This window comes from Pteronotus mesoamericanus, unplaced genomic scaffold (genome assembly GCF_021234165.1).
Source record: "Pteronotus mesoamericanus isolate MK-2021 breed Mesoamerican mustached bat unplaced genomic scaffold, CSHL_Meso_final contig_94, whole genome shotgun sequence".
Lineage (NCBI taxonomy): Eukaryota > Metazoa > Chordata > Mammalia > Chiroptera > Mormoopidae > Pteronotus > Pteronotus mesoamericanus.
The window spans coordinates 48973457-49095352 of record NW_026555285.1 but is presented as its reverse complement, the minus strand read 5'-3'; the positions used below and the strand labels follow the sequence as shown (position 1 = coordinate 49095352).

At 46.4% G+C, this 121896-nt stretch overlaps 2 protein-coding genes across 7 annotated transcripts; one reads left to right on the top strand and one right to left on the bottom strand.

Moving 5' to 3' along the window:
• The first annotated feature begins 6323 nt into the window (after positions 1–6323).
• On the top strand, positions 6324–35637 carry SGCG (sarcoglycan gamma). Its single transcript, XM_054586539.1, has 8 exons — positions 6324–6463; positions 10521–10715; positions 12144–12245; positions 17491–17578; positions 21131–21250; positions 23679–23751; positions 32107–32233; positions 34909–35637. Exons 2-8 carry the CDS (start codon positions 10521–10523, stop codon positions 35080–35082), a joined length of 879 nt encoding a protein of 292 aa, XP_054442514.1. The 5' UTR covers positions 6324–6463; the 3' UTR covers positions 35083–35637.
• A 4274-nt stretch (positions 35638–39911) lies between these two features.
• On the bottom strand, positions 39912–110493 carry SACS (sacsin molecular chaperone). 6 transcript variants are annotated; one of them, XM_054586533.1, is made up of 11 exons: positions 110228–110493; positions 102759–103234; positions 81289–81439; positions 74976–75063; positions 74032–74117; positions 71247–71358; positions 70039–70185; positions 62478–63960; positions 61781–61872; positions 56616–56642; positions 39912–52816 (listed from the first exon to the last, which is right to left on the bottom strand). In XM_054586533.1, the coding sequence occupies exons 2-11, from the start codon at positions 102776–102778 to the stop codon at positions 41259–41261; spliced, it is 13764 nt and encodes a 4587-aa protein (XP_054442508.1). In that variant the 5' UTR covers positions 102779–103234; positions 110228–110493; the 3' UTR covers positions 39912–41258. The 6 variants fall into 6 exon arrangements, with proteins under 6 accessions (XP_054442508.1, XP_054442510.1, XP_054442509.1 ...); XM_054586535.1 differs by lacking the exon at positions 56616–56642; XM_054586534.1 differs by lacking the exons at positions 102759–103234; positions 110228–110493 and adding an exon at positions 81570–81757.
• Positions 110494–121896: the final 11403 nt, after the last annotated feature.

Here is a 121896-nt window from a genome sequence, read left to right as displayed (position 1 = left end):
AGGACCCGGTTTAGGGGCAACCAAGGCTGCCCCTGCTGAGTTGCCTGCCAAACACGCCACGGTGCTGCGGGCCCAGGCCCATCCTCTCTGGGTCTGTGCCCAGGACCCCTCTATGGTCAGAGGGGGTCAGTGACATGTGAGCCCTCCCCCTTCGAAGGGACCCCATCGCTGCTCCAGGTGAATAATAGCGCTGGCCAGCAGGGGGCAACAGGGGCCTGAGGGCCCTGGGAGGGAAGAGAGCAGCCCCGAAGGAGTCCTCCAGACGTGGGGGACCATATCCCATGGGACTCACAGAGCCCAAATTCAAAGGTGGGACTATTAAGAATTGAAGGCGACATCGCAGAGCCGTGCACCATCACGCCGACCTGCCGCGGTGGAGCCCCGAATCAGCCAGGTGGTTTGCGGTGCTTCTTGAACACGTCTAGTTCAGGTAGCGGCTCTCAGCAGAGCTCATGGGTCTTTAGCTGACTTTTTTGTTTTTTAGGACTTGATCATCGTTATGATGAGGTGACATTTAACTGTCATTTAACAGGAAAAGAAGAGGGAGAAGAGACCATGTCCGTACATGGAGAGGGTTACAAAATGAATAATTGTCGTAAGGATCAGACATGTCTCCAAAGTCCCACGACACATCCCTGAGGCGGGGAATCGGTTTACATTTACCCGAATTTAGACACATTTCATTTTATATGTCAACACAAAGTATCTTTGCATGGTTCAGTTAAGATACACCAAATTTGGTGTATCAACCAAGCCAATTGAGGAAAAAGAATACATTTTTAAATATTGCTAAGTCTTTAGCAAGATTTGTTCATAATAGCGTAGTATTTGAGACAGTGATATCACATAATCATAATTCAGTATCAGCCTGCATTCACCTTGCATTCATAGATCTATTGACTATGTCACCTGACTACTTATATTGCAATACATTTTTTAAAAGAAAAACTTACTTTCCTTTATTTCTACTCTAGAGTATAGCTATGTATTAACTGATTTTTTTAAAAAGTTACCTGTATAGATGATGTAATCTTTGATTTCCACTTAAAATAATAGAGGTTATTACAAAAACATTTGAATAACAATTAGGTTTTAGGTCTTTTTAAAATAATGTGAGATTATTACAAAACATTAGCTAGTTTATTTTTAAGAGCTGTCAGGCTGTAAGAAAGGTAACCGGGATCTGCTAGGCTTAGAAAGAGCTTCCTTACACTCATCCGGACGCCTGTCCTTAGCGGTTACCGTCCACCCGCTGCGTACCAGCTCACAGTCTGTCACGTGTTTTAGTGAATTTGCCTTGCCAAAGTATCCCACCCTATCCACAGGCGACACTCTATTTCACGCTGCCTTCTCAGCTTTTGTATCTTGCCTCCTAAACAGGGCATTGATTAATTTATTTATTTTCTTAGACGAGAACGTTTCTTACAAGTTTAGAATTTATATAATTGGGCGGCAGCTCTGTGGGAATGGGCCATACACATCAGAGCTGTGTCCCCACTGAGTCACCACGTGGATGTCACTTGGCTTCTGGGTGGTGCCTGAATTCGGGAACGGTCACAGCCCCGACTCCCTCATTTCTGTTTCCAGGGGTCTCATTCCTGCTTTGCCCTTACTCACTGATGCCACAGCTATCGCCCTCCGCATTCACCTGCATCCCGGGGCTCAGAAACACAGACAGAATTCCAGCTCTAGCCCCAGAACAGGAGTGAATTTTCTATACGTTCCCAGGTTATATGTGTATCCTGGACTATAATAATAAACTCGTGCTCAAAAAAATGCAATCTAATTACATGCAAATAATGAGTGAAATTTTTAAAATTATTACCTATTGCATATTTTATTGTACTTCTGAGTTATTTTTTTTAAGCAAGTGCAATATTATTACCACTAGAGAGCACTGTTGTTCTTTCTTAATCCTTATAAACACCTGGTCTGTGGATTCCTAATTTTAGGGATGATGTTAAATTATAGCAACCATAATTTAAGATGAATTATGAAATTTCTTTTGTTCTGTTTTTGGTCTTCCTCTATTAAAATATCATAGACTTTTCCATTTTGTTTTTCAAAACGAGATATGAAAACATTTCAAAAGAATGTTTTTAAACACCATATAATGTAGTTTTAAAATGTGTTGCTTCACAGTAATCTCATTTCTTCCAATATTAATTATGTTTGCCTTCCTCAGTATGTTGGCATACCATGCCCACCACCTGCTTCCTGATTCTTGTGAAATGTTTGTGCTAATGAGCTTTACGTCTGGTTAGCATGAAAGTATAGGTTCACCTATTACGAGTCTTGAGAATTACTGATATAACTTTGAACCCCATTTTAGAATTATGCCATTCATTTAGTGAATAAACATGTATGCTTACCCCTCTCCTTTTCCTCATTTGAAAACTCAATAGATAATATCCAAAGCCACTTTCACCTTTAATGTTGTATGGCTTTATACCAACATATTCAGGATGTACTAGCCAGAGAATATTGGTTCAATGATAAAACATGAACAGTGTCTGCTATGAGTCAAATACAGCTGTAGAATTCTGTTGTAGTCCTCTGTGATTTCATAATCCTGATGATGCTTTTATTATTTTTTAAAGTTTTTATTTATTTATTTTCAGGGAGAGGAGAAGTGAGAGGGAAACACCAATCAGTTGCCTCTCTGGGCCCCCACCAGATTTGAGACGGAACCAAAACCCAGACATGTGCTGTGACTGGGAATTGAACAGGCGACATTTCAGTTTGTGGGATGATGCCCAGCCCACTGAGCCACGCCGGTCAGGGCCTGATGATGCTTTTAAAGCAAAGTATGTGATGGGGTTCCCACAAAGAATAACCTCCTTTTTCTCAGTTGTGTTCAGAAGCCAGCACTTGGAAATGTTGTAGTTTTGGTCTCTTGGGGGATGGTTTTAATTGCTTTTGTCATGTACCTGCCTGGCTTTCAGGAACTCACAAGGTGCCGTGTTGGTCACACAGATACACGCAGGTCTCCACTCTGACTGTGAGGCCGTGCGTGGCGACTGCTGCTCACGAGGACTAGAAGAGCTGATCAAAGAGTTCTGAGAGCTGGGGTCCAGGGTACTTCTGTGATGAGATGCTTCCATCAAAACATAATATCAGGTGGGTCAGGGGACATGGTGGCTCCGTGAATAGACTGTCCTGATTTTAGTAACCAGGCTGGCCTCTTCCACTGGGAGTGGGGGCGGGGAAGAACTTGGAGGAAATTTAGTTCCTTCAACATTAAACATGCTTCCCCCTTTCTTCACTTAAAGAATTGTTTCTTCATTCATAAAAGGCGGGCTTGAACCAGATGAAGCCTAAGGTCCACTCATTCATTGAATTAACTTACAGAGTGCCAAACTATCTGTATCTATATCTATATCCATATCTATATGTATATCTATATCCATATCTATATCTATATCTGTATCTATCTTTAATCTTATTAAGATTAACAAGATATTATACATGTAAGAACAATTATTTGTCTGTCTAAAATGAAATATTTTATATAAGATACACTATGGGTATATACCTTGTCTGAAATATTATCGCTAAGGGAAACTATGATTGTTAATAGGCAGACACACATTAGCAGGTAGGCGTAAACATTTCCTGTTCCGTAGAGATTCAATGTCAGAATATTTTGCTCAGTATCTCCCTGCCCCAAAGCTCCAGACTATCCCAGATTCATCCTCTGGAATGTCACTGAAGTCAGCCACAGAAAGATCGGCGCGGCTTTTAGTGTGGTTTTCTTGCCCTTGTACCCGTACTAACATGATAGCTGAGGAAGAATGGAACCCTACCTTGGGACTTCTACCTCAACAAGAGCCCATTCTTCATGAAATAAAGATCCCACTGAGTGAAGTAGACAGGTATATGTAACTCAGCCATGAGAAAAAAAGAAATTCCTATCCTTCGCAACAGCACTTATGGACCTTGAGGACATTGTGCCGAGCGAAATAAGGCAGACAGAGAAAAGCAAATATCACACTTATATATGGGATCTAAGAGAAAAGCAGTCTCATAGGAACAGAGCAGAATAGTGGCTACCAGGTGCAGGGGGGTGGGAGGAGTGGAACTGAAAATTTTCATAACTTAAAAGAGAAGAAAATGTGGATTTCAGAACCCTAGACCCATGAGCAAAATTATGTAATGGCTTAACAAAAATACACCAGTACTGAAACAGAAAAAATAAACAAATGGGACTATGTCAAATGAAAAAAGTGTTTGCACAGCAAAGAAAACCATCAGCAAAATGAAAAGGCAACCCACTGGATGGGCTGGCATATTTGCCAATGATACATTTGATAAAGGGTTAATATCCAAAACATATAAAGAAGTTACACAACTCAGTACCAAGAAAACAAAGAATCCAAATAAAAAATGGACAAAGGGCCCGAATAGACACTTCTCCAAAGAGGACATGCAGATGGCCAATAGATATATGAAAAGATGCTTAATGTTACTAATCATCAGAGAAATGCAAATTCAAACCACAATGAGGTATCACCTCACACCTGTCAGAATGGCTATCACCAATAAATCAACAAATAACAAACGTTGGCGAGGCTGTAGAGAAAAGGGGCCCCTTGTACACTGTTAGTGGGAATGCAGACTGGTGCAGCCACTGTGGAAAACAGTGTGGAGTTACCTCAAAAATTAAAGAGGGAATTGCCTTATGACCCAGCAATTTCACTTCTGGAAATATATATGAAGAAACCAGAAATCCTAATTTGAAAATAATATATGCACCCCTATGTTCATTACAGTGTTATTTATAATAACCAAGATGTGGAAGCTGCCCAGGTGCCCATCAGTAGAAGAGTGGATAAAAAGGCAGCGGTACATTTATACAATGGAGCACTACTCGACCATAAAAAAGAAGGAAACCTTACCTTTTGTGACAGCAGGGCTGGGCCTGGAGATTATGATGCTCAGTGAAACACGCCAGTCAGAGAAAGACAAATACCATGTGATTCACTTAGATATGAAATGTAATGAACAAAATAAAGAAATAAAATAAAAACAGACTCATAGGTACAGAGAACAGACTATCAGCTGTCAGAGGAAAGGGGGATTGAGGGCTGGATGGAAAAAGTGAAGGGATTAATTGAAAAAACAAACCTCACAGACCCAGAAAACAGCAGGGTGATGACCAGAGGGGGAGGGGGTGGGGGAGACAGAGGAGGGTAAAGGGGGATGAATGGTGATGGGAGGAGATTTGACTTTGGGTGGCGAACATACAATATGAGATACAGATAATGAATTATAGAATTGTACATGTAAAAACTATATAATTTTATTAATCGATATCACCCCAATAAATTCAATGAAAAGATAGGAAACATAAAAGAGGACCAGTCATAAATTAAGGATGCATTAACTGAGATGGAGAATACATTACAGGATATCAACAGTGGAAAAGATGAAGTAGAGAAACAAATCAGCTGTTTGGAAGATGAGAGCAGAAAACACCCAATCAGGTGAAGAAATAGACGTACAAGTCCAGGAAGCACAGAGAATCCCAAACAAGATGAACCCAAGCTTTACTACTAAAATCCTGATTCCAATCTATAATTTAGTTCATTTTAATTTGAGCTGCCAACCAGGCTATATAAAGATACAAAATAAAAGATTAAGATTATTCAAAAATTTAATATTCTATTTTCCTCAAGAACATTTCATAAAAATAGAATGATTTAATTATTATTCTTTTTAAATTAATATAAGACATCAAGATCACATTGTTACATTTACATCATTTGTTAGACATAATATAAATTTAGTTAACTAGAAAAGAACATAATTTTAGCGTACTGTTTACATTCTATTTTGATCATTATTGAAGGTTTTCTCTTCAAATATTAGAGTTTCACACTTGAAAAGAGGTTTAAAGAAAGTGATTCTTAAAGAGTGACTATTATATGATATAGAGTTCACTTCGATGAGAACAGTATACTCATACATTGAATACTAATAAAGTTGTAGGTTCAAAATGTTGCATGTTAATTTGAAGTGATTTTTCATAGATTTTTGTCAGCATTAGATTCTACTGGAAACTATCTCAGATGCCTTTGCTATTCACTTGAAGTAAAGTTTATTTTAGAAAGTTGTATAAGACTATCATGAATCAGGGTTGAAACGCTGGTTTGTAAGATTTTTTTTTTTTTTTTTGGCACACTGAGAGCTGTGTCCTGGCACTGGTGCCCAAACAATTTTAAGTTGGTATGAGCTGTTTATGTCACTGAGTAAAATTAGATACACGCCTGTTGCTAACAGGAGGGGATGAAACCTGAGACCGGTCAAATACTTGAGAGCCTTTTCTTCCGGGCAGGGCTGGGGAAGGCCGGGCCCTTCATGCTCCTTCTGCCGGGGACGGGAGCGTGGGAGACAGTCCATCTCTGGTAGAGCGTGAGCTGGCTGTAGTCAATGCACCAGCAAACTTCTCACTGCATCTAAGGTAAGCAATCATCTTTTACTTGTACTTTACACAATTACAATGTACAACTTAAAAACCAAACAGAGGCAAGACCTTGATTTTTTTCCTTCATAGGTGACATAATAGATAACAAAATAAATTTACAATGTTGAGTAAGTTTATCTCAAGATGATTTAAGTATCAACAAAATGTAATTTGCTTCTTATTTCACCTCTTCTAAGCTATTCCAATTATTAATGTACTATGTATTTTTAGCATACTTTATATTTTTAATATTTTATTTGTAGAATACCGTGATAGATTTGCATATTATCAAGCATTGCATTGTACACTGTGGTTAATCTAGACAAGTTATAATCTTTAACATCACTGGTTTTCTAATTCTACTCTTAAACTTCTTGGTGGAATTACATTGACATAACATTTTGTCACTAGTTTGTTATAGACATTAAAAAACAGATTAAAATCAATGAGGACAAAAATCGAAGTCATCTGATAAATTGGGGATGAGCAAAACAACAGCAAAACACCACCTTCAGCTTTTCAACTATTCTTGGAGTGAAAAAAGGAGGATTACTTCTCTCCCCGAATCTGGAAAGAAACGAAGTGTTGTTCATTATATATATATTATATATATGTGTGTGAAAAAGTAAATGTAAATAGGGTAAAAGGTAAACACATGCTATGCTGTGGCTTACTACTAAAGCTGTCTGTTCTTTCTTTGTGTTTCCTGAGTTAATATGGGGCAATCCAAAAACAAGTGTTTAAAGGGAGGCGTACAGAAAGATAACAAGGGAAAATATAACTCAACTGGCTGAAAGATCTGCCAGCAGGATGAGTAACTCACTAGTACAAGATGAAGTACAAAATGTGCTTTGTTTATCTTTTGCTTATTTTCTTGGACACATTCTGTGAAGACAGGTACAAAGAGGCACACTTAATGAAGTTTCAAAACTTACGGTTCAAGTGTCTGTTGGTTTTATAGGTTCTGGAATTTATCTAAGGTTTTCTTTCAAACTCAAATGAAAAGTAATATTTTAATGTGTTTAAATATCAAATTCCAAAGACAAACACATGCAAGTTTCCGAAAGATTTTGGCTTAGCTTGCACTTAAAATGCTGCAAATAAGATTTTTCCATATTGCTCTGGAAAAAAAACAAACATACTTTCTAGTCATTAAATGAAATCGCTATTACATTGGTTGTGACAATCCATTTAGTAACGGCGAGTTGGGATTGGGTGGCCATGTGGTTTCATCTCACGTACTTTGTGGGACCTAGGGGTGTCCTCCGCCCTCTGTTCTACTTGGCTTGTCACGGCCCCTTGCTGCTTCTCAGCCCCTCCCACCGACGCTGTGGCTCCCCAGCAGGAAGGAAGAAACTGCAGTCCTGAGTACGGTTCTGCTCCCTTTCCATTCCTTCGGGGCCTGCCTCTGCCCTCAGAAGCTGCTTCTATGTGTCTGCCTCTCCCTCCCTCCTCCTCCTCTTCTCAGCCTCATCAGCACCTGTCCAGCTTCATTATTCTCTGGACCAGCTGCAGGGCCAGGTGTCTATGATGTCCTCAGGCGCATTGAAGTATTCCTCACCCCTGGGACTTACCACTTCAGACTTCACCTTCATTTTAGTTTTACATGTTCAGCCAGGGCAGGCCCAGGGCAGGGACTCCGGCGCGCACCGGGAGCGGGAAGCCGCCCTGGCTGCCAAGAGGGGGAGTTCTTGTCAGGAGAGGAGACCCGCGTGGCGCAGGGCAGGAGCTGCAGCAGTTACCTGCTCAAGGTTTCCCGTTTTTATGGCTATTTTATTTTTGCATGAATATTTCAGAAAACAATTTTCTTTCCTTAATCAGTTTACTTCTGTAGGTATGACCAAAGTGAAATCCTGTAGAACAACATGAAACACGGTATTTAATGGAGAATTTGTCTTTGCATTCTATTCATGCATGAAGTCAGCAAACATTGGTAGTGATGGAGCCAAGGGGCTGACCAGGACGGAACCAGAAAACAACCCCGCCCTTGTGGAGATGGGACAAATGCTATTCATCAATGAAATATTTTTTGGATGTTGAATAAGATAGGACAATGGAGTCAGGAGAGAAAATTTTGCATTTCAGATTCCTTTGGTTGGGTTCAGAAGCAGGGAAGTAAGTTGAAGCTATCCGCAGAACTTCCTGTGCAAATTCCACCTTACGTAGTGGTTAAACTCAACTGAATGATCGTCCCTTTACTCTCAATAAAGACAAATGAAAGGTCGTTACTACTTTGGCAATTACTTTGATTAAATTGTATTCTGTTATCAAAACATTTTGAGACAAATATATGAAATAAATATTTAAGTTTTTTTCTATTATGGGGAATTGATGGTGAAAACATTTTTAACATAATTGCTCCATTTAAAATATTTTAATGTGTGTCTACATGGAAAATACATAAATAGTATAGAATCATTTATATAATAATTTTAGTAAATTGGTATTGGAGTCTTGATTGATTATATTAATGATATTATAGAGTTCTGATTTGATATGAGTTTTATCTGTAGTAATAGTTTCTAGAACTTTGTGAAGATGTAGCATCATCTTAGTCTGTAAATACATATTCTTTGAAATACTAACATGATCTGACTTATAAGTCAAAAGACTATGAATTTAATACTTAATGTACTATAACAGGGAGTATAATGCTTACTCTGTGCTAAATATCAATGTTATTATTAGAGCTGTGCATTTTCCGTTTGGAGCTATGGTGACAAGTGTTCAAGAACTAGATGCCTCCAAATATAGAGGATATTTAAATATATTTGGGGATGTATTGGGGCAATTAATGTGCCGCTAACGGAGTGTACTGTGAATGTTAGATGCCCAATGAAAACAAATGGGCTTTGTTTGAGCATGTGATAATGACAAGAGACAGGAGACTCCTTGTGAAACCTAATTCTCATGACATGAAATGTATGTAATTCACCAATAAGACTCATATTGTGCCTGCTGCCAAAAGATGCCCGCAAGTGCAAGAGGGAGGCAAGTTCTCAGAACTCTGGGAATCGGAGTTGCATAGCATTATGGGACGTAGAAGAAAACTATTACCTCACTTGTGGTACTAGGATAACTTTCACAAGTTATCATGCCAATAGACAACTCTGTAAGACCCTCCTGTGTTTAAAAACAAAAAATTTTCTTGAGTAACTACATAACTGAACACTGTATTTGGTGATACTTTTGTTGTTGAGATAGCTTTCAGAAAATACTATGCAATCTAATATTCTACACATTTGCAGGTATTTTCTAAGTAATTTGACAAAACACAAAAACAAGACTTTAAAAAAAGGTAATACTGTTTTTTCTAAAAGGCTCTATATTGAATCAATAAATAAACTCTTGTTCATTTTGGACCATCTAAATCAAAAAAAGGATGTATTTGAAAGGCAAAGAGAATAGCCAATATCAAACAATATTGTGCCTTTCTCCTACACTTCTGTACACATACATGCTTTGATCTTTCTTGAAGTGGGCCAATACTTGGAAACTGAATTGTAGCCAAAAGTCAATGTAGGAGGTATCTTATAAAGAGGCTTTTTAATCTTGAGTAACTTGATAGCTGATGAAAGACAATCATTTCACATAAAATTGAGTAATTTGGATTCTATTTTTTTTAGAAGACAAGTAGGTACTAGATTGATTTTCTTCCCACTCAATCTTTTAAGAACTTGATAACTTAATTATTTTAGGTTGATAATTCAATTACGGGTTTAACCATGCAGAATTTTGAAAGCAAGCTGTATATATATTGAATCTACTGATTAATATCTGAAAATATGGCCATTGGGCTTGAAATGGGTGTGTCATATCTAAAATATTTTGCATGACAAATTAAATATCATTCTGTGGCTGAAATATAGTAACCTGTTTCAAAGCAATATCTAATTATCTTTAAAAATCATTAATTTTGTAAATTTATTATTGGGATAAAAAATATTTTGTTGGACTCACAGGAAATCAGTGTTGACAAACAAGCTCTCTCTTTCTGTCTGTTCCTCTTCCCCCCTCCCCGTTCTTCCCACACCCTGATCCCACCCCATGGCAGATGGTGCGTGAACAGTATACGACAGCCACAGAAGGCACCCTCATAGAGAGGCCGGAGAACCAGACCGTCTGCAAAATTGGCATTTATGGCTGGAGAAAGCGTTGCCTCTACCTGTTTGTTCTTCTGTTACTCATCATCTTTCTTGTGAACTTTGCTCTTACAATTTGGATTCTTAAAGTGATGTGGTTTTCACCAGTAAGTATTTTTTCTTTCCTTTCTGTTGGTAAACATGTTCTTGTTTTATTTGCATCATCATTTCATCCACATTGTATGGGGTAGAAGCTTCCTTTAATGTCATTAATGTTTCCATCTGTATCAGCATTTTCAGTAGCAAAAATACATATAACATTTACATTTTTTACCTTTTTAGATGATTTCAACTGACACCAACTTTGTTGGGTTTTATTTGTTTTTTATTATAATTTTTATTAGTAATTATCTTTACATGGGGGAAAATTGTAATAATCTTGAGTTTATGGTTGTTTGAGTCATGATTGTTTAATGATTATTTAATTCACTGGTAAAATTTTATAACTCATTTTTTAATAAATATTTACCATTCACATACTACTTTCTAACTTTTTTAAAAGCTCCATGCTGACATGCAATAAATTCGTGTCTACACTTCATTATTTAACAGAGATTTAGTAAATAAAATATGAGTAGTCCTAAGAAATTCATATTTTTAAAACAATCTCATGTTACCAAGATATCCAGGTAGCTTTCTATGCTCTGACAATATTCTGTGCACTTTTTGAATAAATATTTATTTAACGTAGAACATAAGACAGTCACGGTGAGAAAAAAAGGCTGTGCGGACGCGCAGGTTGGCTAATCCTCTCCTCACACTCATCTTGAAGGCGTGGTACAGGCACGGCTACTTCCAGGCACGAGAGTTGCAGCATTCAGTCTGAAATGCCTTCTGTTAATCAGCAGCCCTCGCTTGCTGTGCATTTGTTTCTTTCCTGTCATAATTCTATGGTCAGTAGAAACATTATTTCTTTAATTGACATAATAAGTAAGTGTCTATATTTTCACATGCTTAAAGGGGTAAACTATGAATCCAATCAAAATGTAGGTTGAAGTGTGTGCTAATAAATGTAATATACTTAATGTAAGTGCATTACAATATTTAATACAAGTATACAATATAAATTAATATAGTGATAAGTTATAGATAAATGTTCTATATAAATATATTTAACCTGTGGTTTTTTCTTTAAAATCTATAACACCCATAGTTGTACAGCCTCCCAACAGAGTTGAGGCCCTCGGACGGCTCTTCTTTATGAAAGTAGCGCAACATGTGGTGTGCATGTTTGCTACGTCGCCTCCGTTTCATGTCTAAATTTAAAATACTTTAGTTTAACATTTTTTGGAAACTGAATCAAGGTTGAACCACCCCAGCCACATCAAAGCTGTGTAAGGCTCCTTTTCATTTGAGTTCAGGTTAGTTCTCTTGTCGACATTTCTCTGATGTCTCTTATTCTCTGATCTTTTGAGAGTAATACAGAAAAGTGCTGATAGGAAATCGATGAAAGTGCATGTGTGATTTAAGCTGATACTACAGGAAAGGAAGAAGAAAGCTGTAACAAAGCCTCGGCGGTCTCATCTTGTTCGCAGACAGGAATGGGCCACCTGCGCGTGACAGAGGACGGGCTGTACCTGGACGGGGAGTCAGAATTTTTATTCCCGCTGTATGCCAAGGAAATACGCTCCCGATTGGTAAGAAAATGATGAGACGCTTAAAGCACTTCTGTTTTATGAAAACAAACAATGGTTACGTACAAAAATTCAGTGTGCTTCCGAAGAGAGTCCTTAAAACGTCTACGAGTACACACCGTCATGACAGACTCTTTAGCTGAGGCTGTGGCACTTTTTCCTGATATCACCCTCTTAACAGGCTCCATTGTCGTGTGCTTCAAGTCTGAATTTGGTGACCGGAGTAATTTAGACCATAGTAAAGTAAAGGTTCGGTCATGAAAACCTTTATCAAAAACAATAAACTTCTTTCCATTAGTGCAAGTAATTCAAATACACTTCTTTCAAGGCATTTAAGATTATCTGAAAAATGTAGAACAAAATTAGCGTCATCGTGGTACATTCTGGTAGCAATTATACTAATTATACAGATTGCAGTCCTTTAGGATTCTCCATTAAGACATTAAACATCACCATTAAATAACTGTGCGACTTTAAAAGGAAATCAGCCTCAGCGTTGTGTTCACTTACCTCTATGAAATTTATAACAAGTAGAGCCCAGCACAAACTCTGGTCAAACAACTTCTGTAATATGTTCTATTTTTCCTTATGCGACACTATGGGTTTTGCAGTAGAGAGAAATATTTCGCTAGATTACCGATTAGGTGCGAGTAGCTAAATCAACTGTGAAACTTTGGCACGAAGTGCACACTCTTCACTTTCCTCCCACCTCTCTAGAAATGGAAGGGCACGTCAGTATGTCTAACACGCAGAGGCCGGACCAGCTATTCCGGAGCAATTAGAAAGGGAGCCCACCGACCACAGAGGAACACGGGGTCTTGTAAGAGAGAGAAAGCACCCCCCAAACTCTACCACCCACTGCAGGTGACGCAGGGTAAAACTTAGGCAGAAGGGCCGCCTGCAGGGGAGAGCTCCCGCAGGGCACAGAGCGCACAGGGCCGGTCGGCACGGCCGTCCCAGCGGGCAGTCGGCGCAGCCGCGCCCTCGGACGTCGCAGGCTGCTGCCCCATGGGCTGGTCCTCTGAGCTTATTCGGATAACACGCTCACATCCATCCTTATGGTGGGGCCGTGTATTAACAGCCCTGTCACATAGGGTCACGGGGAATTAATGCCAGCTTTTATACAAACAGAAGACAGATGGGAACAAAACATTTAACTATTTGAATCCAGCCTTTCCTCCCCCACCCCCACCTCAGAGTTCTGTTGGCGGATCCCCTACGGCAGTTTTAAAAGGTAAGGCTGGTAAAATAGGCTGGTGACTGAAATCTTGGGATTAGATCCTAGCAAGTTTCCTATTCGGGAATTAGTAATACTCTTAGTGATATCTTTTTAGACTCTTTCATCTACAGTATACTTTAAAAAAACCAGGGAGCCAAATTACATAAATTATTTGAGGTCATCATCTGTTAAAGTCTCACAGTGATGCATTAATGTGATATGCTGATCGATACATAAAATTACACAAACACTTGGGAGAATGTTACGTGATATCAAAACTGTAAGTATATTGTATCTAATATGAATTTCAATAACTTGATTAGCAGAACTGACATGTGTCCTGTAATTTCGGTGTGCACTGATGTATTATTTACGTTTCATTACTTTTTTATTATAAATACAATTCAACATGGTACCTGTGATGGCTCAGTTATCCCCTCAAAGTTTTTACATGAGATCTAGTCAAGGCTGAGCTTGGAGTTTATGACTTAAACCCGTTCACCTTGCCCAAACACATAGCATTTGTATCTGATCAAACAAAAAGGTTGTATTAAAAAATATATAGGCATGGTTAAACATGAAAGGAAACAGAAACATACGGAGGTAAAGCTGTTTTCAAAATGATTGTCTCTCAAGTGCGCAGCCCTGAAGAGGCAGGGACAGCTTCCGGTCGAAGCCCACAGAGGGACAGAGACCGGAACGGCAGCAGCGGGGCGGAGACCCCACTGGACGCCTTGCCTGCGACAGCAATGAAAGGCAGGGAATATTTGCAACTGCTGCCCAAGTGTGAATAAAGCTGCGTATCGGTGGGGAGGAGCCCACAAAGATGCCAGACCAAGATGTGAATATCACCAAGACGTGACTATCACAGAGCTGGGCGGCCCTGGGGTCCACCCGGAAAGGATGCTGAAACCTTTAGACGGCTGGGCACGCGGACGGAGCTCAGAGGCTGCAGAGAGTCCACCCTGCGGTCACCGCCCCCACACGGAGTCCATATGCAGCTACTTGTCCATGCAGGGGTGCGTGAGGAAGCTGCCTGAGGCCGAGAAGACAACCACTCCCTGGGGACAGAAGGAGGGAGTGCACACACAGGTTGGGAATAGCTTGCATTTCTACCAGCCATCGGGTGGAATACGCAGCAAGGTGTTGGCTCAGGGGTGGCACGGGACCAGCACTAGAATAAATTCTGGCCTGCCACCGTAGAACCAAGCTTAACGGGAAGCCTTAGAAGTGCCATACTTCGTCCAAGTGACGTAGTGTGGCCCAGAGCAAAGCTTGAGAAGACTATGTTCCATCTGGGCCCAGAGGTCAAGGAAAGCACAGACATGTTATGGAGAGACCTGGCAAAGAGAAGCGCAGAAAAAATGAATATTCCAGAGATGAAAAGTGTAACACCTGCAATTTAAAAAGAAAAAGTCAATAGGTAGAGTTAACATATTAACAACAGACTGGACACTACAGAAGAAAAGATCATTGAACTTTAAGATACAGCACTAGATGCTAACCAAAATAAAATAAAGAGATATGAGACTGAAAAAAATTAACAGAGTAATAGTCAACTGAGGGACAATGTAAAGGGGTCTTACATACATGCAACTGGAATCCTTGAGGGAGAGGAGATAGAAGAGAGGACAAATATTATCTGAGGGAAAGAAAGTGATTTTCTCCAAATGTGATGAGATCATATATGCTTAATGAACCCCAAACAAAAGAAACAAGAAGGAAACTACATAAAGGCACATCATAATTAAATTGCTTAAAACTTAAGATAAAGCAGCCAGAAGAAAAGGACAACTACTTTTTTTTTTTAAAGGATAGTAGCAGACAATAGTGAGGAACAACTCAAACCAGAAGACAGTGAATCAACAACTTGAAAGGACTGAAACAAAGTCCAACCAACCTAAAATCCTAAGCCTGGCAAAACATCTTGGAAAAACAAAGCCAAAATAAAATCTCTTTTCAGACTTTCTAAGACTGAAAAAAATTACTTCAGCAGACTGGCACTATAGGAAATATTAAGGGAAGTACTTCATGCAAAGGGAATGTGCTATCAGATAGAAATATGGATCTTCTCAAGGAAATGAAAAATACCAGGAATGGTAAATACGTGGGTAAACAAAAATAACACTCATTATTTTAAACATGTTAGAAGATACTTGACCTCTAAAGCAGAAATAATAACATATTTTGGGATTTACAACGGGGATAGAAGTAAAATGTGCAAACACAATGAAACAAAGACAATGAGCGAACAACATGGAAGTACTATTATAATGTTCTTAAATCATACATGAATTGACATAAAATTGCTTGAAGACAGCCTGTGATAAGTTAAAGATGTATAATGTAATTCTTAAAGTAAACACACACAAAATATAGCCACTATGTCAACAAAGAAGATTGAGTGAAAGCATAAATTATACTCAGTCCAAAAGGAGCCAATAAAGGACACAAGGAGCAAATGGAATAAATAGAAAACAAACAGCGAGGTGGAGATTTAATCCAAGCCACACAAGTAGTCACATCAACTGTAAGTGGTCTGAACACGCCAACTGAAAGCCAGAGCTTATCATACTGAGTGAAAAAGCAAGACTAACTGAATGCCACCTACAAAAATCCACTTTAACTGTGAAGACACCAATAGGTTAAGAGTAAAATAATTTTTAAAAAGATATCCTGCACTAAAACCAATGAAAAGAAAGTTGGAGTGAATATCTTGGACATTTTTCTTAGCAATATTTTTCCCCGCTCTATCTACTTGGGCAAGGGAAACAAAAGAAAAAAGAAAAAAAATAAATTGAAACTACATCAAATGAAAAAGGTTTTATACAGCAAAGGAAACCTTCAACAAAATGGGAAGACAACCTACTACATGGGAGAACATATTCACCAATGATACATGCGATAAGGGGTTAATATCCAAAATTTATAAAGAACTCCAACAACTTAACACCAGAAAAACAAAGAGCAGGGGGTGGCATCTACAGACTGGGTGGCTTCACGGAACTGTCAATTGCCAGCCGTGACCTTGGGCAAGCTATCGTTTAACCTCTTTGAACCCAACTTTGTCACCTGTAAGTTAGAAGTAGTGGTACCTACTTCGAATGTGGAGGATAAAGTGAGAGGACAGACGCTAAAATTGTGGGTAAATTTTTAACTTTTATTATCATGCTAGTTATTGTATAACAATGCAAAAACAAGCATGAAGGTCACATCACTGCATAAAATGTGAGAGGCTGGTAAACCCATCTGCTTCCACAAAGCAAGCTGGAGAATTTCTGACCTGCTGGATTGAGTTGCAAAGCACTCCTAAAACTTCTTTACTCTGAAAAATCACATTTTTCCCCACAACTTTGGGAGATATTTGGTTTCCTCTGAGTGAACCATAGCCCGCCCACTTGGATCCAATACTAAATCACTGCACGCCTTTGGGAGAAAGTGTTTTGATAAAAGCAAGCAACATTCAGTTGAACAAAAGCTCCTGTTCGGAACTGATACTGCAGAAAGCACTAACGTGCGTATAAAGCCACTTTATCTTACAAAAAAAAGCTCAGAAAAATAGGCATCCAACACATCTTAAAAGCTCTTTTGCAATTGTGGAAAATCCCTTGCATTTTCAAAGTAACATCGTATTTATTACAAAAGAGCTAAACATTCTATGATTTATCTTCTTAAAATATATCATGTCTTAAACATAAATAATAAAAAAGTGAAATTTTAATTCTTTTGAAAAGAGAGAAACACATTAAAACTTGATTGGTTTCAAACTTTACCTTGAGAATTGATTTGGCACACTGTAACCAGTGTATACAAGCATAAGACTGTTATATTTTATTTTAAAAAGTTTATACCTTTACCCCTTAATATAATTCAAGGTTTTAAAAGAGTTTCATAAACACATTTATTAGGATCACAGGACCTGTGACTGTGGAGAAATTATTTTATATAAATCTTGCCCTTCTATACCAATACAAGCATAGGATTGTTTTAATTAGTGTACATTTGGCTAATTTCATAAATCCTTCCTAGGACTCGCCCCTGCTGCTCCGGTCCGCTCATAATGTGACGGTCAACGCTCGCAACTCTGACGGAGAGGTCACGGGCCGAGTGACAGTGGGTGAGTCAGGTGTTGTCACAGCACCTTGCGTGTAGGTGGTCCCTGAACTGTGTGCTCAGTGGGTATGTGTTTTTTTTTCTTCTAAAGAATTCAAAGTTATTTATGAACAATCAATGTATGGATTTAAAAAATACCATGCTGTGTTGTCCACAGAGAATAATTAGCATCACGGGGGATAGTCTGAAGTATTTTAATGAAAGTTATTTTGATTCCAAGAGATAGAGGACCATTCAAGGTACTACAAGAGATGTCATGATTATTGCAGGACACAAAAGAATCTCACAGAGACCATAGTTGAGCAACCGAAGTAGTTGGCCTCAAGAGAACAGGCCAGGGGCCGAGATCCAAGTATTTGTTCTCCCTCTGTCCCTCCCTCCCTCCCTCCCTCCTTCTCTCCCTACTTGTCCCCTCCCCCTCTCTGCCAAGTACCCTTCCTTTCTAGAGTAATTGGCCCGGGCCTCTCCCTTGGGCGTCATGGCTGCATTGTTCCAACTCTACAGGAGCTACGGGACCTCTCTGGTTCCTCATCTCATTGGCTGCCGTTCTCAACACCAACCAACTCAAGTCATTTCTACTTGTTATAAATGTCATGAATTCTAAATTCACAGCAAAACATTCTAACTGGTCCAACTAATCTTCAACCAGATGCCCTTGGATGGGCCACGTACATCCCTCTAATCAGCTAAAATCATAGAACATGAGAGTAAGGTCACATGAAATTCTGCACAGTGTGAAAAAGGAGTAGAACGAGTAACAGCCCTGGCTGGGTGACCCGGTCGGTTAAAGTGTTGTCCCCATTCGCCAAGGTTGCAGGCAGATCCCTGGTCAGGGCACAGACGAGAATCCACCAATGAGTGCATGAGTAAGTGGAAGGACAACTCGATGTTTTTCTCTCTCTCTCCCCCTCCCTCCTTTCCTCTCTATCTTCCAATCAATACATTAAAAAAAAATAATAATAACAAAACAGCAAACCAGCCTGGTAAAAGGAATGTGTATACATTCCCTACAGTATCAACATTCTACAGATTTGCCAAATCTAAGAAATTGGAATGCATTTTTGATTACAGGAAAAGAGATGAGAGGTATGCTGCCAACAGACACTGGTAACTTTGAAAGTCTCTTTCGTTTATTTATTTTTTTATTTTTTATTCTTATTTTGTGTGTGTGCGAGAGAGAGAGAGAGAGAGAGAGAGAGAGAGAGAGAGATTAGGTTTATTGCACGAAACAGTATGAGAAAACGGAGTGGCGGGAAGGAAAGAGGCGGAGACACAGCCCGCTAGGGGTCTCCTCCTGGGCCTGCTCCCCTCACAGGCCTGGGCAGCCCTGATTCTTGCGCATCACAAAGTTGACCCCGCGGGTCGCTTCTTCTGGGCTGTGGGCCCTCTGGCAGTTTTCGTGGCTTTCCCTCTGCCGTGGGCGGCAAGGCTTCTCCCAGCAGGGACGTCGCTCCACGCCCTCAGTGAGCCCACCCACCGCGGCTTGCTTAGGGTCCTGTGTGCACCTTCCCTGCTCCCTTCATGGCCCGGCCCAGCCCTGGCAGTGAACTTCAGGTGTTTTGCCATGACCTTGCAGTTAAGCCTTCACTGTGCAGGACCGGAGCCCTGGGAACTCAGCCCTCACAACGCCTGCGGCAACGAGAAGCAGGAAAAATCAGTGTCTCTTTTTTATTTTTTAATGGCTGCTTTTACAAAACAGAATAATGTTTTGTAAACTACATTGGAAACTATAGCCATATATTAACCTAATGATTCCTTTTTATTATACTAAAGCAAGAACTCCACATTTTGTGTTGTTTTAATCTTCATAATTTATTCTAAATAATTAATTGCATTTCTCTTTTACTTAGAGGTTGGTTTGACCACTAAAGTCCAATGAAATTCTCAGTGGATCCAGAGAAAATCTGAGTTTATCCAGCACTCATGTTCTTGAAATTTGTCTAAATCCAATCATATGTTCTTGATTAATTATATGATACAATCATTTCTTAAAAGTCTTTAAATGACTGTAGCTTTTAAAAGTTTGAGGGACTTTGGCCCATTTTTGTCATTTATTCCACATTTATTAAACTATGTGCTAGTTTCTCTATGCTGCCAAGTAATTAATAACATATAAAGAATGTCATTATTTCTTAAGAGTTCCAAAAGTAAAAAACTCCTATTCTTAAAAAATGATTTAACAGAAATCCTCAATAAAATCTCCTGAAGTTGTTTACATGAAATTCCAATGAACAAAACTCTTTGAACTCTTAACTGGATAAATTATTTCGGTTGTTCTTCCTCCTCATTTTGAAGTCAGACAACTTTGCATTCATCACTGGATGGAAATCAGTGTTTATATGTAAGATGTCTCGGTGACGCAGAAGAGGTGACTGAGGGCACTGAGTCACCAGGCGGCAAAGTCTGAGCGACAGCTCAGAAGAGCAAAAACACAGGCAGCTCTCAAAGAAGGCAGGCTTCCCGAAGAGAAAGAAGATAAAACAGGAGAAAATGAGTTCCACTCTGTAAGTGAGGCGCGAACACACACACTCTGAAATGGAGAATCGTTGAAGGGCTTTGAGATGCAAATTAATAAAATAACATAAGAATACGTTGGCGATCTTGTCCCAAGTGGACTCCTGGATTAAATGAAAAGCTGCAATTGGACTTCTAGCAGGGCCCCACCGACTTCCGTGGGCACCGTGGGCACCGTGGGCACCCAGGGACGCGCGCGCACAAGCCGTAGGCGATCCACCTTCTCCGCGCGCTTCCATTCCCCGCTGAGACTGCAAAGCCGGCCACCCCAGAGCCAGGGCGCGCGGGCGGGTCCTTAAGCAGAGGCTTCTGAAGGCTGCGTTCTAGAGACTTAGTCGGTGACGCCGCCAGGGGTAGGGGGCGGTCGCACGAAGGGGACTGCGAAACGCCACGCGAGGGGCACAGGGTCCCATTCACGCCCGGAGGGCACCGGCCTCCGCGGCCCTCCCCCCTGCCCCCCACGCCGCACCGGCCGCACCCATCACACAGCTGCGGGGCGCGGGAACGGCGCGGGGCAATGGGCCCAAAGCTCGGGGGAGGGAATGAAACCTGGAGGAGAAATGGACGTTCCTGCCTCCGAGAGGAAAAGAAGGGGTGAGTGGGAGCCATTTTCTGGGGCGACATTATCCGTTAAAGGAAGCCATTCATAAGATGGTCTTTCCTAAACCTCGCATTTCAGAATACAAAACCCTCACCTGGTGAGCACTCAGAGGAATGCACAGTGAAGTGATGAGTGGCAGAATGAGAGGATTGTTGGCAAGATTCAAAAACCTGAACAAAGTAACTTTTAAATAATTTATGCATACACATATTCGATACAGATTAGCACAGGTTTGACATAAATTAATTTAAATAATATCATAGAGTTAGACCTGGAACCTAAAATTTTAATCGTAACACTTTAAAAAAACCCCTATGGGTAACAAATTCTAAGTATTTAGTAATTTGCTATTGCTGGATGACATGGAATGTGTAAAAGTAGAGATTCGGACACTGCATGTCGTAAACACTTCGCGATAACCTGTTTTAATGAATCCTTCAGGTCCCGAAATGGTGGACGTCCAGAGTCAACAGTTTCAGATCAATTCCAAAGAGGGGAAGCCGCTGTTCACTGTTGATGAAAGCCAAGTTGTCATTGGCACAGATAGACTTCGAGTAACTGGTATGTGGCAGCTCTTTTTATTTTACTGAGCTATAACTGACGTCTAACATTATGCTAGTTTCAGGTGTGCGGGTCATGATTCCACGTGTGTATAAATTGTGAAATGATCGCCACAGTAAGTCTAGTTAATATCCATCACCAGACAGACTTACACATTTTTTCTTGTGGTAAGAACTTTTAAAATTTACTGAAGAGCAACTTTCAAATACACAACACAGTATTACTAACCACAGACCTGTGCTGTAGATTACAACCCATGACTTCTTCCATTTATAAGTGGAATTTTGGACCTTTCGATTTCCTTCGCCCCTTTTATTCACCCTCTACCCCCTCACCTGTTGACCACCAATCTGGTCTCTGTATCCATGGATTCGGTTGTTTTGTTTGTTTTGTTTTGGACTCTACATAAAAATGAGATCATAACGTATGTGTATTTCTCTGTCTGACGTATTTCACTTAGCATCATGCCCTCAAAAGTCCATCTGTCTTGTCACAAATGGCAAGATTTTCTTCTTTTTAAGGCTGAGTCATATCCCATACCACGTCTTCTTTCCCTCTTGAGAAAAACAATATCCCATGGAATGCGCTTCTGCAAAAGCGAATGGTACTTTTGGCACATTTATTCTGGAATCTTTCAAGCAGATAAGAAAAACCAGTTTGAATTTTGTTGAATTTCTTTTTTGTTTTTCTTTTTCTCCTCACCCAAGGACATGCTTATTGATTTTAAACAGAGGGGAAGGGAGGGAGAGAGGGAGAGAAACATCGATGTGAGAGAGAAACATCCATCAGTAGCCTCCCTCACACAAGCTGATGGGGGACAGAACCCACAGCCTAGGCGCGGGCCCTGACTGGGGATTGAACCCATGCCCTTTCGGCACACAGGATGACACTCCAACCAACTGAGCCACCCAGCCATGCTGTTGACCTGTCTTTGGAAGTTTCTTTGGTCCCCCCGGAAAATGGCATCCTCCTCGAATCCTCTACCGCATCGTTGCTCTTTATCTCTGTCCAACTGGTGTAACCCAAAAGCTTATCATAAAGTCCTCTTTTATCTGCACATTATTAAGCATCTGTTTTCGACATGACTTTTGCAAAAGAACCTTCTTCCAAGTCTCTTTTATTCCCATTATATCAAGTACTTGGATTCCCAATTTTTTTACAAAAATTTCTTTCTTTGAAAGAAAGATAAGATGGGCCTCTGATATGACTCATTTTTAGGACACAAAAGAAGACCTTTTTTTTTGGAAAAATGTTCATAACATGTTCTAAATTTATTTGCTGAGCTTCTGTAAAGACTAGAAGACATACAAAGGCAAACACTAGTTCAGTTCATCCGGTACTTGTCTGTGCTTCTCTGAGAACCAGTGAAATGACTGGGAAGATAATGACTCCTCAAAATTAGAAAGTTAATTTTCAATATTTAAAATTTTTCTTTTTCTTTTCTTTTCTTAAGCTTTATTTTTATTGTTGACACTATTGCGGATGCCCCCATTTTTCCCCGCTTTGCCCTCCCCGCCCCCGCCCCCCTCCCTCCCTCTGGCCATCACCACACTGTGGTCTGTGTCCATGGGTTACACATGGATGTTCTTTGACTAATCCCTTCACCTTCTTTCATCCAGTCCCCCTTCCCGCTCCTGCCTGACAGCTGTCAGTCCGTTCCAGGTCTCCAGGCCTCTGTTTCTGTGTTGTTCCTCAATCTATTTTGTTCCTTGGATTCCACATACAAGTGAGATCATATGGTATTTGTCTTTCTCTAACTGGCTTATTTCACTGAGCATAATATCCAGGCCCAGCCATGCTGTCACAAAAGGTAAGATTTCCTTCTTTTTTATGCCCTAGCAGTGTTCCATTGTGTAAATGTACCACAGCTTTTTTATCCACTCATCTACTGATGGGCACTTGGGCTGCTTCCAGTCTTGGCAATTGTAAATAACGCTATTATGAACATAGGGGTACATATATTTTTTCAAATTGGTGTTGTGGGATTCTTAGGATATAGTCCCGGAAGTGAAAAAAAAATTTTTATTTCCTGATGTGCTTTAAGAAACATATGACACAAGATACAATTTTTACTTATAAAATCTAGAGAATGAGTCAAATCACTATTACCTAAAAGGTACGGACTTACACAGTTTTCAACTGAAATTACTTCTTTTTCATTTTGAGGGCGGATACTGCTTTCTAGATGTAAAATAAGCCTGCGAATTTTAAGCTGCTTTAAAGTCATATTTTTATAGGAACTACTGAGACTGTGGTGTCCCTGGAAAAGCAAGAGAGCAATTATGCCTTTTTTTTCCCTCCAACTCAAACATCGGCACAAATTCAGTCACGAAGATCAGATCCTACCTGTGCTTTAGTGCGCGGTCTAAATGTTTACTCTGGTGTCTCTTCACTTTTATAAAGTGGCGCATCTTTGTTTTCCATTTAGGGCCTGAAGGGGCTCTTTTTGAACATTCAGCGGAGACACCCCTTGTAACTGCAAACCCGTTTCAGGAGCTGAGGTAAAAATTTTGTTCAAATACAAACATACTCTTACATATAAACACCAGCATAGGCTCCAGGATAATATTTTAGCCATTGTTACCAGGTTGCTTTTCATTCCATTAGTTGTCTCTATTCTTATGACTCTCGGCATGTAACTGGTCATGACTGACTTTAAAATTCAAAGGCAGTAGAAAGTCCCAACTGTCTGCTCTCACTGTCCCTGCGCCCCAGGCCTCTGCTCGCCCTGCTGCCTGCTTCAGTTCACGCCCTGTGCTTTCCTAGAGCCTATCGCTGCCTTTGGGTTGTTCCTCTCTAACCCGCCTATCACACATTTCAGGGTTGGCAGCCACTTACCCTGGGATTCAGCAGAGGATGGTAGCTCTGGGGACAGAGCTGAAGGGTCACCCATCAGCATCCCTGTGCTCAGGCATCCCCAACACTGCAGAAGCCATCTCTCTCAGGCACAGCACTCCCCTCCCTGCAGCATCCGCCCGAGAGGGCAATAGCCCAACCCACAGGAATCCCTCTGCCCTGCCCTGAGGAGCCTCAGCCCTGCTGAAGAGAACAGCTGGAAGCACTTTCAGTGATTAAGCCTAATTGACAGCCTGCAGGGGGAGGCAGATCTCTGGGAGCTTTGAAACCAGCTGATCCCCTTGCAGGCCTGGAGCTGGTAAAAGCCAGCCTAGGAGTGTAGCGTGGTTCTTTCAGCACACACCCAGGCCCAGCATGCGGAGCCACAGCTGTGGATCATGGATAGCTACAAACAGGTTGTCCAGGGCCAGTCACAGGCAGCGTCTGACATAAGTGTGAACCAGAGTCTTTCCAGATCGACCCGATACATGGAAACAAACACAAAGAGGCAGCCAAAAAGGGGAGACAAAGAAATAGGTCTCACATGAAAAAACAAGAGAACTCTCCAGAAGAAGAGCTAAATGAAGTGGAGGCAAGCAATATGAGGTATAAAGTTTAAAGCAATGATTATAAGGATGTTCAACAGCATGAAAAAGACAGAGAAACCATTACAAAGAACCAGTCAGAAATAAAGAATGTGCCCTGGCTGACGTGGCTCAGTAGGTTGAGTGCCAGCCTGCAAACAGAAAGGTCACCAGTCCAATTCCCAGTCAGGCACATAGCTGGGTTGTGGGCCAGGTCCCCGGTTGTGGGCATGCAAGAAACAACTGATTGATGTTTGTTTGCACGTCGATGTTTCTCTTCCTCTCTTTCTTTCTCCTTTTCTGTCTAAAAATAAATAAAATCTTAAAGAGATAAAGAATGCAATATCTGAAATAAATAATACACTGGAAGAACTAAACAGTAGGATATATGAAGCAAAAGATCAAATCAGCAATTTAGAAGACAAAGTAGAAAAAAACACCTGAGAAAAGCAGCAAAAAGAAAGGAGAATTAAAAAATGAGGAGAGCTTAAGAGACCTTTGGGACAATATGAAGTGTAACAAGTGTACGTCATGAGGATACCAGAAGAAGAGAGTGAGCAAAGGATGAACAACCTATTTGAAGAAATAATGACCAAAAACTTCCCTATACTGGTGAAGGAAAAAAGACACATGGGTCCAAGAAGAGCAGAGTCCCAAACAAGATGGATCCAAAGAAGCAAAACTTAAAGACAGGGAGAGAATCTTAAAATCCACAAGAGAAAAGCAGTTAGTTACCTACCAGGGAGCTTTCATTAGTCATCTGATTTCACAACAGAAACATTTAAGGCCAGAAGGGATTGGCATGAAAGATTCAAGGTTATGGAAAGCAAGGACCTACAACCAAGGCTACTTTACCCAGGGAGGCTGTTATTTAAAATTGAAGGAGAAATAAAGAGCTTCCCAGATGAGAAGAAGCTATAGGAGTTCCTTACCACCAAACAAGTATTTCAACAAATGTTAAAGGGCTTGCTTTAGGAAGAAGTAAAATGAAAAAGGGGGGAAAAAAACAGAAGAAAATATTTAAAAAATAAAATGGCAATAAATACATTTTTAAAAAATCCATCAATAATCACTTTAAATATAAATGGCTTAAAAGCTCCAATTAAAATATATAAATCTCAAAATTAAACAATCATCTTATGGTGTCCCATTAGGACAAAAATTCTGCTAACTTACTGAAAAACATATGGCAAAAGAGTATTCTCTTGTTTTCTAAAAGGTGATACTAAAGGAGGGTAACCCAATGCGAGTGTTACAACCAAAGTGAGGGAGAAAACAATGCCGTCGCAGGGACTTACTTGAGGAACGTGGTGCAGACGGAAGGCCTGAACTGACATGTACTGAATGCATTCCATTGCCAGGGGCTGTGCTGCCACAATTTATTTCATGTAATCATCCGCTCAGCCTTAAAAGTAATCACCTTTATTTTCATTCTGTGAAAGAGAGAACCGAGCGGTAGACAGTGGCCTGTGCTAAGGCACAGTGACAGTGAAGCAGCCAACTTCTCGTCTGAATCCGGCTCTGACTGCCAAGCCCCTGTGCCGGGCTCACTCTCCCCGACCCACGCGGGCCCCTGAGAGACTCATCTGCTTCCTGACTCTACGGATGTGTTATAGGGTCGTCAGGTTTACTTTCATAGGTTCTTACCATCCGCTCTTTTGCTTTTTATTTCTGGGTCCAGAGGCATTCCTATTCCTGGCCTGAGTGAGGTGGAAATGATTCTAGAATATCCTAAGGGACCGAAGAAAACACTGAAAGTGGATTTTGTAGGGTTGAAATCAGGATGCATTTATAAATCTATCTCTGGAAAATACATGTCTAAATATCACAATGTAAATTTTGATAGTTGCTCAAAGGGCCATCATAGAGGGATGACAATTGCTATTTTCTTTAAGAAGAAGATAACTACCTTGCAGTTCAGCCAGAACCTATGTGCCAGAGCCTGTGCGGATGCTGGTTCTACAGCGAGGAAAGGCACGGCCCTGACCGTGCAGACCAGCTGCAGCGGCGCCCATTCACCGTCAGGGTGCAAGCGCACTGCAGGGCGGGCACAGGAGAAAGAGGGCAGAAGCTTCCCAGGGTAATCGGCAGGAGCTGATGGAGGAGGGAGCATTTTAAACTGAAGCCGAGGGGATGAGTGGAAGTGAATATGGCGTAGGAAACTAAACTCCCCACCCCCCAGTAGGGATGTGATGCTGATTACGTGTTATTACTTGGCCCCGGGCCGGTGTGGCTCAGCGGGTTGGAGCATTGTCCCATCACCGAAAGGCTGCCGGTTTGATTCCCGGTCAGGGCACCTACCTGGGTTGTGGATTCAGTCCCCAGTCTGGGTACATATGGGAGGCAACCAATCGATGCTTCTCTCTCACATCGATGTTTCTCTATTTCTCTTCCTCCCTCCCTTCCTCTCTTTCTAAAAAGCAATGAAAACAATGTTCTCAGGTGAAGATAAAAAATAATGAGTAGTTATCTGTAAATTGCGGGGAACAATGCCTAGCACAAAGTCAATAATATATGTGTGTATTCACTGAATAAGTACAATGAGCAGACAAGGAAACATTTTCTCCCGTTTCAAACACTTGTAAATACTGGGTTACTTATTAAAAGTGTATAACTATTGCTCAAGTAGAAACCAAGAAAGGTTAATCCCCAGGTTCCAGTAATAAAGAGTGAATGGTTCGGCAGAGCAGGGTGGAAGCTAAGCCAAGACACCCACGGAGAAAGTGGGTGCTGGGGATAGGTGAGGCTGGGACTGCGGCGCTGCTGGGGACTGAGCGGCCAAGCCATAGCCTCAGGGGCGTGAAATGCCGGGGCTGACAGTTCCTGAAGGTTTGTAACTCACAAATCCCGCCCCTGCCAATGGAACAGGTATTCCAATCAATTTGCACAAGAGCCCAGGGATGCTGCAAGAAAGATTATTCTCATGGGTTGAAAAAGTTACAAGAAATCACGAACTACAAGCCCTCCCTGGCCATGGTAGGGGGACTCAGTCTATACTAGCTCATGGCAAAGAAGTTCCAAGTTGGAAAATCAACATTAAAAACTGCACCAAGCCTATACAACCCATAGGACAATAAAAAGAAAGGAAAACTACCATAAAGAAATTATCCTGTTATCCATGACACAAAAATACCTACGGAAAACAATTTTTGCTGATGATGAGCTTATTAAAAGAAGAAGAAAAAAGGTAAATGGATAAAGAATTGAACTACCATTGCTAAGAATTAGCAACCAGTACAGTTAAACCCTAAAACTCTAGGCAGCAGAGGAGAATGCAGAGACTTTAAAACAGGTAGGAAGAGAATTCTCATACAGGAAAAGAACTGAATACAAAGGTGCAGCAAAGACAAGCTGCTCCTTCTGCGAATTTACTCCCCTCCTTTGCTGCTTTAATTACTTTAAAAAATGAATTCATAGGGATTAAAATACTGTATATTCTGAATGTTAACATTTTCTATTGTTTTATTACTTTTAATGTTTACACACTCAAGTTTAGTAATCATTTCTTTTATTACATCTAGATTTTAAGCTGTTATTGAAAAGACTTTCCTACAGGAGGAGGACCTTGCAGCCAAGTGTCTGGTACAGTCGTATCTTTTACATTTAGATCCTTGACCTAGTTAGAGTTTATTCCTGTATGAGGTGTGAGGGATGAGGTCTGGGTCTACTTTTACCTTTTCCAACTGACCAACAAGGCGCTGGCACTCAGATGACTTATTAAAAGCTCTACCTTTGTAACTACAATGTGAAACCCCACTCTGATCATGTAGGAAATGCCCCTGTGCTTGTGGGCTTATTTCTGTGCTTTCTACTCTATTCCATAAGTCCGTTTATTTGAGTGGCAGTACTGACCTTGTTAATTAAATAGGCCGTAGGAGATATTTTAATGTCTGGATGGACTGTTCTCTCATACACACACTCATACATCCACATAGCTTATCTCTTCCAACATTTCTTTGTCTATTCTGGCTCCTTTTTCCATATGAACTTGAGTAGCAACTTGCCTAATTCAAGCAAAATTTATTGTTCAACAGAAAAATCTCAGACAGTCCTTGTAGTAGTATTTTTTTCCCCTGATATGTCTCCTCGGGCAGGGGAGACAAAAGCAAAAATAAGCAAACGGGACGACATCAAACTAAAACGTCTTTGTACAGCAAAGGAAACCATTAACAGATTGAAAAGACAGCCCCCTAAAAGGGAGAATGTATTTGCCAATGATACATCTGATAAAGCATTAATATCCAAAATTTATAAGGAACTTATACAACTCAACGCCAACAAAATAACCTAATGAAAAAATGGGCAAAAGACCTGCATAGGCACTTCTCCAAAGAGGACACACCGATGGCCAAGGGACATAAGAAAAGATGCTCAACGTCACTAATCATCAGGGAGATGCAAATTAAACCCACAGTGAGATATCACCTCACACCTGTCAGAACGGCTGCCATCAATAAATCCACAAAGTACAAGTGCAGGCAAGGATGTGGAGGAAAGGAAACCCTCATGCACTGTGGGTGGGAATGCAGACTCATGCAGCCACTGTGGAGAGCCGTATAGAGTTACCTCCAAAAATTAAAAATGGAACTGCCTTATGACCCAGCAATGCCACTTCTGGGTATATATATATAGAAGGCAAAAGAAGGCAGAAGAAGACAAAAACACTAATTCAAAAGAATATATGCCCCCTTATGTTTGTTACAGCATTATTTACAACAGCCAGGACAAGGAAGCAACACCAGTGCTCATCAACAAGACGAGTGGATAAAAAAGCTGGGGTTCGTCTATACCACGGAGTGCGGCTTGGCGCTCAAAGGAATGCGATCATCTTACCCTGTGCAACAGCATGGATGCCCGAGAGGGTATTGGGCTCAGTGAAACAAGTCAGACAGTGAGAGACAAATCCCATAGGACTTCACTTACAGGTGGACTCTAAAGAGCAAACTAAATGAACGAACAACATAGAAATAGAATAGATGCAGAGAGAGACCGTTGGCTGCCAGTGTTGGTGCGTCGGAGGACGGGGTGAGAAAGGGGAAGGGGTTAAGAATGACAAATCGGTGGCCACAAAGCAGTCCCGGGATGCAGAGTGCCGCACGCGGGATCTAGTCACGCGTGTGGTGGTACCTCTGCAGGTGCCGGGGGGGGGGTGCTGGGGCCCCCCGGGGGTCGCTTTGAAAAGTGCGTGGCTGTCTAACCGCTAGGCTGCACGCCTGACGCTAATACAAAATAAGTTTGAATGCAAAGTGTAATTGAGAAAAAAAGAATTTTATGTTATGGAAATGTATTATATTAAAAAACAAACAAATAAAAGAAAACAACAGACTCACGAGCACACTGATTGCTGACCGAGGCGGGGCGGGCAGAGCGAAGGGCTCAGAAGGCGAAGGGGAGCCTCGTCCGAACAGCGGGGTAGCTTCGCTTGGTGGCGGTTCCGCGACGTAGTGTGGCGGGCACATCTTAGGGTGAAAATGCTGATTCACTATGTTGTGCACCAGAAATTAATATAATATTGTACACCACCTATAATAAATAAATGTGTGCAAATCTTTGGGAAATGAGTGACTTCTATTTATCTTTATTTTAAAAGGAATACAACTTAAATGTCACCTGCTTTAACCACCAAATTATCTTAATTGTACTTGTTTAACATGAATTTTGTGTGTCTCTATATACATACACACAGCTTGTTTCTTTATCTGCATAGAATTCTGTGAGTATTCAAAAGTTTTTGCTCTTTATGTCGGTGGTAGATATTTATATATTCACATATTTGAAGAAAAGGGTAGATATCAAACAAGCGAACTAAAACATAACAGAAAGAAAAATTAAATTATTTTCTCTCTGCTCTTCAACGTGTTCATAAAAATGTATACTTCAGAGCGTTCTAATTGCAGCCTTTTTGATGCCGTGAGTCTTAAGCTGAACTGAGCTGAAATAGCTCATCTTCAAGGCTAGAAATGAAGGCAAAGGGGAAGAAATTTGCTCTTCTAGAAGCTTCATATTGTAATAAGGTTAAAAACGCGTAATTGGCCCTACTGAGGTCATTGTGTGGGTGACTGATCTTTGAACCAGACTCCCCTTCACGAGGGTCTTCAAGGTCACAGACGGTCTTCAAGGTCACAGACGGTTTGCGGAGGGCGGAGTAGGCCTTGACCGGCAGCTGGCCAGGCTCCTTCCCTGCCTTCCGCTTCCCTCCTCCTTCTGGTCGATCCAGGCAGGACAAAGGAGCAGCTGGCAAAGGTCAAAAGAGCAAAACGGGCCACGAGCCAGACCAAGGTGATCTAGAAATACTGTGTTTCCCTGTAACCAAAGCTCAACATCCTGTGGCCAATAAACCAGGTCGAAAGTATCTCTACGAGTTTTCTCAAACGCAAACTGAGGTTTCAAGATACGTAACAGATCTTAATTCACATGCTGAGATGTGCATAAGAAAGCGAGGCTTTGTTCACGATAACAAATATTGGTAGACAAAACACGCCTCAGTGAAAGGTGGCAGCCATCTAATTTAAAACTCTATCGAATAAATATTCAGTCAATTCAAAAGCAAATTCCTGACCAGGGTACTTCTCTCTTCTTAATCACTTCGCTTTCTCTCCCCGACCCACCTGCACTCTGGGCTCACCCTGCAGGAGAATACAGCTCCTTTTCTCTCCCTTTCTTCCCCTCCCAGGTCTTTGAACATTTCAATCAGCCTTTCCAACTTCTGGGTGGGGTTGGGGTGGAGCAGCTGAAAAATCTTTCATGATCCTATGGCGCCATCTGGTGGAAGTTCCATGTTTTCCAGGCAGAGGCAAATTTCCTGGTCCATATATTCCTAGAACTTCTGTATTATGCTTAACTTCATCACAACGAGATTCTTTTTAACTGTATAAAAACAAAGCCAGCTGAGGCCAATCCCCATCCTGTGTATTAACTCCACCCGTTCGGTATTTTTCCAAAAGAAATCTTTGCATCGCCCTGTACTCTTCCTAAATTAATAAAAGAAAATAATAAATGCAAACAAAACCTAAATGCCAAACATACATTCTAGTTTATGAAGATGGAGCAAATGCACGTGTTGCCCTTCAGTTTGTCTTTTTCCCAAAAGAGCCTGTGCTTGAACTAAACAATAGTTCCACAGTTATTCGCAAAGAGCGTTTCCGCCTGGAGTGACGCACGAGAGTGCTCGACCCCGCGTCTGAAACTGCTGCGGAGGGTTAGGCTCTCTGGCGTCTTCTCTGTTCTTAGAGGACACCAATTTCATGGGCTCTCACTGAGAGGAGGTTAATTTCTGGCCTTTTCCATGATCAATGTACAATATATTAGCATTCAAGAATGACGCGACGATACCATATGCTGTACCACTTGTATTTTCTGTGCAAAGCTGTTCGCCGAGGGATTCCTGGGTGGCTCTTTGTGACACTGTCTTTCCTTGGTCCCCTGCCCTCCTTTCAGATTAGAATCGCCCACACGAAGCCTGCGCATGGACGGCCCCCAGGGCGTGCACATCAGGGCCGCGGCCGGGGGCGGCCGGGCCCTTTCTCAGGAGGACATTGTCCTGCACAGCGGCGGCGACGGAAGGGTGAGTCCCGGAGGGCGCGCTCCGGCCGCGTCCTCTCGATGCGCACGTCTGCGAGGTGCCCCGGCCAAACTGAAGGTCGTTTGTAAAGAAACGGCAGGAAAAGCATAGAGTAGAAAATGTGAAACAAAGGGGCGAGTTCAGTTAGCATTGAATGAAGATCCCAGAGAGGTCACAATAATTCTATGTGCAGGGGTGTCCAACTGTGCCGCGCGGGCCGCACGCGGCCCAGGATGGCTGTGAAGGTGGCCCAACGCAAAATCGCAAATGTACCTAAAACATTGAGATTTTTTGTGTGTGTGTGTGATGATGCGTTGTGATGTATTTCATGTGTGGCCCAACACAACTCTCCTTTCAGTGTGGCCCAGAGATGCCAACAGGTCGGACACCCCTGCACAGTACTGGAGCCAGACAGCTTTCTTGCACTGGCATTCACACCCTAGCGTCTCTCGCTATTTTCGGCTTTGAATAAAGTAACAGACTTTCAGAATTTACAGAGACGACGACCTCTGCCGTTTCCACAGTGATTGGGCTTGTCTCAACGTGGCCGTCACGAGGAGGGGCCTGTAAGTGACAGCCATTATCCGGTGCCGCTCTGAGCGCGGGGCTTCCACACGCCAAGTTAGGTTTGACTGAAAATAAGATCTTTTCAAAGCCAACCACAGTGAGGGTAAAATCTGGAGCTTCGCGTCCCGAGAGAACACATTGCTGACACAGGCCGCGGCTGTAGCCAAGGCTGTGCAGCGCTTGCCGCTCAGCACGGATTGTTCGGTGCTCGGTCAGTGCGCCCTTCTGAATGCAGGGGAAATTGCAGTGGCTTCACTCTGTCGCAGGGCTATGAGACACCAACAGGGGACTATGGGTGACATTCCGAAATCACACTAATTTACTATCAAGAGGAAGGTGTAGTTGAGGCAACAAGCAGAGGCCGTGAGCAGCTCAGGAGTGTAGACAAGCCCCGTCTGACACCTGTGAGTGAATGAAAGTCGTCTGGCAAAGCTCCTGCGAGTTTTCGGGTACAGAGTTACGATGCCGGGAGCAGACAGATGCAAACACGGGCCCTGGCCGGTGTGGCTCAGTGGGTTGCGTGCCGGCCTGCAAACCAAAGGGCCGCCGGTTTGATTCCCAGTCAAGGCACAAGCCTGGGTTGTGGGCCAGGTCCCCAGTGGGGGGCGCACAAGAGGCAGCCACACATGGATGTTTCTCCTCTTTTTTCTCCCTCCCTTCCGCTCACTCTAAAAATAAATAAAATCTTTTAAAAATTAAAAAATATATTAAAAATAAAAACATGGAAATGAGGAATTCTGGAATCTTACTGTTAAACCATAACGTCGCTACATACTTAAGAGCGTACTACCTGGAAGAAGTGTATCCTGACTGTAATTTTTTAAATAATAGAACTTTCTTTCGCCCGTGAATTAGACGTCACTTTATAAATAGCCCAGCCTGACCCAGAATTGAAGTTCCTTTCCCTCATTCCGGGGGCCTGTTCCCCAGAGGGAGGTGACGCCTGGCCTCCCACGACACGCTGCCCCACAGACGCAGAAGAGGATGAGCAGGGAAGCCGTGTGTGCCCTACCAGCGGCTGGAGTTTGCTGGAAAGAAATAACCACCAGAAAGAAAATTGACCAATTACTCGTAAGAAACGAGAGAGGAGAAGCAGACAAGGCAGGCAGGCACCCGGGGAACACACAGCCCGGGGCAATAACCTGCGTAGGCTCTGCTTTCTAAAAGCAACACCTGTTTGGTTCCTTTTCCTGGGACAGCCTCAGAGTGCAAAGGGGAAGCTTTGCGCGTGGTGTCTGAGGCTGCTGCCGCCCCCGCCGCCGTCTGCCAGTCTCCGGGGAGGGAGGGCCGCCTGCTCGAGGCAGTTTACTCCAAGATCGGGGGTGGTAGATGAGAACCCCGAGAGAGGGGAGTGTACCTTGAGGGGTGAGGCAGAACGTCACGCCTGTCCTGTGACAGCCGCTTTTCCTGCCTTCGGTTGTCAAAGAGCTTCCAAGTCTCAGCCAGTGGCCATCTGTTTGCGATTCCGTTTAACTAAACCCATAGTAGGAACACACAGTTCAGGAGCTTTCATTTAATTTTAGTTGGCTTTTACCTGTCTGCTGCTTTTCTGTATCTGTTGGAAGGCAGCAGTTTCATTATTTTAAAATTTAGGGAAATGGTTGATGGTGAATAGGGTGTATTTTAATTGCCTTTCACGGGAAAATAAAATTAGGAGAAATTCCAACATTCACAGGTAAAAAATTAGGTGAATGTATTTCTATGGCTTGGAATTGATTCTAATGGGAAAGAGAGGGTGATTTAACAAAGTCAACATGATAAATGTGAATTGGCAAGAGAATTCTATTACTTCTCTGTCAGCTCATTCTGAAATGTATTTTAGGAGTGTAGCATTATAAACTTTCCCAGCTCAGCTAGCACAATGGGTAACGTAAAAATGACTTCCCTCCAAGCTGGAGAAGGAATGAGTAACACCCTGTCTGAATGTAAAATAGAAATAGGCTTTAAAGGATTCAGATAACTGTAGTATGACAAGTCGAACCAGGTGTTCATTCATTTCCTTAGCAGAGAGAAAACGAATTTGTTTAGAATATGCTGAGAACGGGCGTTTTTACGCTTGTCGCGCGCGCGTTCCGCCTTCACCGCTTCATCTCTCGTGTTCTCCCAAACAGCTCGTGCTTGATGCTGAAACCGTGTGTTTCCCTGAGCTGGGCTCGGGGACCACGGGGCCTGCTGGCAGCTCACAGGGACTCTATGAAGTGTGCGTGTGTCCAGACGGGAAGCTGTACCTGTCCGCGGCTGCCGCAGCCACCACGTGCCATGAAAGCAGCCACATCTGTCTCTAAGCCAGCCGCGCCCTCCACGGAGCGCTGCCTTGTTTCGGTGAACTTGGAACACTGACCTCAAGCCCCGGGAAACCCTGGGAGACGGGGCGGGCAGCTGGCGGTCGAGGACGCGCTTTCAAAAGGATCGCAAAGAAAACCGTGCCCACAAACGTGTTCAGAGGAGCGGCATGCGGGTGTTAGACGCTGAAATCAAATAGCAATAGAATGTGTTTATTCCACTAGACTTTCATCAGAACTGTGTGAACTTCCTTTTCCTTTCTTGTACGTGTCAAGCTGCAATGAAATATTGAACTGCTGTATGGAATTAATTTATGATGTTCAAGAGTGTATGTCTGATGCCTATAAAAGTAGCATCGGTCGGCACTAAATGCCCCCAAGTTCTATGAGGTGTTTCCCTGTGTCACTGAACCTGCAGTTCTCTCTGCATTTTAATGCAAAGCGTGTCACATTTCACAAGAAAACCCTCAGGTTTTAAAGGGCCTTTAAGGTTGATCTGATTTTCAATATGTAGTCAAAGGAAAATATTACACAGAATTAATCATGTGCTCTGTATCATGAATGAGCAATTAAAATCGACCTACTTTTTTCACCAACTTCACACTTCGAGTGTCTTACTTTCTTTAATCCTCACAGTTCTTTGAGGTAGTTATTATTTTTTGAGGTAGGTAGGCGTTTTAAAAACAAAACAAAACAAAACAGCTTAGAGCAAGTCCCAAAGTCACACAGCTTCTACTGGAAATTAAACAGTGACCCTACATCTGAACAGCTGTTTGCCCTTGGAAAGGTGTGGATGAATTGTTCCATTCCATCTAAAATACCAGTCGGCACGGTAACTGCGTGGGTGGGAATGTTCTCTTGACAAGTGAAGAAACTGAACTCCAAATGGCTTTTGGCACCCACGAAGGTCCAGCAGCTATGCGGTGGGGCTCGTAACTGCCAACCCTGTGGACTTCCCCAACAGGTAAAAGACTGGGTTTAACGTCATAGAACTGGACTCTGAAAATATATTGACTGCCAAGTGGTTGTGTAAATTGCTATGTAACCTATGCAACAAGTTAGCTGTAGGTAAGCCGCTGGTTTCTTACATGCCCTTCCCCCAGGAGGGGTGGGTTTGGGTTTGGGTTTGGTTTGTGTTCTTCCGGCTGTTAGAATTTGAATCTTCCAATAGTACAAAATGGAGGGGGATCAACGGCATTGCAGCTTTCCAATTACGGGATTTATAACGATAAACACAAGTTCCAATTCACTTCCTACAGTCTCAAAATCAAAAATAGAAAAGTGAACTCATTTCTAATGCTGTTTTAATAGGGTGTTCATTTAGCAATGTGTGGCCCACTGGCAACAATTTGATTTTGAATTGCAAGTATGCATAAAGACTTGAAATCACAAAACACAAACACCGTGCTTCCTAAGCAGTTAAGAACAAACCCAACTCCAAACCACCCCTGCAGCTTCCCAGGGGGCGGGCTCTTTTAAATTGTAAGTTGTTCACCTTTTCCACTGAAGTCCTGATTTAAATTAATGTCTACTTTCTTGCTATGACATTCCTACTGTCGTAGTAAATAGTGTTGCCATTTTGGGGGTCTTATTTATTCTCCAGTTCCATGTTTGTGCCAAAGAAATACCTCCAAGCCCAGCTGACATAACACAGGATCACCACGAACATTTAGAAATTAGCTTGGTTCTCACAGTACACGTTAGGGAACAAATGGGGCTTGGCCTTGGCCAGGGCGGTTCCGTTGGCTGGTGTGTCGTCTCATAGATCAAAAGGTCACGAGCCTGATTCCCACTCAGGGCACAAACCCACCGGCCAGGTTTGCTCCCTGGCCGGGGTGCACATGAGAAGGCAACCAAGTGATGTTTCTCTCCCTCCCTTCCTTCCTCTCTCTCAAAAGCGATGGAAAATTGTCCTCGGGCGAGGAAGGGAAAAAATGGTGCTTAAAGGATAAAGTGAGGTCAAGAAGAAGTATCCAAGAGAAAGTATGAAGAACAGAGCCTTTTCAATAAAAAGTATAAATTAGATTTTTTGCTCCTTTGTTATGTGGCATTATTGTGGAAGAAATTGTTAAGGATACCTACATTCCCCAGAGTGAGATAAGAAATTTCTCCTTGGTTAGAATGACAACTTTTAGATAGGCTGTATTCTAAAATGTATTATATAAACCTGTCTCCTTAAAGACATTATACAATGCCACTTAAATTTTCATTAAATGTCTAAATCATGATTATGCATACACACTACTGAAGCCGATAAACTGACACCCTTAATACCAAGTCATAATCGACCATTCACTGTTGCTATTTTAGTGACAATCCTTACTTTTTTCCCCATTTCCAAACCAACTGAGTACACACACACACACACACACACACACACACACATGATCAAAATATTGGCGCGACGAGTAAAGAACTCTGATTTGCAGCAAAATAGGCTTTCTAAGGCTTGCCGGCTGAAGAACACACGCAGGCTCCCACCCCAGGCGGAACCCGCGGCTGTGAAGCCCGGAGCTCCCGGGGGGCGGGCGGACGGGCCGGCGGGCCGGCGCTGCCCTCTCCGGAGGCCGCACAGTCCAGAGCGGGAAGGGCGCGCTGCTCTCACCCGCCGGGCCGACTTCTGCCCCCCTGGGGTCAGCAAAAGGGGGCGGCAGCTGGTCTTCTGGAAGGGCAGAGCCCCCCACCCGAAGGCTCCGAAGTTTGCTTTCCTTTTCTTCCCCAATTGAAAACGTCCCTTCTTTCTCGCCCTTGGTGGTCTTCTCCGCACTTTAAGTTCTACTTCAAGTTGACCGTGGTTTGGAAACCAAATAAACTTCGTATCAAGCACTCAGAAGCAGGTGGAACAAGATCTAAGGGCACCGCTCAGTCAGCCACGATTTTTTAGCTGGACAGACAGAGCAACTTCAGTTTTGTCTTCTTACAGGACTGGGCTTCCTACTCAGGGTCATGGGGGTACTTACTCCCCCCAAGCCACTTACCGAGACAGAGGATACACTGGAAACACATAATTCTTATTTTAAAATAAGCTTCCCTCATTTCGGCTTTCGTGTGCCCGCGACAGGTCCCTGCCGTAAGCAGACAGGACTCGCGGCTGCCGCGCCAGCAGCAGCACCGTCGGAGCGCAGGGCCTGCCCTGGCGGGAGGCTCAGGACGCCCTGCTGCGCGCCCCGCCGTGAGTAGGATACGCGGGGTAAACGGGGAGGCCATCGGTCCGGGAGCCCCACCTGCAGGCTGCAGCTCCAGCCCCTGCCCAGGCCCCTCCAGCGCGGAGCAGGCCGGCGCCCCAACCGAGGGCCTAGGCTTGCACCCCACGCCCCGCCACGCGGCTCGAGTCAGTCCCCGGCGACATGCGGGGGTCTCCTCACAGCGCTGCGCCTGTGGGATCGTCCACGGGCTCGCTCTGCCAGGGCCTTGATTAATACACGAGCAGTTAAAATCTTTTCTAATGCCTATTTTCTACCAGTACTCCCAAGTTTTACTCTTGACGTCTACAAAATGCATGAGCTCCTGAAAATGTCGACTTGCACACACAGAAGGCAATCCTCCCTGTCCCCAGATCAGACCTGGTGACAACTTTATTAAACCCAACTTGAACACTTGACCGACATCACTGTCGGGCTCTCAGCACCTGCTCCCGCGCGCGCGGCGCCTGCTCGGCCCCATCACGACTGCGGCCCGCGGGGGCGGCTGCTCGGCGCACCGGCTGCAGCGCGCAGCTTCCTTTTAACCCGAAAAGCAAAACAGCGGGGAGGGAAGAAAAAGCATAAAATGATTAGCTCGGGTACAAAAGTCCTTACCCCGAATAAGAAAATCTCAAAGCTCCCCCAAATGAAAACCTTCCAAGTATGTCAGCTGCAAAACAGGACCTCAGTTTAGATGAGGCTATTTAATAGGTCTATATTCAATTTAGTGTGAATAGTCACAGGTTTCCCTGCAAAAACATCAACCTGAGGAGAATGTGTACTTTCTAAAGCCCAAATTCTGAAATACATTTGAATGCAAGGACTTCTCATATCGGGGATTGTGAACCCCGTAACGTTTAAAAAAAGGAAGTCTTTTTAAAAAACCACACAAAACTCCAATGGGATCAACTCTCACAAAAGCCACACAAGGTGTCCTGTGTTAAGTGTTAATGCTCCGAAGCAACAGAATATACTCCAGGTGCCGACACGGAGTTCCAAAGTAGCAAGTGCTTCTCTACAAAGGCCCAGGAAGCTGCGGGGCAGGACGTGGGCGGCCCTGGAGCCCAGAGCGCCCGCCGCGGCCCGCCTAGCCCTGCAGGCCTGCACCGCAGACGAAGGCTGGCGTTCGCTGCCCGCCTGGCCTCGGGTGTGAGCACGCCCCGTGCACGGAGCCGCTCCCGGGGACGGAAAATGTCACTTCAGCCTCTGCCTACAGAAGAGCCACATTTAACATATCTACTTCCAAATACAGACATGCACAGGGCGGGGCAAAAGCAGATTTCCTGTTGTTCCTTTGGAAAATAATACAATAAATAATAATACAAGAATAAACTGGATGTGTGATGTACTCACAACTGTAAACCTGCTTTTGCCCCGCCTTGTACATGCCATATCAACTGCTCTTTTTCCCTGAATGAGTAAAATAAGATAAACTCTTTCATCAATAAAGCACCTAATAAAACCCCTCTAGTACTTTATATTCAATCATAAAAAAGAAACCTACTAAAATTCCAGTGTAAGAAATACGGGAAAATTCTATAATAATATTTCCAATAAATACACATATACATACGTATTAAAACTTAATATAGGAAGATACTAAGTTTGTCAATGAACTATTTCTCAGGAAACACCAGTTGCAATGATTTCATATGTACACTTGCTTTATTAAAATTATGGCACTTAATGTAACAGCAGGAATAATTATATGGTTTCACATCCAGAAGCAACAGGATAGTGGAGGTGCAAACATTCCTTATTACCAATAAAAGTAAAAAAGTTGTAATGTTCCATAAGCCCTTAATTGCATAAAATATTATATTTAGCATCATTTACAGCCAGCACACATTCACCTCATTATCATTACCTTTCTTTTTCATTCTGCACAAGAAATATGTTAAAGTAAAAACTTACGGTAGGACATTCAGACAATCAAACACAATGGGGATGAACTGTCAGTTCTGAATCATTCATGAGGAAAATGCAAGCTGATAATAATTCCTTTTACACACTACTGGATATTGTCACAATGATTTTACAGTTTTTCAACGTTTTCAAAATAAAACCCAAAGGCTCCACTAAGCGCCATGTTGAAAGACAAAAGATTTTTTTTTATCTGCAGCACCTTTAGACAACAAAAGATTGCATCCTGTTCGACCACACTATATAAATTATGACATTTGTGGAAAATATGTACAAACAAACATGAAGCTAATGTTCCAACAGTTGATAAATGCTGTGTCGGTAAGCAGTTCTCAGAAGCAATACTGACACCTGGTGGTAAGAACCACCATGATGTTGTTTTCCATATGCTATTTTCATGAAAGAAAAAACCTGTAAACAGAAGGTGTAAAAAACACTTAAAGATGTGAAGTGCACCCCAGTGCACCTAACAACTACTACCTGCCTACTCTTCATCAAGTAATATTCAGGAATAAAATACGGTACCACGTTTTCAATGGACTGAGTATTTAAGATGTAAAATTGCAACAAATTCATAATCAGATCCAGCTGATAAGGAAACGGCATATATCCAAGAGGATCCACTGAAAGAAATGATACAATTCCAGGACTTAATTCCCCTTAGTTGTTTAAGCCAATGATATTCCAGTGTTTTGTTAGCTCCTTCAGAAAGGCCACATTAAAAACATAAAATTAACTTCATCCCAACCAGAGATATGAACAGACTGTTCTCTAACAAACCGCTGAGCTTTGGTTATATAAAGTGCAGTTCAGTACTGTGCCATTCTAGCCATTCAAACACACCTAGCAATTCTGCAGTTCACCACTGTCTTCAAAATAATTTTCTCTTAGATTCAGTCATGGTCTTCTACCGATGCTCATATTCACAGCAACTTTGAAATCCATCCCGAGCCACCTGCACTGTGCTTCCCAGTTCCTAAGTGAGCGGCAATGAAGCTTCGGGGAGGGCAGCAGTTTGTATTTGTGCTCTAACACATCCAAGACTTAGGTCTACTTTTTCTTCTTAACACACTTTCACACTTTTTGTTGTATAAAATTTTCAAGCTTTATTATGATGCAGGCAGTACACTCCATCACCCTCATCGCGACCTCAGAGGTGAACCTGTCATTTGGAATCTGTGGGAAAGGAAGCAAATCAGGGTACCTTGTTTTTAAACTGTCTACCCCGTAGGCTTCCAATGTGTGCACATCATTGGTCAGTCCTTCGAGCTGCTGACTATATTCCTCTATTTTCTGTGCGAGCGCAGTTGGCTTTACGTCTTTATCGGACTTGCCCCTCACAGCATAGTCAGCGGCAATCAGGGCTAACTTGGTGGAAAGGTAGCATTTGAAGCACACCCATTCATTGGCATTTTTATGAAGGTCATTCCTGGCCGCTGAAAAATTCGCTCTGGCTTGTCTTAACCACCTCCGCGCTTCAACTGGATTACCGACGGACTTGAAAGTGGGAGGAACAAAGAACCGTTGGGAGTAAGTCTGTCCAGCCGAAGGTGGGCCTTTCTCTTTATTCTGCTGTTGCCTTTCAGATTTATGGCTCGTTGCTTCTTGATTCCACGAAGTATAAAACCTTTGAAATGAGTACTTCTCTGACTGAAATCGGGAGGCGGAGGTTGGAAATGTCCGCCTGGAGCCTCTGTCCGCATTTTGATCCAGAAAAGCCTGTTTCTCTAATCTGTTAATTTCGTTCTGCAAATGTTTAAAAACTTCATTAGCCATGTCATGATTCTCCGGATTTTTGTCAGGGTGCCATTTCAAATATAACCGTCTAATAATCTTCTTTCTTTCAGATTCTGGAAGCTTCCACGCTTGCTCCACCACTGTTGTCACTTCTTTTAAAATTTCTGGCAGAGAATTCACCTTAAGCTTTTTGGGGCCATGGTGTTTCGAAGACGGGGCCTTGTGGCCGTCTCTGGCAGAGAAGAGAGGAGGGATACTCCGCACACCGGGGACAAGGAACTCCGTGGGGCTGGTCGGTGTGGAAGGGGCACTGTCTCGGTTTTGAGAGCTTTCCTCGGGCCTTGAAAACTTATACAGATCAAGAGAGCTGACTATTTTATACTCGCTGTAACCTATATCGATCTGATAGATCTTTCCTAGGAAACTGGAATTGTCAGCATCTTCTCTTTCAACTTCTTGTACAATAATTGCATATGTGTACGTTGGCTGGTATGATCCATAGATATCACCGCCTTCAGCGTCAACAAGGTACCCAACATATTCTCCCGGGTAGAAAACATTCATTGGATCCATAAGCAGAGTATAATGAATTTCAGCTGGTATTGGAGTGCCAGGCATTGGAAGCTCAAGTTTTGATGGTTCCGAAGAGTCATATTTCACTCCTAAACTGTCAAGTTTCTCACTGATCCTATAAATATCATTGCATCCTAGCATAGCAATTAAATATGAAGTGTCAGAAATCAAATTGTCAGTGGCTGATTTAAGCGTCATTGCTAATGCTAGTAGGAAATTAATGTCTTTACTATCTGAATGTTGTATGTATAGCAGGATAACAGCATTACCAAATCTCTTCAAAAAAGCGAAAGTTTCACTTCTACTGTGGGGAATAGGGTTAAAACCTTTAACTCTTAATGTTGTTTGAAGCTTTTCAAAGCAGGACACTTTCAGGCCTTCTCGTAGGGCTTTGCAAAGTCTTATGGCTTTTTCCTCATTGGCCAGGAAAGCATTATCATTTTCATGCTTCATAATTCTAATGAGTCCTGTAATGAACTGCTCAGAAGACAAGAGTAACTGCAACCTTCCTTGAAGAGAACACAGGGCTCCAAACTGACAGACTTTGGGCATCTCCTCATCTAACTGCTCTTCAAGTATACTGCTCAGTAAACGAGGTCTGAGTTTTTGAGGAAAAAGCATTATCAACTTAGTATGAAATCCGTGGTCTTTCCCTAAATAGCACTGGCTAAGATCCACCAACATTTGCACACCAATATTCCCTTGGATTCTACTTTTGTAATGTGGTGCATCATCAAACACTAAGATGCTGGACTTTACCAGTCTACCGTCTTGGCTTGGAAGGTAAAGTGCAAGGTCGCGTACATTCTCAAGATCACTCCTCACCTTGACCGAATCATTCTGCAGACTCCTGAACAAGCCAGAAACTACTCTCTTTACTGTACGCATTTCATTAGGATCTAACTGTTTTCCTTCGGAACTTTTGAATATGCGGCTCAACACTTCAACATACTGCTTAGTTGAAATAACATCTTCAGTACCTAAATGTTTGAACAACTGATGAAAGGTGCCAAGTTCTAAAGGTAGTTTGTACAAATAAGGTTTGAAATCAGATTCATATTCTAGATTGATCACTACCTCTTCAGGCTTCAGAAGCTTCCAGCCGTCCTCTACCATCACAAAAGCAACCCCCCGCAGCTGAAAACGAAATTCCCTTTTTTCTGCGCTGAGAAATTCATACAGGGTCCGTAAGACCTTTGCTCTGGTTTTCACCATTTCTTCATCCAAAGTTGTAATATTGCATATGTTTCTGCAGTTATTAATGACCTTATCAAGAGGGGGGTCCAAGTTAACGTTAAGCATGCTTAAGACTTGTTCCAGCTGCTCTTGTGGGCCAAGGTCACTGCCTTCCTGTTCTTTGAGGCTCAAGGGTGTGGCTTTCTCTGGAAGAATAGGGCAGGAAGTCCATAGCAGCTGGAGCACATCACACTGCTTGAATTTTGGGTTCACTTGTGCTCCATTGAACTTTATAAGAGGAAGTGTTCCGTTTACCTCTTGATACTGAGGATGAAATCTAATGAATTCAGCAGGAGCCCGCTCAGGACATAAAAATGGTATTAAAGACAGTTCTTTCAAAAAATTTCCAGATAACAAATCCGTTCGTTCTTGGAATATATGATGGAGAAGGATATCGACTGTGTTTTGCAAAGTTTCCTTAGACCAGTTTTCTGTATTAGCTCTCACACTGATTTCCTTAGCAAACTGTAACAACTGCTGCTGAGAAAGTATGTATTTTAGTCCAATATTCCTTAAGAATTCCACCCAGGAGGTCATAAATGCAACTTGATTTTTGGGTTTTATAAGTTGTTCCAATTTTTTAAAGAAGTCCTTTGGAATAAACAGTTTTTCGGGAAGCATAACTTCAAAAACTCTCACAGTTCTATCATAGAAATGTTTCGCCTGCTTTAACCGACTGTTAGCGTCATAGATTATCAATAAACTTTCCAGCTTTTCAAAAAGTTGTTCTTTGATCTCTGACAATTCCTCAATATTTGATAATCTATTCTTAAGATAGATCAAATGCTCTAATTTTGCTTCATAAGAGAGATTTTCAATTTTTGGTAAGAGGTGTTTCAAATACACCTCAAGATCATCCATAGGCACACAACCAAGCACCTCATATAGCTCTTTTAAGTGTATTTTTTCTTCCAGAAATGCAGATGATGATGATTGTGTCCATTTTTCCACTTCAGCTGAAGGAATACTTTTAGTAAGTACATAGCATGTCCCAAATTTTGCAATGCTCATATAGCGACCACTGATGGATTTGTAGCATGGAAGCGACCTTAAAATTTTTATGTCATCTTGGGACATCAAGTGGCTCAAATTGCAGTTGAAGTACATCAGAAGTGCTTCGAAGTCATTTTCTACCAGTTTTTCAGTTCTAAATGTTGACGTTTGAACCATATAGTGTAGAGCCCTCAAAATGCTTGCGGGGCTCTCTATGTTCGCCGTGTGGCATGACAGCAGAGGGACAAATGCGCTGTCTTTGGAACATATCTTGCTCAAAGCAAGCTGAATGCAGCCAGCTCTCATGAGCGCGTGAAACACTTTGTCGCTCTGGGCATTCGGGAAAACGGCAATGTGCATAAGGCTCAGGGGGAGCAGAACGTCCCCTTCAGGAACTACAAGCTGATTGGCTGAAACGGTGAACTTTGTTCCTGGAAGCAACGCCCAGTCTTTGAGGGTATCAACAACAATGTCAAACGTTGGTTTTGTTTCTTCTTGGTCTTCTTTCACATTTACAGATTCACTGATAAAATGCCATGCATTCTTGAGCCAGGACTCACTTGCAAAGTTATCTTTCCACTTGGTACAATTTTTGGTCTTATATTCACGAGGCAACACAGAGGACAACAAATCAGCAAAGCTGGAAATGTCAAACACTTTTGCAACTTTACAGTTCAATAAAATATTACTGTACTTCAAATACAATGTATTCATGAACAAGTCTTTGCGGGATGGAATCAATTCATGGTATGTGGTTAGAAACTTGGGTCGTTTCGCATCAAAAGTCTGCAAAACACTGTCCAGTGTGATGAGAAGCGGAAGTCCCTCCACTTCCATCTCATTTTCCTCTGCATCCTTAAAACAATAATCAACTAGAAGTTTTAAACTATGAAAAAGTTTCAGGTTGGTCTGCTGGAGACGACAAGGCAGCTTCCCAATATGGCAATTAGTGTCGGGAGAGGAAAACGTCATTAGAAAAGACCTGACATCAGCAGGAGCCACGTAACTCACAGGAATGTCTGCGTCTACGAGGCAGTGGTACAGGTTGGCAGTTTCATCGCAGTTGTACACCAAGTTGAAACCGATTTCTAAAAGTAGGTGCTTCAGCCTATAGACATTCTCTGCTACCGTCTTCCGTGTTGTGATATTATAATCTGCATTTTTAAGGTTTTGTAATTCATCCTGCAGTAAATTGTCAAAAAATGGTCTTGTTTTATTTGAAGTAGACATATTAATCCAAGTAATTATAACTGCAGAATGCAAATCAGAGCCATCGATGTTTGGAGCCCGTACAACAGGTAAAAGGCGTTTCATATCTTCGTGAATGCAAGTATAAAGTGCTTTCACGAGACAATATAAATCTGGTTGTAGATCAAGCCTGTTAACTGGGAAAAATGACAAAAACTTCTTCAAAGTGTCCTTCACAACATGAATAGGCGTGTTCTGTAGAACGGACAGCGTTGGGTCAGAACCAGGGAAATACCGCTTTTTTAACTGGATCAGTAATTCCACATACGCAGGGGCTATTAACGCTGTCATTAAGTTGTTATTCCAGTCACTTCGAACACCAACTCCATTATCATCACGCCACAGATTCCTTCTGGCTGAATCTAGAGCAAAGTGGCCATTCACGTGAAATGGTAATCCCGTCTCTAAAGAGAGGGGTAAAAAACAGAAGGCCCTGTGGGGTTTTTTATAGTTGTGAGTGATGCAGGCGGCCACTCCGCCTCGTGGGAAGAGAGTGATATCTTGGTTCTTGTGAGCTGATATAACGCTCTTAGAGACTTTTTCCATAGTTGAAAAACCTGACCGATTACAAATTAGCCATGTAGTAAGATTTCCTTCCGAGTCCTCAGTATCCATCGTATAGGTGATCTGTTGAACTGGTATGTCTTTGAGCTGTCTCTTTTTAGTAACACTGTCAATTACAGATGCATGAAATTGTTTCCTTTTCAATCTGTCTCCATCAGTGATCTTGCCCTTTACGGAATACAGCACATTTAGAGCTCCAGTAGTTTTATCTATTTCACAAATCGAAATTTTTTCCATGTGATTGAGAAACATTAAAAGTTCTGCCCCATCTGACCGCAATTTGTCCAGAAGATTCTGGACCATTCTGTCTGATGAGGGAACTGAAGAAATTTCTGAAACTTTTGCCATTTCTGCATTACGAAGAGGAAATCTAAACATTGTGCAATTATCCAGTTTAAAGTGGTTTCCCAAATACAGATCCAGAACATCTGAGAACTGGGTCCTAAAATCTGCATCCAAATCTCTAAACATGCGTCCAGGACTAATGGATGTGGCTCCTGGTGCGTATCTGGCATGAGGATCAAAAATACACAGGATGTCGTTGCCAGAAATAAAAGAAGGGCAGTCTGTAATATGGTACACTGAGTTGAATCCTATTCCATACTGTCCAGTTTTGTAAGGGTTTCCTTCCTTGGTGCCTTTGCCAAGATTCTGAATTCCTCTGACGTCATCTTCTGTGAAGGGCTGGTTGTTATACACACACAGCGCGGGCCCCTGCAATGGGGCCCACTTGTCGTCGAATATCCTGTCCACCGGGTGCTGTCTGGGATCGAACACAAAACAGATTTCTGTGGCCTTCGCATCGTCGGCATTTTGAAGAAGTTCTTTCAACATTTCCTTTTCTGAAGGGTAGGCATTAAGGATACTCTTAATTCTGCTGGTCAGTTTTTCCTTCTGTCCAAATTCAGTGCCAAGTGTCGTAAAGCAGACGTTGGATGCGTACCTTTCTAAGGCTTTGTGTCGCTTTGGTACGGCTCCCAGTTTTACAGCTACTTCCCTGGGGATGTCAGCGTGACAATATTTTACAGAGGTGTCCTTTACTTTTATCCAGGGACAATCATTGTAGCATAAAGATTTGGCAGGGAGAAGCTTAAGATTAGTATCTGGCAATAATATTTTGCCGTAATTTTTCTCACAGAATTCTTGTTTCTTGTCCCTAATGAGGCTCCATATTCCTTCACTAATTATTCGCCGGCAGAGCTGGAAATTCTCTTCAGTGATTTGCTTTGTTCCCCTTTCTTGATCAATGGATTCTAAAACAAGGGCAAAATCTTCAACGGTAAATGACTGCCGTACACCTACACTTTCAAAAAGTTCACGGAAATTATTTTTGTATTTATTAGGCAACTGATAAAGGTATGGTGCCGCTTCAAAATTCAAATGAAAAGAAACTTTTTCTGAGCCAACATATGCATTCTCAACTAGAATGAAGCTAAAGGATTTTAAGTTTTCAACAATCAATAACTTAGCGCTTTCATTTTGCAGCATTGCTTCATGAAGGTATTTGTAGCAAGCGTTGGTGATGTTCTCCTGGTATAACGTAATTCCATCATCAACTGACTTTGCAACTTCTTTCAACTGGTTTACAACCAGATCGACTGTGGGCTTCTTCAGTAATCCCAAAAACTCCTTAACAGCCAACGGCACTGAACCACAGCCTCGGAAGGAATGTGAGTTTTCATTGAGAATTGGCTGCAACAGACAAACTATATCTTGATACTCAGCTGTATACAGGTCAGTTGCGGCAAACATGGTTTCAGGCTTAAAACTGTTACCTTTCCACTCCAGAGAAAAACCTGCTGGTTTTGTTAGAAATGGAAGGAAGGGGATTGTTTGATACTTCGTGGCAAAATCCTTTGCTCTAGGATCCCTTATTTTTAGCTTTTCATCAATAAGACTCAATAGGATACTACTTCTTAGACAAGCAGCAGCGTGATCACTTTTATTAATTTCAGCTACTGACTCTGCACGTTCTAGCATGTCATCCCATAAAATATCATCTTTGGCCATACCTAACTGAACTAGTTTAACCAAAATAATAGGGTTAAGATAATCCTGAGTAGACCCATAAGGAAACCGTCCATCTTTGGTATCAAACAACTTTGCAACTCGTCCCTCAGGGTGAATTAATCTTGATGGTAAAACCAAAGGATGTCCTTTCAAAGAGCAAGGAATACATGGAGTAACGCGAAGAATTCCTGAGAATTCATCAACTTTTTCATTTAGAACAAAATTCATTAAAGGATCTCGGAGTTCTGCTTCAATTTCTTGAATATTTGGAAAAAATACTTCTGAAAAAAACTGTTTCTCTGAAAATGTATTTTCAAGCAGTACCTGTTTGCAGCCAGCTTCTTCAAATCCTAACTTTACCGAGGAAGGAAGTTCAACAGCACAAAGGTTTTTTGACCCAGTCTTCTTGAGGTATTTCAAAAATATCTTGAAGGCTGCTGGACCAACATCTTTTCTTTTAAGTATAGAGTCATCTAGAAACCTCACATTCTTCATGGAAACCCACGTAGATCCATCAGAGAAGACTCTGGTCAATTCTTTCCCCTTTCCATGAGCTATATCTTCATAAAACCCTTGACAAATTACAGAAAAGTCATCATGAACTAAATCAGGATCAGGCCACACTGCATAGTAAGTATAATCCATCAATTCCCCGCTGGTGGCCAAGTCCCGCAGGACACTGAGTGCCTCTAGGTAAGCCTTCACAATAACGTGTCTCATGAAGGTGGTATTCCATCGTCCCTTTGTATCTGTCTTCCAGATCTCTTTTCTATTGCAAGTTACGGCAAAGCACCCATTGATGTGAACTGGCAATCCTGTTTTTATTCGTAAAGGTAAATAGCAGAACACCTCTCCGATGTGTGGTTTCACGGCCCACTTCTGGTCCTGGACTTCAGAGAGCAGGACTCCTACTGCCCCACAGGGGACCAGCCCTAGTCTTCTTCCACTTTCACTCAGGGAAAACCTCAGGGCCTCGCCTGTGTCCATGCAGCCGCACAGAAGCCACGTGGTGCACTCTACTGTTTTCTGGGGCAACTCATCTGAAGGCTTTTTTGACTGGCCAGACTTAGCCATTTCAAAGAGAGCAGCCGGGTCATCATCTGGCCCTCGAAAAAGTGGCGACTGTAAGTCGGCGATCCTTCGGAACACATTGTGAAATTCTTCGACTGTGATCTGAAGAATGCAAGATGACTTGGGGGCTTCAGGAGGAGGCTTTTTATTGCTGCTGCTGCAAGTTTTCATGAGCTCAGCGGCTTCTTTTAAAACACTTAAGATAGGTGCACTCAGTGCTTTGGAAGAGCAGAATTTTTTTTTAATTACTATTGTGTCTTGTGCTAGGCTGGGATTGCTTTCCTCAATTTTCAAGTACTTTAAATACATTGAGTTTACGCTCTGAGTGAAGATGATGAGCCTGTGTCCACAGAGACTAAATTCATCCACAAGAGAGTAAATATCTGCCGTGTTATAGCAGGTGTTACTAATCTCACTCACCTTTGCTTCCTGTTGCGTTCTGAACGACAGTCGGAAAAGGGTTCCACGGTAGCTGTAGGGTGTTTCTACAGTCAAGGGTAACTGACAGCCAAACACGTCTATAAATGGTTTGAACTGATTAGGAAATTTCCGAAGTCTTTTCTGCTGTTTACTCCAATTAATTTTGATCCCAGGATTAGATCTGTCTTTGATATGTTTACTGATATGGTTTATGTTTGGGTCGAACATTATCATGAATTCTCGACTCATAATGATGGGAATGTCGGTGATGTGGTACACCGAATTAAATCCGAGACCAAATTTCCCAACTTTGTCAACTTCTCCCCTTTTTAAAGACTCTCCTAAGCGAGTTATGTTCACAAAGTCGGAATCTGAGAACTCAGAATTATTGAATGACCACAGAGCGGGCCCGTGACACGCCGCCATTCCTGGGTCCAGGAGGCTCTCTCTAATGTCCATGTTTCTCCTCATATCAATCAGGAAACTGCATTCTGTTGCATTTGCATCATCGGCATTTTGAAGTAGCTCTTTAAAAATATCTGACACTGAAGGGTATTCTTCCAGAATATTTTTAATCCTCACAGTAAGTGGTTCTCTCTGTCCTGACTGCTCAAATCCCATGTTTTCAGGATTGATCAGCCTTGTACTGAGGCACGGAACTTTCAGCCACTCCGCGGTTTTCATGGGGATGTCCTCATGCACCAGAATGATTGGTTCCACCGAATCTTCCAGTAAGTCATTCAGGTCGTCGACTTTGATGTCACAGTAACAGCATTCATGAATCGGCTTCATGATGAGCTTAGAAGGCTTTCTGCTGTGATGTATAGGAACTGGCGTCTCGGGGCTTGCTGGAATCTGATTGCTATACAGCCATCTGACAATATTCAACATAAGATGGAGATTTTGTTTGCTTTCCTGTTCACTGAGATCTTGATCACTTTTGAGATATACCTTCTGAATGACCATGGAAATATGATCTGATGTCAACTCCTCTATTGAACCACAGACCTTAAACAGTTGGTGGAATTTTGCCATCGTTTTAGGCACACTGTACAAATAAGGCTGAAGGTCAAGGTCATGGAATGGTTTTATCACAGCTTGGGTGAGGGGACAAAATTTTTTGCCAGTCCAAACCCATGGAAATTTTAAGGCTCTGAAAGCATCTTTTCCTTCATTTAAATGATCATGCATGAAGCCATAGATTTCTAGCAAAATATGTTGGAACTGGTAGTAGTCTTCATCACTGAAAGTTTTCGAAGTATACCAATCAACGACAATTTTGAAGTGTTTTAAGACAGCACTGATGCTAGGCTTTGTGAAGACATCCAAAGCTTTTTCCAAGTCCACATGGATGCTCTCAACAAGAGGAAGTGCCGAGCCAACGAGAATTGCGTGGGCTGCGTCACACATCTCTGGGGGCGCGCAGAGGCTGCAGAGGTCGCCTCTCCACGCCAGAGAGCCGGGATAGTTTGGGGGCCTCTCCTTGCAAGCGGGGACCCATTTTATCTTCTTCAGCGTCGTCTTCCCTTCAGACGACTGCAGCAGCGTGTGATTCCTATTTAACACCTGCAGGAGTGTTCTGGCTTTCTTTGTAAGAACTTCCTGACTTGGACAAGCACTGGCCTGTAAGGCTTCAATTTTTTTTGCCACTTGCACAACATCTTTCTCCGTGAGACTGGCTTCGCTTTTCAAACCAATCTGTCTCAAAGAGTGAAGAACATCTGGTGACGTAAAAAGTGAAGGCGGGAAGCAAGTTTCTTCTTCGTTATAGAAGAGGTCCTTTAGGACTTCTACGTTGGGATCGAAGAGTTCACCGGCGGACACCATCCGCTCCTGGGCAATCGGAATGAATTTTAATGGCATTAGCCAATCAAGCACATTCGGATTCTCATTTTTAAGAGAGGACAGATGCTCAAGGATCCATAACATAAGGTGCGTTCTTTCTTCATGGGAGTAAAATGCACTTTCAATATCTTTTAAAACAAGCTTTAAGCAGCTAGTGGTCTTTAACTTCTCAATCTTCAACATGTTGGCCAAGCGAATAGTAGCTTCATCGCCGCTGTCAACCACTGGCACTGAGAGCCGCAGATGCGGCGGCAGTCTGGCGGTGCGGTGCAGGACTCTGCACCCTTTCAGTTTTGTGTAAGAGGAAACTCCCTGACCAGATGAGTGGTTGATTCGTTTGAATATTGGCAGTTCCTGAATTATTCTTTTGTCCTTTTCACTGATCTCTGTTAAACTGGCTAAGAACTTCCTCAGGGCATCTTTGTGCGCTGGAAGCAGCGAAGCTATTTGATTACACAATTTCTGCAGTGGCATCTTCTCCATTATCTGCAAAACGGCAGCTGGCAATGGCGAGTGAATGTATTTTTTAATAAGTGGATGTTGTATGGAGGCATCTAACTTTTTAAGGACGATCCCTCCAAGTTTTTGTACAATATCAGCTAAAAACTCTGGAAGCTGCGCTTCCGTCTCATCTTCTAAAATGACCGATGATGGGACCCTGAGTCTGATGAGCTCCACACATGTCTGACCGTCCTTTAGTGCCATCCTGGGGAGAAGTGGCATCTCGTCAAACAAAGTCAGATCCTCTGAAAAATGTATATAGAGATTCTTCCAAACCATTTTCAGCCATGAAACAGGAGGATGATTTTTGTCTTCATCAAATGGATACCACTGAACGATCAGCTCTCTGCCAGGCCAGAAGGTATTCATTACTTCTTTGATGAGCCGCGCGAACCGCTCAGGATTCAGAAGCTGCAGCTGAGTGCACGGTCTTCCTGTGAATCACATAGACATGTTATAAACACCCAATTCTGCTCTAAGTTACTTAGCTTTCTATTTCTGCAGATCAGAGAGTACCTACAAAAATGCAAAAATTCAGCATAACTGGACTAAAATAATTTTTAAATAATAATAATCTATCCATAAATCCATATTTATAATAACCTATGGGAGATAGAATTTTCTCTGGAAAATACTTATTTTAAATATATAAAATGCATTTATGTTTGCTTTAAAAATTATCCTTAATGGTCCACATAGAGAGTCAACATGGAGAACTATTAGTGGTTATTTGTCCACAATAAAAGCACCAAAGAAAAGTAGATCAAGTTTAAGTGAGCACCACTCACACGGGTTACGGAAGTGACTTAGAGGGGCGCCCAGTGTGGCTGTCCGGTGCGCATGCCTGCGGCAAGCCTGCGCAGCACAGGACAACGCGAAGGGCCTGAAGTCCCCGTCTCAGCTTGCCCGCGCTCTCTGAGGCTGACCCAGCGAGGAGACTTATAGGGCTTCCTTCCCACCGCTAAGGGCACGGGTCAGTCTTTCTGAGACTCGAACGTGCTCCTCTGGAAAGGGGAGGCGATGAGGTCCGGGTCTCAGGACTGCTCCGCGTCCAAGCCCAAGGAAGGGGTGCATTTACAGCGTCTCTGAAGCAGCCCATGCCTTGCCACTGACTACTCGTTCAAGTGCGCTCTGCAGCGCCCGGGGCTGGGCAGAACGGCTTCAGGGACCAGCTGTCCGCCTCCAAGCAGCTCTGCCTCTGCGGGTCCCGGAAGCCAGGAGATGACAAAGGTTTTGTCTGGGGAAAAGATTTTTGCTGATTTTTAACCACTGGCCTGGAAATAACATTATACTTCTACGTGCATTTTGTGTTTCAGAGTATTTATAACACCAGTAGGAACAAAATTTTAGAATAACATGATATATACCACAGGTATGTACTTGCCCGTATAGGGAAGTGAAAAATATCAAATTCAATCCTATGGGAAACTGATGCCAATTTTCTCCCTATGTACATACAATTTTCTAGACTCTCGAAAAACTAACTTTGAAAAAAAGATATAAGAGGGCATAGCTCGAGCCCCTTGGAATTTCTGTATATCGTTACCTTTTAACCAAGAAAGGGCACCCTTCGGTCACAGCCTTACACGGCAAGAAGGCGACTTGACTTTGCCCTAAATTATCTTTCCTGTCATAATAAGACATTTTAAAGTCACTGCCATAGAGGCCGAAGCAAGGGCACACTTTTGCAACTGTTGGAAGCTCTCAATGTCCAAATTCTGAGTATTTCCAGCTTCTACATTGTATGACTTAGGGTAAATCAAGTAGTAATATTTAAGAAATCGTAAAGTGTTGTCAGGAGTCTGATTAGTACAGCCTGCTCAATCTATGAGTTCTATTAAAATATATTTTTAAATTAATTTTTAACATTTTAAATAAATGCTTACTGAATTTACAATAACAGAATATCAAATCATAAGAAACACAAAGATAGAACATCAAAGTTACAAAAAAAGTTAGAAATTAGAAATTAAAGTTCACAACACTTAGAAAACAAAAAATTAAATATGCATCACAATATATTCTGTGTTAATAACTGCCACATAACATGCATTTTTGTAGATAATCCTATCCAATATCCTCGCATGACATTTCGCAATTTATAAAATACCTACCTCCAGGAAAATTATCTAATCTCAATGTATAAATAAAATGCCAATAAAACACACATACACCACACATAACATGCGACTAACACACAAGTCATGCTCAACTGAAAACAAAGGAAATAAAGGAGAGAGCAAAGGCAGCAGCACCCAGCGCGGGGAGCCCAAGTCAGCTCAGTCCCACGTTCTCGCCCGTTTCTATTTATTTTGTAGGTAGGCCTTTGTAAAGAGTTTAACCCTCAATCATAAATGTTAACACGGAAAAAAGTCTTTATGTCCTGCTTTAGAAAGTCACTGAAATTGTGAATCTCCTATAATAGTATCAGCAAAACAACTAACAGCATTGTGATAAATGACTCACGTGCCTGTGGCCCAGCCTTTAAAATTATCAGCACTGTCAGAAGTAGTTAACTTTACAGTACTGAAAGTGTTCATGGAGACAGAAAGTTTCTTTCTAAATGATTATTAAATAGGATTATTTAATTTAGAAGTAACTCTTCTAAGTAGTTTTCCCTTTACTATAGATCAGTTCAAAGTACCATGAACACGCTGAATCACTAATGAAAAACTGCACTGCTTTTGTTTATTGGATACGTTTATTTGTACATGTATGTTCAGTACTAACTTTGAGAAGGATTTTCAACGTGGATGGAAGCAGAATATTGTAGTAACTTCAAAACTGCCTTAACCAAAAACTCTCCTCCTCGCCGCCTTCCTTAACTGGGAGCTGACCACAGCCACCGGCGCCCCCCGGGAGGGCCGCGCTGGGCCTGCGGCAGCAGCTTTCACAGCTTTCTCCTACAGAAAGTGGCAAGGGCAGCTTTGGTGGCTGATGTGTTCTAACAGCGCCCCACTGCGCCCCACTGCGTACTCCTGCCTACGGAGAGCCAAATCTCTGTGTAAATACAGACGTGTGAAAGTGAAGGTCTGATTAAATGGCAAATACGACGTCTGTCACACCTCCACAGAAACAAAAAGGAGAAAAGGAAAAGAAAAAGACCAAACCAAGGGAGGGCGGGACAGCGCACCAGCCCACTGGCACGCCAGCCGGCCCTCCGCAGGCCACGCGGCGGCGAGGCAAGCGCTGTGGGCCGGCGCAGACGCCCCCTGCCACGCGGCTGGGCATCCGAGGCGGTTCGAGACCAGCCCCGGGGACCAAACCCCCGTCGTCCATCAGCACCCGCACTGCTGTGCCTTCCTGGCCATCACCCCGACGGGGGGATGCAGCAACACCTGGGGGGACGGGGTCCACGACCAGGTCCCCGGGGGTGGGGCCTCTGCCGCCCACTTTTTGATTTTGTTTCCTTCTTCAACTACAACTTAACCAGAAGATACATTAATTAAGGTTTGAGAATATGTAATAATAATAGAATACAATAATGCTAAGCGACTTTCAATGCAAGCTAGAAAACAAATTAAATATTTATATGAATTATCAGTATAACAATAGCTTCGTTTCAGTTAATTTTAATGTAGTATGTGTAGCCTGCTTCAAAGAATAAATTGACTCGAAAAGTCTTAATTACCAAAAATTTCTCTAATTTTCCACATGAAAATGAACTAAGGGAAAATAATATAAGTTGAGTCAAAAATCTTTTGCTTAAAAAAAGCCAACAAAAGGGCAGGCAAGGCGTTGCGAGAACCATCAGCCGGCAGTTCCTAATGAAGCAGGGCTGGCCCCTGTCCCTGCCCTCTGACACCCGCGGCGGCACGCAGACCGCGGGCCCTCCCACCGCACAGGCCCAGGCCCCACTCCCGCCGCCCGGCCTCCTGACGGCCTCTGTGTTCACGGGTGTCATACAGCACAGGTGTGCCCACTCTCGCACGTCCCCACTAAATGCCACAGCGTGCACTGCAGGTTTCAGCGTAAGTCTTTCATCGGGGACTAAATGTTCTAGGAAATGTGTTTTCAAGCCACCTAAACGTGGCTTTATTGCAGCAGATGTAACAATCACCTGTATATCTGTATCAACATAGTTTCCTCTCTCCTTTAAAAGTTATTACCACTAGAAAAAAATTGTTGACATAACTTCTAGCTACTTAGGAAAATGAAAAACAGGATTCAAAGAATCAAATGAACAGAAACACCAGGCCACAGATGAACACAACATTCAGTCAGTTACCATACCTGAATATCCCCAGAGAAGTTGTTGTGCTAGAATAAAATTAAATCTTTTCTTAGAAAAAGAACTGTCACAATTTTCACATGACGGCTACCGAAATTATTCTGTATCTTAACACTGTTTTGCATTAACACTGTTTGTCTTATTGCATCATTATGTAAAAGAAAAGCTATAAACAAAACTCAAAACATAGCAGATTATACAGTTACGATGTAAAGATGCATGTCAATGCAAACTAAAGCCAAACTACATAAGGGTAGGGAATCTTAGTTGAGAAAGAAAGCAGAGAAGAAAGGACTGTGTACTTTAGCTGCGTAAATCACACTTCAACAACAGAAACCAAGTCCTCTGATCAGCTCCCAGCGGGCTTCACTACAGGCTGTCTTGACCAAATACGGAGCTCCTTCACACAAGAACTAAGGGGCGGAAGGTGCCTAACTTTTAAAACGCTTTGGAGCATCTCTAGAAAGTAAGATACAATTAATTCATTACCTCCGACGTTATAACAACGAAAGGGAGATTTTATCGTTTGTCCCGCTGCCTTGCTCACAGTAACCCCCAATGATGACAACGCCAGGGAGTCGCTCCGTGGGTGTCCACTCCACCCTCTGCCCGACGCAAGCCGTTCCTGTGATCGAGCACAGCTCTCCCCACAGCGCGGCGACGCCTGTGTGTCCGGTGCCTCCGGCTGCCCCTGGCATCAAGGACGGCGACCCCTGGGCTTACCAGGGGAACTGACACTCTTCTTATTAACACCCTTTCCATTACTTCAGAGGCATCTTGTCGGTCAGTCAATGTTGACCAAGTGCTGGATAGAGAGAAATGAACAAAGCAGACGTGGTCCCAGACTTTGCCTGACAGTCTGAACAGGCGGGTGGTAGGCGGACCCCCATGAACGAGGGCACGCGTGTACGGCGAGCTCAGCCTGCGTCAGCACACGCAGGGACCGTGTGACAGGTGAGCGTGGGCAGCAGGAAGGAGGGATGGCAGGGGAGCCCCGTGCACCTCACCTCAGGGAGCACAAGGACCTGCTGCCGCCCAGGCACGAGAAACAGCAGGGGAGACAGTAATGGGCCTCAGGGTGCGCCCGTTGGCAAGAACCACGTGGCCAGCACCTGGGTGCCTGCTGGCCAGCGCCCGGAAATGGCCCGGTGGTGCAGAGCCTCCTGGGGGCTGGTAGGGGTCTTGGCTTTTGTTCCAAGGAGAAAGGGGAAGCCTTTGGGAGGTTTTCAGATAGAAAGTGGGAAAATAAAGTTTTACAAAGATAATCCTAGAAGTACCAGTTTTATTAACTGGCGACCTCGGCGAGGAGACCTCGGCAGCCTCCCAAGCGAGGACAAGGTGGGGCGGAGGGGCGGAGGGGCGGGGGCGCGGGGGGCCTGCCCAGGCCGGGCCCCGGGGGTGGACCAGCAGCTGAGGCGTGACCTGGGACGGCCTCACGGCGCAGACCCCACACCGCAGCCCTTGGCCGACTGCTGACCCGTGCTCCCAAAGGCCGCACCTCAAACTGCTCCTTTCCCGAGAGATTTCTACGTGCACGTAGAGGATGCCCTTACCTCTGGGAAGCTCACGGAAAACCGTCACAGAGCTGTGTCAAAGCGGACGAAGCGCATGCGCCTGCTCTCAGGAAGCTGGTCATTTTTTCCCTGAACGTTTGGGACAGAGCATGTGCTGGCACGCCTACAAGGTCCCTGAACTGCCACCCCCTCCTGCACCGACCCCCGCTCCGCCTCTGATGGAAGACCAGCCCTACTAAGGACAGCGTTCGCGCCATTGCTGTCCCTGCTCGGCGCCGAGCTCCTTCCGGCTCTTGGTCTCTGTGCCACCCCCATCTGGCTGGATGCCTGGTGCACGGAGGAAATTCAGACAGATGCTTACCGAAGACTCTTTGGTCATGAAACAGAAGCAGGCACAAGACCCTACGTAATAAATATGCAGGAAACACTTTAAATATAAATAGCATCTCAGTACCCACGCCCCCAGGCATTCCTACCATTTGCCTCGACTGCTCCCTTGCTACTTACCTCCTCTGAAAGCCGCTCACCGGCCGTCCTGACTACTCCCCGACCCCCGAAGCCACCCGCCCTCCTGGAGGAACTCGGTACAGAGGTAACCTCGCCCTGGAAACAGGAAAAACAAGACGAAAAAAAACCGGAATCGCAGTCTCTGCTCTGCAACTCCAGCAAGTCACCCGAGCCCTGCAAGCCTGCGCAGCTTCGCTGTCTCCGTCCCTCGAATGAAAGTGGCAGAACAGAGTCCACTGCGTCACGACAGCGAAGACCAGGTAACGGGGGTGCTTATTTGAAAAACACTAAAGCCACAGGCACAGCACCAGAGAGCCACCTTTCCACCCCGTCCCGTCCCCCGACGTCACCACATGCCGGCATCGACAGCCGCGCCGGTCAGCAGGCGGGGGGGACACAACAGAACGGCGGGCGGCCCCCGCTCTCGGGGACTGGAGAGGCTGGCACAGTGCAGACAGCCCCGGCACTGGGCGACGAGGACACCGGGGGCGCCGGGCCCCCAGGGCGCAGCCTCGCCGGGCACAGACCTGCCTGGCGGGGCCAGGAGAGCGGGGGGCCGGAGCGGGAGCCTCTGCGGGCGAGCGGGCGGGACGTGAGAGGGCGGACAGGGGTCGGCAGGGCGACGGGGGAATGGAAAGAGAGCATTCTAAGCAACAGGAACAGCTTGTACAAAAGTACAGACACGAAAAACTTTCATTTGGGTACAAAAAACAATTACTGAGCGCCCACCTCAGAGCAGGCACGGGGCTGCGCGGTGGGGACAAGGCCCATAGGATGCTCCCGTGAGACTGGGAGGGCGGCACGGCAGCTCGGGAGACAGCGGCGGCCGCACAGGGGGCACCGGCGCCGGCGGCAAGTGCTGGGCCTGCCGGGCTCCCTCTTGCGCATCCTCACTGACTCCGATCTCCGAAAAGAAAGCCAGGGTCATTTCTGGGGTCTCCATCAGTCCCTCCATTGTAATGCTCCCCAAATGTTAAAACCTTTCATGGCAATAAAGTAACTTTTATTTGGGATAAAAATTACTTTTTCTGGAACTAACGATATAAATATAATAAGGAAGATGCCCAGGAGATGATTATATATCACCCATTTATAGCCAAATAAAAATACTGAAAGGGATTATCAAATAATAAGAATGGTAGCCAAACATTTAAATCAAGGTAAAAAAAGTGACCATGAAGACAATTTCTGGATGACCCACGCCACACATCATGGGTGACAAACAGAACCAGCGAAGACATCCCATCTAGGGTAACAGCCTAAAGAAAACTAACCCAGAACCAGGGACGAAATACGGCGCGCACGGTATAATCCCCACATCCCGAATCAGAATCCAAAGCCGACGAGGAAATGAAGACACAACGGGGGAAGACTCAACTCCGTAAACATGTCGGATTACCTAGGCTAACATGTGAATTTAAACTTACGTTAAACAAAAAGACTTAAACATAAATATTCCCTTCGAAAGGAGGGAACACGCGGCACGATGAAATACCATAGCGACGAGAGAGGAAGACCCACAATCGATGCGACCGCCGGGGCGACCGCAGAAACAGCTGCGCGTCACAGCGGCAGACGCAGAGGGACGCCCCGCGTGACTCCTTGCGTGGAGAGCGCAGGGACCGGCTGAGCTCGCCGGCGCGGCCAGGGCTCCGCATCACGGTCACCCCGAGCGGGCGGGGCTGGAAGGGGCATCACAAGGGGCCGCTGGGCGCGGGCAGCTTCTGGTTTTGATCCAGGGGCCTCGGTTCTCGACGTTTTGCTCCGCTGACCTTTAAGATACGTCTGCTTTTCTGGAGGTGCATTGTATTTCAGAATAAAGCCTTCAAACCAGAATTAATGAATTTGAAAAATACAGATTTCTAAAACTTTGGAGCAAACCATGGCAGGATGAGACGCCCAAAAAGGCTGCTTAGAAGGGGACAGTTGCCATCAATGCCACAGTTGCTGCCTCAGAGTTGCCGATTCCTTGCGGTCAATAGCATTTACATATTGATCTGCCTTTAGTCTCACTTTGACGCCACTCTTAATTTGCTTCCCCTATTCTAACACCTTTCCCTTATATTTAAATTAATTAAGATATTACAACTTTTCCTTCTGTCATTATCTTTGAAAAGAATATGGCGTACGCTATAGAACACACATCACAAAAAAATACGCTTGACAACTCTTAACTGGTGGGACAAATCCAGAATTTTTCAGGCCAATGCCTGACTTAGAGAAAGTTCAGGCAATAGCCTTAGGGGGAAAGGAGGCCAGCAAAACCTTCGGGATTGTATCCGTCCGAGAACCACGTGATTCCCCCCCAACCATTCTGTCTTTCCCTAAAAGGAGTTCTCCGCGAGGAACAGCCACGCTGTGCCGAGGCCCCACGGGGCCCTTTCCCAACACAGCAGCCGAGCTGCCTTCCCGATTGCCCGCACTTCCCCGGAGCGACCTGCGCAGCGGCCGACCGACGCTGCGGGCGGGCGGGCGGCCCCAGCAATGAACGAGGCCGCCCGGTGGAGGCCGGGGCGCGGCAGCAGCCGCCGCAGACCCTGAATCCCCGTTCTCTCCGCCCTCGTCCGGGCAGCCTGGGCCCGTAGCCGCCCTCCCTGCGGCCCACACTCCGGGGGCGGAGGCCGGGGGCTCGGAGGTGGAAGCAAGGAGGACGCAGGGAGGTAAAGCGCCGGGCAGCTGCCAGAAGTGGGCGGGGTCGGAGAGCGGCTCAGACAGCAGCCCGACCTTGGGTTCCTGCAGATGTCGGAACCCAAGGCTGAGACATCTTAATATATAACAATTAGATTAGGCTCAGCCATATGAAATTGCGGACTTAGAGGTCTAGAATCGAAAACTATTGGCAATTTCATATTTGTTCAACTTAACAGAAAGCTTATAAAAACTGCTTATATTTTTATAGATAGGTTTATTAAAACAAAAACAAACAAACAAAAAACGCTGCCCTGGCCCAGTGGCTCAGGTTTGCTGGAGCACTGTCCTACGCACCAAGAGGCTGAGGGTTCAATTGCCAGTCAGGGCACATACAAGAGGCAAATGATCGATGTTTCTCTCCCATATTGATATTTCTCTTTCTCTCCCTTCCTCTCACTCTAAAAATCACACCCTCAGGTGGGAATTAAAAACAAAACCAAAACCAATCACCATACCTCGGGTTTGGGCAGCTTCCTTCAAAGCAGCCAGAAGGTGTGGCTTCAAGTTGTCCAAAATAAACCTGCCGTCAAGACCTGGGAAAAGGGACCTGAAAAGCGAAAGGGCCACAGCAATTACGATCTCCCAACAATTCTAAATACGCTATTTTACATGAACCAGAGCAAACTTTAAATCACACAGCAATGCTTTTTGACCAGATGTCAATGAGTCTTCACTTTAAATCATGAGGGTACCATGCACCACATGCGTATCCAGAAACAGGCTAAATGCCTCAGAATGAAGTTCATTTCATTTTCTGAAATGCCAATATGCACCATCCTTCGTTACAAAGAATGACTTAATACTCTATTTTAATTCATTTAAATTGAATTTCATAAAATAATTCATTGGCAAATCTGACTAGGTTATTGTTAGCACGTAATAACCATTGTTTTCAGTATTTTCTTATTAAAATTTCCAAAAAATCTATGACTGCTCTGGTTATCTTTTTAATTGATAAACATCTGAATGTTTTTTTCACTTTAGGATATAAAATGTATCCACTCGTATTTTAAACAAAGTATTACCTTCCTGCACAAGTCTCCTTTTGTATAAAATCTACACAGATCACTGCACTGCACGGTGAAGGACTCCCAACGCTCCCGGGGCAGCGTGTCCCTAAGCACCAAGGAGCAGGCGGAGAGCGGACCGTACCTTGGATAGTCTTCCGAGGGAATGTAAATAACATCCTGATCCGAAACAGAGGAGGAGAAAGGAACAAAGCTGCCGCTCTGCAAGGGCAGCAGCTCCAAGCCCAGCAGCTCCCCGTAGGCCTGGTCGGAGAGTACGAACTCCAGGAGGTGGAGCCTGTCCTCGGCGCTGCCCGGGGGCGCGCACTTCCTCAGCACCTGGCGCAGCCAGGCGGGCGTCACCTTCTGCACGGGCCTCTCGGGGGAGGCGGCCCGCTGCACGGCCGCGGCCAGGTGCGCCGGCACCTTCACGACCTGCTTCCCTGCGCCAAGGAGGTAGCGGAGCACCGTCCCGGTGCGCTCCAAACCTTCGTCCAGCTCGGAGAAGTGCGCCTGCTCCAGCCGAACCCAGCGGCCGCTGAGGGAGCACACTACTGCGTTCTGGAACAGCTCGGCGAACAGCGGCTCCAGCACCGGCTGCCAGTGTGCCCGGACTTTGTTCACGTCGGGCCAGAGCTTGTAGATGGTGTCCACCGACAAGGGACAGCCGGAGCTCCCCTGCGACTCCAGGCGGTGGATGGAATCTAAGATCAGAGTAGCGTAGGCTTTGGGGACGACGTTCACGACCAAAAGTTCATTCCACAGGGCGGCCGGGTCTCTCCACTGGTCCAGCTCTCGCCACTTGATGCTCCTGCGGTTGTCGGTCAGGCCGAAGAACCCGCTGATGTGAACGGGGAGGCCTGTCTTACTCTCCTCGCCTGGCGGCAAGGGAAGAAAGCAAAATGCTTTTCCGGAGAAATCAGAGGTCGCTCCTTTTTCGTCATCTCCGCTTGATAAAGGCATGGCTATTCCGATGGTTGGGACGAACTTCAATTCATCCGCTAAAGAATCAAGTTTACTACTAATCCCTCGCCCACCCACACTGTTGCACACCAGCCAAGATGTCTTTTGTGTGTCCTTTGTACTTGCGTCTTCTAAAGCTATGTTTATATGGTATGTTACACAGGTTATGCTATTGCTTGGAATCTTTCTACAGTAGTTACTGATAGCAGCCCCCAGCGCCTTGACCGCCTCCGGCCGCTCCGGGGTCAGAGCCTCATCCTCCCTGGCGGTCACTCTGAACAACAGCCTCTCCGTCCCGTCAGCCTCTCGGACGTGCAAGGAGATGTCCTGCACACTCTTCAGAAAGAGCAGCACTGTGTCTGCATCCGCCCGGAAGGACTCGAACAGCTCCAGGACCTTCTGCTTGTCGTAGAGGTTACTGCTCAGCTGCGAAGGCTGCCGGCGGAGGGGGAAGCGGAAGAATGTCCCTGGGAAACTGCCCTTTACAAACGTGTCCTTGGTGCTTCCAAAAATGCCAATAAATGGCGCAAACTGGTCTGAAAGGTCACTAATTTCTTTGCTGTCATCTTTGAGATTCCAACATTGACCTGATTCGTGTGGACCAAAAAGCGTTTGATGAGGATCTAACATCCCGATCTGGTCACCGCTAAAAATACAAGGAACATCTGTAAAGGAAAATTCAACCATCATGATCAAGTCTGAAATTTAATGGACAATTACAATTACAATGCACAATTACTATCAAAATATTTCACATGCAAAAGAGTAAGCCATACAATGACTCCAAAACAGATTTATGTAGGAAAAAACTCCTAATTTAGCTCAGAAAATTAATTCTTTGAACATGAAAGGTAGCAATTTCTCATTTGATTCCGTAAGTACAAGGCATAGAGACTTTCCACGATTATTATGAAAACCTAAGATCTATCTTCAAACACTTATTAAACAATTAAAATGTGTAAGAGGAACTGAATGTTGACACTCAGCCCCCACAGCCACATGAACCCAATTAAACTAAACAGAAGAGAGTTGCATCTTATGCTCAAAAGAACGTCAGCGGCAGATACCCTGATGGCGGAGGGGCAGAGAGCCGGCAGCACAGGTGACGGCCACCCTGGTCCCCTGGGCACATGGGCCCCCAGGGGAGTGCGGAAGGCGCTCCGGTTCCCCGGCTTCCTGGCGGGTGCCCGCAGCCTGGGAGCAACTCACCTCGCTGAGCCCAAGGCCAGTGCTTCCAGGGAAGCGTTTTTTTGTACAGCACGGGCCCTAAACTGACACCAATTGTTTTGCCTATTCTTCAGCCAAAGACAAAGAATATTTTAGCACTTGCAGAGAAACCAGACGTGCCAAAAGCGCTTTACTGTGAGATTCTTCAGCACGTGCCTTTAAAGACTTCCTGAGGGTAATCTTTTTGTTTTTCCGTGTCTGATTTTTATTCTGGAATGTACAGCTCTTTTCAATTAAAGTACAGTTGACATACAATATTATGTTAGTTTCATGTGCATAACATAGTGAGAGTTCACATTTAGAGACCTTCCAAGGTGACCCCCACAAAGTCCACTGTCCACCTGTCACCGTACAAAGCTGCTGTGGTGTTAATATCCCCTGTGTTGTACTTTACTCCCCGAGACTTTCTTACAACCACGAGTCTGCACCTCCTAATCCCCTCAACCTCTCCCCCAAGCCCCCTGCCCAGCCCTTGGGCAATTACCAGTTTTTCTGTATCTGTGGTTAGTTTGCTATTTCTTTAGTTTTTGAGATTCCACACCGAAGTGAAATGACACAGCATTTGTCTTTCTCCGACTTATTTCACTTAGTGTAATACCCCCTGGTCTATCCGTGTTGTCACAAATGGCAAGATTTCATTCTTTTTCACGGCTGCGTCCTAGTCCAGTGCGTGTGCGTGCAACCGCAACACACACCCGCCCTGCCTCTATCCGTCCACCTAGCGGTGAGCGCCTGGGTCGCTTCAATACCGTGGCTACTGCAAATAATGCTGCGCTGACCACGGAGGCGCACTTGTCTTTTTGAATTGTTTCATTTTCTTCAGAGAAGCCCCCAGAAGGGGAATTGCTGGGTCCTTCTTTGTCTCTTGTTATATAGCCTTTGTTTTAAAGTCTATTTCATCTGATATAATTCTTACTATCCCAGGTTCTCTTTTTTCATTTCAATTTTCATGAAATATCTTTCCCACCCCTTTACTTTCAGTCTCCATGTGTCTGTTAGTCTGGAGTCTCTTGAGGACAGTATACATAGGGCTCCTGTTTTTTTGTTTTTTAATACATTCAATCATCCTATGTTTTTTCAATGGAGCACTTACTCAATCTCCACTTAAAGTATATATTGACAGGTGTGTCCTTACTGCCATTTTAACTGTCTCCATACTGGATTTGTAAGTGGTTGGTCTCCCATCTTTACTATATGTGTGCCTTTACTGGTGAGATTTTTTTCCATATATTTTCTTACTTCTAGTTTTTACCTTTTCTTTTCCAGTTAAAGAATTACCTTTAACATTTCTTATGATGCTGGTTTAGTGGTGATGAACGCCTTTAACTTTTGCTTGTCTGAGAAAATCTTGGTCTCTCCTTCAACTCTGAATGGTGCCTTGCTGCATAGAGGATCTTGGTTGCAGGTTTCCTTCCGTTCATCATGTTGAATGTATTATGTCATTCCCTCCTGTCCTGCAAAGTTTCTGTGGAAAAGTCAGCTGATAGTCTTATGGGTACGACCTTTTAGGTAACTAGTGGTTTATCTCTTGCTGCTTTTAAGATCCTTTCTTTATCTTTAACTTTTAACAATTTAATTATAATGTCTCTTGGTGTGGATCTTTTTTGGTTCATCTTGTTTGGGTCTCTGTGCTTCCTGGACTTGGATGACTGTCTACTTTGCCAGGTCAGGGGTTTTCAACCATTATGTCTTCAAACAGGTTTTCTGTCCCTTCTCTTACTCTTCTCCTTCTGGGACCCCTATGATTCTAATGTTAGTACGCCTGATGTTGTCCCAAAGGTCCCTTATGCTATCTTCAATCTTTTTCACTCTTTTTTTCTTTTTCATCTTCAGTGGAGTGATTTCACTGTCCTGTTTTTCTCATTGCTAATCCATTCTTCTGTGTCATCTGACTTGTTGGTTCCCTAGTGTATTTTTCATTTCAGTTGTTAAAGTCTTCAGTTCTGATAGGTCCTTTTTTTAATCATTTTTATCTCTTTGCTGAAGTCTCACTGAGTTTATCCATTTGTCTGGAGAGTTGAATGAGCATCTTTATGACTGTTACTTTGAATTCTTTATCTAGTAGACAGTTTACCTCAGGTTCATTTATTTTTTTCTGGGGTTTTGACCTTGTTTGTTTTTTTCTTTTTTGAACATGTTCTTTTCTAGCCTCATTTTGCCTGTTTATTTCTATGTAATGTATTAGGTAGTCAGCTAAATCTCCTGCTCTTAAAAAAAGTGGCCTTATTTAGAAATTTAGGTGTCCCCCTTGTCACCAGAACCAGGTGCTCCAGAGGGTAGACTAGTGCGGCCTCCTGTTGCTGCCGGGCCACAGCCGTATGGACAAGCTGGCAGGTGGGGCTGGCTGCTGGCCCCTGACCCCTGACCCCCGCCCCCTGGCCGTGCGGCCTGGCCCCAGGTGCTGCAGGCTCCCTGGCGGGCAGGCGAGCCCCCGGCGCGCTGGCGGCAAGGCCGGCCCCGCTGTGGCAGTCGCACTGCTGCGTGCCGGTGCCAAATGAGGCCGCCCACGGGGTGTGGCAGGGCAGGAGGTGCTCTGGAGGGGTGCTACCCTGGGTCGGTCCCCGGGAAGATGTCAGGGCAGGGCGAAGAGTGTTAGCAAGGTTCACATACAGCGTCAGATGAGGTGTCTGCCTGTGTCAGACCAGCTGGGTTAAGAAAGAGGGGAAAAGGGCACCCACCACGCTTCTGACGCAAAAGCAAGTTCAAGCAAGTCCCTGTCCCTCCAGCACGCACCCGGAAACGAGTGAGTGCGCTGCCTTCACATGCGACCTAGGCACTTTTCAGATGCCACCTCTGGACCAGCACCCGGAGGGAGTGCGGCCCGGGCTTCCCACTCCCCTCGGCCTCCCCGATGCAGGCCCCCTGGTTACCAAAGCCGGGTGTCCTCAGGGCTCCACTTCCCGGTGTAGGTCAACCAGGCTCAGGCTCGGAGCCTCTGCTCTTTGGGGACAACAGCCTCGGTTGTGGCATCTGTCCCGCTGTGAGTCGCTGAGTGAGGAGTGGGAGGCAGGGGAGGTCCTGACTAGGCTTAGCCTCTACCCCTCCCACCCGTTTCAGTGTGGCTTTTATTTTGTACCTGTCCTTGTAGAAAGTCTGGCCTGCTAGTCTTCAGGTGGTTCTCACAGACAGTTGTTCTATATGTAGTTGCAGCTTTAGTGTCGAGAAGAGGTGAGCTCAGGATTTTCCTACTCTGCCATCTTGTACTAGAAGCCAGGAGCCTTGCTCTTGAAGGCCAATTTAACTTGTCTGAGAACAGGTGTACCTTGTGGTTGGTGCACTGGCCCCAAAGGACACGTGTCTCAGGATGGGATGCAAGGGTAATCTTGACAAGTTTTGCCTTGCGTGCTGACTGCATCACCTGACCTTCTAGTAAGACGCACCTCCAACGAAGCCCACCTTTAATATTACATCTGTGGTCGTTGGCTGCAGGCGCCATCGACCCAACCACCGACTCCTGAGCTCTCAGGTGTTTAAGCAGGAAACGTTCCGTCCACCAGCCCAGCTGCTACCCCGATCACAAATGTGGTCCATGACTCTCACCGTGGCCTGCGTGCACTCCCGCTACTGAAACGACGCCAGGGAGACCGCGGATGGTCGCACGGCAGGAGCCTCGACCCCCGCAAACCCTGAGGACAGAGGACAGCGCTCCAGTGACCACTGCTGCACGCACGCTGCACGCACGCTGCACGCTCGCTGCACGCTGGCTCTCCCACGGGGCAAGCCCGCAGGGCGACGCACGCGCGGGCCGCCGACCGGACGCTAGCTGAGCCGTGCCCGCTTGCCCTGCCCGGCCGTCTCCATGCGTGCCATTCACAGGGGTGCCCCACGGACTTTAAAAGCTGACCCGAGGCGGGATTTGCGAACGGCTGGATGCATGAATGTCCATATCCACGTATAATCATTACACAGTATTATAATTTATAAGTTAATATTATTTTGTCATATACATAGTATTACTTAATGCAATATTATACACTATATTATAATGTAAATGCAATAGAAAAAAAACAGGCTTCCTAAATTGGGCTGTCATGAGGCTGGCCCTACATCCCACGCACGCAGAGCGGTCCCGATTTAGGCCACTCATCTGAGGACAGTATAGTCCCTTGAGTGTCCCAGTTTGGATGACACGTTACATCATCACCCAGCTACGCTTATAGCTCTGCCAGCTCAACCTGGCCTTCTCCTCCAAGTGCAAAATGCAAAGCAGTCTGAAACGAAACTATAGCAAGGGCCAGTTCCATAAAAACTTCTCATCACAAAGTGTAGTAAATGCTAAGAGCTTTGATTCTGCAAGAACAGCCATGCGTATATTTCTAAAGATGTCTACTCTGAGCTTCACATATTTCCTATTGTGACTCTGAAACAGAAACCCCACAGTCTTTCTAGATTCAAAATCTGATTTCAAAGTGACCTTTAAAATACTCCTAAGTTTAAGAGAAAAATTTTTATGAGAAAAATGTAGAGAAACAAGAATCACCTCAAAGGTCTTCACTTTGTCAGTTATTCGATACCCCTGGATATTATCCTTTCCTCTTTAACCTCCTGATATTTAAAAAACTGTACAAGAAAATCTGTGAGAGTAAGTCTGCCTGAGTCAAACATTTCCAGTGTAAAATATCTGAGAGTAACAATCTGGGTAGGCAAGTCAAGCGCTACATTTCAAACCCCGCATAAAGTGACTTAATACAAGGGGGGACAAAAAAACTGGAATTTATTTATAAAGAACTGTCTTTATTCTTACACGTTTGAACTTCAGTCACCTTCAAGGTACTCTCCATTTGATACAATACACCTCATGGGACTTTTTTTTCCACTGCTCAATGAAGTTTTTGAACTCATCAGTTTGGGTGCCTTTTAGTGCTTCTGCCATTTTTTGTTTCACCTCTTCCACATCTTACAAAATGTTTCCCTTTAAGGACTTTTTTCATTCAGGGAAACAAACAAAAAAAAAACTTGCAAGATTGGGTAAGTAGGGAGGCTGAGGCGGGGGGTCATGCTGTTTTGGGTCAAAAACTGCTGAACACACAGCACGGTGTGGGCAGGTGCGCTCGTACATCACCCGTCATGAAATGGGCAAACGCGCTAAGAGAGTCTTCAAGAACAGTTCACGGGAGTTGAACGCAGCCTCTCACAACAACGCCAGCCGGTCCACTGGTCCAGAGGGGTTCCTAGAACACTCACCTAGCAGCGGAAGCCTGTACTACAAAGGGCCTGCCCTCCAGAAGATAATTCCCGTTTCTGGGGGGTCCCCACCTCATATATTACACTGATTACACTGCATCATGATGACATCAACTTTTAGCATCACAAGATGAAACTCTGGTGTAGTTACCATGGTAACTTCTGAACACTCAAGACACACCAATATTTTATCGACATACTTCTTACCACTGACAAAAGAATTTGGAAAAGATGCCTTTTAAAACAGTATCACCTGCTGAAGTTAACCAAGTAAATGATAAACTACAGGCTAAAATAAGTTTCAATATCAAGACTGACACCAAATACTGTACCTGTTATGTGATAGACCGAATTGAACCCAATCCCAAACCTTCCAACCTTCAGGGGGTCATCCTTCTTCCTGCTCCTTGCAATTTCCTGGATGCCGTGCCAGTCCTCGGGCGTGAAGACCGCGTTGTTGTACACGTACAGGGCGGCCCCTGGCGGGAGAGCACACGACTCATGGCGCGTGGCGCAGGCGGGGCTCAGGGCTTCCGCGACCTCGCGCCACGCGCAGTGGCTCATTTGATGGGACAACGCGGAGACATGAACGGAATGGCTATGACTGAATTCGGTACTACAGCTCCAATTGTTTCCACAATAAAAATAAAACATAGATTAATGGTAAAGTTACCAGCAGAAGAAATAGAGCAATGTTGGCCAAAAATTCAAAAAGGGCAAGTTGAGGGCATTATGGTATTTAAACGCCCACAGCATGGAGCAAACAAGGACATTAATCAGTGCACCACTGTGTACAACTTGTTTCTAAATAGCATATTAAAATGTTTTTGCAAATGAGATTACCTGTAAATATACTAAGGAGACTTTCTCTCTGCAGAAGCCTTGTTAATGTATTATTTCGAAAGCTGTACAGTAATCTTTTAAATAAGTTTAATAATCACCTTATAAGGCATAGCTTATATAATGTAAAATATCCTGTCTCCAAAGCAGATCCTTTAAAAAGTGGTAACTGTACAATATATTTTTGGAACTCTATTTTTCGAGACATATCCTCAGAATCTCTAATATTCTTTGAATATGTTTAACTACAGTAACTCATCATACCGTAAAAAGACTTAATACTTTTCTTTGACAACGTTCTTGAAGTATATAGCATACAGAATGGGGCAAATGTAGGTTTACAGTTGTGAGCACATGAAACGCAGTTTATTCTTGTATTATTATGAATGATTGTATTATTTTCCATACAAACAACGGCAAACCTACTTTTACCACACCCTGTATATACAACAGGGTTTTAAGTGCACAGCTTGACGATTTCTTACAAAAGGAATAACCTGTGTAACACCCGCCCAAATGAGCGATGGAGAACCTTCCGGCAGCCAGCAGCCTCTTCTCGCGTGGCTACACCTTAGACGGGGGATGAGTGTGCCAGGGAGAAGGGCGAGCGGCAATCAGACTATTCGTTAAACAGAATGGGGTCAATCACTAAAAACGACCCGTGAGCACCTAAAACTCGTTCCCAAGCGCTGAGTCTTACCCTGATAATGCGCCGTATCTTTTGACCAAAGAGTCTCTGTCCCATATTGAGTTTCATCATAGACAAACTTGACTTCGGTGGCCCCTGCATCTTCTGCGTTCTGAATCAATTCCTAGTCAAGAAATAGACAGAAAAGAACATTTCCTGATACAGTGACCCACTGCCCATCTCTGTATTCACCTGTAACGTTTAAAAAGCAGGCACGTGTTAGTGAAGGAGACCCGCCACTTGCACCATTATCTCTGAGACCTGCTGAGGGTGCTACGCTCGGCTGGGAGGGCGAGTCCTTCCTCAACCATGGGGAAGGCGGTTGTTTTAAAGCCTGCCACTCCTAGCCTGTAACACAAACCCTGAGGCTATTCACTCTCTAGGCTCTGCCTTTCTTTACAATCTGCCCGAGGCTTCCTACAAAGAAACTGCTCCTGTGCCACAGGCCGCGCTGCCACCTTGGACACGTGCCCATCCTCAAGCAGTTACCAAAAAAGACCTTTATTTATCATTTGCTTACCTTTCTCTTAGGAAAAAAATGTACCAGTCTACGTGTACGGTATGCCTCATTGCTGGGAACCTGAGTCATGAACATGTCTTTCTCCTGTACTGAGAAACAAGTTTCTTGAAGGTAAGCACTTCTCCCTGTCATTGAAAAGGCAGTAATACTTTCTGGTGGGTAATATCACCCCCACCAAGTGGGCGGATGGGTGAATGACAGGCCAACGAGCAGTGGAAGCTCTGGAATGCGGGAGGAAAGGACAAACTACAAGATACACACCCATCGGAAGCCTCAAAAACCCCCAGTCTCCCCAGCCCCTGCCACTTTGGCACCCCTACCAAGATCGGGTTGGGAGCTCCAAACTCTGAAATAAGAGTCCAGCTCCTAAGGCCAACTCCACAATCATCAGAGCTTGAAACAAACTCCAGACTTGTTTCCAGAGATGGAAACAGTAAGCGGTAATCAGACTATTCATTAAACAGAACATTGTAAATCCAGAGATATATCATCCCGAGTTCCTCTTGGACCTTGTCTACAGTGAGGACAAGTCAACACATGACCGGGGCTGGATGAGCTGAGATTCGGTCAAACCCGCTCCGATGGTTCCACTTTAAATGGACAGGTCTTTAGAAACAACAGTTCGCCCTGTATCATTACACTCATAACCTCTAACTTTGGGGAGGACTGTTTTTTAACTTTTCCAGCATCTCGGTATCACTAAACTGGGGCGGGCATTCGGGGGGAGGCTGCGGATGGGCAGGGACTGAGAGGGCAATGCCAGCGGCGGAGCCCTGATCAGAGCAGAGGTGGCACGGTGCCCGCCTGCAATGAGATGGCCCTCAGACTCTGCAGGGGACATCACAGGACTGAAGAGCCAGCTGCGGGGCCGGGCGAGGCGCTGGTTCGCCGGGTGCACACCAGAAGGTGGGGGCCTTGCCCACCTGCCGCCGGCCCCAAACGCGCCCTCGTCAACCTCCTCACGGACCACAAATCCCTCCTGTTCACACAACTGCCTGCTGCTCACAGGGGCTCCCACTATCGGTCTCAAGTTGAACAAAAAATAGAATGGGATCTCTTTCAAATCAATTCTGAGAAGAGGCAATAAATGTGCCAACTTGCACATGATCTTGGGCAAGTCATTCAAGTGTCTCTGGACCTTTCAGCAAACATCACAAAAGGCGCAGTCTAAGTCTAGGTGACGCCTAAGAATCCTATTAAATCTAAAACGGTCGAATGCTACTAAAACATCCAAGGAACAAAGACAATGTCCCGCTGGCCTGTACATAAACGTGCATGGCCAGCGAAGAGGAAGCACGAAGCGGCAGCTGCGTGCCGGCTGTGAGAAGGCGCGCGCAGCCCCCGCAGCCGCTGCCCGGGTTACCGCCAGGGCCTGCCACGCTCTTCTGAGTGGGCGACCCTCCGCCCCCGCGGCTGCCGCCAGATCCTCACTTCTACGTGCATCTCCTCACCTCTCCACCCTGTTACAACCCAATGACCATACTCTTCCCATCTTCACATTCCTAATATCTCAAGGTAAAAATGTTTTGTAAATTAACGTCCTGTGAATCAGCGATGCCTGTTCTGAAAGGACAGTGTCATTACAAATGTCACAGAAGACGCAGCAAGCCTCACCCAGCACGCATCAGAGTTAAGTAAACTCAGCCCTTATTTTCTAAAAATCTACCATCTAAACTAGAAAATATAATAAGGCCTAAGATATTGGAGATAATAAACAATAAATTAATGAGAAGGAGAACGCATAATAACTGATCTACTTTTACAACGAGGGAGGTTTCCTATTAAGCTTAAACACAAGTCTTTAATAAGAGCATTCAAACTAAAAGACCATATCATAAAACAGCTTTAAATAACTGAAATCACCCTCCCCAAAGCAGACCTCTGGATCCGGGAGTCACCCGAGCACAGGTTCGCGGCCCCTGAACGTGGGCTTTGTGTTTTCTTGTCTGTGAGGCCGGCTGGTACGTTTGCAACGCCACCGCACAATGTTTTGCATGAAATTACGTTACAGGATTATACAAAACCGCCAAAAGCGCCCTAGGCCTCTGAGGCCTCGGCGGCGCGCGCGGGCCGCCCTCCCGGCCCCCCGCCCCCGCCCCCCAGCCCAGCCGGGCAGCGGACGTGCCGCAGGTGCCCTGGGGAACACAGACGGCCGCGCCGGTTTCGGCGGAAGTGTACACACATACACACACACACACTAACCGCACTTCCAGGCCGTTTTCCTCCCCCTCCTGTTTATCAAAGCGGATTCATACACGTGCACGGCACACGCCCTACCTTAAGAATCTGTCCTCCTTCTGGGTATCTTCTTAAAATGTCCTTGAGAAAATCCACAAGTGGTGGAGTTGTTTGACCAAATCGACCTAAAAAAGAAAAAATCCCGCGGCCTGTGACCAGCGCTTTACTTGGTCCCCAGACAGAGTAGAATTTGACAAGTTAAAACTCCCTGTCTTACTGCCCCTCTCGGGTAAGAACGTCTTCCTACCAAAGATTCAGTGCAAAGTACAGCAGATTCAATTTGATCAAATCTCAACATTTTTCATTAAGCTACAAATTCAGTTTTAAAAACGTTTAAAAATATACAAAATGTCACAAAAGAGTCTTATTTCAAAAATAAAGAGCTTTGGAGAGGGGGCGTTGTTATTTTCCAAAACAACTGAAATAAATAAACGGTGCTTTCTGTTCAATAAGCCAGAGATAACAGTGCTGCTCGTGACATTGTTAGTGTTTCCAGACTCCGCTGATGTCCGGATTGTTCTGACATTCCGCCCAGCTATGGCCCCCGTGGCTGTCTGGGTCAAACACCCGTAAGCCTTTCCAAACTGGAGATTCTTAGACCTGGCTGACCAGGTCACCTTCAGACTGGGGACAGGGACGTATAGGGAGGATCGGGGGAAGGGAAGTAATTTCTCAGATGCACAGAATAAAAAAAAAAAAAAACCATCTGGATATAAGGAAAAATAAATCTGTGCTTAAAAAACAAAATCCTCACCATAAATTTATTTGCATCATTTTGGCACAATGATCCACCAAGACTGAACCCCGGCTGCTCCCCAAACCAGCCCCCCATTCCGTAGCTCGCCAGCCCCACCTGCCCGCGCCCTCCGCTGCCCTGATGGCCCCCAGCACACCCCAGGGCGACCGGCTGTCATTTCACTATTAAACCATAGTCTCTAGTCAACTGAAAACGGCACAGTCTCCTGGTAAAATCAAGGTTATACCTCCCCCTTTTAAGCCTTTTGATTGAAGATTTACAAATAGATGATGATTTTTGGAAGTCAGATCTCCAATCTTGATCCAGTCAGGTAACTGAAAAAAATAAATAAATACAATGTATGAAAAGCAATATAGTTCTTAATACTGTAAATTCAAAACATTATCATCTTTTTTTTCACTTAAGACATAAAGCTTGTTAACCTTTCTTATCAAGAAATAAGCTGCTGGGAGAAGTGAATGTTTCGAAGACTGGAAATTTAACCAAGCATTTTATTTAAACATTTAAAAGATTTTCCCATAAATAATTACAAATAAAGATACACATATTTCTGCTTCAGAATAATTTACATTTTTTTATGATGGATCAGGATCATCAACATAAACAAAGTCATTCCTTTGGCCAGCATTTCCAAAGTGTACTGCTCAGTCAACAGATGGTCGAGGACAAAAAGAAAAGTTTCAAATTAAGTGGAATAACTTGGGTTTTAGGACACTTAACATATGAATGCGTATTGTAACTTTCTGAGAAAGGATTATACTAAGCAGCGGTTCGCAAATTTAGCAGGAATTTTTTCCATTTACTTTTGAAGAGCATCTCAGAGGACACTGTCCCTAGAAACAGCCCGGGAGACACTGCAGTCGGTGCCGCTGCGAGGAAGGCGTGACGGCAAAGGACAGGCGAGGACGCCTGCCTCTGAAGCTGCGGTGGTCTACAGCCTCCCTGAAATGCTTTCCTGACCAAGGCTTGCCGTTCACATCCCTTCTGATGGCTGCTCCGCTTCTCACAAGGGCAGGGCACAACATATGTGACCGTGACCCACAGGCGCGGTGTAACTGAGTGCCTTTTTTGAAAAATAAGGTAAATAATTCAAAGCCAGATCAACCTTGTCCCAAGAGGTCCACCCTTAAATGTCGCTACAGGGCGACTCCTCACAGGTCAACAGTCTGCAAAATGTCACTCAACTCGTCACTCAACTCGAAAGCTCCCCGGAGAACCACCTTTGTATCTTCCACTTCTTTGACAGGGTCTGAAGGACGTCATTTACCACATCAAAGCTGCAGTTTTCCCATTGCCTCCTGCGCCTATCAGCCTATCACGCCGACATCCCCGGGTTTCCTAGAAAGCTCGACTGATCCAAGGTGGCGTCACTAGCTCCTGCCATCGTGCGCCTCTCATTGTCTACTCTGTGTCTCAGTGACTAGTGACACCTCGAGCTCGCCCCTTTGATGGGAAAGCAGAGGAGAAGTCCTCTCTCTCCACAAACCGTACGGCCAACTGACCTCCGCGTCCCAGCATGGCCCCCCGAAACTTCGCTCAGAGCTAACTTGTCCTCTGCTCCTGGTTGTTCAGAATCTGCTCAGACTCTCCGTGTCTCTTGGGTTTTTATAACAGTCTCCATCTGGTGTCCTTACTGTTTGTATATCCTCATTTCTAACATATAAATCTGAACATGTAACAGTTCCCAGTTCATGAAGCACTTTCAATACATATTCCCACTGAATCTAAACACAAGCCTGTAAAAATCCTTTGCACAGGAAATATGTATAAGAATAATCATGCCCTGGCTGGTGTGGCTCAGTTGGTTGGAGCATTGTCCCATACACCAAAAGGCTGCGGGTTCAATTCCCGGTCAGGGCATATATATGAGGCAACCAATCGATGTTTCTCATTATCAGTGTTTCTCTTTCTCTCTCTTCCTCTTTTTAAAATCAATAAACATATTTTTAAAATTTTTTTAAAAGAATAACCAGAGCAATACTGTTTTAACAACAAAAATTTAGAAACAACCCAAATTCTATGACATATTGATATAATGGGATATTACACAGCAATAAAAAATGAATTAACTAAATAAACTGCACATAAGTTTGGGTAAATATTCATAACATAATATTGAGTGTAAAAAGCTAATTCCAAGTTACTGCATATAGAATAATAAGCTTCTGATAAAGTTCGTAACTAAAAGTCAAGTGTATATTATCTAGGTTGTATATTTAGATTATACACACACACAGACACATATATACACACACAAACACAAGTATGCATATATATATACACACATACACACAATAAAACTATTGAAACAACTACAGAAAAGGCAACAGAATAATAAACAGAAGGGTAAGGGAAGAGACACAGGTACACAGACCAGGGAGGAGAAGCAAAGAGGTAAATACCGTCTATCAACTGTGTTCTCGTTCTCCAGTTGGATGATGCCACCATGGTTGTTCATTCTGCTGTTCGTTCGCTAGTCAATTAACTACTAGAAGAGCCATGTGCAAGCCAAAGATCACTAGTCCAATTCAGCAGGCAACGTACATTCCAAGGACGAAAGGCAGGCAGGGAGGAAGGAGGAAAACCACAATGCACGAAAAAGTTTCCAGGCCTCAAAGAGGACTTGGAAAGGAAGCAGCCGTGGAGTCCAACCACGTTCATGGAAAGAGACGCAGCCGCTGCGTGAGCCTGGCTGCTGTCAGGGAGCCACTCGCGGCGCGATGCTCCCGCAGGGAGGGCACGCGGCGCAGGGCACCGCAGCGGCGCCGGCCGCCGAGGTCGGGGGACTCGGCCTGGGCCTGGGCCTCATTCTGCCCTGGACCTTCAGTCACTCCAAGCAGGCAAAGTGACACCCAGAGGCAATGCACTCCTAAACGCTGTCCGTTTCAGTCTTTGTATTTTGTTTCTAAAACAGGGCGATGAGACAATCCCTTGAACACCGGACTTCTGCCCGCGCCTGCCGCAGCGCCCTTCGCACCCTCGGCGGCGCTCGTTTTCATCCACCGTGAAACAGTAACTCCAAACTGTCACGCAGACGGTACAACATTAATCACAGTCTGATCTCCCAACACTTCCTCCTTCATTCGGTTGTCAAGGACACAAGGAGGTTGTCAAGATTCAAGGGTTGCCAGGAAGGGGTTTTCTGATCCATTGAAAGACAAGAAAGCGAAGCGACACTTCAGACCCGGCTTGCTCGCGTGTGGGTGGGAAAAAGGGGCAGAAAGGTGCGCGGCTGCCGTAAGCAGCTTTGGTCAGGAGGTCGGGACCTCACAAACGCCACCGGGAAAGGAAGCGCAAAAGAGCAACAAGTAGAAAGAGGACGGGGGTGCCCTGGACAGATGGAAGACTAGAGGTGCCTGCTGCTAACTCCGTCCCAGAGCAGCCAAACCAGTGAGTAACGAGGAGTTGCCCCCCGCTTTTGTTTCCTGCCTAGCCTAACATATTTAGGAATCTTGCCAATAATTCAAATCTACGCAAAAAAAGCCCACCGGCTGCGTGGAAGACTGGTTCACGTAGAGGCGCCCCCGAGGGAGCGGTGCGCGCAGGCACCGCGAGGTCCGCCCGCCCCGCCCGCCTTCCCTGCGCCGGCAGCCCACGCCCTCCGCAGGTCTCCTGGGGAGCTCCGTGCTGGGCTTTGCAGGTCATGCGCAGGGGCTCAAGCGCTCCTCCGGTTTTAAAGAACTTTATTTATTTTTTCATTGACACCCGAACAGATTCTCTGTGGGGTGGAACAGGAGAAAGCCCGTTGACCTGGGAATCAGACCGACCTGGGTTCCACTCCTGACCTGACACTTGCCTGGGGCCTGGGGCAGCAACCACCAACTCGTGAGGCTGTTTTCAGGAGTGAATGAGGTAATACATACACACACACAGGATACTTAGGACGGAGTATGGCACAGTGAGCTGCTCAATAAATGGTAATGCTATTCCTAGTGCATTTACAAAATACAGAAGGAGAAATGTGCTGAAAAAGGGACTCCCCAAAATTGCATCTGCCTTGGGCTTCAGTCCCAGGTCCGTCTGTTGACCATCACTCTCTAGTCGGAACTCCCACACAGCAGGGACCTTAGGACTGCCCGGGATCCACCGATCCCACCCCTATCAGAGACAGGACAGCAGGCCGTCAGTCACGTGGTGATTGCCGTGGCCTCTGTCACACTGGCAAGACTGGAAGGAGGATCTAGGCCAGCCGCCTGGACCTTGTACCAAGGCAGACCGGTCTCCTTTCCTCCAGCCCGAGGAGCCCTCTGTGCGTGTTTCTCTCTGCTGACTGAAAGGGTATTTTGCTGACCTCGCCTCAAGGCTTCTGAGCATCCTTAGCAAGGCCTTCTGCCTTATTTTTTTCCTTACCCCCCAACTCTGCCTCCCATCCATTTGATGCCAAACTGCCATAATTTTCTATTTTTCAAGGTCTCCTGTGCATTCTTTCCTTTCAGTAACCTGTACCGTCACAGTCTAGGACCTCACTACCGCCTATTAGCGGAAGTTCCCCGGGAAGGCCCCCCACCAGCCACCCACCCCATCTGAGCTGCTCTGCGCATGACTGCCATGCTCATCATCCCATATGGATGCTCTGCAGGCACTTCCAAATACGTTTCTAACGGCAGGAGTCACCACACTGGGCCTTTGGCTACAACGACATTTTAGGGGACACATGGACAAAGCAGACCCAGAGGGGTAACCAAAGAAATGGGTATAGAACCAAGAGAGTATAGAACCAAAAAGAACTGAGCAAAATGGAGATAACCAACCTATCAAATGCAGAGTTCAAAACACTGGTGATCAGGATGCTCCAGAGAATTCACCGTGTGTGGCAAAAACATAAGGGAAGAAATGAAGGTTACACTAAGTGAAATAAAAAAAAAGTTCACAGGGAACCAACAGTGAAGGGAAGGAAGCCTGGAACGATTTGGAACATGAGGAAGAAATAAACAATCAACCAGAGCAGAATGAAAAAACAAAATTTCAAAAAAATGAGAAGAGAGTAGGAAGATTTGGGCCATCTCCAAAAGTGCCAACATCGGAATCATAGGGATGCCAGAAAGAGAAGACAAAGAGCAAGAAATTGAAAACTTCTTTGAAAAAATCATGAAAGAAAGCTTCCGTGATCTGGTGAAGGAAACAGACACACAAGTCCAGGAAGCACAGAGAGTCCCAAATAAGTCGGACCCAAAGAGGACAACACCAAGACACATCAGATTAAAATGCCACAGTTAAAAATAAAGACAGAATCTTAAAAGCACCATGAAAAAGCAGAGACTTACTTACAAGGGAGTTAAGACTATCAGGTGTTTTCTTAAAAGAAACTCTGCAGTCAAGTACTGAGTGACAAGTATTCCAAGTGATGAAAAGCAAGGATGTATAACCTAGACAACTCCATCCAGCAGAGCTATCATTTAGAACAGAAGGGCAGATAAAGTGCTTCTCAGACAAGTTAAAGCCAACTGAGTTCATCATCACCAAGCTATTATTACATGAAATGTTAAAGAGGTTTACTTAAGAAAACGATCAAAACTATGAACATTAAAATATCAACAATTTCACAACTACCAACAACTGAATCTAAAAAAACAAAAATTAAGCAAACAACCAGAACAGGAGCAGAATCATAGACACGGAGATCATTTGGAGTGTTATCAGCTGGGAGGGGAAAGGGGAGAGAACGGGGGAAGGTAAAGGGACTAAGAAGCCTGATTGGTAGGAACAAAATAGACAGGAGGAGGTTACAAAGAGTGTAGGAGATAGAGAAGCGGAAAAACTTATAAGCACGAACCCATGGACATGAACTAAGTGGGGGGACTGCTAGAGGGAAGGGGGCCACCAGGAAGAGGGGTTAAAGGGGGAAAAATTGGGACAAGTGTAATAGCATAATCAATAAACTATACTTAAAAAAAGAGTAAGTTAATTTTCAGTGATATGTCTCTATGTGACTCCTCCCTTAAGTCTTTTCATCAATCCTAAAGGACAGATACAACAATATGAAATACTCCTACTATTTTCCAGTTTTGATCTGCTAAGTCATTCATTTACACCTTAGAAGTTTTCACAGAAATTTACTCCTCACACTAATAACTTCATTAAATTATGTGTGAAGAGCCTTTCAGTCTAAGTTTCTGTGATTCACAACTGGAGGGAGGGGATTTCTAAGACATAAAAAGGTTAGGATATGTATCCGCGTTCAATGTATAACCATTAAAAAACTATGAGTAATGATTAAGTCACTTTAATGATGATGTCTCTAAACAAGTAAATAAAACAAAAACAAAAACCCCTCTGGCTACAATGCCCATCAAAAAAAGTATCTTAATTTCAGGAAGTGAAGATACAGACAAAATGGGGGCGGGGGGACTGAAACGGTAAATCAGTGAAACTTACAATGATAGGAGCACACCCGTGTCACTGTGCTCACGTTATGCACAAAGCACTATTTCCAGGGTGACCCTCTAATGACACAAGGATAAACCCACGCCGCCTCCCTGTCGGCGAGCCTACCGACGGCAGGCCCACCCTCCCGCTCGGGCAAGGGGACGGGGCCGTACCTCCCTGTCGCCGAGCCACAGCCGCTGCTCCGACGCCGGGAAGCCCGTCTCCGCCCGGATGCGCTCCTTGATGTCGCGCACTGTCCAGGACTCCAGGACGGCCACGGTCCTGCAGCCCACGCAGCCGGGGAGGACGGTCACCCGCAGCCACCTGCGCGAAAGGCAAAGGGACCCTCAGTGGGGGCCACGTGGGGCCCGCGCCCGCCCAGCACGCGCCCCACCTCCCGGGGCCTCGGTGGCGGGGACCCGCGTGGCGCTGGGCCCGGCCCGGGCGGGGTTACCTGTCCCCCATCGCCTGCGTCCTCGCCGCGGGCCCGCGTCCGCCCTAGCGCGCGGGCGCCGGGTCACGGCCCGCGCTGCGGCACCGAGAGACCCGGCGCGGGCCCGGAGGGCGGGATCCGCATGGCGCACACAGGCACCGCCCCGCCGCGCTCGGCCGCAGCCCCCGGAGCAGACTCCGGCGCCGCGGTGGAAACGCGAGAGGAAGCCGCGGCCGCGCGGGAGGAGCCGACGGAGGCGGTGGCGGCGCGCTCCCGACCGGCCAGGGCCTCGGAGGCGCCGGGCGCGGGCACGCGCCCTCCTGCAAGGACCGTTAGCGAAGCGCCCGCCCCGCCCCTCTAGGCTCCGCCCCGCCCCTCTAGGCTCCGCCCCGCCCCTCTAGGCTCCGCCCCGCCTGGACCCGTGGCCCGGAATCCGCCTGGCCCTCAAGGCCCCGCCCCACCCCTCCTCGCCCCGCCCACTCCTGCAGCCGCGCCCGTGTCCGCACAACCTCGAATGCTCAATAGCCTCGGGTGCAGAACGGTGCGTCCGGAGATGTGTGTTTTCCCTGACGGCATTCAGCAGTTACATGACATGCACTAGGGCCTACGGCTCGTTCAGCTCTAATGACTTTAGTCTCTGGAAGCATCTGCAAGTAGGATTTACGGTGCCCTCGTAGGTACAGGAGGGGAGGGCGGGGATTGCAGAACACAAATGTCTTCCGCGGTTTCATTTCCTGTCGTTTTTAAGGCACAAAAGTAGGCTCGGGGATTCAGTTTGCTGGATGAAGGAGCGCCCGCAGAAAGTTATCGACGAGAATACACGCAAACATATCCTATGACACGTTAGAATACACGCATGCGATTTAACAATATTATCTTATATTTTTGGTACCCTAAGTTTTTCCATCATGCCTCCAAGCTCTTGAAATCAGAAATTTGAGCCTGAGAGTTTATGAGATCGCCCCAGTGTAACAAGCGTTGCCTTGTAATTTGAAAGTGTATGTGGTTTCATGAAGTTTCAGAGGGAGCCTTTTCCTCTGGCTTTTTTCTTACAGGCATGAATGAGACACATGGCGGGAAAAAAAAAAAAGGCAACATCCATGAGAACAATTCAAAGGTTATGTTGTGAACATCTATACGTGTGCACTTCTTGTTTAAATACACTGAATAGAATTGAACTTCACTGTTGACCCTCCCCAAATTGTATTAATTACTGTTTTTCAGTGACCTCCTCCTCCTCTTCCTCCTCCTCCTCCACCAAAAAATATCCCTCAGAACTCATCATCGGTAATAAATATACAGCATGCCCTCACAGTTGTCCCATCCCTTTCTTCTGGCACATTTCAAAGAGAGAGAGCACATTAAGTCATGTAGGTCTTTCCTACTTAGAACAAGTAAGCACGCTTCATCAACCAGAGGAGAATATGCTATTCCCATGTAAATATCAGGCCAGACAACCCTCCATCGGACAAGACTGCACAAGCAAAGGCATTAGAATATCAATAAGTGGAAAGGAGATGTCACCCCTTGCTAGAGTGTCACAGCGCACCTACCCCAGGACAAAGCTTTCACACCTAACTCCTTTGACAATCCCCATTTCAACCTGCTTCCTTAGGCGCTCCCCTAGAAGTGGCGCCAACGGAACCTCTGTGTTGAGTTGAAGACTTGAGAGACAAATAAATGATCTTAATGGAGAGGATTTCACAAGAACCAGATTTGGCTGGGGAAGGAGGCTCAATGTAAGACGCTTTGAACATCTGGCATTCAATGTATATTCAGGATTCACTGTAAAGGCTTAGTCGGCATGGGACCTACAAACCTGGAGCTCAGGAGAGATGTCAAAGCTAAAAATACAGATTCAGCAATCGTTTTAGTCATTCAGGTAATATTTATTAAAGCTTCCCTATATCCCAGATGGACACATCTCTAAATGATAGGGATACAACAACAAACAAAGCAGAGTCCCCATCTTGGGCTTATATTCTAGGGGAGAAAGACAGCTATAAACAAATAGACCAATAATATGTCAGTTCATCCTGTGGCGCCAGCCAGGTAGGCATAAGCATTATTTAAGAAGGGAGGCCTGAGTGGGGCAGGGCAAAGTTAGAGAGTAAAGGGACTACAACTCCTTTCTGAGAAGTTACATTTCAGCAGAGGCCTGAAACAGGAAGATGAAATTACCTGGAAAGAGCTGCTGTGAGAAGCAGCAGGGTAGAGCAATGGGTCTGATTCATGCTTCCGCCATCGCTGACCGGGACCATTGTCTTCAATTCGTCCTGCATCCTCACTTACCCCCCCAACCCCCCCCAACACATTCCCCAACCTGCCACAAAATCAGATTTGGAATTGGTGTTTGTGTTGGTTGCTCTAGCTTCCTGGTGTCTGGGAAGTAGAATAGGAGCTCAGTAAACAGGAAGGAAGGAAGGAAGGAAGGAAGGAAGGAAGGAAGGAAGGAAGGAAGGAAGGAAGGGAGGGAGGGAGGGAGGGAGGGAGGGAGGGAGGGAGGGAGGGAGGGAGGAGGGAGGGAGGAAGGGAGGGAGGGAGGGAGGGAGGGGAGGGAAAGGGGAAGAGAAGGGAGAGAGGGAAGGAAGAAGGAATGAATATCTGGAAAATACAAAAATCTAGCAAGAAGCTCAAACATTATTCATATTTCTAACACCCAAATCCAAACAAAACTTTAATATATCGCCATCAATTTAAGGGTTTTTAATATGGTGCAATTACTCATATACTATGGGTACATAGTATTTTCAACTTTTTTAATCACTGTAGAAATCTCATTTCTAAGAACTGCCTAGTTTTCCTTTGAAAAGAAATATCTTAGGCTGTTTAATTTACATGGGTATTTTAATTTTTCAGAAGTTCACAAACATCAATAAATATCTTTGTTCATGAACTTTTACCACACTTTAGGATGAGAAGAAAATTGGCAAAAATTTTAAGAAATGTTTAGTTGAGCCTTGATCCTTTCGTTAGGAGCATATTATCAAATGCATTCACATAAAAATGCTGCAACTCCAGTTCCTTCTTTTACAGTGAGTCCAAATTCACTAAGAAATGGGGAGTCACCCAATCAGCCTTTGAGCCTATTTCAGTCCTAGAGATGGGCAAATAAAGCCATTTTATTGCACAATCTGGACTCAGCATAACACAGCACAAAGCAGAAAACTATGTTATTCCTTCTGGTGACACCTATTTTAACTTGCCCTAGTGTTTCTTATTTTTTTAATTTTTTAAAAAGATTTTACTTATTTTTAGAGAGAAGAGAAAGGAGAAAGAAAGAGAGGGAGAGAAACATTGATTGGTTCATACGCACCCTGTCTGGGGACCGAACCCAGGCATGAGCTCTAGCCGGGAATCGAACCAACGACCTTTCGCTTTGTGGAACAGCGCCCAACGAACTGGGCCACTCCAGTCAGAGTGTGTTTCTTTCTCTCCATGTTCCTGGATGACATATTCGATATGGCATGGGTCCTGGCCTTCCCATCACTCCTAGGAGATAAAAATCTTCCAGTCCCTTGCAATCCCTAAAACGAACTAATTTTTGTCACGGAAAACCCACTCTAGAGTTATAATCAAAACGTCAGTCCAACCCCAATGTAAAAATTCTTAAGCCATAATTGGGCTCCCTTTCTTCTGGTCCATTCTCAGCCCCACACGCTGTACCAACTGCAGTTGGGAAGCACCGGTGCAGGCTGCGAGTTAACCTCCCCTGAAACACTGCCTCACGATTTTAGGGGATGGACTGTGCATAAGAGCATGTCTTTGGTCACAGAGCAACCATAATTAGTCCCTTCTGGAGAATGTTCGCCAGTACTACAAAGACAAAAGTCCACCGAATTGTTATTCCTTTGTTTAATAAGTTGGCACAAGGGTGCGCAAACAGCCCGTGCAAGACAATGGGGTCAAAAAATGGTGACAGAGCTGAGGCACTCCCGGAGGTTCCGTATGATAGGACAGAATTTAGGTAAAGGCATAGAAATCGTGACTCTGGAGAAGTCTGCGGGAATACGGTCCCGAAGGCTCCTTCATGCTGCCTGCGGAGTTACCTGAAGGGGGTGGGCAGCCACTTCCCAAGTTTAATGGGGTCAGGTGATCACAATTCCATTGCACACAGATTCCGCAGGCCGCCGGATTGAGGGTGACTGGGACGGGGACAAGACTTAAAAGAGGAACGGAACCAAGACAAAAAATGGCATGTGTGAGGTTAAGTAAAAAGCTCCAAGGGGGAAATCAGCAGTGCCAAAGGTCATGGAAGTAAAGTGGCCCTAAGACTGGCCCGCCAGGCCACTGTTGAGTTAGTTCTGTGCCCTAGAACCCCCAAGAATTTCCCAAATGACTCCAGGATCAAGTTCAAGTTGTTCTGCGTGGCATACAAGGCCCATCACAATTTAGCCCCAGGTGGCCTCGTCAGATTCTTCTGAGGTCACCCGACCACCCGTAACACAGTCCGTCTCCAGGGCCAGCTCGTGGTACGTAACCTGCATGGAGCACTTCCTGGGTGCCGTGCACCCACCAAGAGTCTGTCTTGATTTTGCTCATTTTACCTTCCCCACAACCCCTAGAAGGGAGCAAAACCTCCATTTTCAGGTCGGGAAAGCGAAGCTCAACATCTTTCTTGTACTTCCGCAGCGATAGCCGGGACAGCCTGGATTTGAACTCTAGAGCCCGAGCACTGTTAAATATTAGACTACAAGGTTTACAAAATACAACCACTGCACAAGGCCTAGCTGTCCCCCTGTACTCCATCTGCCCTGTCCCCAGTCCACCTGCAGTCCTCTCCCCATCCCTGTCCGCCGGGCCCACCCCTGAGTCCTAACCGCCCACCCGCCGCCGCCGCAGTCTCTTCCACGCCCCCGGGTGTCCCCTCCATGTGGCTTCTACCTCGTAGATTCACATTCCAAATATAGCATGCATCACATTTTATTAACTATAACTAATTTGTATTCATTGCAAGGGAAGTAATTGTATCTTAAGTGTAAGAGTGAATACGTGTCATCCAAGACGTTGAGAGTTGAATTAATGACTGCACGTGGGTAAATGCCAACTTCACTCTTAAGCCGACAAGGTTTGGTTTGGTTTGCGGTTCTGATTTCCTGACTAGCAGCAGCTAAACTGATACGGGTTTGTTTTCCTCCCGTGCCGAAAGGTCGGAAGGAAGCCTACCTTGACCCTGTTGGGGCCAGCACGCCATCAAGGTTTTGGAACTTCCTTGTCCTAAAATGGCTAATACATCTGGGATATAACCATAGTCAAGGTAGGAGGAAGAGGTGACAGGAATAGTTCTATCTAGTTGATGGGCCCAGAAAGCCCAGAAGCCTTCTGTTTCTCTCCCATTGGCCAGAACTTTTTCCCGTGGCAGCCCCTTGCTGCAAGGAAGGCAGGGAAAACGCTTTCCAAGCCTCTGTAGCAGAAGGTGCCGGCAAGAGAGTAGCAGGGACTTGTGAGTGGATGTTGGATCAGCCTGCAACACTCTCTACAGCACTGCTCTCCTCTACGTGGCAAATTATTTTTAAAGTGTCTGCAGAAATATAAGACAATTTAAAAATGGTAACATTTTTAAAGCCTAATTAGTGGCATATCAAGACACATTTTTTAAAAGAATAGCGGGGGGAACTATTTCACACACAGAGTCTTTCTTAGCTTTGGAATGGGAACCCCGGTAAATCCCATGACTGTCCTGCTCACTCTTACGTAACAGCAGCCCTCAGGTCACTTTACGTGACAAAACATAATTTCAATTCTAAAACTGGAATAAGGCCACCCAAAATCATTACATAAATTTCAACCTCCAATCTTCGCGTGGAGGTCAGCTTTCTCCTTGCCGCTGCCATGTCCCCCACCCCCCACAGTACGGCCTGGGGTCAGAGGCTGCCCGCCTCCCGGGAGGGTGGAGTGGGCCCCTTCTGCTCCCTCCCTGCCTCCCCGAAGAGTGGCTGAAATTTGACCTCACACAGACTGGAACCACTCAGCTGGGAAAGGCAGGAGAGGGGCTGTTCCTATGCGGCTGCGTGGCTTGGAGCCCTGCACGTGTCTGGCAGGTGAGTTAGCTCATTCTTTCTCCTGTGGGGCTCTTTGAGAAGTCCCCTCACAGCGGACTCTGTGAAGGTCCTCGTAACTCGCGTAAATGCGCTTCTCTACCAACGGGTCCACCACGCCTCCTCCCACGGCCTCGCAGAGTCCCGCATCCCCTGCTCCTCGTGGCCCTGGCCCCAGCCACCTGGAGCAGACCCTATGGAAGAGGCGCCAGTTCAACCCTAGCCAGACGTTCCACCGCCTTGTTTAGTTGTGTTCTTTGGAAAATTCTCTCCTGTCCTTCACCCAACCAGCTCAAACGGTGCAGGCCCATGTTTCAGCCATGTCCCTGCTGAGGCGCCCAAGTGCTGTGGACACCGCTCTGTGAGCCTAGGTGCCAAGTTCTCAGGGCGGGAAGGCAGTGAGCCCCTCTAACCCCGTCCACGTGGCAGCGTCTCTCCCCAGAGAAGTCTCTACCAACGCACCTCCCTTCCCTCGCTCTCGGCCGGAGGCGGCCTCCGCCAGGGGACGGGCTCTCAGGCCCTCTGTGGCTACGTACCTGAGGGCGGCCCTGCGCCCCAAACACTTGGGTGTACAATGTCACTGTCGAAGCGGAGGTGGGACGCACTTTAAGCACTTTCACTTTTTTTCTAATCTTAGATACGCATTAGCCATCAGAACAATTCAAACTGTGTTCTCATAGAGCCCAAGAAATAACATAAATAACATGTAAATCAACAATATATATGAGATATATATTTATTAATTCAAAGTTCAGACACCCTACGACGCCAGAGTTACAGCAGTTAAACAAGCAACATCTAGCTCCTATGAAGCCTAGAGTTTCATAATGGGGAGGCAGAAAAACTACATGAATTACTAATACGCCGAGTAGAAGCCAGCCCCGTGGTGAAGCTTAGGGGGCAAGGAAGGGAAAATGGCGGGGGCTGAAACTCCACGGAGGTCACCTGGGAAGAGAGCCGGCCACGGGGCGTGAGAAAGCACACGGAGGAAGGCTTGGGGTGGCCTGGTGTCCGAGAAAACACAGCCCTGACCCAAATGGCGATTGGAAGCATATGATTTCTTCTCTATACAAAAGAAAATGAGCTATTCTAGTCCATTCCCTTTACCTCATCTCATGGTATTGCTGCAACTCTGCATGAAGTGTTCACATTTAGACGCTACTCAGGTCCGAATCCTACATATTCTACCCACTACCAATTTTTTAGAAGAGTAGCTCTTCTAAAGTCAATTGAACTGCCTTTTTACTTGAAGCTTTCTTCACATTGATACGCATTTCGCTCAACATTGGCTCTGTTTTTCAGCTCTCTCAGTGAGTACTGTTGCTTCCGCAGGGGCGTCCAACCTTTGGGCGTCTCTGGGCCACACTGGAAAAAGAAGAGTTGTCTCCGGCCACACATTAAATACAGTGCGACACATAATCACAAAAACATCTCATCACGTTTTAAGCAAATGTATGATTTTGTGTTGGGCCGTGTTCACAGCCGTCCTGGGCCGTACGTGGCCTGCGGGCTGCAGGCCGGACGTCCCTGGAGCGGACGCGCTTCTCCGTTGGCCCATCTTCCCAGCAGACAGCTGGTGTGCGTGCTCAGCGTGGCACGTGTGCCCGGGCGCACCGACGGGACGGCGGGGCAGCGCTCTTCCAGCTCGCTGGGCGTCCTTGCGAATCGGAACTGGAATGAACTGTTGTTGCCGATGGAAGCAGCCGCAAGGCCGTCAGCTGCCCCCGCCTGGGGAGACTCCGCACAGCTGTCTGCTGTCACACCCTGACACGTCCGGTGTCCTCATGCGCGACAACCAGGGGAGAGGGGTGGACTCCGGAGAACAGGGCAGGAGGGCCTGTTAGGTGGCCCCACCATCACTGCAACTTGCGTCCCTGAGCTAAACTCCGGGAGAGCCTTCTCCTCCTTACCCTGCTTTACTTATCTCGCTATGTTTGATACATTGATCCATTAGAACTTTCTAGCAGAGGCACCTGACCTTGAAAGAACACGATAAGGACACTCTCCTCTACCAGCTGGCTTGCCGGCTCTCTGCCCTCTCTCTGTGTGGGCTTTCCCAGGCCACCCCCTCCCACGCCCGGCCGCCTCGCCCACACACGCCCCCCACCATCCACCGGCCCTGGCACCGCCTCTTCCCATTCCCAGGCCTTTCTGGAAATAACTATTCAAAGACAAAGACTGTTTTCACCAACAATTTCGCATTCACACGTGACGACGTGTGAAATTCATTGGTGACCCAGGGTCTGAATAAAACCAGAAGAGAAAGCTGCAGGTGGCACTCGGAGCCTCGAGGACTGTGTGGCTGCCGCAATCGGGGCAAATCAAGGTAAAATGGTGAGCGGGAGATGAGACGCTGTGTCCCAGCAGCGTCCCTGGCACTCAGAGGGCAAGTCAGGGTCCCAACCCCGAGTCCCGGCCCCCTGTCCTCCTCGCGGTTCTCGGCTGGTTCCTGCTCCCCTCCCGGGCTCATCCCCTCTGAGGACACTGGGCAACCTTCACTCTCCTGCCCCAGGGCCTTTGCACTCGCTTCCCCCCTTTGTTTGGCACAACCTTTATCCAGATGGCATTTCTTACTCCCTCCCCTCCTTTATGGCTGCAGTCACATGTCGCCGTCTTCAGGAGGACCCCCCAACCACGCTATAAAAAATAGCAACTCCCCCACAGCCATCCCCCGCACTTCCTCCCCCCTTACGTGACCCCCATCCCTCTCCACCGCGCCTACCACCATCTGATACAGTTAGCGGTTCATCTGTGCAACGTTCGTCTCCACCCGCTTTTCTGTTGGTCCGGGCTGTGTGTTGAATTCACCGCGAGCACTCAGGGAGGGTGGCCGAACACCCAAACGTGTGAGGCTCTGCCTGCCTCCTGGGCTCCCGGGCCCGGGCCCTGGGGGCCTACGGCTCCCTGCCCTCGCCCCCACCCCAGTCTCCGCTGCCTGGTCCTGACGGCCCCACCTGCCGCCCCGCCTCGGGCAGGCTGTCCCGCAGCGCCCGCCCTCTGTGGACTCCACAGTGGCTGGGAGCCCCCCGGCCGCCTCTCGGATGCTTGTCTCCTTGGTGTCTCCTGCCTCCTGCTGGCTGAGGGAGCACACGTGGGTCCCCAGCTCCACCTGCAAAGGCTTAATCCCAGAAAGGAAGACCGGCTCTTTCGCCGGACATGCTGGTGACCGAGGCAGAACTTACCCACAGGCCACATTCAGTTAACAATCAGGCAAATGACACCACTTTCCTTCCTTTAGGCTAATGTAGACGAAAATGGCTTAACGTTTATTTTTAGTTACATTAAGCATGCTTTGGGGGATGATGTCAGGTTTCTGAAATAACGTGCCTGCCTTTTCTACCAAAGAGGGCATTGCGAATTCCCTCAAGTGCTGTGGAAGTAATGAGGAAATCGGGTTGTACAAAATTTACATGAGGCTTCTGAATCTATTGTTAATTTTAGTGAGAGCCAGTGGTTTGGTTGCCAAAAATCCCAGACTATTCCAAAACAGCCTGGCCAAAGCAAAATCAGCCAGCTGGGGCCTTGCTCAGTCACACTGCCAGGCATCAGCTGAGTCATCCAAAGGGACTTTGTATTAGGAAGGAGAAAAAAGTGACTCAGGCCCTCGGATGTTGTAAAGGTGACACATCTTGAGCTGTATTAGCCATTTCAGGGAATAACAAAACCATGTGTGCTTTTCGAATTCCTTTCCCATTTGCAACGACCTTGGTTAAGCATGCTCTCTTAGAACATTTTGTAGAAAACATGGAGACAGGGCAGGCTGGCTATAGTAGTATGTTCATTGAAATAAATGTATCTCATGGCAAGAATGAGAATGTTTGGAGGGAGCCTCAGCCCTAGGTAGAATTGTAGGAAACTTGTGACAAAACCCTATAAACCACTGCACTGTAGACCTGATGACATTGAACATAAAAAGGGAATAGTATGAGCAACAAATTCCCCAGTATACTTTTTTGTTTGTTTCTTTCTTTAGATCGCTGCTACTGTTCCAGTGGGTTAATTTTTCTGCTTTGGCCTTTACTTTCCTGAGTTGTTCCTCACTTCCTGCGCTTCTCCGTCCTCTGCCCCTTGGGTGAGACAGTGACGCCCCCATGCCCACCGGCTCTCACGCCTGCCAGCTGGGTGGGTTGCCACTGCTCCGAGCTCACCTTCTCACCTGTTCAACTGGACTGATGACCCCTTCCTCCTAGGGTCATTGTCAGGTCAAGCTGGGCTGTCGCGGCCCGGGGAGGTGCCCATTTATTCCTACGACAAAAATGTGTAGCACTCACTATACGCTGTCCAGGGGGAGCGTGCGAGAATTACGAGGTAGCAGCCCGCATACTCTTTCCTTCTCACCCTCCGCTCTTTCTTCACCCTTCTCTCTCACGCTGGCATCTGAACAGCCAAGATGGATGCCAGGGAGAAAAATGAGACCCAGGCAAAGGGCGTGTTCGGTGCTCCTAAACTGCTCCCTCTCCACTGCAGCCTCCTTCCCTGACGGCCTTTCCCCTTCTCCACCCGCTCCCAGCTCAGCCGAGCCACTCACACTAACGGAGCACGTTCTGCGCGCGGGTGTTCGAGTCAAAGGGAACGCTAACAGTAACAATCCCACTGTCCGGAAGGAGCTGGAGGAACGGAATGACACATGGAACAGGATTTCAACGTAAAAAGGGAAGCACTGAAATAAAGGAAACCTCCCTAAGTCATTAGCTACCACGAAGGCCAAAATATCTTCCGCCCCGCGAGCTTTCCTGGGCTAGCGCCATGGCTTCGAGCCCCCGACAGGAGAGAGCTTGCGTTCCTGCTTGACGCTGTATCTGGAATGAACTCTGGGCTTTCTTGTCTTTGTCCCCAAGCAAACACAGCCAGATCTGCCACGTGGGTATTGATTCCACTTTCCCTCTAGGCCCCACTTCAGTTCCTCTACATCCGTGAAAAGCAGCCCCGGTATCTTTTCTTGTGCATTTTCACGTGTCTCTCATGTGTTTACAGATAGAACTTCGTTTTCTTTTCACCTGCTTATACCTTCACCAACTACGTGTCCCATTCCCTACTATTAGTATGTCCATTACTATTTTTAATTCCCAGATAAATCTGCATAGGTGACATCATCAGCCACGATTTTAAGTCAGGATTCAGACCCAGAGAGAAAAGTAAATGGAGGTTTTCTTGCAAATGGAAGTGTCAAAATTGGCCCCCAGGTTTCCATTCAATTTCGTTTTGCCTGAGATTCTTCAAATCATGCCCGGTCAGCATGCCTGGGGACAAGTGTCCTTCATTCTCACCTATGAGCTAATCACAAACGTGTATTTTCAAGCATGTGGCAATTTTATAGTCTGGCTGGATGTAGGCAGCATGTAAGCCACCCGCCCCCATGATGGAAAATGTTTCTAAATGTATACAATGAAGATACAAGTATGGACTACAGAATAGAGATACAGACATTCAACACAAAAGAGATTTTACCATTAACCGCTTCTATTCAGTGAATTACAGCAATTGAGTTATTTGTGTTAAAAATACCCTGTCCTTTATTTAGCTTTGAAATGGTGTCTCAGATAGAATCCCTGGACGATAATTTGATTAAACAAACATCCTCTGGTCAAAAGTATTTGTGAAATATGAGCTTAAGTATAAAAAGCAAAGCAAATGGAATCTTACGTATTTTTGCCATATTTTATTTTAAAAATTTCTTGCTTATGATGACTAAAGAGGTTTCAAAATAAAACAACATACTCTTATGCCTCCCATTTCTAAATACCTGGACTTGGAGTGCTGTTACCCATGAATTTCAAAGGACGGTCATTATTTTGTGTCTGGGCAGAGCCAATGCCGCAATAACTTGGAACTATGAATCCCAGACACCACCGCCATAGACTTACAGATTGTGAATCCGTGGAACATAACCCTTTTTAAATTTCACTTCACAGTAAACGAGGAGCCTGCCGCAGCCTTCCTCACGTGGAAGGGTTTAGGGACGGTCGCGCGCAGTGGCTGCCTGGGAGGACAGTGACAGAGCTGGCAGGCAACCTCCGCGGGAGGGGACACCAAGGAAACGCTGGTTGGAAGTAGGTCAGGACCGTCCTTTATGGAAAGTTGGGGATGAATCCACAAAAACCAAACCAAACGAATCTGGACTTCGTATGAGTGCCACAAGTCAAGACAAACGTCATCTGTTAAAATCCTACATTTTGCTAATGTCCTAAGCCACTTCAAATTTTCTCTTGCTAGAATGTCATTGGATAAACTAGTTATAAAATGGAAAAAGAAGATGTCTATTTACTCACTGTTTATAAAAATGAATATTTCTTGGAGCTCCAAAGTTAAAATTCTTAAGTAGAGAGGTATATAATATTCAAATGTACATTTTTTTCCCCAGAATTCATCCAAATCTAAATGTAAATGAAGCATCTGTTCGCTATTTCTATAATCTTTATTAATATAACGGGCAAGCGACGTACAGGAAAAACTCAAGAACTAGAAAACGATTTAGGGCACATGAGTGTAGTTCAGGAGACATTTTTATTTTCATTGGTAATTACACTTATATGTGTGTCTGTCTTTTAAGACTTTGGTTACTGTCTTGTTTTCTAAATATTTTCCATTTTTGGTAAAATAGTCTGCAGATATTATAGATACAAAACAAGTGTTTCAAGAAAGACATGTGGGTCACTCTCAGGAGACGCTCTGCCTACGCACCCAGGGGCCCATGCTGCAGAGCTGCTGACTCCGTCCTGGTCCCTCCGGCTGTGAACCCGTTCAGCCCGCACACTCTCTCACTCACACCCCTCGGTCAGGCTCCCTGCTGTTCTCGCAGCCCCAAAGCCTTCCCCTCTGGTCAACCCGTCCTTTGCCACTGGGTCATTACACAGTGGAGTATGACTGAACCTCTCTCTGTCACAACAACATTCAGTACTTCAAGTTACCTACGGGGTCAAGTCCAAAGGCTTCAAAGGTAGGCTTGCCTTTCCAGCCCTGCCCCCGCCCCACCTTCCTGGACCGCCCGCCCCCCAACACACACACCCAGCTCTGTAGAGACATGGTCATGTCTTTGTGCTTATTTTTGCACAACCTGCTGCCTCCTGCAGCCTCTGCCTTCTCCCACCTGTTCAAGCCTTTACCCACTTCTGTTGGCCCCACTCAAATGTCACTTAATTGTGAAACTTCCCTTTTCTACACAACATCGTTTAAGAAAAAATGGGGATGGGTCCATGCCAAATAGGTTTATGTCTCCTTTCTTATTCTCTCATAATACTCTGTCTGTCCACCGATCCCGGGTCCTTCTACGTTACATAAAACATGTACTCATGTGGGTGACCCCTCAGGAGACTGGGGACAGCTTAGAACAGAAGACGGGTTTTGGCACCCCTTCTCCACCCTCTCAGCGCCTAGCACAAGCCTGCGACTACTTAGCGAGTGAACGAGGCCTGAGATAAGCAGGCAAGTGGATTCCAAGATCTCGTTCTCTGAAGAGGTGGTGAAAAGCTGGGACGTCAGACGCGGACCATGTGCCAGCAAAGGACGGGATGGGGCGTTGGGAACCCTCCTTCGCATTTAGAAGATGGTTACAGAAGACACCGGAGGTGGGGGGAACCTAAGAACACCCCTGCGCCTCCAGCCTCGGGTTCAGTGCCCAGCCAGGGGCCCAGAGAGCTTCGCCGGCGGGGGCCCCAGGGGAAGGTGGGGAGCGGACGGGAGCGAGGTCGGGACTTCTCCCCTCAGCCGCACGGGGTCTGGCTGCGTCCTGCAGTCAAAGGTCGCGGCCCTTCTCAAGTCTGGCTCCACGGTATTACACCTTGTCCACCAGGTTTCCGGCAACTTCTCCCGTCCCTAGTCCCTCGGTCTTGAGAAGTAATAAAGCCACTGTTTCTAGCTCCTTAGTGATTTCTCATCATTCTTTTTCACCCTTTGCAAAAACCCTTGGGTTATCCTAAGCTGACCGTGGGGTCCCCAGCTGAGAGACCATTCAATGAGGCCTGGCCGCCTACCCGCGACCGAGGGGGTAAATCAAACTCTTCATTGTAAAGGCAGCAGCAGGTCAGATTGGCAGGGAAATACCACGCAGTGCTCATTGTTGTTACCCCTCCCTCCCGAGCCAAGTCCCTTACCTCGCACCCTGCAGGTGGGTCCCTGGCCCTTCTGAGGCTGACAGCACTGAGCCGGGGTCACCGGCTGCAGACCAGCCACAAGGCGCTGACGCTGCCCCGAACGCTGCGCGTTGTCCGTGCGGGCTCAGTCCGCCCTCTCCCAGGAGCCAGTGTGGAGGGGGCGCTTCGGGGAAATGGGGCTGGCCTGCCCGTTGCCCCCCGTGGAGGACCACCCGTGTCGGGGGCCATCCTGGCCGACAGCCTCTGAGGATTCTTTTTGTACAGGTGCGTTGTTCGCCAGGACTCCTCCCTGACCTGACTCTCGCATTTCCTATTGGAGGCCAAAAACTCTCTATAAGCTCCTCCCCCAAGCAGAGGGGGGCCTGCCGATCAAATGGAGGGGATAACAGTGGCAGGAGGAAACCCCTCACCGCCAACCAAAGAGATAAGACAGACGGGTCAGCAATAGCGCGTTAGGGAGAGTGACCAGCAGCGCCTGTCCGGGGACAGCCACGAGGACAGACACTTTGAGGTGTGGCAGTGGAAGTTATCAAAGGGTGGCCAGATTTTGCGCTAGTTTTTGAAGAACGGAGTCATAACCATAGTTTCCTTTTGGGGGCGGGGCAGTATTCTGTGTCACTACTGTGCTAAGTGTGTTACATTCACGATCTCTAATCTTACACAATGAGAGGCATGATTTTCTCCATGTTATGAAACAAGTAATGTATTCAAGTCCACAGAGCAAAGCTGAGATTCAAACCAAATACATCGCACTCAGAGGTTTATACACCTTCCATTCCACAATTTGTTTTCTCTCCAAGGAGCCGGGAGGCTATCGTTGAGAGTTTTTCTTTTGTCTGAATTCAGAGGCAACAAAGGAAAAGAGGAGGGAGAGAGGGAAGACGAAGAAGCGACAGGACAGGACCCCGCCTGCTCTGTCGGGCCCCCCACGGGAGACGGGCTTTGAGCCCGGGGACGGCAGGTGAGCCCCAGTGTTCACGAGCTGCTGGACAGGACCAAGTCCGTGCAGCAAGGCTTCTGTCCTACAAAACCACAACAGCACGGGCTTCAGGAGAAGCCCTCCTTCCGCCCTCGCCACCCCATCCCCAGGCTGCGGAGTCGCCCTGGGCGCAAGGCGTCTGCTGGGTGCGGGGGGTGACACGGCACTGAGGTGCCAGCTGCACACGCCATGACCCGCGTTCTCGACTGAGAGGCTGAAGGGGAAAGACGACGAGCAAATTCGTCTCTGAGCCCACGAGAGACGCCACTGCCCTGTGGGTGCACAGAAGGAGCCGGCACGGGGGCGGGGGACTGAAGCAGGGAAGAGGAGCGTGGAGGTGGCGGTCTACTCCAGCAGGTGGGGGTTCGGGGCCGCGGAGCTCCGGGGGCGCGTGTCGACCGACCTCGTGAACTGCTGGCAGCTGGGAGGTGGGGAGCAATACCTAGCCCGCACACGTGTCCTTTCTCTGGAGCCCCGGCTCCGTTTCTGGGTCACTGCCAGTAACCCCTGGCTCCAGGCCGGAGTCCGGTCCGGCCCTCACGACAAGGGCACGGCGGCGTGACGGGCTTGGCCCTCTCTGTCGGCGCCCGCCTCTTCGCCTCCGTCTGGGCTCTGCTGTCACACACCTGCGCTCAGGGTGCCTGCCTCTTCTGAAGACAGCACTCTCCTCTCTCATCTAAATTTGTGTTATTCCCAGTGTGGAGTAGTACAAAATATGTATCTATCTCTGCGGTCTCTGTCTGCAGGTCCTGCCACAAGGTTCCTAAAACCCTTGGGGTTACTGGAACGGTGGGAGCAGCTCGTGCGGGTGAACAGGGTGATAGAGGCAGGGGGTGGCCGCCACAGGGCCCCCCCAGGGGGGTTAGGGGTGAGATCGCTCGGCCCCACTCCCTGACCTTCAGGCAGAGGAGAGGGGCTAGAGGTTGAGCCTAATCACTAGTGGTTTTATCGATTTAAGCAATCACGCCTACGTAAGGAAACTTTGAGAAAAACCCCGGAAATGAGGCTAAGGGAGCTTGCAGGTTGGGGAACGCACTGAGGAGCCGCGAGGGAGGGATACCTGGAGCTTGCACAGAAGCTCTGCACAGCCCCTGCCCCCCAAATCTTTTATTTTTTTTGTTTTTCTTTATTGATTTTGGAGAAAGAGAGGAGAGAAAGGGGTGGGGGAAAGAGAGACAGAGAGAAACATTGATTTGTTCTTCCACTTATTGATGCATTCATTGGTTGATTCTTGTGTGCGCCCCGATCGGAGATTGAACCCACAACCTTGGCATATTGGGACAACACTCTGACAAACTGAGCTACCTGGTCAGGGCCGCCCCCAAATCTTGACCTATGTACAATTTCCACGTGCCTGTCCCCGAGTCAAACTTTTATAATAATATAGTAATCATAAGTAAAGAGCTTTCTGACTTCTGAGTCCTTCAGTGAATTACTGAACCCGGAGCGGGGGTCATGGGAATCCCCACCTTGCAGCTGGGTACCCCTGGGATCTCACTCGTGGCTGGCACCTGAAGGGGGGACAGCGTTGCAGGACTGAGCCCTTAACCTGTGGGGTTTGAGCCAGCTCTGGGTAGGGTCTGAACTGAGCTGACTTGTTGGACATCCTGTTGGTGCTGGATAATCAGGTCTTGATTGCTGTTGGAAAAATGACGCAACTCCTGCCATAATCAGTTTTGCTGATAGTCATTTAAAAGGTAGGCAGTATTCCAGGGCTGCTGGGTGCTAAGGCTACTCTCACAGCCGCACTGAGAGGCTGACACATGACTACCACGGGGCCAGTGGCGAAGTCCCCCTAACGCCGCCGCCACCCTGGCTGGAGCCCCCGCCTTCTGGAAAGTTACAAGAACCACAGTGGGGTTCCCCTCTTCCACCTCTGCACCTCTACGCAGCGGCTGGAGTGACTACTTAAAAATGCGGTCCACAGCTCACTAGAATTAGCAGGCGGATCACACTGGAAGGTATAAAAATGTCCAGTTGCTATATTGTACACCTGAAACTAATACAATGTGATATACCAACTGGACTTCATTTTTTTAAAAATTTAACTGAAAAAGTGTAAGGTGGAGGGGGCCAAAGGGGAATGGGAACAACTGTCAAAGTGTCAAAAATTTTTTACAAATGTCACTAGAAGGAGAAGGAAAAACATCGGACCATGTTATTCCTGAACACGCTGCCGTCACCCCGGTTTCCTTCCCCGCGATCTGGTGCCGGCTGCCCGGGGCTCAGCCACCTCACTCCAGCAGCGCCCCTCCTCCCTGTCCTTGGAACTTGCCGAGCAGCCCCGACCTGGGGACTTTGCGCCTGTTTCCCTGTCTGGAACACGCGCCCCCTAAATAGCTTATGATGAGTCCTCTTATCTCTTTCAAGTGTTTGCTCAGATTTCACCTTCTCCGTGACATCCGTCTTCACCCTCCTGTTTCCACCTGTGACATGTGCTCCCACGTAACCTGTTGGACTCCTTCCTACCTCGCTGTCCTTGCCTGCCGGTCCTTTTTTTCGCCCTCTCAGGCATCACAGACGGTAGTTATTGTTTAGATGCATTGTTTATTTTCAGTCTCCCCCTGCTGGAATGTACAAGGCAGTATCGATGTCAGTTTCATTCCTTGACAGATCCCAAGGACCCCCCCCCACCCCCCCCCACACACAGACATTTGTTTGGAGAATCCTACGGGAAAGCGTGCGCTGCAGTCCCAGGTTTGCTGGGGAGTCAGGCACTTCGGGCGGACCCTGGAGGGAGGCAGGGGGCGGAGGAACCGTCCTGACTGGCCTTGAACATGGCCAAGGCTCTTTGGCCGGGCTTCGGAAGGCTCCTCTGGGTCCTCTTTTCAACTGGGCCCTGTCCTTAGACTCTATCTGGCCCAGTTTTGGCAAGAAGCCTGCTCAGTCAAGTCAGCAAGAACCCCTCACCTTTCATACCGATCACGCTCAATACCTAATCGAATTCGTCGCCCCTCGCCTTTGACGCCTGGCTGCCCAGGCCGGCCTTCAGCCGGAACCCCGTCGAGTCAGCTTCAACATTTGAAACGGCAAACAAAAATGAAACATTGGGAAAACTCAATAGCTGCTTTTCTCTTTCCTGTTCAAAGGTGTTTATTCATCAGACAGGCGAAATGTACCTTTTTAGTGGAACTTGCCTCTTAACACATCAGAATTAATTTTCTGACCGACTGTTATTTAAATGTGTGAATGCACACAGGAATTGGCTACTTAAGGTGTTTGATTTTTATTGACAATTGGACCCTTTGATTGTTCTCTGCGTTTTCTGAGGTTAGGAGAAGTCATCGACGCTTGACGCCTCCTCGCATCTGTCGGCCGCCCGCTGACCCCGCCCTGGGCTCGCGGGCTCGACCTCCACAGCCTTTGCTCTCTTGGGCGTTGGCCCGCCCCCTCGCCCCTGTTGCGAGGGTCAGAGCAGTGGTTTTCTTTAGCCAGCCCTGTGAGTGTGAGCAAGTCACACAGGTTTAGTTTTCTCGGCTATTAAACGAGACCCGCGAGAGGGGCTCTTAGATCCTGCCACTGGCTTGGACCCCTCCCAAATAGGCCAAGCCGTTAGCACACGGTCCCGAGAACTGTTCTCTTGGAGTCCCAAGGGGCAGTTTCCCCAAATCGCATCCACCCTCCATATCCTGGACTTTGATCCCTGCCCCGTCACACACAGATGTTCCAGAATCTTCCTGAAGGCAATGAGGTGGAAACCAATCCCGGAGTGGCCTTCAACAAGAAGACTGTCTCAATTTCTACCTTAAATATCCAGATGGAATATTCAATAATGTATCTGCTTTTATTTTAGCAACGTTTTATATTGCTTATCAGATAAAACCAATCCCAGAGTGGCCTTCCACAAGTGAGATTGTCTCAACTTTTATCCTAAGCATCCAGATGGTTACTCAATAATGTATCGGCTTTTATTTTAGCAACATGGTATTGTGCTTATCAGATAGTTAATCTCCACCCCACCAAACATCGACAGGAAGCCAGGGCCCTGGGAAGACCCTTCTCCTTAGAGCTGAGACTCTGAGCAGACCTCTGCCGCCCTGCGTGGCCCTGGGGACTCAGGACGCAACGCCCAGCGACCAGTGGGCGCACACTTGTTGACTATAAACACTGTTACCTTGCCCCAGGAACACGCCAGCAACACGGAGAGCAGGCAGTCGAGTTTTCCAGGGTTATGATCTCCAAAGACCAGCTTTAAATGCCTTCATAAAAGTGTGTTTATAATAATAATCGTAAGTTGATGGTTTGAGTCTCAACCCATGCACTTTATTCTATGTATCCATAAATAGTGCTATGTGCAGTCGCTGACATTTTAGCTTTAAGTAAATTATAAGTTTTAGGGAAATTCTAAATACCCAACCTGCATAATGTAAATCTCTGCAAAGGTGTTTTCAGTTAATTTATATTTTTTTCTAGCTATGAATAGAATCTATCACCTAGCAATTGCAAAGACAATATAACATGTTTTTCCAACATCTGTTAGATGCTTCAAATCAATCCTGATTTTTGTTAAAAATTTATAATTAGTGTAGCATCAATGATTCTATATCACCTCTGCTCTTAAAATCAATTATAAATGAAATCATTTCTAACAAATCAGCCCAATGCTAAGTTAAATGAAAATGAGTTTAACTTGAATTTGAAAACAGTATCTATTTTTAAAACTAAGAGGAAAGCACTATAAAGAAGCACTTTAGAAGGTAAAAAGAAAAACCCACAGAAATACTATGGTATAACATGTATGATAACACATACATATACTTCTCTCATGTTTAAACAATTTAGCATCAGTAATAGGAAGAAAATCCATCTTAGACGACTTCTCATAACACTAGAAAATAATCACATATTCCAATTGGTGAATAAAAATTGAGCAAATAGAGTAGTCTCAATCCCTGTGTGCAGTTACTTATTTAAATACCAGTCACAAAATTAATTCTGATTGGTTAAGAGTCGCATTCAACTTTTCAAAAATTAAGAGATGAACAAATATTGAGTTTTTTTCAATGTTTCAAGGTTGGAAAGAAAAGTCTTCTAGGTTGCTATCATTGGGTTACAAGATGTCCAGACATCCTTGGGGTCTATGGCACTAAAACTTCAATTCTTGGACATTCTACTTAAATATGGCAGACAAAATCAATGGAAAAATATCCTGTCATATGTTTAAGGAAAGAGAGAAGAGTACATAGAAATTTAAGAGGTAATCATAAATATATACCATATTTTGCCATGTATAATGTGCTCCTGGGTATAGTGCACCCCTACTTTTTTGGCCCAAACTTTCAGGAAAAAAATATTTCATTTTCATTTTCATTTATTTATTTATTTATTTATTTATTTATTTATAGCTAGAAACAAAACTGATTATCGTATTCCAGGGTGCTATTTTGCATATGGGTATCATTCTGGCTTTCTAGAGTTACACTTTTAATGCATAAGCATAAATAAAAGAATGAAAAACATTTAGATAGGTACAGAATTAGTACTACCCATGTATAATGTGCATCCGTATTTTTCACTCAAAAATTCTGGGCAAAAAAAATGCGCCTTATATGTGGCAAAATACAATATTTGTGCATAAATCCTGAACCTTGTAAAATAAGAATATGTTCTTATAAAATAGCAACGAAACTTGGGGAAAGGAGCAAGCATGCCTTTCAGCACCATAGTTTAAAAAGGAAAAGCAAGGTGTGCTCTCTTTCTTCTTGCAGGCTATTTGATACAGTTCTAAGTACTTCCCAGCTGTTTATTTAATACTCGCCAAGTAATTTTATGTCCATTAAGAGGTGCTAACACACGCACGCAGTGAAGACGAAAGTGTGACACATCTAGCCAACTGTCCGTGACTCCAAGTCACACCGGGAGACAGAAAATCCCAAACCACCTGGACACACCGCGGAACGATCTCTAGCCCTTGGCTCAAAATGTTACCCACACACTTCCAGGTAGAACTAAAGTGTCTGTATTGTTGACTCGCTTCCTCCTCTTACGAAACCTTTAGAAACCTGCCCTGTGTTTTAGCCTACTTATGTCTCCCTCGGGAAAGCCCACAGAGCCTTAACATCTCAACGCACCTCGCGCTCACGGAAAACGTTAACTCATTTACCGATTATCCTTGGTCTCCATGATCACTTCTCCTGGAGCACTGGTCGGCGAACAGCATGAAAATATTTGTCTTCCTTCGGTTTGCCTTCCGTTGGTGTTTCCTTCAGGCGTGTGTGCCAAGTTCAGCTCTGCGAGACCAATGAAGGACCCGATGTCCCCCTTGGTGGCCGCTCATCATCTGATGTCCAAAAACATTGCTGCCTTTTGCCTCGAGGTTCCCAAAAGAGGTTGCCTTTTGGGGGTATGCCTCCCGGTCCAACGGAGTCCTTCAGGCTGGCGACGTCTGGCTTTCCTCCCACACAGAGATAAGCTGTTTCACATGAGAATGTCCCGTATCCCTTTTTGAAGGTGGCGGGGGAAGACGCTGCAGCTGTCCCTGGGGAAGGCGTTTCTCACCCTCATCTCAGCAGGTGTGGCCGCCTCGTGGGTGGGCACCCGTCTTGCTCTGGTGGTTCTTGCGTCCCAGCATCACTTCTTCTGAAAGAAAAATCAAGAGAGGGTAAAGGAAGGAGTCGGGAAAGGGCTGGAAGCACACGCCCCGAGAACCTAACTCCGGGTGGGGTCCTCGCCCCAGCGACCCCCGAATCACATCGCCGTTGGGGCCACTGCCCCGCCAGAGCGCGCCGCCTCGGCCCCCGCCTCACAGCCGGCGGGCGCCCCCGCGGGACCATGCACCGTGGCCTCCCTCGGGAAATTGTGTGCAGCTTCCTTTAGCTTCACGCTCTTCCTCCCTATGCCCTCCTTCTCACGGGCTCCTTCCAGGCGAGAATGTGTGTGCGTCTCACAATGTGCCTTTTTTTCGGGAACAATAGCCTGGAATGCCAACCTACGACTTTACACGTAACGCAACTCATGTTTGAAAGCGAAACAGCTACGTGAGAAAAAGAAGGGAAAATGTGTCTATCGGAAGGTCTTCCTTTCTCTGGTAACAGTCTCCGTAACCATCGGTGCCCGCTACAGCCTACCATTTTAAGAAATAAACGAGATAAAAATGACAAACACACAACACCAATAAACCAGAGGGACAGAAGATTTAACTTTCTGCCCATTCATACAAATGTCATAATTATAAATGCACTATCGCTCTCGAGGTGCCTGCGAGCACCCTGACGAGTCTCGCATCCATCCAACACCCCACGGAGCCATCGCGATGCTGTCGACTGTGTTCCCTTCCCTGCCCTTTGCATCCCTGGGACCGCCTAACGCGCCCGTTTCTCGGTGCGCCAATATATCACACCAGCACTTTTCTAAATCCGTAACAATGACATTGTAGGAGCGATAAAAGCCGGTAGCTTTCTATACTGCATCTCACGTGATCGAACAATTTAAAAATAAGAAATGCGACCGTTCAAACGCTCCACTACTAATAAATTTAAGACAGCTCCTGGACAAGACAATCCAATGAACCATGCTCTGAGCAATCTGGCACGGTTTTCCTGTTTCCATGATAATTTTGCGTTTATGTAGTTCATTAACTCTCTACGTAGATTTTATACACAGTTGAAATGTTACTGACAGTAAAATTAAAATGCAGCATCGTAAGGCAGAGCTGTGGTACTTCTAATTGACTACAGTGATTTTGTAGGTACCATGACAGCCTGGTGGTTGGCAGGAAACTGTTCATTCATTTTTCAGATGAGAAAACTGGCGTCCAGAAAAGTCGAGCACCACCCCATACTGGGACTTAAGCTGGTGGGGGGGCAGAGGGGCGGGGAGCTCTGACTCCAGCTGTTACCTTGCTCCCAGCTATTGAGTGCCTGTCACAACCAAGGCTTCAGGTCCTGTCTCTTTCTCTCCCCATCCCTTCTCCCAGGGGCGGGAAAGCTGCCTCCACAACTTACGATCTGGGGGAGCGGGGTGCGGCGTGGTGGAGACCACAGCGTGAGAATCACATTGGCTCTCGTGCCCAATGTTCCTCGTCTGTAAAATGGGGCTAAGCTGCCCTATCCACAAGCAGGATCTTCATCAAGACTTACTTGGACTACATCTAAAAGGACTTAGTAACCTACAGGCAGTTTTTGCAAATACTGGAGGCACGCCTCTTGCTTGTGTGCTATTCTTGAACACAGGCGGGGACATGGAACATGTTCGTGGCATTCTCTGCCCATGGCTCTGTGTCCTCCTTGGGCGCATTGCTGGCCCAGACCGCGGTGGCTCTGGACTCGCTGTCCGGGAACGGGGCTTGGAGAGCCATCCTCCCCAGCTGGGGCAGCCATTCCTTTGGCTCATGAAGCCCGAGGACGCTGCCCCTGGCTCGGACCAGCAGAGAATGTCCACTCAGTGACCCCTTCGCCTTCCCAGCGAAAATATCCTATTTTGGCAACCTGGGCTTTTCCCAGAGCTGGGCTGGCACTATATGCGATCTCAGTTAAAGAGCAGCGAAGAAATATGCCAGCTCCTCACTCACTGAAGGGAACATTTCTTTGAGTCGTCCTGTTTAAAGCAGGAAGAGCCTGGAGACTCGGGGCCTAAACCTTAACCCATAACTGTTCTATAAGTAACTGCGGACGTGCCCTTGACCCAAAGCTGTTCGCTGGGAGAGGCAGGCAGGGAGAAGGGCGTGGGAAGACGGAGGGCTCCTTAGGGGGAAGAAAATGGAGCCCCCCTGGGAGGAGGGGGACACAGCAAACGTCGGTGTGATGTGTGATGCCTTTGCTCTTTGTCGAAGGGCGTCTGTCAAACTTCAGAGCTGCATCCTTTCTGTGCAGACTTAGAGCTGGACAAACGGCCTCTTCGTGGGGCGTGGCGGGGGAGGCAGGCGCCCGCGTCCTGGGGGGAGCAAGGGCGCCCGGGCGGCCCTCCCGGGTTCACCGCACGGAGGGCCACACCCTCTGCTGCTTCCCCGGTGTCGCCGCGGCTCCCCGAGAACAGTCCTGTAGCCCGGGAACAGCAAAGGCGACAGCCACACCTGCCTTTATCAGGCCCCTGAGGATGGGCCACACATTCATCTGAATGCGGGGATTAAAAATCAGTGTTACTTCCTCCCGTGCTGACCAAACAGGTTCACACATGGCTAAATCCTCTGCACTGTGGTGAAAATTTACCCTTGAATGTGCCTAACGTTACAAAAACAAGAAGCCGAACACAGGCACCCTTCGGGCCCCCGGGAAGCCCCCCGGAAGCAGCCTCAGGATAACTGTCTTGCCTTCCAGAACAAAACAGGAGTCAGCCAGGGCCTTAAAGCGGCGGCCTCGCGAAAGGGGGCGCCAGGTGCGCCCGCCCCATCAATCAGCGGACCCGGAGGTGAGACGCAGCGAGAACTGTGATGTCACTCACGCAGGCCCGCACTGGCACGCCCGGCTGTGGAAAAGGTCACGGTCCCTGTAGCCACTCCAATTTATAAACCTGACATTAACTGTGTGCCTAGACGCACTCCACAGAGCACCAAGGCGAAGCTAAAGGGGTGTGGGGGTCATTAAATATTTCCATGTCAAACAAACGTACAAGAGAAAACATATTGTATTCCCAACTTGATTTAAAAAATTTATAAGTTACCCCCTCAGCATTCCAAACGGCTCCTGTGCTTTATTACCGGTCTTCCTGACCCACTCAAGCTCCTCAAGGACATCTTGTGCATCTTTGACTCTGCTACTCTGTCAGATTCTGGGCCGTGGATTTAGAGTGTATTCAATAAAGAGTGAATAATTTAGTCCCTTTGGCCAATGTCCAAGCTATAAAAATACACATCCGCTTTTGCAGCCCATCTGGAATTGAGTGGATCTAGCCGCGGCGGGCAGCCTGTCAGCGAGCAGAGCTGACTGTGGGGGGCGGGGGTCCGGGGGCAGCAGCTCGGGGACAGGAGCTCCTCGGACACGGGTTTGCCTTCGAAAGCTCAATTTGCATCTTCGAAGATAAAACTGTATATCAACACTACACCGTAGGGGCAAACTGCTTGGTACGTCAATTATATCCAAATACATCTTTGTAAAAAGAATATAGTACAAATAGACCATATGATTGTAGCGTACCTCATTTGATATTAACTGAGTAGTAGTATTTTCTGGCATTTTGAAGGGGAAAAGGCTATGCTTTCATATACTTAAGAACCAACGCTTCTTGGGGGAGCCGGCCACACCAGGGCCTTTCCTTCCAGTCCTCTGACCTCTGCGGCGATTAACCTGTGATTAGCCGCGCTCAAGAAGGAGGGAACTGAGTGTCCACGGGGTGAAGTATCAGAGCTAGTGTGACAGAGAGCCAGTTTCAAAACCAAGTTTATCTGACCCATAAAATATATATTGAAAATCCTGGGTATTTTTTTTTTTTCATTCAGTAGCAGGGCCTCTGGGAAATACGAAGCTGAGCTGGACATACTACTATACTCTCCAGGACCAGAATGTCTTAGGACAGCCACTGAGCTTTTAATATAATACACAAAAACATTAATAAACAAAACTAGTGAGGCATTTGGCATGTCATGGAAAACTGAGGAAGATCGAATATAATTAATGTTTTAAACTTAAAAATCCAACACATTAATATCCTTACGCTCAAAGTAACTATGATTTAATTCATCAGTGAAGGTTCTGTTTATATTGGGTTGCCAGATTTAATTTAACAAAAATATATTTAGTAAAGTTTGCATTTTATTTATTTTTTATTATTATTTTATCATTTTATTGTATTTTTCTATTAAATAAATAACAAATGACTTTTTTAGTAAATGCATGTTTCACGCAGTATTTCTTGTGTTTTATCTGATAATCCCATGAAAACTTTTTTAACAGTTAAATGTATCATCGCATTAAAAACAAGGAGAAAGGCTAAATGTCTACTTCTACGTAAAATTGCTCACAGATTTCAGATACATAAGAATTCAAATACGTACTCTAGCACTTAGTACTTTAATGAGATGAGGTCTATGAAGTTTAAATGATTGCCCATTGAGATAATAGAATGGCCATGGCTCTTTGTAAAGTGTTGGCGTTTCAGGACATGTGAGCCACCAAAGGCTGTGTTTTCTGGACTAGACAACAGACTCACGGTCTAACCTAGGGCAGAGTATGTGAAACCAGCGTCGGTCTGGATGTCAAAGTGCCGTGAGTGGGACAGGTTTCTCCTTACGAAACCAAGACCATGAGAAGGGACCCAGCATGGGGAGCAGAGCTCCGGGCTTGCAATCTGAGGACTCACTCCTGTTCAGCACAAAAGCAAACTTAAATATCATCAGCCCGCCCTCTCTTTTTCTCAGTTTGATATTTTATAATCTGCTAAAAGGGGCTGCCTGTTTCAGACAGCTATGGTGAGATGAAAACAGACAACGTATGGGAAACCACATTTTTTCAATCGAATAATTGGTATAAAGCAAGTACTCCCCAAAGAGAAGTATATGCATTGTGCGTCCCGGTCTGGAAGGAAACTGAAGGATTTCTGCTCCATACCTCTTATCCTAGAGGTGAGGTTAAATGACCTTTCAATCGGCACAAAGAGAAGCCAAGGCAAAGCCAAGCCCCTCCCCGCGATTCCCAGTCCAGGGTTCCTTCCACCCTCCTGAGGGTCCCCATAGGTGCTGGCGCACAGCTCCTTCCTAGAAATCTGACCCAGCGCGCTCCGCGGAGAGTTGAAGGAAAGCGAAGGGAGCTGGGAAAAAGGCAGAATAAAAGAAACTGCAACAGTGGCAGGATTGGCAACAGGAAGCGCACAGTGCCCCCCAAGTTGTCCGCAGTCACGACAGCAACGGACCTGTCCTGATTCCCAGCCTGGCGCCCTCTGCATCCATCACAGTGAGCGGCCCGCACGTGGACTCGCGGCAGGATGGTCCCTGTCGTCACCCCACTGCCGTCGCCGTGAAGGGTCTCCTGGGAGCCCCCCCCGCCCCCGAGGGGAGCCGGCCTTCTGTTCCTGGAGATGAGACTCTCCCGGCAACGTGGGAACGGCAGCCCTGCTTTCATAGGCGCGAGGCCTTTAGCAAGGACTGACTCTCCTTTTTGTGCTTGGTCAGAGCTACCTATTTGGTCAAAAAGCACTTCAAAATGTGCTCCTTGAGGGAAGTGGTATGAGAAACCATGGCGGCCTGCTTCCCCGTGGGTGGGAAGATGGGCAGAGCGTGGACTGAATGGGGAGTGGCGGACACCTGCTGAGCAGGTTACATTGTGCCAAGGACGCGCTAGGTGCTTGGCCTTCACCTGCGTCCCCTCCTTCCCACCGCGTGACACTCGTGTGAACTCTGCCTGCCGTCACCTCCAACGCAGGAAGGAACTGAGGCTTACAGTAGGGAAGTGAACGTTCGGTGGCTGCAGAGCTAGGTTGTGGCAGAGCAGAGAGGGGGACCCAAGGCTTCTTTCTGAGAGTCAATCCAGCCACAGGCAACCCTACCTAAGAGGCTCCTGTAAACTCATCCTGGTCTTACAAAGCTGTAATCAGACTTTCCTTCCTATGATGTGACGAATGGAAAGCTTCATGTTTAATCATGACAAAGGTCTTACAAACCAAGTGAGGTTCGAGGAAAACACAGGGATATGGGCGGATTTAGCCAGGTTTGCTTGAAAGGGAGACCGAGGGGTCTTGATCTAGAGAGAAAAGGAGGGTATCAGCCAGCCCCAAAGCCAAGAACGGTGAAGGAAGGAGGAAGGGAGCAGCCACAGAGGAAAAGGGAAAAGAAACAGATGTCATTGGCCCATGGCAGGTAGTGAGACTTCCAGGCAAGACTAGGGAAAGAAAGCTGGTTGGTTAGTCCTAAGTAAAACCAGTGGGGCTTAATAACCACTCGTTCACCTAGCATGTGTCTGGTTATCATTGGGTAGCTTAACAACACGATGTGGAAAACGTACTCTTCATGTGACAAATAAGATGCGGTTAAGTGTCAACTACTTTTATCTGCATTGGTGGAGAAATAAAGAGCTCCCCTTGGGTGTAACTTCCGGCAGGTGGGCAGGGGAGCTGCAAGGAATTAATGTGCTTTCACCTTAAATGGGGCAGGCTTTCATTCCCCAGAAAGGGTAAAATTAAGGCCAAACAACTGACCCGTCAGAAACAAACCTCGCACTTTCACTGAGGTATCAACTTTGTTTTAAGGGAAAAAACAAAACAAAACAAAACAAGAGATTTTTGTTGTTAAAACTGGAATACTCTTTCTAATAATTTACTGATCACTTATTCAAATAAATAAAGATTATAACTAAAAGCAGGATTTTTCAAATATTATTACATAAGATTAACTACCAGGTACGGAGTCCTGTAAGGGCATGCTGTTTAAAATGAGAGCGATGGCTTTAAATTAAACTGCAAGCTTAATTTAAGTGGGGGAACCCACTTCTTACTCAGCAGGACTCCGGGCCCCCCTCTCGCGATCGCAGCCGCGGACCCCGAGCGCCAACAGCGCGACCCCGGGCGGAGGTCAACACGACAAAGCCGGTGCCTGAGCGCCCGGACCGCGGCGGACCTCGCCAATCCTAACGCGGCAGCTAACGCCTCCCCGCGGACGCGCAGCCCGCCTGCCGGGGCTACACGTTTCCCAAAGAGCCCGGTACTCACAGCCGCACAGCACGCCCCGGAGGACTCTCTCTCCTTCCCCGAGGGAAAGCGGCCACCGCCTCCACCAACACCTGCAGCGACCTGCCGAGCCGGCGGCCGCGCGGCTGGCCCCGGACTGCGCGCCGCTCAGGTCGCGGCGCCCCCGGTCTCCCTAAGCCTCCTCATCCCCTTCGCCTCGGCTGTCTCGCTGGCTGTCTCCCTGCTTTTGTTCCCCTTTGTCCCATCAGCAGGTCCCAGCAGCGTGACTGCCACTGCACTGCACTGGGTCCAGCAGGCTGGATGCGCTGGCTGCCGCAGTCAGCAGCACCGCCCCCGCCCCCAACTCAGGGCCCGCTTTTTTTTTTTTTTAAAGAGACAGGACTAGCCTCAACCTTACGTTTCAATAATGCTGCAAAATGCAGCCTCGTTGCTCGCAGCTGGTGCTGTAAAATAACAGGAAGTGCATTAGCTGGTCTCTTCACGTTGCAGAGATTAATTTTAGGAGGCAGGCATGGCTAACAACCGGCTGGCTCTATGAAACACCAGCCGTGTGACCTTAGGCAAGTCACACACGGGTCTCATTTACCTCGCGGGAAATAAGAGTTGTGACCAGGCCATGTCCAGTCTGGAATCCATATAATTTACCAAAATTAAATTCAAAAACATCCGCTACACACTCATTGTTTGCATGGCAGCTTCCGGCTCACAAAGCGCTTTCTGTATTTTATTGGAATTTGGGTACGAGGTTCCAAAGGTTTTTAAAAAAGTCATTCACTCAAAATGCTTTGTGAACTGTGAAATACTGTGCAATTATAATGTTCTAATTTGTCATTATTATTGTCAATTTCATAATAACAATACTGTAACAATAAATCAAATAGGCCTCTATCTCCTTATTTCCTACGAAGGGGGGTGTGAAACACCAAGCGAGCCTGTTCTTTAAACAGCCCACCCCCCACCTCTTGGGTGCATTACATTCCTTCCTGACGAGCGCCCCCGCTTTTGCGACCGCCCCCCTGGTCAGCGGGGACCGAGAACCGAGGCCTCCCCGAGCAGCTCCCACTCGCTGTGCCTCGGAAGGAAATCCCAACTCACCTCTGCCAGCTCCAGACCTGAGGAAGCTCGGCCGGTCTTTCCTGGGGAGACAAAAGCGGGTCCCTGATGCGATCATTCACTTCCGGGGCAGAGTCGCCCACCTCTCTAAGGGGTGGCCCCACACAGACCCCGAATCTAATGCCGTCTCCTTCCCGTTCTTGACTCACAGATTCAGACATATTACATATAATAGATAATTTACATATTACATTATAATTCGGATCTATTCTATGCTGTATATGATTTATATTGTACATATTGTATATTATACATTAACATATAGATGCTATATTATTTATCTAATATGTGTAATATATCTGAACCGTAACAGTTTTCTAGGACGGCGATGCTCTGAGTCCCCGGGCCTCCCACGCCCACTCCCAGGGACTTAACGGACAGGCTGTCACGGCCCAGCTTCCACGGAGCAGCTTTCTGCGCAAAGCCGAAGTCCTGCTTCTTTTGTCCCTGCTTCACAATATAACGACCTTGCAATGAGGAATTGCCAACTTCGTTCATCTTAAGTACAAGGTACCCAATCTGCCACAGGATGCAGTGCAGGCGAAATTATAATTGGTTTCTAAGGGGATGCATGAAGCCACCCTGATCACCTAAAAAAAACCACACAGCATTTTACAGGCCTGTCATCTTGCCATTGTCAGTGATCCTGCTCGGCTCCCTGCGGCGGCCACAGGGCAACACCGAGTTCACACAGGCAGCAGTTGTCCCACCGGAGCCTCCCAGCTCCACATTGACCGAGAAAAATTTGAGAAATAGTTTATTTGAAATCGGTAAAAACCAGCCATAATCACACCACCCAGTGAAACCGTTGGTACTTTAGTGCGTGTAACTGATTCCAGGTTATTTCCTAGGAACCTGTGTGCAAGCAACAGCTGTTTATTTATTTACTGCGCGTCCTCTGTGGGTAAGGCCTCCCCCCACGTGCTGCAGCAAGCCAGCAGCGGGCGCTGCGCCACGCGGCGCTTCCACTCTCGTGGGGTGACCGAGCACGCGTAAACAAACACACGTGCCAAGTGGGAAAATAAACGTCCCTGAGGAAGCTAAGCGGTATCAGAAGATAGTAGTGGCGCTGGCGAGGTCCTATTTTAGACAGAGAAGTTCAACCAAAATTTATTTACTGGACACTTATCACACGTAAGGATGATCAAATATAGACTTTTAGAAGCAGAGCTACAATTCTTAATTTAATGACCTTGAAGTTGGTGCAATCAAAGAAAAAAAATACAAAGACAGTCATTCAATATTTTCATATATTTTTTCTCTCCTTTCATACTCAAAATGTTAGTTTATTGTTGATCATACAATTATCATATCACTGCGCTCTTCCTGTAAATAACTGAAGCACTTCAGCTAAGACAAACCTTTTCTAACCAGCACATCCCCCACTTCTCATCTCAGAATAAGTCGCCATGGTCATATGTGCACTCGCGCAAATGTAGCCACAGGTTGTGTCGAATCTTCCGAAGATCATAAATTGTATTTTCCTTCTTGCAGCTCGCTTTTCTCACCTAATAATCTCAGTAAAGTTTCATGTCTCCAAGCCAGCTACATAATTCGCAGGTCCCAGTGCCAAATGAAAACATTGGGCATCGTGTTCAAAATGACTAAGAACTTCAAGACGGTGACAACAGAGCGTTAAACCAAGTGTGGGGCCCTTCTGAGCGGGGGACCGGCTGGGGTTCATGAAGCCGGTCCTGATAGAAACATGGGAGATGTTTACAATGTGTTCAATGGGAAAGAAGATACATGACTAAATGCGCCGTGACTGTCAACGCCTAGAACCTGTATGCAGACGCTAAAAGTCTGCAAAGGAGCTCCAGACGATCAAACAGGTGCTCAGGTGGCAAGATCAGGGAGTTTCAGCAAAATCTTCTGTCGCACTTTCATCATATTATTTGGGGGATGGGAACCCACATCTGTAGAAACAGGGTAATGAGTGATGAGGTAGGTGCAGGGTCTCTGCCGAACTGAGTGTCCCCTAGAGCAGCACCCCTGCCACCCCACCTCGGGGGTCCCCGGTGTGGCCAGTGGTCACAGGGAGAGACCGCGTCTGGGTGCGGCCCTGCACGTGGCCACCACGGTGGCGGTCGTGGCCGTCCCGCGCCGCTGGTCGTCAAGAGCCTGCCTGGCCTGGGCGCTGCCCTGGCAGCTCCCTGCAGGGCTCTTCCCACGCAGGTCCGGGAAGACAACGGAAAGGCCTGGCCGGGGACGGTGAGGCACAAACTAGGAAAGCACCTGTGCTGTTAGTGTAAGGCGTAAACCCAGTAGCTGAAGGAAAGTGTCTCCGTCCAGGTCCTGAGCCTCCCTCCCGGCTCGGTGCTGTCAGCTGATCCTCTCTGGGTGTCTTGCAGTCTGTGCCCTGTGTCTCCTGTGCCCAGGCTTCCCTGGGCCTTTCTGGTCACCAGAGGGCACGTGTCCGTGTGGCGTCTCAGCTGCACAAAGCTGACAGTATGAGGGTACAGTGACGGGTCCCAGGCTGGGGGTGCTGGGCGGATATGAACCACGCCTGGGAGCCCGCCAGACCTCTTACCTGGAACATTCTCCAAGAATGAGCAAAGCCAGGGAGGGAAGACAAACACATGGTCTGTTAAGAAGGTTGCACAGTGAGACCGAGACATGCGTGAAGCGGGGCGGCCCGTGTTTTAACGCCAGGTACCGAGGCCAGTAGCGTGGGAAGGGGCTGGGCAGGGGCGGGGGGGGCGCGTTCACTCAACCAGCCCGCGGCACCAGGCGAGCAGGGACCCCGCCCAGAGCAGAGCAGCCTCCCCCAGCACGCTCTGCGCTGACCGCGGCCTTCCCACGCCCTGGGAAGGGCCTGCGAACGCAGCGACTGCTCACAGCTACCCAGCGGTACCAGGTTTGGACGTTGTGGGTGATCGGATGTTTATCACACGACGCTTCACGAGGTGAACTGAGCACAACCCTGTGGACCCAGACAGCCGCTTCCCGACAGCTGACAGGGTGCGCCCTGCTCTGCTCAGTCAGGCGTAGCGACAGGCATAGCTGAGGACACGTGGACCATTGAGAGGCCAGAGTTCTGACCCCAATGTGTGTAAACGACCTCCATCAAAGTCGCGTCTTTGGTGGGTGAATGCTGGACACTGTCTCGTCGGTCAGAGCACAGCTTCATGTCCTCCAACGACTCTTCATGGAACATCCTCCTCTCTGTCCTGGCCGCGGGCACCTCACTTACGTGAGACGTTCAGGACCTACTTGGGCACTTGGCCTTCCTCCTGCTGACACAGGCCAGTGGCCTGGGCTGAGTCCCGGCCAGCTGAGCAGGCCTCTCTCCCCCAGCATCCTCCCATGCAGCACGTGGGGGTCCCTCACTGGCCAGGCTGGTCCACAGGTCATGGGAGCCACTTCCACGTTTCACGGCCATATCGTGAACACTTTCCACTGTATTCTCAGTCGGAAGCCACATAAACTGGATTTTCCATCTTTCATCAAGGAACTGAGGACGCAGAAAGAGGGTAATTTTCTATTATGCATTCCTGAAAAATCTTTGTAAGTCTCACTTGAGGCTCTTTCAGGCGCCCTATCGTAGGAGCCCAGAATCACAAACCTCCTGCTGTTAAAATGAGGCACAGCAAGGCCAAGTGACCTCCTACCAGTAACGCGGTTCATAAGAGTGAAATGACAAGTATCTGCAAAGCGCTCATCGGAATCTATGCGTCATGATTCCCAGTCCAGGACTAGGCTTTCCTTTTATTATTCCAACATGCCTCCCCTCCCACAGTCACGCCATACAACGGGCGATGTTAAGCGTTAATTGTAACCCCGGTGGGAAGACAGAGGCCGAGATGGGAGTGCTGGCGCCCAAGGACGGCGCCCCAGGACCCCGCAGAGGCTAGACGAGGCAACGAGGGCTCCCCAGAGCTTTCAGGGGAGTGTCTCTCCAACCCCCAGATGTCACCCTCACGGCCCCCAAATCTGTGAGAAAATCAACGTTTGTCCTTAACGCCATCAACGTGGCTGACGTTTGTGATGGCAGCTCTGGGACCCTACCATACTGTATGAGAGCAAAAAAGACCAGGTTTGAAAATGAGGGCTGGCGTAGCTGCCGAGATGCTGAGTGACAATGTCCGTATCTGTCGGGTGCAGCCAGTAGGCGAGAAGGGGAAGAGGTGAGTTGGAAGGAACCGGCTCCCAGAGGGGAGGGCTGGCGAAGCACGTCTCCAGCAGAGGGCAGGCCAGAGCCCCCAGCCCGGGCGGCTGCTGGGCCCGCAGGTGGACTTGCTTCTTCGCTAGGGGAGGCAAGACCCAGCGGTGAGGGCCCTTCTCCTGTAGAACAGCGTAGGGAAGACAGTACCGTGGCATTCTGTGGGCCACACGCTGCATTCTACAGGGACAGCGCGTGATGAGTTACAGTTAGAACTTTTGGTGGGAGCTATGACTTCTGGCCTGAAAGCCACAAAGCAGCTGGGGGCCCAGCCTTGACCCCCGGCGCTGCACGTAGTTATTGTAACAGTGCCCGGCGGGTCCGGGAGATTCCAGGGCATCGCTTTGGCGAGTGCGTGATGGTCTGACCGCTACGCTGTGCGCCTGGAACGAATCCAAAACAACACTGGAAGTAAACTGTAACTGAGAAAGATGGAAAAGTAAAGAACATAAACAGTAAATTTAAAAAGTAAACAAATAAAGCGAGTTTAGGAAAGAAACGAAGAGGCTTTCCGTTGTCTGAACCAGGCCCATCTGGACTTTCCTCAGGGTAATCTCCCTTAGTTAAAGGCGGCTGACTTTGCCCTTGAATCAGATCTGCAAATTACCTTCCCAGCATCCCCTAGATGAGCGTTTGATTGAGTAACTGGAGAGAGTAGTCGGGTTGAGTTGACACATGATAAAGAAAAACACCGCCACCCCAGCCCCGAGCTTCGGATTCCGGGCTGCAGCGCGCTGGGCGCCCCAGTGGGGCCCGCAGCTGCTTTCTGGCTTTGTGCCCAGAAGGCACTGTTTCCGCCAAGAGTTCTGACTGCACCTCGTCATGCACTGTCCCAGCAAAACGCAATCCGCTGCAAAACTTGGTTAAGAACAGAGATGGTGCATCAAGAGGAATCTAACAGAAAGGTGTACTGAAGAGCGAACGTAGAAATAATCCCTTGGCTCTTCCACCCTCCACAAGAGTCGACTTGTCCACTCCAGCAGGGAGAGCTCATGGACCCTCCCTCCCCCCCACCCCCCTAACACGGCTGGAAGCCTGTGTCAGGGTGCCCTGAGGTCATGGACAACATCACATTTTTATTTCAGGGCTAAAAATAAAGAGTCGTTGCCCAGGAGTAAGGGGTCAGACAGAGTTGGTTCCTGCCAGGGTTCTCGGTGGAGGATTTAGACAAGAGGCTACAGGTTGGTGGCAGTAAGCCTGGGGACAGGAGCCAACCCACGCAGGAAAGCAGAGCAGAAAGCTGGAAAGGGCCAGGAACCGAGCGATGTCACGGAGCAGCAAACCAAGGCCAAGGACTGCCTACCCTTCAAACTCTGCTGACATGGGGAAAACAGCGAGATGGTTTCTGGGAGTTTTCCATTATTTGCGGAATAAGAAGGGTGACTGGTCGGATGCAAATCATACCTACCACACTCTGACCCACCAGTCTCAGCAGGCTGTCATGTGAATTAAAGGAGCTAAGGCACCTATAAACAAGATATAGAGTAAGGTGGATTGATACGCTGCCTTGCACCTAACAGCTACCCAAGGAATGTGTGCTTCATTGCACTAAATTAGACCCAACACCCATTCAGCAAATGAAAAACGTATTTGAAATCAAAAGAATTGTATGTGTTGATTCAGGAAAACAAGGATAAATTTGATTTTTCTGGCAAAAATGAGACGACATCATGGTTGTGAAATATTTGCAATTTTAATTTAAATATTCCCACTGAATGACAGTCTTTGAAAGAGAAATGAAGCGCTCCGGAGAGGCATTCGCGATGCCGCACTAGTCCCTCTAATCTGAAAAGTGCAGAAGTGACTTTGCGCAGTTGATTTGCGGGCTCTTTTCATGTAATCCGGGAGGGAAGGGTGGACCCAGGAGATACAGAAGCAGGGAAAACCATGGAATGCCCCTAGCAAACTTTGGAAGGTCACCAAAGACCATCTCTGCTTCGGGCCAGCCTGAATCTAAACCCCCCAGGGGAGACGAGAGCTCGCCTCGCCTGCCAGGCCACCTGCTCCTCATTCGTCAGGATGACATTTAGCGTCAAATGTGCCCTCTTGAATTCTGGAAGGCAGCCTGGGGCGTGGTGACGGCATTTTTTCCTTGGATCTTGAAAGTAAAATGTATTTAGTCAAGTAGCAACAGCACACAGGGCTTCATGTGAACCTTGGGAAGTTGCTTCCCATTCTCTATTAGGCCATTAAGTAAACTTCACTGGTTTGTAAAGAATCGCTTGACGAGGCAGCTGGATGCTTTGAGAAAGATCAGCATTAACTGGAGGCCGTGACTGAGCACAGAAACTGTTCTTCAGTTGAACGTCGAATGTCATCACTTAGCTGTGTGGCCTTGCGAGAGTTCACGACCCACCCTGGGTCACAGTTTCCTCATTTGTTAAGGGGGTGTCTCATCACGTTTTTTATTTTCTTCTTGGGGCGCTCGCTGGCTGGTTGGGGAGAGGCAGCTCTCCCAGGGTGAGGTAGTTCCTATAAATAGCAAACAGCGTCCCTGAGAGCGTCCTTTCCCATGTGAACCAACCAGCCAAAGTCACAGACCCGGCGGCCTTCTTTGTCCAACTCACAACCACGCCAGCGTTCCCCTTGCCCCACATGCCCGTGGCCCGGGTCCTGGACGATTAGAGACCCCTTTTTACAGCACAGAGCCCACCAAAATTATGCAAGGTATCCAATCCTTTTTAAAAATAGTTTATTTTTATTGTATTTTTCCGTGACCATTTATCTCCCGTATACCCTCTTCCCCCTCCCCCTCCCCTCCCCCTTCCCCCGCCGCAATCACCACACTGTTGTCCATGTCCATGAATCTTCTTCTTTTTTATCTTTTGCTAGATCCCTCTAAAAATAATCCTTTTTTTTGTTTGTTTGTTAATACCTCCTTTGCCCCATCCTTCTTCCTATAAAACCCTTCCAATTTGCACAGCCTCTCAGAGTGATTTTTAGTTGCTACATGGGATGCCGCCCAAAACACAGGGTCTGGCACAAAAACATGCCCCTTTTTTAAATTACAAAATCACAAACGTGTAATCCTGTCCATACACTATCACACTCAGGCACACCATACGACGTTTTAGGTGAAATGTTCAAATTAAAACTAGAAAATATTATACCCCTATTATTACCCTACCAACTCATGCAGGCCTTACTTTTGCCAGACGCTGTATGAATCAATAAGTAAAGCCAGTTAGATCTCCAAATTGACTGTTAGGCTTAGTTTTTTAACAGAAGAAAAATTTAAAAATCTCCTCCCTTTTACAGGACAAAGGAGAATGGTGGCTGCCAGGGCCTGGGGGTGTTAGCAGCCAAACGGCACCAGCGCCTTACGGGCAACGGGACCTCGGCTCAGGAACCTCAGTGCTCGGGTCCTCACTGAGAAAGAATTCAAAGCCAAGGCTCCAATGCCGGCAAAAGTTTATGTAGAAAGTCACAGAAGTAGAAGACGTGAGCTGTGGAAGAAGTGAGCCAGCTGGGCTGTGTGGGTTCAGGAACCAGATATAGAGAAAAAAGAAGACCCCTTGGTTGGAGCCGAGGAAAGAGAAAGGCAGAGAGACCGTGCCTGGGAGACGGAGAGAGGACACACAGGAGTGTGCCCCAGGGAGGGAGAGCTCACGCCATGTCCTCCTCCATCCTGAGGGTCTTTATCTACTTTCGAAAGGGGATTTAGGGGAGGTCCCAGGGGACCTCCCGATCTCGTTTTGCTGCTTTTCTGGGCCTGGAGCTGAAGCACAGCGTTGGCCTAGGTGTTATCTCTAGTTTGGCCAAAACTCTGTGTCAGTGGTCAAGAGACCGCAGGCTTTGTTCCTAAGATTATTTGGGGCAGGCCAGAACCTCTCTGTCCTAAGGGCCTAATGCGTGAGAAGGTGGTCATGCAAGGGCTTGGTTGGGCTATTTTACAGACCCCTTGTTCCTTCTCTAGGGGGTCTAAAACCACATGACTAGCAACATGCCAGGGAGGAAGGGTCAGGGGCAGGCCTGAACCACATGACTAGCAGCATGAAAAGTCAGGGGGTCTACACAGCATGACCAGCAATATGCTGGGGGAGGAAAGGTCACCCTGGGGGTCAGGTCCTTGTTTTTCCAGTTTGTCCGTTGCTAGGCACCTGGGGCTCCACCTGGCGACGTTCCATACCTGCCCTATCGATTCCCACTTGGCCCACGCCTGTCTGACGGTCTGCTACAGAGGGAGAGGAGAATGAAGAGCTGAAATGTAATAAATTTGGAGTTTCAGCTTTTCAAGATGAAAAGTGTTCTGGACATTGATTGCACAACAACGTGAATGTTCTTAACAACGCTGAAATTACAACGGACGAAGATGGCGGCTTTTTACATTATGTATATTTTGGCACAATTACAAATGTTTTAAAAGCTATCGTGACTATTTCTTATCCCTTCGTGTATCTGCCTTTTCTTCCTAACTAGAATAGAAACCTCTTGGAGGCAGAAAACATGTCAGCACCTTTCAGAACCCAAAGCCAGGGCTCACGATCTGAGCAGGACGGATATGCTGATGGGAAACCCTACAAGTGAAGATCTGCAACGTGGGGTCTCTTATTCTCCTTCTTATTCCCCAGCATCTGTTACAGTGCCCTCGATGGAGTAAGCAATCGGTAAATGTCCATTCATGGTGATGAGAAGGACCCGAAGGACTCTTGGACCCGTCCTCCTTCTCCTAGTGGTGGCCGCAGGGGCATGGCAGGCTCAGGCGGAGTCGCCATGCTTCCCGCAGCCGCGGAGCGGGTCTGCCACCTGCCGCCCCGCAGAGGCTGTGGAGACCTGGACTAGAAGCCGGTGCCGCGTTCCACGAAAGGCACCCAGCAACACGGTGCGCCAACGCCTTGAGCCGCCAGGGGTCTTCATGCGTCATTTCATTGCACCTGCCAGCGAACCTCCTGCGCAGACCCGGCGCGCCGTGGGGAGCACGGAAGCCCGTGGGGAGCACGGAAGCCCGTGGGGATTAGGCACCTTTCCCGCCGCTGCGCACCCCGCGGGCCACAGAGTTGGGGCCCAGCTTCCCCAGACGCCTCCAGGGGCCTGTGGGGACCGCTCTTCCTGACACGGTCGGTGAACCTGGAGGCCGCCAAACCAGGAGTGGGGGGAGGTGCTCAGGGAAGGCCCTCCTGCAGACTGTTGGGTGTCCTGGCGGAGCAGGCAGCGCCCCGAGGCTGGGCTTCATCTGGGTGCCAGTTCCCCTGGGAAGGGAGGTGCTTCTCACGAGTTCTCAGCAGGCTGAGATTCTGGGAAGTGACTCAAAAGCACCCCGTTTCCTGTTCGCCAAGGAAAAGTGGCCTGGAGACACCGGGGTCCGCTCAGGTATACGTAGAATCGGTCTACGGGGCAATTCCCTGCTCCTTGGGTTAATTGATTTACATAAATGCGTGTTGATCTTCTGGGCTTTGGCTGTTTAAGTACCCCAGACCTGCGTTCCCCTAGAGTCCCGCCTTCCCACGTGAACAGCTTGATGGCTTTACTTTCAACCACCAGAGGGCGCAACGGTATCATTTTAAAAAATTGCCCCCACCTTTAAACCTGCTGCCGACGACCGGCATACGGGGCAAGACCCACATTTGGTTTTTTGTTCGTTCGTTTTAGAACGGATCGTCCTAATAAAAGCTCAGATGGGATTGCGCGATACAGAAGCCTGTTTCTAGCCTCTCCTTTTGCGAATGGGAACACTGAGGCCAGAGAGCTTGAGGACCTGAGTCGCCCAAGAGGCCCAGGCGGCCGGTGGCCAGGCGTACCCCTCCAGGGCCCTCCGCAGAATCCGGCCGTGACCCAACCGGGCGGGCGCGGGCCACTCACAACCAGAGGACACGCGAGGACTGGGGCCAGAGCCCCACTGCGCTATAGAGAATTGCTGAGAAAGAGGCAGCATCGCTGCGAGACTTGAGGAGCTTGTGGTTCAATGGGAAAGAATAGTGGGCACACAGATCCCGGGAACACAGGGGACCCAGAAATGCTTCGGTAGCTGGGGCTGCCCTGGACAATGCACAGAGAGCGCCCGCAAGGACGAGCGGAGCGTGGGTGTATCGGCGCCCAGGCGGGCCGCACGAGTTCGCGGCGCTGCCTTTGCGGCCTCGGGGAGCTCCCGGGCCTCCGCCCGCAGTCGGCGTGGTATAGCTCAGACCCTGAGTGCCCGACAAAAGATCCGAATGAAGTGGTTATTAACACCAAATAGGATGATGAACGACGGCTGATGTTTTGAAACTAGAAATCAACTGCAAAAAGAAAAGAAACCCCCAAACATGTGGCGATGAAACCACATACAACTGAAAAGCGACTGGTTAAAGAAGAAATAAAAGCTGAGAAAGGAAGATAGAGACAAATGAGAATGACAATACAACATACCAAACCTTCTGGGGCTCAGCGAAAGCACTCATAAGAGAGGCGTTTCTAGCATTACAGGCCTATCTCGAGA

What these genes read in the sequence shown, in the direction of transcription:
- SACS (XM_054586533.1), bottom strand. Translation starts at nt 102,778, where the DNA reads ATGGAGACCAAGGATAATCG. An exon ending in AGATACGGCGCATTATCAGG is followed by an intron (nt 70,186 to 71,246) that starts GTAAGACTCAGC and finishes CTCTCCCGCCAG; the next exon opens with GGGCCGCCCTGTACGTGTAC. An exon ending in TTCGGTCTATCACATAACAG is followed by an intron (nt 63,961 to 70,038) that starts GTACAGTATTTG and finishes TTTCCTTTACAG; the next exon opens with ATGTTCCTTGTATTTTTAGC.
- SGCG (XM_054586539.1), top strand. Translation starts at nt 10,521, where the DNA reads ATGGTGCGTGAACAGTATACGACAGCCACAGAAGGCACCCTCATAGAG. An exon ending in AGGAAATACGCTCCCGATTG is followed by an intron (nt 12,246 to 17,490) that starts GTAAGAAAATGA and finishes AATCCTTCCTAG; the next exon opens with GACTCGCCCCTGCTGCTCCG. An exon ending in CACGGGCCGAGTGACAGTGG is followed by an intron (nt 17,579 to 21,130) that starts GTGAGTCAGGTG and finishes TGAATCCTTCAG; the next exon opens with GTCCCGAAATGGTGGACGTC.